General features: G+C 42.6%; 1 protein-coding gene across 1 annotated transcript; it reads right to left on the reverse strand.

Moving 5' to 3' along the window:
- Window positions 1-39,405: 39,405 nt before the first annotated feature.
- Window positions 39,406-106,968, reverse strand: LOC140191067 (C-type lectin domain family 17, member A-like). Its single transcript, XM_072248143.1, has 11 exons — window positions 106,863-106,968; window positions 105,645-105,764; window positions 83,565-83,636; window positions 80,361-80,459; window positions 67,207-67,278; window positions 64,389-64,395; window positions 56,436-56,460; window positions 48,873-48,969; window positions 47,497-47,642; window positions 45,372-45,481; window positions 39,406-39,577 (listed from the first exon to the last, which is right to left on the reverse strand). Exons 1-11 carry the CDS (start codon window positions 106,966-106,968, stop codon window positions 39,406-39,408), a joined length of 1,026 nt encoding a protein of 341 aa, XP_072104244.1.
- Between the last annotated feature and the right edge of the window lie 37,211 nt (window positions 106,969-144,179).

Raw genomic sequence — 144,179 nt, forward strand, 5'->3', positions numbered from 1 at the left:
CCCACTTTCAAATCTCTTACTATCTCTTCTTTCAGTTAGTCCCGACGAAGGATCTCGGCCGGAAACTTCGAATATACTTCTTCCTGTAGATACTACCTGGCCAGCTGCGTTCCACCAGCATTTTGTGTCTCTTGCTTGAATTTCCAGCACCTGCAGACTTCCTCGTGTTTGCGTTCTTTTCACAATGATCTCCTTTCCGGAAATGCAAGAGCTCTGGAATGCTGACAAACTTTTCTTCAACTGGTCTCCCATCAACAACGTTGGGAGCAAAAAGATAATCTAACTGAAAGATTTGAATTCCCATCTGTCGGGCCAACATCGGACCAAAAAAAAAAAGAAAGACCTGCAGAGCCGGGGTTTATCTCTCTCAGGCGGGAGCTGCCCAACTGCATGAGTAGAAAATGCGGATCAAGTATGGGTTAGACGGAACCACATCTGGGGAACTCCGCGCGACCCTCCCTCTGGCAAATCGGACATCAGAATATTGTGTTGGAAAGCTAAGTTAATCAGTCCATCCATATCCTGAACTGGTTCATGGGCCAGCAATTCGTCCCTGAGTGTTTCATTCGGATACCTGTAGAACATGGCGACGAGGGTTTCTCTGTTTTACCCACTCTCAAGTCCCTGTCACATACGGAGAAATCTGCCAGTCGGCTGATACTCACCGAGTGACTATAAGAAGACCCACCTCATAGCTTTCACACACATGCCAATGTTCGTATATTCTCTAGCATCTCTCTCCCGCAGCGCAGTAGGGAACACCAGAGCATTTCCCGACAGAAGGGCGATTATGTATGTCTCCTTATTCCGTTCAGTGGCCAACCTGACAGGCAGCAGCTGGAGGACCAGCGACCACTATGTTAGGCACACAGTGCAAGACCCAGGGTTCCCAACAAAGCGCTCGGGCGTAGGGAGATTCGGCAATCTTTCGACACCGCCTAGCCCAGTCGGGGATGTACCTGACTGCCTGGTTGCTTGGATATCTAGGAAGGTCTTGAAGGACGTAGCATCTGTTATCTTGCAGCATATGTTTGTGCCAATTACCTGCAGCACCTTGCTGTACCAAAGCTGACCAAATGTCGAATCCTGCTGGAGCAAGTAATGACTCGGAGATACTGTCACGCTGTATCTTCAGACTCAAGCGCAGGATTACACTGAGGCTCCGGAAGGGTTAATTAAAACTATGCATTTGATTCACAAAAGAGACAAAATAAATAAACAGACAGACAGATAGATAGATAGATTTAAAAAAAAATATAAAACGTACAATGCATTGGGTAACTAGCAGTGAGTAGGAATGTCTCGGCCAGAATTTCACGATGCAAGAAGTGGGATCATTGCAAAAACCGTGAGGGCTTGGTACTGCAACTTTAAATACACTTCAGGGCACGAAGGAATTCGTGCACAGCTGACGAATACCCGGGCTCTTAACCACTGTACAGGTAACCATTCTGATTAGAGTTATCCGTCCAAAGATACTTAATTCGACAGCTCCAAGGTTGCCAGTAGAATTAATTGGAAGTATCCATGGACAGTTGGAAATTAAACCAAAATTAGAAAAGACCTAACTACAACACATGAAGACACCTAAAGCGCTATCATGCATTATGATTATAATTAAATAAAACGTAAAGAATTCAAAAATCCGCAACAAAAATATCAGAAAACACTACCAAAGACCCAAACTTCAGACAGGATTATCCTTCAAGTTCAAGTTCAAGTTCAAGTTCTCAATTGTCAGTCAATCTTACACATGTATACACCTCAATGAAGCAGAGTTGCTCTGGGGACATTGCCCAAATTCCTCCGGTTTCTATGGAACTTCAAAATAATATATTTATTCTCCTCTCTCTTTCGCAGTTCTGATGAATAATCTTCCATATTTATTCTTCTATTTCGACGGAAATATTTAACACGTCACTATTTCTAATATTTCCATTTTCTTTTATTGTTTTCACTCAATTTTAATTCAAGTTCAGTGTCTCTGTGGAGTGATGTAAATTACCAGCTGTAAGTAGGATTATCTGCAGTAACTTTAGCAATCTACGTCACTCTGAACATCATCAATATTCTTTTCGTTTCAAGTTCAAAAATAGGACATGATATTTTATCTGATCACTATTAAACTTACTCTTATGCAGCTGCGAAATTTCGTCCTGAAGTTCAGTGATGGCGGTAAGGGTCTTCTCGTAGTTTCCTGCAACTAAATGAGGGTAACACATTAGAACATGCGGTTTTATTTCACAGCTAGCTCATCCTGCATTCAGTCTCGAAAGATTTGATGAATGACGATACTCTTCATCAATATGATTGAAAATAATGGTAAGTTGAAACGTGTGTTGGGCATATCTACATAAATCAGTCAGCATAAGAGGCCGTCAACACATTACCCTATTTCGATCAGAAATAAAGTAAGACTTTAGAAAATATTTGGCAAAATATGATTTTCCCTTATTACGCATTAAGAAGTTTGAAGGAATACCACTAGATTTCTTTCTGCAACAATGAAAGTAGGATTAAACTGACCGATTCAATATAAAATACATTCATATCACAGACCAGTCCAGCTGTCCTACAATGAAAAAGGACAGGACCTGTCACACTACATCTCCGAATTATGAACACACATGGGCTCCTTATTTTAGGAAGGATATGTTGACATAGGAGAGGGTTCAGAGAAGATTCACGAGAATGATTCCAGGAATGAAAGGCTTACTGTATGAGGAACGTCTGGCTTCTCTTGTGCTGTATTCCCTGAAGTTCAGGAAAATGAGTGGGGATCTTATAGAAACATTCAAGATGTTAAAATGCCTGAATAGATGAGTTATAGAAAAGTTATTCCCCATGGTAGGGGAATCTGCGACAAGAGGGCACAACTTCAGGATTGAAGGACAGAGATGCGGAGGTATTACTTTAGTCAGAAGGTGGTAAATGTGTGGAATTTCTTGCTACGTTGCCTGTGGAGGCCAAGACATTGGGTGCATTTACGGCCAAGATAGATAGTCTCTTGATTAGCCTGGGCATCAGAAGGTATGGGGAGAAGGCAGGGGAGTGGAACTGACTGGAAGCATTGGATCAGCCCACGACTGAACTGTGCAGCAGACTCACTGGGCCGAATGACCTACTTTTGCACCTATTTCTTATCGTCTAATATCCTTGGTTAACTCGCAAAAACTTGACCAGAATTTTACTAGACAAGAATCAGGGCCAATCTAAACGAAAACCGAGGGTTTAGCACTACCACTTGAAATACATCCACAACAAATAAATATCAGAAAACAATTCCAACGACCAAAGTTTGAGACGGGATTCATTTTTAAAGTTCAAGTTCTCAATCTGAAGTCAATCATACACATGTATACAGCTCCATGAAACAGAATTCCACTGGGGAAAAAGTGCAAATATATGACGCACTGTCTAGTCACACATTGCACATTTAGTAACGACACAATACAGTCACACAATAATAATCTAAGAATTCTAGAGTGGCACTGCCTGAAGATTAACAGGTTGCCATGCAGTGTCGAGATATGTGTTTATGTAAGACAGTATAATGCTACCGATATTATGATAATGAAAACAAGCTGTAGTAAAATATGTTAAACAACAGTAATAAAAAAATAAATGCGACGACTGTGATGAGAGTGTGCCTGTGAATCTGGAGGTGTGGCGTGAGGAGGGTCTGGGGTGTAATAAAAAAGCATTCAGACAGGATGTACGCGTGTGCTGGTGGTAGCAGGGTGCTAAGACTTCCAACAATCTGACAGTCACCGTTCTTATGCTATCGTATCTTCTGCCTGATGGCAGGAAGTCAAAAAGAATATGAGAAGGATGTAGGGGCCTTTGATAATGCTGGATACAATGTACATGCTGCGATTCTGATATATACCCTGAACAATGCGATGATGCTTTCGGCAGTCCTCACTATCTATTGCAAGATCTTGTGATCAGATGCATCAATTCCCATAGAGACCTTGCTACAGCTGATCAGCGCATGCTCGACGGCGCAACGATAAACGTGGTGAAAATGGGGCAAGGGGATGCTCGCATGTCACAGTGTCTTCAATAATTGGAGGCGGCAATATGATCTCTTGGCTAAAGAGGTAGTGTTGAGGGACTAGTTGAGATTGTCAGTAAAGTGTACGCCAAAAACTCGGTGTTCCTGTCTCTCTCCATGGCGAGTTGTCAACCAGGCCTTACGGAGGTCTACAATCATTTATGTAGATTTGGAGAGCGTGGTTTCTGTAAAAGGAAATCTTGCATGACAAATCAGTTCCAGTTCTTTGAGAAAATAACAAGGATGGTTGAAGTGGATAGACACTGAATGTAATTTACTTGGACTTTCAGCTGTTTGCTAAGGAGTCACATATGCTGTGGCTGAAAGATAAAATTCTTTGGAGTTACAGGAAAGATACTGGTATAAAGAGTGGAATGGCTGCCAGGCAGGAGGCAGCCAGTGAGAATAAAAGGGGCCTTTTCTGGTTCGCTGCTGGTGACTGGTATTGTGCTTCAGGGGTCAGTATTGTGACCTCTGCTTTTGTAGCTGTTTGTCATTGATTTAGATAGTGGAACTTATGGAATTATGGCATCTTTTGTGGATGATACGAAGATTGGTGAAGCAGTCGGTAGTGACGTGGAAACAATGCTACTGTAGCAGGTCTTAGACAAATTGGCAGAATTGGAAGGTTGCACGTAAGAGTATTGTCAACAATTTTGGGCCCCATATCGCTGAAAACATGTGTTATTCTTTGAGCGTGTCCAGAGGAGGTTCACGAGGATGATTCCGGGAATTAAGGGATTAACATGAGGAGCATTTGTCAGCTTTGGAACTGTACTCAATGTAATATAGAAGAATGCAGGGGGAGCTCATTGAAACCTACAAAATGTTGAAAGAACTAGATAGGGTGGATGTGGAGAGAGTGTTCCCTCTGGTGGTGGTACCTAGCGGTCAACTAGGCCTTACGGAGGTCTACGATCATTTATGTAGATTTGGAGAGCATGGATTCTGTAAAGGGAAATCTTGCATGACAAATCAGTTCCAGTTCTTCGAGAAAATATCAAGGTGGGTAGAAGTGGATAGACAGTGAATGTAATTTACTTAGAGTTTAGCAATGGCACTAAGGGTCTTCTCATAGTTTCCTGCAACTAAGTGAGGGTATCACATTAGATCGTGTGGTTTTATATCCCAGTTAACTCATCATGCCTTCTGTCTTGAATGATTTTGATGAATGATGATAATCTTCATCAATGTGATTGAAAGTAATGGTAAAGGTGAAATGTGTGTTGAGCACATCTACATAAGTCTGATATTGAATCAGTTAGTATGAGAGGCAGTCAGCGCATTACCCTGTTTCGTTTGGAATTAAAGTAAGACATTAGGAAATATTTGGCCAAATACGCTTCTCCCTTATCCGGCAACAATGTGTTTGAAGAAATCTCACGAGATTTATTTTCTCCACAATGAAAGTAGGATTAAACTGGCCAATTCAATGTCAAATACATTCATATCGCAGTCTAATTCAACTGTCCTACAATGCAAAAGGGCGTGAAGTGTCAAGCTACATCTCAGAACCAAATTGAAGGATCACAAAGAGAGACCGAGAGTTATAGAACATTAGGTATATAATTAACTAAAAGGCAAAACGAAACAGTGGGACTGACAAGGTAGATAAATCTCCTGGACCTGATGGAAAGCACCCTCGAGTTCTGAAGGAAGTAGCTGGAGATATTGTGGAGGCTTTAAAAATGGTCTTTGAAGAATCAATAGCTTCTGGAATTGTATAACCATACAATTCCAGAAGGATGGGGTGGATGGGGTGAGATCAGATGTGCGTGAAATGGGAGAGATGCGTTTGAGAGCAGAGTTGATGGTGGAGGAAGGGAATCCCCTTTCTTTAAAAAAGGAAGGCATCTCATTTGCCCTAAATTGAAAAGCCTCATCCTGAGAGCAGATGCGGCGGAGACGGAGGAATTGCGAGAAGATCCTGGAATTTTTGTAAGAGACAGGGTGGGATCTGTCCCTCTCAGAATAACACGTTGCCGGTTCTCTATCTTCCTCTGGTGCTCCCCTCCCTCTTTCTTTCTTCCTAGGCCTTCCGTCCCCTGATCCTCTCCCTTCTCCTGCCTTGTATCCTTTTGCCAATCAACTTTCCAGGTCTTAGCTTCATCCTTCCCCCTCCTGTCTTCTCCTACCTTTTCAGATCTCCTACTCCCCTCTCCCACTTTCAAATCTCTTACTATCTCTTCTTTCAGTTAGTCCCGACGAAGGGTCTCGGCCGAAACGTCGACTGTACTTCTTCCTGTAGATGCTGCCTGGCCTGCTGCGCTCCACCAGCATTTTGTGTCTCTTGCTTGAATTTCCAGCACCTGCAGACTTCCTCGTGTTTGCGTTCTTTTCACACTGATCTCCTTTCCGGAAATACAAGACGTCCGGAATTCTGACAGACCTTTCCTCAACTGGTCTCACATCCAGAAAGTTGGCAGCAAAAAAATAATCTAACTTAGAGATTTGGATTCCCTTCTTCGGGCCAAGATCAGATCAAAAAAAAAAAAAAGAAATACCTGCAGAGCCGGGGTTTATCTCTCTCAGGCGGGAGCTGCCCAACTGCATGAGTAGAAAATGCGGATCAAGTATGGGTTAGACGGAACCACATCTGGGGAACTCCGCGCGACGCTCCCTCTGGCAAATCGGACATCAGAATATTGTGTTGGAAAGCTAAGTCAATCAGTCCATCCATATCCTGAACTGGATCACGGGCCAGCAGTTCGTCCCTGAGTGTTTCATTCGGATATCTGTAGAACATGGCGGCGGGGCTTTCTCTGTTTCTCTGTTTTACCCACTCTCAAGTCCCTGTCACATACGGAGAAATCTGCCAGTTGGCTGATACCCACAGAGTGACTGTAAGAAGACCCACCTCATAGTTCTCATGAACATGCCAATGTTCGAATATTCTGAAGCATCACTCTCCCACAGCGCAGTAGGGAACACCAGAGCTTTAGCCGACAGAAGGGAGATTATGTATGCCCCTTTAGTCTGTTGAGTGGCCAATCTGTAAGGCAGCAGGTGGAGGACCGGCTACCACTATGTTAGGCACATAGGGCAAGACCCAGGGTTCCCAACAAAGCGCTCGTGCAAACGGAGATTCGGCGATCTTTGGACACCACCTAGCCCAGTCGGAGATGTACCTGACTGCCTGGTTCCTTGGATACCTGGAAAGGTCTTGAAGGACGTAGCATCTGTTATCTTGCAGCATATGTTTGTGCCAATTACCTGCAGCACCTTGCTGTACCAAAGCTGACCAAATGTCGATCCTGCTGGAGCAAGTAATGACTTGGAGATACTGTCACTCTGTATCTTCAGACTCAAGCGCAGGATTACACTGAGGCTCCGGAAGGGTTAATTAAAACTATGCATTTGATTCACAAGAGAGACAAAACAAAACAAAACAAAACAAATAAATAAATAAATAAAACGTACAATGCATTGGGTAACTAGCAGTGAGTAGGAATGTCTCTGCCAGAATTTCACGATGCAAGAAGCGCGGCCATTGCAAAAACCCTGAGGGCTTGGTACTGTACCTTTAAGTACACTTCAGGGCACGATGGAATTCGTGCACAGCTAACGAAAACCCGGTGTCTTAACCAGTTTACAGGTAACCATTCTGATTCAGATTATCCTTCAAATTCAATTTCAAGTACTTAATTGTCAGTGAAACATAGACATGTATACAGCTCAGTGAAGCATAATTGCTTTGGGGATGAGGTGCAAATTCCTTCGGTTTCTCTGGAACTTCGATATAATTTATTTATTCTCCTCTCTCTTTCGCAATTCTGATCAATAGTCTTCCACATTTATTCTTCTATTTCGACGGAAATATTTAACACATCACTATTCCTAATATTTCCGTTTTCATTTATTGTTTTTACACAATTTTAATTCACGTTCAGTGTCTCTGTGGAGTGATGTAAATTACCAACTGTTGGAGGCATAGAGTAAGAACATTTTCCGGGAGATATGCAAATAAGCGTGATTGGGTTTGACAGTTGAGTTTGGGCCCTATGTAAGATTATCTGCAGTAACTTTAGCAACCTACGTCACTCTGAACATCATCAACATTCATTTCGTTTCAAGTTCAAACATAGAACATGATATTTTATCTGATCACCATTAAACTTACTCTTATTGAGCTGCGAAATCTCACCCTGAAATTCAACGATGGCCCTTAGGGTCTTCTTGTAGTTTCCTGCAACTAAATGAGGGTAACGCATTAGATCGTGCAGTTTTATTTCCCAGCTAGCTCATCCTGCATTCAGTCTCGAATGATTTGATGAATGATGATATTCTTCATCAATGTGATTGAACATAATGGTAAAGGTGACACGTGTGTTGAGCATATCTACATAAATCAGTCAGCGTAAGAGGCATTCAAGACATTACCCTGTTTCGTTCAGAGTTAAAGTAAGACTTCAGAAGATATTTCCCAAAATATGATTTTCCCTTATTACGCATTAAAAAGTTTGAAGGAACACCACTAGGTTTCTTTTTACAACAATGAAGGTAGGATTAAACTGACCGATTCAGTGTAAGATGCATTCATATCACAGTCCCACTCAGCTGTCCTACAATGAAAAAGGAAAGGACACGTCACGCTACATCTCCAAATTGTGTGCAGACATGGGCTGCTTATTTTAGAAAGGATATATTGACATAAGAGAGGGTTTCGAGAAGATTCACTAGAATGATTCCAGGAATGAAAGGCTTACTGTATGAGGAACTTCTGGAAGCTCTTGTGCTGTATTCCCTGGAGTTCAGGAGAATGAGGGGGAATGTTATAGAAACATTCAGAATGTTAAAATTCCTGAATAGATTAGATATAGCAACATTATTCCCCATAGTAGGGGAATCTACAACAAGAGGGCACAACTTCAGGATTGAAGGACATCCAGTTAGAACAGAGATGCGGAGAAATTACTTTAGTCAGAAGGTGGTAAATGTGTGGAATTTCTTGCCACAAGTTACCTGTGGAGGCCAAGTCATTGGGTGCATTTAAGGCCGGGATAGATAGTCTCTTGATTAGCTTGGGCATCTAAAGGTATGGGGAGAAGGCAGGATAGTGGAGCTGACTGGAAGAATTGGATCAGTCAATGACTGAACTGCGGAGCAGACTCACTGGGCCGAATGACCTACTTCTGCACCTATATCTTATGGTCTTATGGCCTTGGTTAACTCGCAAAAACTTAACCAGAATTTTACTCGACAAGAATCAGGACCATTGTAAAAGAAAACCGGGGGATTAGCACTACCACTAGAATACACTCTGCAACAACGTAAATATCAGAAAACACTGCCAAGGACCCAAGTTTGAGACAGCATTCATCTTTCAAGTTCAATTTCTTAATTTGAATTCAATCATACACATGTATACAGCTGCATGAAACAGAATTCCACTGGGGACAAGGTGCAAGTATATGACGTACTGTATAGTCACACATTGCACATTTAGTAACGACACAACAATACAGTCACACAATAATATTCTAAGAATTCTAGAGTGGCACTGTCTGAAGATTAACAGGTTGCCATGCAGTGCGAGATATGTGTTTATGCAAGACAGTATAATGCTACTGCTATTATTATAATAAAATTAAGCAGTAGTAAAATATGTTAAACAACAGAAATAAAAAATAAATGCAACGAGTCTGATGAGAGTGTGTCTGTGATTCTGGAGGTGTGGCGTGAGGGGGGGGTCTGAGGTGTAATGATAAGGCATTCAGACAGGATGTACACGTGAGCTGGTGGTAGCAGGGTGCTACGACTTCCAACAATCTGACAGTTATCGTTCTTATGCTATCGTATCTTCTGCCTGATGGCGGAAAGTCAAAAAGAATATGAGAAGGATGTAAGGGACCTTTGATAATGCTGGATACAATGCACATTTTGCGGTTCTGATATATATCCTGAACAATGCGATGATGCTTTCAGCAGTCCTCACTATCCGTTGCAAGATCTTGTGATCAGATGCATCAATTCCCATAGAGGCCTTGCTAAAGCAGGTCAGCGCATACTCAACGGCGCAACGATAATTGTGGTGAAAATGTGGCAGGGGGATCCTCGCATGTCACAGTGTCTTCAAAAATTGGAGACACCACTGTGATCTCTAGGCTAAAGAGGTAGTGTTGAGGGACTCGGTGAGATTGTCAGTAAAGTGTACGCCAAGAAACTTTGTGTTCCTGTCTCTCTCCGTGGCGAGCGGTCCAGAAGGCCTTACGGAGGTCTACAATCATTTATGCAGACTTGGAGAGAATGGTTTCTATAAAGGGAAATCTTGCATGACAAATCAGTTCCAGTTCTTCGAGAAAATAACAAGGAGGGTAGAAGTGGGTAGACAGTGAATGTAATTTACTTGGAGTTTCACGTGTTTGATGAGGAGTCACAGATGCGGTGGCTTAAAGATAAAATCCTATGGCGTTACAGGAAAGATCCAGGTATAAATAGCGGAATGGCTGCCAGGCAGGAGGCAGCGAGGGAGAATAAAAGGGACATTTTCTGGTTTGCCGCTGGTGACTGATATTGTTCTTCAGCGGTCAGTATTGTAACTTCAGCTTTTATAATTGTTTGTCATTGATTTAGATAGTGGAATGTATGGAAATGTGGCTTCTTTTGTGGATGATACGAAGATTGGTGGAGGGGTAGGTAGTGATGTGCAAGCAATGCTACTTTATCAGGGCTTAGGCAAATTGGAAGAATTGGAATATCGCACGTAAGAGCATTGTCAACAATTTTGGGCCTCACATCGCTGAAAAGATGTGTTGTCATTGGAGAGAGTCCAAAGGAGATTCACGAGGATGATTCCAGGAATTAAGGGATTAACATGAGGAGCATTTTTCAGCTTTGGACCTGTACTCACTGTAATATAGAAGAATGCAGGGTATCTCATTGAAACCTACCAAATGTTGAAAGAACTAGATAGGGTGGATGTGGAATGGGGGGGGGCGTAAAATGGAAGATTTGGATAACATTGTGATGCTGAGGTTTGACTGGGAACTTGCCATCTGAAACTTTTGGAGTGGCAGGAGAATTGAATCCACTTGTCAAATACTCTGATACGTTTTTGCAAGTGGTACGGCGTGTATCTTGTAATTATGACACGATTGGTTGGTACATTTCCGGTGGCAGTCGCCCGGATTGGCCTACTGATCTCCTTCTGCATTATTCTCCTTTCTGAGACAAAAAGTTCATGCTGATTCACTTTTGTATTTGAAGTCTGTTAAAGCATTGAAACTGCAGAACACAAAATAATAAAAACAATTTCCTGCATTTCGAAGCCAATTAAACTGATTTGTTACTGCACTCCATACATCATGAGGGCATACTCAAAGTACTCACAGTACACAACATTTAATAGAGTGAGGGCTCAGCTGCTGCTAGAATATTTCACATCATTAGAAGGCAGTGTTTTCATAAAGAATTTTGGATGTTGGATCCATTCTGGGAAGGGAAATTATGTCATGCACAGCTCACAGCGTATTAACTTCGGTCAGCTCGTAGACACTTCTAAGATTATTCTGAGAAACCACAATTTAAGTATCCCTATTCTCTTTTCTCACAGTCTAAAGTTTAATTTTGCCCAAGTTAGAAGTGATAACAAGAAGTAGATTTTACTCAACTTATTCTGTTCTGCTTATTTGAAGACAAGAACAGTGTCAAGTTTATAACACTAAATTCAATAGCAGTGTCCACCAACTGAAAGTGGGCAGAAAGTCCGTAAAGATGTTTTCTACATTATGAACAAGAAGTCCTGTCCAATATAGGGTGATGGCTTCTAGGCACATTCTCGAAACGAAATTAATCACACCAAATTTTGTTGTACTATAAACATTATAGCTCCAACCACTCCGATCACATGAGTTATCTGAATTTGCAAAATTATTGACTGAGGAAAGTAAATTTAAATCACTAGACTCTAAACAGCACATCCACTTTTCTATTTCTTGGGATGTACAATATTGGATGTCAATCGAAAATTTGACGTCGAAGGTCTCGCGGGCGTTTTGACATTCCAGAGGCTCAATCTGAGGCAAGAGCAGGGCACCGCGAATTAATGTACAGAAGGGACAGGAGTTGGTAGTAGGCCAATGGGAAGAGTTGGACTGTCAGGGTTTGATTCAACAGGCTTCGAGGGGAAGAGGCTTTGGCCAAAGAAAAATGTTGGTGGTTGTGGGGGGGCAGGAGGTTTGGTCTTGGTTACCCATTGTACAGTGCAGGCAGAATGGCAGCTATGGCAGCAGAATACTCCACCTGTAGGATGTGGGAATTTATAGAGGTTTAATACTCTCTGAAGACCACACCTGCGGGTTATGCAGCCAAGTTCAGCTCATAAAGGGCTGCATTAAGGTGCTGCAACTGGAGATGTATAACATTGGATCATCTGGAAGACAGAGCAATTGATAGATACGCTTGATGAGCAGATGATTACACCCAAGTGCAGAAAACCGGGAGAGGTACAGGGAGAAAGAAGTCAGTGCAGGGTCCCCCTGTGGCCATTCCCATCAGCAAAATATTGTGCTGAGTCGGATGCCCTATCTGAGCAAGGCAGCTACAGCCAGACTAATAGCACTGTGGTCGGCTCTGAGCCTTAAAAGGGGAGGGTCAAGTAAGGCGGAGCAGTAGTCAAAGGGAACTCGATAGTTACAGAACAGATAGGATATTCTGCGTCCGCAAAGGTGACTCCAGGATAATGTGCTGCTTCCCGGGTGCTCGGCTCCAGGACGTCTGAGTGGTTGCAGAATATTATTGATGGGGAGATGAGGCGCCAGAGGTATTGGCACATGTAAATACCCGGGGAGGCAAAAGAGGTGAAGGAGGGGCATTGCTAATTATTAATAGCATCACAGCTGCAGTAAAGGAGGGTGTCATGGAGGGATGTTGACTGAGTCATTGTGGGCGGAAGATGGAAGTATAAAGCGGGAAATAACTCTGCTGGGTGTTTTTATAGACCCCAAAAGGTAACAGAGACATTCAGGAGCAGATAAGGGGCATATTCTGGAATGGGTAAAGTTTGAAATACTTATTTCTAATATTTTCCAAGACTCGGGCATGTCCAAAACATGTGAATGAGTGAAGCTTCTCCATTATTACATTTATCACAATACGGAGATACATCTAAATCAGAACGAGACAACTTATCCTTGGTCATATGGACCCTATTGAACTCTTCAAATTGTAGGAGAGAGTGGTGGGCACATAACGATGAAATGTTAACCAATTTAAAAATTTGATTCCAAGTTTCCTCACAAATTGAAGTCTATAAATCCTGCTCCCAAAGATCTTTAATTTTATCTGAAGGAACACTTCTCATTCCCAACAGCAGAGGATAAATATTAGATATAGATCCATTATAAAAAGGTTTCAAATTAAAAATTACATCCAGTAGATTCTTATCAGGACTTTTAGGAAATGCAATTATTTGACACCGTAAACATTCTCTTATTTGAATGTATAGAAAAAAAAGAGCTTTGGGTAAACTATGTTTATTTGACAGTTGTTAAAACGAAAATAAACATCCCTCTACAAACAAGTACTGAAAGCATTTAGTACCTAATCTATACCATTCTTTAAAAGCCACAACAATCATAGAGGGTTTAAGAAATAATTTGAAAAATTGGGACTCGAACGAGAAAATCTCAATAAGCCAAAGTATTTTCGGAATTGTATCCAGATTCTCATAGTGTGTTTAACTACCAGATTATCAGTTCACTTACTCAGAGACAAAGGAAGTGAAGATTCAGAAGAGATATAATAGAAAATTTATGAAGAGAGTTAACTTCTAAAGAAACACACATCAGATAATCCTCACTATTCTTATAATATAACCAAAATATAATATTTCTTATATTAACTGCCCAATCATAAAATCTAAAGTTTGGTAAGGCTGATCCTCCATTCTTTTTATATTTCTGAAGATGAATTTTATTTAATTTAGAACGCTTTAACTTCCATATATAAGAAGATATAACAGAATCAAAAAAGGATTTATGGATAAAAACAGGCAATGTCTGAAAAAGATATACAAATTTATGTAATATATTCTTTTTGATAGTTAATTCAGCCAATCAATGATAACGAAAGAGGTGCCCAATTTGATAGTATCCTTTTTACGTGATTCAATAGGATAAGAAAATTTTCTTTCAATAGGTGCTTATAGTTTTTAGTGATTGTTACACCTAAGCAGGTAAATTGGTTTCTTACATTTTTAACAGGAAGGTTCGAATTTGTTGGTATCAAATTATTCAAAGGGTGTACAGCGTTGAGTGTACAGCGATGGTTGTCATCACATTATTGGTCAGGATATGAAAGCAGACATCTGTGCCCCTCTTAGTATTTGTACATTGTATCGATAACAGAGTAGGGATGGGGGTGAGCGCGTCTTACCCGTGGGGTGTGTGTGTGTGTGTGTGTGTGTGTGTGTGTGTGTGTGTGTGTGTGTGTCTGTCTGTGTGTGTAGTAGACTTCAGAAGGTATCTAGTATCCTCCTACAACAGGTAAAACAACCCAGTGTGGAAGCGACAAATACATTAGGGACTTTTAAGAGACGTTTAGATAAGCCATGATGTAGGTAAGATGGAGGGATATTGTCTTGAGTAGGTAGGAGGGACTAGTGTCTGGTTGTTTTTGACATGCTCTTTAGCTCGCTGGGTGAAATGTTGTGGGCTGAACGGCCTGCTCCTGGGCTGTACTCCGCTATATTTTGTCTAGTTGTTAAATCTGAAGCAGTACAAGGCCTGTTCCTACCATACAAGGTCTTGGGAAATATTGCACCGACCGTGACACCCCAGTTCGTCTACGAATTAATGTTGTATCGAGGAAAAGCTGATTGGTCACTCTGCCGATGGCATCTACGGAAAATACATGAGATTCAGGATCCCTCCGTGGGGAGAGGAACTTAATGGTATACCGGATTAAGTGCTGAGTAGCGAATTGATTGCTCAGCATGGAACAGCTATAGATCTCTCGAATAACCCTAAGACTTGGGAAGCCTGGATTTACCACAGCCTTCACTTAGTTGAAACAGATCAGGCATGGGTTACTGACCGGATCAATGAACGTAAGAAAAAAAACATCATAGATACGTCTGAACAGGAGTACCGAATTGTGTCCTTCAGTCTGAACCATTATGGCTTCTTTGTTCAAAGGCTTGGCTCCTCTTCTATGATAGTTCACCATTGCATTGAATTTTCAGATCTATCCAGAAAAGTGTGCGTTTGATATCTTGTCTTGCAGAACTGACTGAGCTTCTGCTTTTGAAGAAGCAACAGGAAAGGGCGTTAGGGATCGCTGCTGCACTGTACAATCCTTGGAATATAATCATGACTTCCCTCTTGAAAAGACTCCAGTACATGTAATATAATTTCTACAGTAGGCAGATGTTCCTATGAAGAAACATTTACCACCCTTGGCGCTACTACTCCAGTTTTAAATAACTACCCGAGGTTTGTGTCCTATAAGTGTTACTTTTCAAAAATATTGCTGTTTCTAATCTGTCGGGAGATGGTTATTTCATCGTGCACACCACTCAGCTGAATCTTCCCTCCTTCGCGATGCTCCCTCTGGCAGAACATTTCGCTATTTGTCTGTGATGTCCTCTCAGCATCCGCATTCGCTATTCTACACAAAAAAAACCCTGATATACCTGATTTTGCTTTTCTTGATGGAACAGCTTCATAATTTTAGGTACTAACCTAATGTTTCTTTTCTGGCTGCGTTTGGTATTAATGTATATTTTCTTTAGCAAAGGAACCAAAAGGTGAAAGTGCACTAGACTGGTCTTACCGACACCTTATAAAATTAGAACAATCTTCCTCACTTCTAAGTGAGGTTTAGAAATAGTCAGATAGCGCAGATCAACCGTGACTGAACACATGGTGCAGGAGGGAGGGCTTCATATTTATGCATAATTGGGCCGATTTCCAGGGAAGGTTGGGCCTGTTATGGCGGGCAGTCTACATATGAACTAGAGAGGGACAAATATTCTTGCAGGTAGGTTTGCTAAAGAGGCTTCGGTATATTTAAACTAGATACAACGGAGGAGGGGAACGAAAGTGTAGGAACAGATGTAGGGAAGAAGGAAGAAAAAGAAAATAGTTAAGTTTTTTGCACCGTTAGTGATATACAGAGAGTAAGAGGTGGAAAATTTCTAAAATGCATTTATCTTAATGCTAGGGGCATTATAAGAAAGGTGGATGTGCTTAAAGCATGGATTGATACCTGGAAATATGATGTGGTAGCTATAAGTGAAACAGGGTTGGGGGAAGTTTGTGATTGGCAACTAAACATTCCTGGATTTAATTGCTTCAGGTGTGATGGAATTGGAGGGACGGGGGGGGGCGGGGTGGTGGTGTTATATTGTTTGTCAGAGAAAATATTACAGCTGTGCTCTGGCAAGATCGATTAGTCGACTCGTGCAGGGTGGCTATATGTGTGGAATTCAAGAATGGGAATGGGTAGTAATTCTTACGGGGGTGACGACCAAATGGGAAGCGAGAATTGAAGTAGCAAATTTTTAAGGAGATAGCAGATCTTTGTAGTAAGCACAAGGTTGTGATTGTGTGAGATTTTAATTTTCCACACATAGACTGGGAAGCCCATACTGTAAAAGGGCTGAATGGTTTGAGATTGTAAAATGTGTGCAGGATAGTTTTTTGCAGCAATACATAGAGGTACCAACGAGAGAAGGGGCAGTGTTGGATCTTCTGTTAGGGAATGAGATAGGTCAGGTGATGGAGGTTTGTGTTGGGGAGCACTTCGGGTACAGTGATCACAATGCCATTAGTTTCAATATAATTATGGAGAAGGATAGGTCTGGACCCATGTTTCAGATTTTTGAATCGAGAAAATCTAACTTTGAGGAGATGCGAAAGGATTTAGCAGGAGTAGAGTGGGAAAATTTGTTGTATGGGAAGGTAGTAATAGAGAAATGGAGGTCATTTAAAGGTGAAATTTTGAGAGTACAGAATCTTTATGTTCCTGTTAGGTTGAAAGGAAAGGTTACAAGTTTGAGAGAGCCATGGTTTTCAAGGGTTATTGGAAACTTGGTTCGGATAAAGAGAGATATCTCCAATAAATATAGGTAGCATGGAGTAAATTAGGTGCTCGAGGAATGTAAAGAATGTTAAAAGACTCATAAGAAAGAAATTAGAAAAGCTAAAAGAAGATACTATGTTGGATTGGCAAGTAAGGTGACAATATATCCCAAGGGTTTCTACCGTTATATTAATAGCAAAAGGATTGTGAGGGATAAAATTTGTCCCTTAGAGAATCAGAGTGGACAGCTACGTGTGGAGCCAAAAGCGATGGGGGAGATTCTGAACAAATTTATTTTCTTTGGTGTTAACTAAGGAGGACGGTATTGAATTGTGTCAGAAAAGGGAAAAAGGTAGGGAAGTTAGGGAAAATATGATGATTAAAGAAGAGAAAGTACTGGAGCTTTTAAGGAACATAAATGTGGATACGTCTCCGGGGCCTGACTGGACATTCCCTGGGAACTTGAGGGAAGTTAGTGTGCAAATAGCAGGGGCTCTGACAGAAATATTTCAAATGTAATTAGAAACGGGGATGGTGCCGGAGGTTTGGTGTATTGCTCATATTGTTCCATTATTTAAAAAAGGATTCTAAGAGTAAACCTAGCAATTACCGGCCTGTGAGTTTGACGTCAGTGGCGGGTAAACTGATGGAAAGTATTCTTAGAGATGGTATATATAATTATCTGGATAGACACGGTCTGATCAGGAACAGTCAACATGGATTTGTGCATGGAAGGTTATGTTTGACAAATCTTATTGAATATTTTGAAGGGGTTACTCGGAAGTTTGATGAGGGTAAAGCGGTGGATGTTGTCCATATGGACGTCAGTAAGGCCTTTGACAAGTTCCCACAAGGAAGATCGGTTAGGAAGGTTCAAACATTAGGTATTGATATTGAAGTAGTAAAATGGGTTGAGCAGTGGCTGGATGGGAGATGCCAGATAGTTGTGGTGGATAACTATTTGTCAGGTTGGAGGCCGGTGACTACTGGTGTGCCTCAGGGATCTGTACTAGGTCCAGTGTTATTTGTCATATAAATTAATGATCTGACCCATCGGGTGGTAAATGGGATGAGTAAGTATTCAGATGATACTAAGATAAGTGGAGTTGTGGATAATGAAGTAGGTTTTCAAAGCTTGCAGAGATTTAGGCCGGTTAGAAGGGTGGGCTGAAAGATGGCAGATGGGGTTCAATGCTGATAAATGTGAGGTGCTACATTTTGGTAGGACTAATCAAAATAGGACATACATGGTAAATGGAAGGGCATTGAAGAATGCAGTAGAACAGAGGGATCAAGGAATAATGGTGCATAGATCCCTGAAGGTGGAAAATCATGTGGATAGGGTGGTGAAGAATGCTTTTGGTATGCTGGCATTTTAAGTCTGCGCATTGAGATTAGGAGTTGGGATGTAATGTTGAAATTGTACAAGGCATTGGTAAAGCCAGATTTGGAGTATTGTGTGCAGTTTTAGTCAGCGAATTATAGGAAGGATATCAACAAAATAGAGAGAGTACAGAGAAGATTTAGTAGAATGTTACCTGGGTTTCATCACCTAAGTTACAGAGAAAGGTTGAACAAGTTGAGTCTTTATTTCTTGGAATGTAGAAGGTTGAGGGGGGACTTGATAGAGGTATTTGGTCCTCTATTTGAGGTCCAGGGTGTTCGGCGAGGAGAGGAGACTGAGATGGACTTGTGTGGAGAGTCTGGTGGACCACCATTCTTGGTCCCAGGCGGCAGTTCGAGGTGGTCTGAGGGGTCGCAGGGTGAGGAAGAAGGGTCCTGAGCTCCAACTGTTTGTGCACGAAGCGATTGAACTTTGATAAGTGTGGCGCCTTTTACTTTCCTTTTATATTTTATTCTCTATTAATTATATAGTTCCAGTAATATCTATAAACTGTAAATCATTTAACTGTATCTGGTGTATTGTCTGTTATTTGTGCTGGGTGTGGTACATTACACAGCATCCACACACACTAATTACCCAGTTTGGCGGGGCCGAGGGCTGTTTTCCTGGACTTCAGCGAGCCGAGAGATCCTGAGGCTGGCCAGGGTGGCTAGATAATGATCAAACTGGATTTATTAAGAATAGTTATTCACATTCTAATATTCGGAGATTATTGAACATCATTTACTCCTCTCCATGCAAAGAACCTGAATGTGTTGTTTCCCTTGACGCAGAGAAAGCCTTTGATAGGGTGGAGTTGTCTTATTTATTTGAGATCTTAAAAAGATTTAATTTTGTTCCCAGTTTCCTTTAATTAAATTGATCTATTAAGCTCCTATGGCTGAGGTTATAACTAATAATCAAAAATATCCTTATTTTAGACTGTACAGAGGTTCCCAGCAGGTTTGCTCTTTCAGTCCTCTGTTATTTAACTTGGCTTTAGAACCTCTTGCTATTGCTCTTCGAGATTCCAATAATGTTTATGGTCTTAAGAGAGGGGATAAAGTGCATTAGGTTTCATTGTATGCAGACGACTTGTTAGTCTAGATTTCAGATCCTAAGAAATCTATTCCTTCTAGGTTATCTATACTTTCTGAACTCATAAGTTTTACTGGATATAAATTAAATTTACACAGAAGTGAGTTATTTCCTATTAATAATCACTTGGATCAATACGATCAAATACATTTTAGTATTGCTAAAAATCCATTATCTTGGTATTAAAATTACTAAAAATGATAAGGACCTGTATAAAAAAAAATTCTCCCATTAATTGATTATACGCAACAAATACTTTCTAAACGGTCTCCTATGATGCTATCATTAATTGTCGAATTAATGCTATGAAAAATGACAGTTCTACCGAAGTTCTTATATACATTTCAAGCAGTCCCTTCCGTTGTACTTAACTGTTTTTGATAGAATAGACTCAAAAATCTCATCGTAAATTTGGAATAATAAAAATCTTATACTGACTAAACGTTTATTGCAGAAATTTTTTAAAAAAGGAAGGTGGTATGGTTTTTCCAAATCTTAGATTGTCGTCGTCGTCTGAACCATTAGTGCCTAGGTGGCACATAGGGCCTCCACAAGGGTCTTCCATTTCTGCCGGTCTTTCGCTCTGCTGCTCACCGTTATCCAGTTCATGCCTACTTCTTTCAGTTCTGCTTCCACAGATGTTCGCCACGTCATTTTGACCCTTACTTTGCTTTCCCTGTGGTTTCACCTTAGTGCTACTTTTGCTAGTTGATCATTAGGTATTTTCATTTCATGGCCCAACCATCTCCATTGTCTTCTTTTCACACAAACTGAGATTTATTCCATATTGCAAGATGCAAGCAAGTCTTGGTTTCTGATTTTTTTCAGGCCAGAACATCTTCTTGATATGTCACAGACATTTTGTCTGGAATGTGTCAAGTTTCTTGCCGATGTCTTTCGTCATCTTCCAATATTCACTTCCATAAAGTAGCACGCTTAGGAAATTGCTTTTAAAAATTCTGTTTTTGGTGTTAAGTTTGAGTGGTGTGGATTTTCAAACAGCATTGAGGCTGTCAAAACTTTGATTTGCTTTTATAGGCTTGTTCATGCGTCCTTTCTACTATCTCCAGCAGTGCTGACTTTACTCCCAAGGTACGTGAACTCATCTACCTCTTCCACTTGCAGACTGTTGATGATTTCTGGTTGGAGGTTGGAAGCGGTCATCTTCACGATCTTTGTTTTTCTATCGTGAATATTCATCTCAAGTTGATATAAGTCTGTCTGATTTCTTCTGAATGTCACAATGACGACTCGCTAGCCGACTGATATCGTCAGCAAAAACTAGGTCTTCAAGTATTGTGGTAAGTGTCCATTGACTACCCCATTTCGATTCTATGATTGCTTCCCTCATAAGCCAATCCATTGCTAAAATAAAGAGAACAGGTGATAGTATACATCCCTTTTTAACTCCTGTGCATACCCTGAAGCGTTCCATCAGTTGCTTTCAACAAATCACCTTGCACTGAAAGTCGCTATACATCAATTGTATTGTACTGCTGGGCAACTAATATTCAATATATCAGCTCTTGGATTCATTATTCAGACATACATGATTGTCCATTATGGGTGGATTTGGGGAAAAACTCGGTGAAGGGGTATTCTTTGGCCTCCTTACTGAGAGCTCCTCTTCGTTTTCTGCTCTCTAAGATTGATAGACAAGACCTCAATTCCATTATTAAACATACTTTGCGAATTATGTTTCAGTTCCGCAGATTTTTTTGATTTAAGTAATTTTGTTCTTTCTAGTAAAATCCATCTCATTTACTTTTTAAACCAACAATTTTGGATCAGACTTTTTTAAATTTGGGAAACCAAAGGTATAATAATTTAGTCAGATTTGTTTATAGGGGATCGTTTGCTGTTTTTCTCTCAGTTAGCGGATAAATATGATTTATATAATGCACACTTTTTTAGATATTTACAAATTAGGATTTTCTTTATGTATTTTGCTTCCAAATTACCCCTTTGCTTATCCACCTAATATGATAGATACCTTTTTTTCAGGGTAAACCACTTCAAAAAGGATTGATAGCTACAATTTATAAATGGTTACTGAATTTACGAATGATATCTGACGATAAAATTAAAGGTGCTTGGGAATTGGAATTTCAAGAGTTACTTTCAGATAATCAATGGAGTAAAATCGTTTATTTGGCGAATACTTCATCTATTTGTGTCCGTCATTCCCTGATACAGTTGAAGGTAGTGCATCGGGCACACATGTCAAAGGATAAATTAGCCCGTAGTTTTCCTAATATCAATCCTGTTTACGATAGATGTAAAATTGAGGTGGCCACTTTAACTCACATGTTTTGGTCTTGCATAAAAGTGGATAATTTTTGGCAAGATGTCTTTAAAACTTTATCAAAATTTTTGGATCTGGACTTACAACCAAATTTACTTACAGCAATTTTGTGGATTATTCCATCTGAAGCAGGATATATCCCTGTTTCCGCTCAGCAGATGATAGCCTTTTCAACTTTATTGGCTAGGAAAGCCATTTTACTTAAATGGAAGGAGCCTAATCCACCTAGTTTTTTTTTATTGGCTTTGCTCCATCATGTCCTGTTTTAGTTTCGAGAAAATAAGAAGTCAGGCATTTTGACACATCCTTTAAATTTGAAAAAAAATATGGCGACCTTTGCTCAATACTGCATTTTAATATGATTTGAATTATTGATTTTTGTACTGACTCTCTTCCAGTTATTTTTCCAAAGTATTGGATTTGAACAGAAATTGTTTCCTTTCTTGGTTTTACTCTCAGTATGGACTACCCATTCCATTTGTTTGTTTGTTTATTTGTTTGTTTGTATAGAAGAGTGTGCATTTTTCATATAAAAAATTCAAAACGTCTGTTTTCTCTTCCTGAATTGATAAGTGAATTAATTATCTTTTTACTTATTATACATTCTACATCAGATTAATACTATGCATGATTTTGATAATTTTAATTTCACCTACTTTATGTATTGTTATTGATATATATATATATATGAGATAATTTTCCTCTTGTTTGTATGCATGCTCTTTTTAAATCAATAAAAAGATTGGGAAAAAAACCACAGTCTGCAATTGAAACGGTGATTCAGCAACGCACAACAAATATCAGAAACAGGTGGCTGCAACTGAAGTCCCACAGACACTATTCAATAGCTCTCCACCACAGCAGTCCTAGTTCCAAGCACCAGCACCTTCTCCATTGTCAGCTATTGCTCTCTCACCAATCGCAACATATAATCCCCGATTCGTTTGGGTGCTTCTGGACCTGAAACATACGTTCTTCTGAGGGATAACTAGTGACCCAGACGACTGCAAAAATTTTATTGCTGAGTGTAAGATGACTTTCCAAGCTCAGTCAGGTCGGGTCAGTGATGATGCACGGACAATGCTGAAACTCTCACGCGGAACCCCCCTATCATCCTATTGAATGCACTACAGGAAAAAGGTCCCTCTGCACTGCAGTGATTCCAGCAATTTATCTTCGACTTACAAAGAATGTTTGAGCTCCTAGTACAGGATCAAATAGCTCGTCAACGACCGCTGCACCTGCGCAGAGGGAGATGGTCATCTTTCTTGTAAAGTTTTGCACACATGCTGTTGAAACTTGCTGAACGAGAGCTGTCTCACCACTGCTTTCAAGCGCATTCTAAGCACAGAAGTTCGGCACGAGAACGCTCTGGCTTTCCAAATTATTACTGGGCGTTATAACCCAAGCGCCCAGTAAAAGAGTGACCCGTCAATTAGAAGAGGAATTTTGACCGGTCAATCCTCCCTGCAGGCATCTTCCACAAATCACGGATTAGTAACATTTTTCCTGTAGTGGAGTTCTCAGACCCATCAGCGCTGGTTATCTATTGCCTCCGGGTCAACCAGGATTCTCGCAGACACCTCTAAGGCTGAGAGGTGAGGAGTTCCAATCATTAACTGAGAACGAATGGTGATATCAATGCTTTGGGTGTTCGGCCTCTGGGCACCAGCAAGATTTAGCTTTCCACAGTATCCATCCAGCCTGTCCTAGAGGGCCACCGTAGGGTACAGTTCTACTTAAATCTTGTTAATTCACCTGTATTGCCGCTGCTGCTTGGACTTCCTGGGTTCTTGGCACAACCCGCGGATCTATTTCTTCCTAAGGGCGCTGAAATTGGAGGCTGGCATGCCTGGATCCAGCTCAAGAGCTGTCAGTGTATCCTCTTCAGCTAAATATGATGAATGTCTTGAATTCTTCACTGAGGAGAAGGCCGCCGTCCTGTCTCCACACTGTTCACAAAACTTCACCATTGACTTCCTACCTTGGTCTAGTACTCCCAAGGGCTGACTCCTTTCCCCCTCTCGTTCCGAAATGGTGACCATGGAGGAGGCATCGGCCTTAAGTTGACTCATCCATCTACCTCACCAGCAAGGACGGGTTTCCTGTTTTGTGAGCAAGAAGGATGACATACTCCATCTTGTAGTGGTGATCGACCTCTCAATAACAACGTGAAGAAAAGAAGCCTTCCTCCACTGCTTGCATCTGCATTTGAACACTTCAAGCAGCAAGCTTACACGCTTAGTTATGTGTGCGCAATGCTTACAATGTGAATCGCATCCAAGAAGAAGAGGAGTGGAAGGCACTATATTATATTGACTAGACGCTCCTGGCTACGCCTATCTTTAACTGATCAAACTTCCTCTGCCATTTGTTAAACAATATTTACATTTACATATATGTTGCTTTGCATAAATCGGTGTATTTTACAGCTTAATTTTGTCCCAAATAAGAATTTCTACATTCCATCCAAACACCGAGACTAAACTGACTGGCCTGACGTTGTTGGTTTACCCTTACCTTGTTCTATTTGAACAAATTTTTAATGAAACCCCCGACCCCACAATTACTGTAGATTTTAGGTCTTCTGCTGCACTTTCAGTTTCTCGTTTTTTTTTCGAGTACTTGACCTGACATTTTTGAGCGATGGACGATCAGCTATTCGAAGCCTGAGAAGACCCAACTCCCTCAGATTTGCCGATTGAGTACAGAAGGCATGGATTCGCGGCAGCTGGTGTTTTCGAGCAGCGTCCAAGCAGTGATCATGATTCATTGTAAACAAAATAATAAAATAAGTCAGAGGCCATTATTACCGTGCCCATATTTTGAGGAAACAATGCTAGAGCGGATATTTTGAGGCTTGAACTTTTCGAAGCTTCAACGAGCAGAGGCATATATGAGAGGTCTCTGGTACTTAGTCTGGTTCTGTAACTGGGAAAGGAAGTGTGGGGTTTGATGATCGGAGATTCGTTAGTTATAGAAACACAAAGGAGTTTGTGTGAACGAAAACGAGATTCCAGAATGGTCTGTTGCCTCCGGGGTGCCAAAGCTCTGGGGAATCTTATTCTGAGCCTCAGTATTCCTGAGGGCCTGGGTAAGCACCAAGAAGTTGTGTCCATTTCATACCAATGACATAGGCAGGCAGAGTGGCGAGGCTCTGCAAAGTGAGTTCAGGGAGTTAGGTGCTAAGATGAAGAGCTAGATATCCGGGGCAGGGTGGTGATCTTAGGATTGCTACCCGTGCCTTGTGCTAGTGAGGCCAGAAAAAAGAAGATCATACAGTTCAACACATGGCTAAGGATTTGGTGTATGAGAAAAAGCGTCAGATACTTGGTCATTTGTCTCTTTTACAGGGAAGGTGGCATTTGTACAGAAGAGATGATCGAAGTGGATGACAAATGTTTGCTAGTTTTGCACAGGGTTGGGCATTAAACTAGATTTGTAGAGCGATGGGAACCAGCATGTCAGAGCAGATGCTGAAGGAGTTGCAGAGACAACAGTCGTTAATATTTCAAACGAAGTCCCAGGAATCAAAAGGTGGAACATAGTCCGACTAACGTCCTCAGCTGCGTATATTTCAATGCAGGAACGGCAGAAGGTCTCTCAGCATGGACCAATATATTGAATTAGAATAACTTAGCCAGTAGTAAGATGGCTGCAGGAGGAGCGGGACTGGCTGCCCAATATTCCATGGTTACGCACGGATGGAGAGGGGTGGTGTTACTGTTCAGGGTAAATGTCACGGCAGTGCGCAGACAGGACATAAGAAGAAATGCTCTAATTAGGCTTTATAGTTAGAACTAAGGAATATGAAAAAAGTATGGCCACGTAAATAGGGATATATTGTAGACCACCATCGAGGACGACCACAGACTTTTCCAAGGATTTGAAGGCTTGCTAGACTCAATGACGTGGTAAGCTATTTTGGCTGGAGTCAGGGCTTTATGTTTTGTCTTCTGGTAGGGTCACCATCCCAAAAAGGTTAAAGGATAGAGGTAGACTAATAGTGATACGCCGGTCCTCCAGGTTCAGGGGTTCATCCTGGGCTAACAACCCAGTCTGGTGAAACAAAATTGTTGTCGAAACAGAAATAAAGATTGCTTCTACATCTGATTGCAATGGCACTCCTGAATCTCCACCCGCGACTGCAGGACTGGCAAAAATGAAAACCAAAGGCAAGTTGCTGATTTGATAAAAGAAGCGATGAACATTACCAGAATGGTGTATTTTCATTTCGGCCCTAAACGCCAACCGCGGTAACGGCAGTAATTAAGTACATGTTGACCATCCAGCTGTCTGCGGAGTACAGAAGGAGAAGTTCGCACAGAGATTTCAAACTGTTGGAAAGTAGTTATAGTGGGTTATTTTAACCTTGCGCAGGTTGCCTCTGACTCCCATATTAGTAAAATTAATATATACGATAGAGATGTTCAAATGTGTTCAGGAAATATACACTACTCTGTACATACGAGAGAGTGTGCGATACTTGATGTCGTAGTGGACAGTTCACAAAAGTTTGAGTAGGGGAACACTTTGCATCGAATGATCATATTGACATTAGACGAAAGGTAAAAATGGAGGAAGATGGGTTTGTTCCGTTGGTTACGATTCTAAATTGGAGGAATGTCAATTCTGAACTGGATCAGGCTGTTTTTTTGTTTTTTTTACAAAGTCATACGTAGTAAGTAGAAGGCATTCAAAGTCAATTTAAGAGACCATTATGCCTTTATGTGCCTATGACAACAAAAGGTTAAGGTGAGAGGTTTTGATGGTATCAGAAATGGTCCGGCTGATCTGGATTAGGAGGTACTACTTTCTGATGAAGGTGTACTTATTAAGTGAGAGGCCTTTTACAGTGTAATTTGGAAAGCCCAAAGCTTGTAGTTGCCTAACAGAATAAAAAGAAAAGTTAACAAGTTTATGAACTTTGGTTTACAAGAGATATTGAGGCCCTGGTTATGAAAAAGCAGGTTGCCCTAACAGACAATATATAGGAGAAACCTAAACGACTATAGGCAGATGCTAACAGCAAAAGGAATGCCAGCGACAGAATTGGTCCTCTGGAAGATCAGGATGGTAATCTATGCGTGGATCTAAAGCAAATGCTCTATAGAACTCTATAGAAGTAAGGCAAAGAAGCGAGGAGGTTATGTGCACTATGCAGATTACTAACTGTTTCTGTCTTGCGGCAAATTAGGCTGGATAAATCTCCAGGGACTGTCAAGTTGTTCCCCCGGAAACTGTGAGGGGCAATTTCAGAGTTTACAGGAGCCCGAGCAGAGATATTTAAATAATCTTTCCTGATTGGTGAGGCACTGGTAGATTTGAGGAGAGGCAATGTTCTTCCGCTGTTCAAGGAAGTAAAAGGAAACCAAGGATTTGTAGGCCGCTAAGCCTGACATCACGAGTGGAGAAGTTTTTGGAAGTTTTTAAAAGGGACCGGTTAGAGCAGTATTTGATTAGACATTGACTTCGTGGTAAGCGAGAGAGTGGCAGTAGAAGGTTGCCTCCGATAGGAGGCTTGTGACTAGTGATGTACTTCATAGATCGGCGCTGGATCCATTGTTGTTTATGATGTATATTCGTGATTGGATGATAACGTGGTTAACCGTATCAACAAATCTGCGCACGGAACCACCAGACGGGGTGTAACGGAGAGGAAGGAAGACTGTTAAATTATGAGCGGTATGCAAAATATGTGGGGTATAGATAGGGTTAATGCAGAAGAATGTTTTTCCACTGATGTCAGGTGGGACTACAACTTGAGGTCATGGATTAAAGGTAAAAGGTGAGAAGTTCGACGGAAACATGAGGGCAACACGAGGGAAACTATGGTGTCTTCCCCCTGCTAATCGTTTATTTGTCCACTGTTATTTGTTTCCAGATATGGGTACTGCTGAGATTTGCTGTTTCTCTCCGTTTTATGGTACTTTACCTTCACATATTTCATTGTCCCCACCCATTCCCCATCCTCACCTAAACTATTTTCGCTGTGTTGGCAGCACAGTAAAGACAACGAGGGAAACATCTGCGCTGTTTATTGATCTTAACTCTTCCGTACAGCGGACTATCAAAAGCCAGGTGAGCAATAAGGATTGAAGTTGTTTTAATTTGGAAAAAAAACACAATACTCTTTTCTGAAGCCAGACCATAGTATGTTAAGAAGGAACATTTTAACAGAGTGGTCGTTACCCGGAAGGCTATATACGAGAAGCTAGTGAAAACTAACATGATAGTGAAGTCGATAAGCACATGGAGAAGCAGGTAATATTCAGTACAAAGACTGCTTGCAGACAGATTTGCAATTGAAATTAGTATAGTGGTCGGCACAGATACAGTTGGCTGAATGTCTAATACGTGCACGATACCATTCAATGTTCTATGTTGACTGACCTCTGTTCATTTGGGTTGATTGTAACAATGGAGTGAGAAATACAGTATGTCGGTGCATGAAATATTGTGCCTGCTTCTATTTCTGTTGCTTCTGGTTGTCCACCGTACCCGTCGAACATTTAACTGTTATTTCGACAACATTCCCGCACAGACATTTGGAGGCGGTTTACATTACGAAATTTTCTAATCATTTCCCGAAGAAAGCTGAATGTGCATAAACATGAGGGATTCTGCAGATGCTGGAAATGCTGGGTGTGTGTTGTTTAATATCAAGGTACAGCTAGAAATATAGATTTCACCCTCCCCTCACGCAACATCTTTATTTTATATTAAATTCACGGCGTTCACAATCGGACAAGAATACTTCTGGCCTTATTACTTTGTTCCACAGTGACTTAGTATCAATAATTAAAGTTGTGGACATGTGGCAGCTCTTACCGTCAGATCCCTTCCAACCGATAGAACAGCATTTCCCGGTAATGCATTCTCTTGGGTGTTGTTCATCGATCTGGAGGTTTTAATGAAACTCAGACAGGTAACTGAAACACAGCAACCTGAACAAAAGTAATTACATTTCAGAAATTTGCTTTGTTTCAGCTACTGTTCCTTTTTACGCTGTCCTCTTCTTTGGCCAGATCAAAATTTCCGTCTATATGCTGCCAGATTAAACGCTTATGCGTTTAAATACCGCTAGAGAGGCAAAACTGTTCGGTATTACTTTTACACTTATAGAACCACTGGGCTTTTTGAAAAACAAACACACAAGCAAACTGTTGATACTCTCCAACGAAGACCGGAGTATTTTGAGCATTCTTCTCCCGGTGTTGAGTCCGAGCATTTCAACATTAGCAGAGCATTTTTTTTTGTCTTCACAATAGATAGATTCCCTCCCCTCAAGCTTATATCCTTTGCTTAACGAACTCAAGTGTTGAACAGAAGCTAACCTTATACAATGTTCAACACATTTATTGTGACTGCTTGACAAATATTGTCGCACATATCCCAAAATACCGTCCCATTTCAAAGAAAAATATTTAGTTTGCTAATTTTACATATCGAAATAGTCGTCCTGACTATCGGTGTTATCGAACAGATTTCCATCTTGATCCATTGAAGAATTTGTCGGTGTATGTCAATGTTTCATAAATAAGAGATAGAAGTTTACGATAAGTGGAGGGAAATCCACAATCAGTCGCTAAATCTGAGCGCACATCTGGCAATCGAGAGATTCAGGCCGAAATAGCGAGAGCATAATATTACCCAGAGAACTCTACGGCTGGACTAGATTCCTCAGGTAGAGTGATTTTCGGCGATGGAAACAGCATCACAGCAGTTTCCACTCAAATCCCAACCACATTCATTTGTTGCAGAGTTTTCACATCTTGTTTTTCCCATCCCCAGCCATAATAGTGTAGTCTTACTTCACCTCCACACGTTATCTGTTCAGAGTCAAAATTAATGCTATGAATAGTATCTGCACTAGTCTCAAGTCAGTTTATTTATCTGTAGGATTGGAGTTCAAATCATACACCTGGTTCTCCATGCTTGGTCCCACTGAGGACCCAAATGGAAACTTCTCAAATAAAGGAGAAGAGAATGGTCAGAAGAGGAGAATGCCATCATCCTCCTCCTTCCACCGCCCAGCCACAACGCCTTTGACGGCAAGCACAGACGGACACCCTATGGGAAAATATTGAAGTTGAAGTTTGTTCATGCGGTTTTGGGCGATGAATTATAACATACGTCCATCTAAGGTGAACGAAACGCACAAAATGCTTCAACAACTTAACAGAATAGGCAGTATTTATTGAGAGGAAGTTTCCGACTTCATCAGAAATGAAAAGGAAGGCACGTTTGCTGCATTCGCACACAGCAGGGTTTCCCTATGTTCAGCCATTTTATACAACTGCATATTCCCATTATTACATGTATGTCGATGGCTTCTTCTACTGGCACGATGAGGCCACTCTCACAATGGAGAAGCACCACCTCATATTCCGTCTTAGTAGCCTCCAACCTGACTGCAAGAACACTGATGTCTCTAAATTCTGGTAAATTTTATCCCCTCCGGTCCTTTCGTTGAATATTCCCCATTCTGGCACCTCTTTTACCCATTATCTTCTTCTCCATTGCATATCACATCCCTCTAATGTCCCTCCTTTTTTTTCTTTTTTTTCCTGGTGAACAACTCTCCTTAACTATCGGATTCCTTCGTAAGCCCTCTTATATGTTCCATCTATCCCAGCTTCTGAATCGCTGCCAACGCTCCCCAAACCAATTATCCCCTCTCACCTGGTTTCACCTATCATCTGCCTGGGTTATACACTTTTCCCATCGCCTACCATCTTATTCCGGGTTCTTCTCCTTTTATATCCAGTGCCGATATAAGATCTCAACGTAAAACATCGGACATCTATTCATTTTTATAGACGCTTCCTTACTGCTGAATACGTTTTGTGTGATTTATTCTGAATTTGCAGTATCTCTAGAATATATTGTGCTTGTAACAAAGGGCGAAGACTTTGCAATCCCCTTGGACTTTTCTGCCATTAAGTTATCATTTTAATAACGAAAAACACTATTTACATTCATTTGTACAATTGTTCTGTGAGAGCGTTATTCTGCAGGTGCATGAAGCTGCTTGTTAAACATAGCTGTGTGTTCAAACTGAATACCGGCTATAGAAATGAGCAGCTGTCTGTAGCACGAATTAATGCAGGGTGGCTGGATTCAGCATAAGCGGATATCAGAAGTACTCTGCAAACAGTCAATAGATACAGCAGGACTTCCGGGGTCGAGTATGCAGTGAGTCGGTGCGTATGAGTGTGGCTCCCGATTTTTATTGAAAATCTACCTGTTTATCTTTGCCGTATGCTCGAGATAACTGAATATTTACCATTGTGAACAACGTGGGACATAGCTGGACATTGAAATGGCAAGTAGAATGTACCTTCGAAGTAAAACTGGGGAAAAAGATAACGAAGCCTCGAGCAAGCAGACTGATGCTACAGTAATGGCGCCGTTGCACGCTGCTGGAGCTGGACCCGGACCTGCGCTACCCGATGACTTGGAGAGTTTTCGTTTAGTACTTATTTCTTACATGACGCAAGCAGTGCATTCTGCCTTAAAAAGAGAACTTGAAGATGCTTTATCACCAGTGACTGCGACCATGGAACAAATTATGTCTGCTTACGAGTCACACGACGAACGCATTCGTGGGGTTGAAGACGGCCTGAATGATTACAGTGACCGACTGGTGAGCGCCGAAGCCGCCATTGCAGCGTTGCAGAACGAAAACGCATTTCTGAAGGGAAAGCTAGATGACCTCGAAAATCGGTCGCGGAGATCCAATTTGAGAGTGGTCGGCATTCCTGAAAATTTGGAAGGTTTGGACCCTGTTAAATTTATGACCCAGTTTTTTGACGAAGGGCTGGGGACAAATTTTTTCCCAAGTCCTCTCGTGCTTTCGCGTGCTCACCGAGTCGGACGTAAACCATCCGGTGTCTCTGGAGTCAAGTAAACGAGGCCAAGAACGTTCCTGGTTTGCTTTCACTCCTTTCAAGATAAGGAACGCATCATCAATAGACGGAAGCAGGAGCTGTATTTCCGAGGACACCGCGTGTTTTTTTAATGATGATTTTAGTGCGGAGCTGGGTAAAAAACGAGCAGCTTTCAAGGAGGTGAAATCCCTGCTTTACGGGAAAGGGGTCAGGTTTGGCCTCTTGTATCCTGCCCGGCTCCGGGTCATGCATGAAGGTAAAAAGCATTATTTTGATACACCAGAGGCGGCCAAAGAGTTTTACCATTCACGCTGGGGAGAAGAAGAACGAGAAGAGCATTGACTTTTTTTCAGGTTATTCAGCAGCATGGAAGGGGCCTCATGACGAGGCAAACTGTTAATTTTCACAATCCACTTCTTTGTTCATTTTTTCCAGTTTAATTTGTGGAACGCGATCGGGTCGAACTGCTATGCTGCCGAAACTGATTAATAAAAACTTTCAACCAGCAAAATGTAAATATTTGGGATTTATATCTCGGGTGTTTAAGTTGCCCTGTGTTTTTTTGTTTGTTTGTTTTTAATGCTTAGCTTGACCTGTGTCATCTTTAGCCTATATGTTATATTAAAGGTAATATAAGTGATAGGATAAATGTTAAGGAGGGGAAGCCACCCTAGATTAGATTGAAAATTGGGTTCTATGGGGAAAGGCTTGGAAGTTTTTTGTTGGGTACTGCCTGCGACCATCCTCAATTGGGGAGGTAGATCTAGGTTTCGGGGGTTAATTGGGTTTTTTGTTGTTTCTGTAAAAGGGTAGGGGGAGTGTTTTGGGGGATTACCATGGCAGTTTATTCTTTTGTGTGTTACGGATTGATCAGGCTTTCTTTTCATTGTGCGTTATTGTGTGCAATTTATGCCCTTGCACTGTTTTGGATTGTAAGCCCTGTGTGCCTTTTGATATGGTTAACGTGAGTGTTGCTGATGGAGGCCACCCTGTGAGGTTTACTTCTTGGAATGTAAAGGGGCTCAATGGTCCGGTTAAAAGAGCTAAAGTTTTCTCTCATCTGAAACAATTAAAAGCAGATATACTATTTCTACAAGAGACACATTTAAGAGTGGAGGACCATAACAGACTTCGTAAAGCATGGATTAGTTAGGTTTTTCATTCCAGATTTAATAGTAGGTCCAGGAGGGCGGCAATATTAATCACCAAAAGAATGCAGTTCACACCATCTGATGTAATCATGACCCTAATGGTCTCTGGCTCTCTCTTTCAAATACCTGTTATTTTGGTAAATGTTTATGCTCCTAATTGGGACGATGTCCAATTTGCAAATAAGGTTTTGTCATTAATACCTAACCTGAATACACATAAGCTAATCTTTTTCGGAGATTTGAACTGTGCTATTGACCCATTGCTTGATAGGTCTTGCCCTACGGGAACATTTTCTGGTATGGCAAAGGCCTTCTCGATGTTTATGCAACAAAATGGTTATATGGACCTTGGAGATTTTTGAATCCATCAGTTAGGCAATTCTCTTTCTTCTCTCATGTTCACCACTCCTATTCCAGGCTAGACTATTTCTTTATAGATAATTACCTATGATTAGACAAATTGAATACACTGCTATAGTTATATCTGATCACTCGTCCGTGAAACTGGAGCTATGTTTTCCTTTAAACGTTAGAGAACGGCCTCTGTAGAGACTTAACCCCCTTTTGCTTTGCAATGAGAAATTTTGTAGTTATATATTGGCTAACATTGACACATTCTTCGAGACTAACAAAATTGAGTCGGTATCGTACTCTTTACTTTGGGAAACTTTAAAAGCTTACTTGACAAATGATATCTTATACTTCACATTCCAATAAAGAGCGTAGGAAGGAAATGCAAGTGTTATTGCAATCTATTTGGGACCTGGATAGAAAATACTCTGAGGCACCCATTTCTGAATTATATAAAAACCGGGTTGATTTGCAAGCCAAGTTTAATCTTCTATCTACAAACCTATCAGAACAATTAATTCTTAAGACACGTGGCCTCTATTATGAATATGGTGACAAGGCGAGCCGGCTTATGGCTCATCAGTTGAAACGTCAAGTTGCATCACAACTTATTCCTCAGGTAAGAGACATGCACCAGAACTTGACAAGCAATCCAAAAGAGATTAATAGCATCTTTGCAACTTTTTATTCCTCTCTGTATGCCTCAGAGTTCCCTTCAGATAAAACAAAAATGGAACGTTTTTTAGATAATTTGGAAATACCAACTCTTGAACCAGAGGAGGTGGAGAACCTAGATCGGGATCTTGGGCAGGAAGAGATTAATAATGCCATTATGGCTATGCAGAGTGGTAAGCCCCAGGTCCTGATGGTTATCCAATAGAATTTTATAAGAAATTTAAGGATAAGCTCATACCGGTCCTTCTAGAAGTGTTTCACGAATCTTTGGAGAGCGGCTCCTTACCCCCTTCTCTTTCACAGGCAGCTATTTCCCTACTTCGTAAAAAGGACAAGGACCCGACTCAATGTGGATCATATCGCCCCATCTCACTTTTGAATGTAGATGTGAAAATTTTGGCTAAAGTGCTTGCATGCCGTTTAGAACGTCCCCTTCCCAAGATAATTCCAGATGATCAAACGGGTTTTATTAAAAATCGCTATTCTTTTTTTAATATCCGTCGACTGGCTGATGTGGTTTATTCACCCAGTGATTCTCCACGTCCAGAGGTTGTTATCTCCTTGGACGAGGAGAAGCCGTTTGATAGAGTGGAGTGGGTATACTTGTTTAGTGTTTTGGAGAAATTTGGATTTGGCAGAATACTTATAGCTTGGGTTAAGCTATTATGCCACTTGCCTTTAGCATGTATACAGGCAAATTATTTTCGATCTATTTCCCATTAACACATGGCACTCGCCAAGGCTGCCCATTGTCCCTTCTTCTTTTTGCAATTGCAATTGAGCCTCTTCTATTGCACTTAAGTCAACTACATTATTTCAAGGTATTAGAAGAGGGGACATGGAACACCATGTTTCCCTATATGCTGATGACCTCTTACTTTATGTTAGCGACCCTGTAGGTAGTAGTCCTGCTATTGTGTCATTATTAGGTGAATTTGGAGCCTTCTCTGGCTATAAACTGAACTTTCAAAAAAGCAAATGCTTTCCCATTAATAACTTGGCCCTACAGATCCGACAAGAATCCTTGCCCTTTCGTTTATCTCAGGATGGTTTTGTATACCTAGGAATACATATTACTCGCTCTTTTACATCTTTGTTTGAAGCTAACTACAGGCCTCAGGTTAGCCAAATGAAGGCTGGTTTCCAGAGATGGCGCAGTTTACCCCTTACCATAGCTGGGAGAATTCAGTCAGTGAAAATGACTATACTTCCTAGATTTCTCTATTTGTTTCAGTGTTTTCCAGTTTTCTTATCTAAGTTATTTTCTTAAATCAGTCGATCAAGCTATGACCTCCTTTATTTGAGAAAATAAGGTCCCAAGGGTTAATAAGCGCACTCTTCAAAGAGGTTGTGACGTAGGTGGAATGGGTCATCCCAGCTTTATTCATTATTACTGGGCATCGAACATGCAAAAAGTATTATTTTGGCTTCACCGGACAGATGTAATCTGGTGCCTGCTTGAGTCACGGTCTTGCCACTCCTCGTCTCTCCCAGCTTTGGTGCATTCTTCCTTAACATTGAAATCCTCTCAATTCACATCTAACACGGTCGTTCTGTCCGCCCTCAAAATGTTTAATCAATTTCACTGCCACTATAAGTTCATATCAGCTTCAGTTTTGAGCCCCATTCATAAAAAAAAAACATTTATTTCCTCCCTCCACATTCGATGCAGCTTTCAGACAATGGGGTTTGAATGGTCTTATGCGCATTAAGGATTTGTATACTGATAGCATATTTGATAGTTTTGATAACCTACGTGGTAAGTATGGCCTTCTGCATAATCATTTTGTTAAGTATCTGCTGATTCGCCACTTTGTCAAGGAAAAATTTTCCTCTTTTCCTGTTCTACCACCTGCTATGTTATGGGAAAAATGCACTCTTAGCTTTATCAATAAGGGGCTGATCTCTGAACTATACTCTCAGCTGATGCCTTTGGGAGTTCAAGATCTAAACAAAACTAAGAGTAGGTGGGAGGATGATCTCGGTATGGATCTTGTGGAGGAATATTGGGCAAAAGTATTGAATAGGGTTCATTTCTCATCATCATATGCTAGACTGGGGCTCATACAATTTAAAGTTTTACACAGGGTACATTTAAGTAAAGCCAGACTTTCAGACATATACCCTGGGACAGAAGCTGGCTGTGACAGTTGTTCCTTCACTCCGGCTGGTTTAGTGCGTGCATTTTGGTCATGCACTCGGCTTGATGACTATTGGGCATTGGTTTTTAAAATTATCAGTGAGGTTTTGGGGGTGACACTGAGACTTTGCCCGCTTATAGCTGTATTTGGTGTGGCAGATGATGATTTGGGTTTAAATGCAAGCCAGGCGGGCTATTGGCCCGTAGGAGAATTTTGCTGGTTTGGAAATCTGCCACTCCCCCAATTGCTGCTGCTTGGTTAGAAGGTGTAATTTTTTTTCTGAAATTAGAAAAGATTAAATTCACTTGGAGGGGGTCTGTGAAACAGTTCTATTCGAAATGGGGACCTTTCTTAACATATTTTGGGAGTCTTAAGGAATTACCTACTAGTTGAGGGCATTTGATTATAGTTGGGAAGTTGCCTTCCATTTAGCAAGCTTATAATTTACCTCACAGGGTGGTTGATGAATTGTAAATATGAGTGTATTTTGGATCATCTGACATGCGGCAGATGTGGGTGAGCCGTCATATTGAAGTAGTGTGGGGGTATGGTTGTGAAATGTCCGTACTTGTATTTGTGAATTGTTGTGTTGTAAATATATTAGCTGCTATGATATGTTCGGAGAGGGCGAGTTGGGGGAGGTTTGTTTTGGGGGTACGATACTAAAGAAAAATGGAGGAAAATATAATCCATTATATATTCTTATTGTGTCATTCCTTCAATAAAAATAAATTTAAAAAAATAGATACAGCAAACGTTTTACTGTATTCTCTTGACGTCAATGAATGGATTAAAGGAACACATCGAGACCCGAGATTCTGAAACAGGAAATATAATTTATCTTTTATTAACAGTCCGGTCAGCAATAAAAAAGGAACATAAAGTTTCTGTTGATTTGAAATGGTCGCACAAAAGTGGGAGAACGTGGGAGGAAAGAAGGGGGTTATGGTGGAAAGAATACATTGGGGATATCATTAATTTTTAGTGGAATATTATCTATTTTAGAGATTTTATATGCGCCTAATTATCAACGTATTCCAGTGTTGGGCAACAACATTATACAACAAAACACACACAGAAGTTCATTAAAGCTGAGGATCTACACGATATGCTTTATTTGAAGTTTTCATGGACAGACTTTTGTCATTATTTGCCAGCAGAAAAAAAAACAGCGAATGGCGGATGGACAAGTGGCTCGAAGGAAGCTGGACTCTCCGGCATTCGGAGTCGCACACCCCAATTTCAGTCTTCTTTCTACCAATGGTCTACGGGATTAAAAAGTGTTTAAGAACTATCCCATTCCTTCAAGAAAGTAGAAGTGGTTTCCAATTAGCTCCGGAGGTTTGTTATTCTCAATGCATCGGATATCAAAAGGACAGGGTCTACAGAAATATCCTGGAACCGGAAGGATCAGTGAAGATGCATTGGTCTGGCATCCAGCCCAAGTTGTTACTGTTAGTTGAAATAAAATATAGCCCAATTTAATGCAACGTGTTAACACTAGATATCTATTCTTAAATGCCAAGGTTCCTTATACACGCCTTCTGTTTGTTCAAATGCTGTAAAGTTTTCCAAATCGTGTACCCTTTCAAATAACGAATTCCACAGCGCAATTAGTTGAAAAAGAAGTGTTTCCTATTTTATGCCTGTGATCGGAATTGCAAGCAATGCACAAACGGAGAGGGAAGTACATATTGCTATTTCCAGTACACCTTGCATTGCTTATTATTCTTGGATAATAGCTAAACTCAACGAATCCGATTACTTTAACCACTGTTTAACCTGATTGACTGTGGTTGGAGATATATGAATGTATCCTTCCTCCAAAACACGAAACGTTTGAGCAGTTTTGATTTATGGCCGAAGTGTTGCAAATTCGTCTAGATGTAAGGCAGAGAGTATTCTGAATGGTATGGAGCCTGCCATAAACGGGATCGCAAGAAGATGAGGAGGAATACAAACTTAGCCTGCTGTATCAGTGTACAGCCATTTCCACTACTGAGGACATCTTCAAGAGGCTGTGGCTCAAGAAGGTCACATTCATCATTAAGGGCCTTCACAGCCAGGACATGTCATGTTCTCCTTAGTATCATCAAGAGGCTTACACGAAGCTGAAGACCTATACCTAACGATGCAGTAACTGGTTCTTACTCTCTAACATCGGATATTTGAACGGTTATGAAAACCTGACAAATTTCAGAGTTGTATATATTTACATGCTTGGATAATAAATGGACCTTTGAACATCTGAAACGTTGAACCTGAACATTTCATCGTTAATCTTTTATTGCAGAATTTACTTGCGTAACTTAGGCTTCTTCTGTCTTGTACTGACCTCCAGTGGTGCCGTGCTAGCCAGAGTGCACCGCAGCGCGTCCGGCACATCTTTAGGGGAAAAAGCCAAAATAAACAAGCTAATTAATTTGGTGCCGGCCAGGGTGATTTGTGTATCTCAGAAACTGCTGATCTCCTGGGATTTATAGCACAACAGACTTTGCAGTTTACAAAGAATGGAGCCAAAAAAAAAAATAAAATAATTCAGCAAATGGCTGTTCTGTTAGCGAAAACATCTTGTTAAATCCACTCGCTGTTTTTTTTTTTTTGTTTGACTTTGGCACCAGAGTCTGTTATGCGTAAAAATCCCAGAAGATCAGCGGTCTCTGAGATACTCAAATCATCCTGGGCGGTACCTAATTAAATAGCTTGTTTAGTTTGGCGTTTTTCTTAAAGATGTGCCGGACACGCTCCAGTGCACTCTGGCTAGCACTTCTGGTTCAGCACTGACTTCTGGCTCAAAAAAAAAAAAAAAATCACGTCGTAGGTCACTGATAATAAAAAAAAACAATGTTTCTATTTAAGTGCAAATTTATCTGCCTTGTCCCTTGTCCCAAATGCATTCTGTCAGTCTTCTTTCATTACGCATGTTTGCCATTTTCCCACTCAATTAATCAGGGATGCATATCTCCTTCCAGTGTAAAAGTACCCACTTTTGTGTAAAGCGCAGTTTCAAGCTCAAAGGGTTCACTGAGGAAGCTGGAGCAGCTCCAGTTACGAGATAATTTAAAGCCTGGAGAGAGTTTCCAAGTGGTGGAGTTTACAAACGACGGAGAATACTTTTTTTACTTTGATTGTAGTCATGATCTAAATTCATTACAGCTGGAGTGGAAAAAGCGACACGTGGGATTTCGAAAATATGTCTCAACAGAAAAGGACAAGAATGAGTGACTGTAATATTTTTTTAAAAACATCAGCACTCTTTTGATAGTCAGAAATCTGTGCTTATACGACATCACATCTGTATATCATATTCAATATTGACAAATTAAGTCATTGCTCTGTTGGTACCAATTGCTGTATTGAAGAGGGAATCACCGCAGGTCTCTCACAGATCCAATACCTTCTTTCATCACATGGCAAATCATTCCATTTTCCAGTGACAAGCATCTCCACACAGTCCTCGGCGTTTTTATCATTATTGGGTTCCCCTCTGCTCCAGTTTCTAAATAAACAAACAAGGAAAGCAGTATTATTCATAGGACTCGAATTCAATCTCGGCTTTAGTTCCATATTCATGTTCCAGGCTATGGTGCAGCTAGAAGACCAGCATATGCTGCCTACCTGTCACCCAGCTTCTGAATTTGGAGATGGAAATACTCTCAATACGACAATTTTACGCTGAAGTGCTACCATAAACTAGTTTGGTTTGGAGTTTAGGACTTTATTTCAGCAGAAGGAAATTAGCTACATTGAATATCCAGACTAGATGGCTATTACAGCAGCAATATGGGGCAAGTGTTACTTGCTACATTACTTTATACCTGAGTGTAATGCAGTTCTTCCTCCTGCAGGCAGACTTTGTTTTTTTTCACAGGAGCTGTAAATGGCACTGGGCATATTGTCAGTAGAGGCCACTGAATGGTGAAATGGTATGAGAAATTTATACCCATGTAATGCTAGGTCTATAGATCTTTTTATCATCACTACAACAGCAACATTCACTCGGTCTCATAGACTTTCCTTTGCTTCTCTCTTCCGTGATCTGATGCGTTTGTTACTTTCACAGAGAAAGGCTTCACCTGGCATCTGGCATTATTCCCTTCCAGGTGAAAATGGCGACAACTGTTCTAATCATGACTTTGGCACACAGCTCTTTCTTGGTAATTGCACAGAATACGTTTACTAAATACATTAGTAATCAGTAATATAAATGGTTGTGTTGCGGCTGTATAATATTAATATAATGCATTTGTTTTAGAGCTATTTCTCTCTGTCTTTACATGCAACCACCAGTTTTCATCGAGATCTTTAATCCTTCTAAATTCTGAGGATGATCTTCGCAGTTGCCTGTTTCAGCAAACCTGCTACTCTGCACCAGTTGTTTTGGACTTTCATTGTCTCATTCAGTGGGAAGTATATTCATTTATTTAATAGAACAAAACTGTTCACAATACTCCAGCTAATGTAAAGAACTACTTACTGCTGAATTCAAATACCATCAGAATAAAAACAAGCATAACTTTTTCTTTCTTAATAACTTGGTGGACACGCATTTGACTTTCAATGACCTGTGCATAAATTCACATCAGTTTATTCGAACATCATCGTTTTTCAATTTACATTTCAGTGAATATCCGAACATCAAACCCCTCCAAACCATTGCATCCGTCTTCAGGACTGACTCTCCGCCTGTATCAAAGAGGCATATGCCTTCACTAAGTGACTTGATGATTGAATTATCAACCTCCACTTTTGACTGCATATTACCACTGGCCGCTATTCCGCCAGCGATCTTCATTTTTTTTTGCCGAAGACTGGATCGGACAACCGATATCCGGCTAAGAAACCAGCACACCTGTAATAGAATTATAGAGCACAGCACAGAAACAGGCTCTTCGCCGGTCCAGTCCGTGTAGAAACATCCAACTGTACCGTCACTATAGACCTGTATACCCCTATCATGCAGGTACCTATTCAAACTTCCCTTAAACGTTTAAGCCGAGTTCGCATGCACCACCTGCGCTGGCAGCACATCCCAGATGCTCACGATGCTCTGAGTGAAGAAATTTCCTCATTTTTCGCCCAGCAGTTTACCTTTCACTCTTAACCAATGACCACGAGTTGTAGTCCCACCCAACCTGATTGGAAAACCCCTGCTTGTATATTCCTTATCTATACCTCTCATAGTTTAGTGCATCTCTATGAAATCTCCTCTCAGTCTTTTATCTTCCATGGAATAAAGTCCTAACCTATTCAACTGTCCTCTAACTCAGGTGCTTCAGTCCTGGCAACATCCTTGTAATTTTTCTCTGTACTCGTTCAACCTTAGCTACATCTTTCCTGTAGGTAGGTAACCAAGACTGCACTCAATACTCCAAATTAGACGTCACCAACGTCTTATATAACTTCAACATAACATTCCATCTGCTGTATTCAATATTTTGATTTCTGAAGACAAATGTGACAAAAGTTTTCTTTCCGACACTCTCTGTCTGTAATGCCAGTTTCAATAGCTTATGATCCTGTACTCCGGATCTTTTTGTTCTACAACACACCACAGTGCGCAAGCATTCATTGTGGTGGCCCTACCCTGGCATTTCCTAACGAAGTACAGCACTTCGCAATTTTCTGCAATAAATTCGATGTGACATTTTTCAGCCCCGTTTTCAGCAGGTTCAGATCCCGCTGCAAGCTCTGATAGTTTTCCTCGTTGTACACGAAACGCGTCATCTTGTTGTCATCCGCAAATGTACTGACCCATTTAACTTTATCATCCAGAGCGTTAAAGTAGATGACAAGATTCCACGGACCCAGCATAGATCGCTGTGGCACTCTACGCGTCACAAGCATCCAGTCAAGGAAGTAACCATCTGCTACCATTGCCTTGCTTCTCCCACAAAGCCAATATCTAATCCTTGATTAAAGTTTAAAAATGGCAGCCTTCGCGGCAGTTACGGAGTAGAACTGCGTCCAATCGCTAAAGAGGATTCGTTAAAAAAAAAGAATAAGGATAAGGCAGGAGCAGGCGGAGCAGGAATTGTGTGAGTGCGCCAGTGTTAGAGTGACTTCAGTTCATCAGGTTTGAGTGAAGTAAGTATGTGATAAGCGTCTTCTTTATTTCTGATTCTTCGTCTACTATGCCACAGTCAGTGCAAAGAGGATAGTTACAGGAACTATATTTTCTTGTCATTGAGATGCAGAAATTTTTGGAGATATCCAAACTCCCAGGTAACCACACCTACACCAGGTACCCCGAGCTAGAACTTCCCACAGAACGTTAAGGTAATGCAACTGAAGCTCGATGATGTTCTGCTCATACTGGTGAATGAGTAAGTTATAGATATGAGCTATAGGGCTGTTATCACCCCTACGTTTCAGGAGCAGGTAACTGGGTGAATGCCAGAAGACGAAAAGGAATTGGATAGCAAGTGTATCGTTCACCTGTGGCCACTCCCCTCAAATAACAATGTACCATTTTGGATATTCTTGAGGTGGACCACCTATCAGAAGATGCCATGGCGGCCAGATCTATGGTGCTTCATCTGGCACTGTGGATCCGAAGAGAAGGAAGGTGAAAAACACTGCAGTAGTGATAGGAGATTCCATTATTAGAAGAATAAATGTAAGGTTCTGTGGACACGATAGAACCACTGAGATAATATATTGCTTGCAGGTGCTCGGATCATTGTTATCTCAGATAGGGATATGGCATTCCAAAGAACTGTCAGGGGGTCCTGCACTGTAGCTAAGCACCTAACATACTGCATTCACTTTGCATAACCTCTTCACTCTTCCTAACTATGCCATTGGTACCTAACTGGATTACCAATTCTGGATGCTCACCTCTTGAGCTGCTGAGGACTACATTCGAGATATCCGGGACGCTGGCACTAGAGGGATAACATGCCATCCGGAATCTCGTTCTCGTAAACAGCACCTTTTTGTTCCCGTAACTAACGAATCCCTTATCACCAGCAGGTCGCCGCATCTCCCTCCCCTTTGCTTTCAGTTCCAGACACCTGACCACTGTGACTTTCCTCTACTCGGCCATCCCCCTCAACACGCTCCAACATGTTATTTGGGAAATGGCCCCAGGTGTACTCTGCACTGGCTATTTAAACCTTTGTTCCTTCCTGCCTGTTACCTAGTTTCACCTGCCCATCACCTTGGTGGGAAGTACCACTCTATATGCCCTAACTAACACCCCTCAGCATTCCAAATGATCCAGACTTCTCCACAGCCAGCTTCATATCCTTAACAAGGAGTGATAGAAGCTGTAGCCGGGTGCACTTCTCGCTGCGTAGTCAGCAGGGAGCCTGGAGGTCTCCCTGTTTTCCCATATCCTGCACAGGAGCATTCAACTACCGTTCCTGCTATCCCTACTGTTCTTACTGAGCAAATACAAAGAAAGAAAAACAATAAACAGACATGTGGAAAATTCTACAAACATATATTCGCATTTTCTAAATGAGGCTTCTCCTCGTTGAAGTCTCGAAGAGCTAAAGTCTTAAAATCCCCACTCTAACACTGGCCGCCATAACAATGGTCGGTCCGCTTTCCCCGCCGAATTTTCCTGATCCTGATTGGCCGCTGCTGAAAAACAGCAAACTGTCGTGAGTCGATGCATTATGTGCTCAACCAGCGAAGCTGAGTGAGCCAAGTCTTCTCATATTTCCGATCTCGGAATTGCCGCTGCTACAGAATGAGCCCCAGTCTGGGGTAACAGAATCCTCAGTTATATTTAATGTTTTTTGTGATTGAGTTGGCTTCCATGATTCTCATCTCAGGACTTAATCTTGTTCTACCCACGTGACTCTTTCCTACCTTTTGTATTCAAGGTTGGCCTGTTACAGCGGTACGCGACAGCAACAATGGTCGATGGTGCAGATTATTCCCTCTACAGCAACGCCCACTGCCTGCTCCTTAGGCTCGTTATCTGTGCGAAACTGTTTCATATTCGCCAATGCCGTTTCTAACTGCTTGTTTTTTGCTTAATACCCTCAGCATCAGTAGGTCTGTAGTCTTTGTGTTCACTGACCTACTGATTCCGCGACACCAGACCCTCAGCTTTTTACAAATTTAAATTTTTTTGTCCAGGGATTAAATCCTTATACATACTGTAGAGCCCCCGTTCATTCTTCTGGCCCCTGCACACGGCCGAAGTCCAATGCAAGTCAACGCTCTCTGGATTACACCAGTTAATGCAATCTTTTTCAATATTCTCAGGGACCACAGTTCCACGCTTCACTCTGGGTAGCTCCAAGTCTTTTGTCTAGCCTTAAGTCTTTGTTTTAACTACCGATCGGATAAGCTATCTGCGGATCCATTTTTGGATCTGTTTTAACGCGAGTCTTTTTGTCGGTAAAGAAGGCCTTGATTCACCAGTCACACCACAGTAAGGCGACGTAATCTTAAAGCAGAGAAAATCAGAAATAGAACGGGAGTCTGTATAAATAGTCGAGTATCTGAGCTGTGAGTAGATGATGTTTGCTTTAAATAGCAACGGTGAGGACATTGCCGTCGAATTTTTGTTTATATGTATGAACTCGAGGGAGGCCAAAAGCTTCAAATTAAGACTTCAAAGCAATTCTGTGAGCCACGTCTGAAGTTTAAACTCAAAATCCAACCTGGTGCTGCAGAGCGCTGGAGAAAAAAATGAATTACCGATGTGGGAATTCGATGGAAAATCAAAATGCTGCAAAATTCAGGATTTCAGGATGCATCAACAGAGCAAAAGGAATAGTCGACAATTAGGGTCCAGACCCCGTATCTGGAATAGGAGTAGAGGGAGGAGCTAAACCGTATAAAGAGGAGGGGACGTGAGGTGATACAGGTAGACGTTGTGGGATAATGGGCAGAAGGAACCAGGTGAGTGAAGGAGAGCTGTAGACGTAGGCGGAGAGGTTGGATAGTGACAGGCCAGGACACACGGACTATAAGTGCGCGAATGCGATACGTAAGAATGACGTGAAAGCGGCCCATTAAGATAGATAAGTGGAGGGCAGCTGGAGGAAGGAATCTAGTGAACTATGTGGGTTGTAAATAGGAAGGCGGGTGATGTAAAGGAAGGAAGAGGGGCTAGAGAGGGTATGGGAAATAGAAAAATATGAGAGAACAACTGGTGAATCACAAGCCGCGTAAAACATTTGTACAGGAGATAAGGGCGAACTGAAATTAGAAAACCTAGTTATATCGTTATGTTGTAAATAACTCCCTGAACAAGAAGTGCTGAGGTATTTTGTTTCCCGTTTCACATTCAACGCCACAGAGGTGGGACAAACTTGAAAGAAACTCACGTTGAAGAGGAAGAATAATCAGTTCCGTCCACCCAGCGCCAATCACCTTCAGACGCAGCATCACTGAGGCCAATCCAATGTTGATTCATAAGGGTCCTTCTCAAAAAGTCCTGTCATGGAAACGGAAATACCTCATTGTATATAGCATCAATGACTAATTTAATAGTATTGACCAACTCCGTAGTTGAATACCAATAAACAAAGCCCACTTATTCATTTCAAAGAAGATAGATGGCCGAATGAAAGTGGGTGAGAATGACACTAGATTGTCCTTTATACGTATTTTCTCCGTGGGTGCGCATTTGGCAGCTTCAACAGCTCAAAATTTCAGCGGCAATCACATGAGTAGAAGGCATAATTTAGCTAGCCTTTCGTAGCTTTCTGAGACACCGAATATCCTTAAATGGGCTCCAGGCCGTCACTTGTCTTACAGCTCCAACCCTTCCACTAGTTTTGATTTTACAACTAGGAAACTACTTTTTCTGACTTCTGTGGAAGAATTCCGGTGCTGAAACTTTACTGATTTACTTTTTCACACATGCTATTGGCTGTGAGCGCCTCTATGTAGAAAAAATCAGGTACCTGTACTAAGAAGTTACATTTGAAGTCATTGCTTTGAGAAATCAGGGGAGGTTTTGAAGTCCCTCGTGTCCCCTACATCTGCTAGCTTTCTGCCTACCGTTTTATCAGGAACATACAAATTAGAAATGTTCCTTTGAAGCCGCTTGACCGAATGAATGTATCAGAGCGACTGATAAACAGTTGATTAAAGAATCTGCTTTATACACTAGTGCTGAATTTCTTGTGCAGTTTTGGAGCTGCAAAATATGAGGGGATTATTCTATCACAAACCTACTTTGTGCCTTTGTATGATGGCTTAGAAGAGCAAGAATAGAATACAAAAACTCAGAGAGACACTTTACATCTATGATATAAATATGGCTTGTGTACGATTTTCTAGTCGAAGATGACTCCCGGTATGTTGATTGCTGTGGGATTATTCATTTATGGCAAGGTCATTTCCTTTCAAAAGTTGGCCACTTATCAGCACATGCAGAATTGTTGCTGCATCCAGATCCGAATTGAATTAATTGCCGAGGACTTGAAAAAGCTTTTAATTTCTACGAAATCAACGGTAAATATTCTCACTCCTGATCTCACCTTGGCAGAAGGTTAATGAGAAAATACCTGAAGGTGTTGCCGTGCTAGTCTCTGCATTACGGGATTCTGCCAGAATGATATGATGCTCAGATGACTGACTGCAAGCAAATTCAAACTTCGCCGTATTGATCGGTGCATGCAGAGACTTTGTCGAACAGACTGGGGAAGTGGCGAATCTGCCAAATATGGTCTCATACGAAAAGTCTCTTTCACATCAAATGCAGAAAACTTAGGGTTTGATTAGCCAAGGCTGCAATGTACTGTGTTCCTGGTGAAACCCAAAATAACTAACAGCGAACACAGTATTGATGAGTAACCATTGATTATAAAGTTTGCATTCGACTTTTCGCGTATTTAACGACTACAAGTAAATCAGTTACGTAGGAGTTCAGGACAACATTTTCTAAATTATTGTGCATAGTTTAGATAGGGCAGTTTCCAAGTTTGTACAGTATGTGACATTGCTGCACATTTTTTGGAACAACTTGGGCTCGGGCACAAACCAGGTCACGAGCTCAAACGTTTGGCACAGTGGGCGACTTGATAGCAGTGCACATCTCCCAGCATTTCTTGCAATGCAAGGACTAGCGAAGTTCAGAATTGAAAGAGTATTCCCGGGGAACTACAAAAAATAGTCTGTGTCTGCCCCCAGCTATATTTCAGTCGGTGAATACTGGTGTAGCACACCGTTTAATGTCAAAGAAAACTGAGGGAGGAACTTTGTCTGCAATACCAGTGAACTCGATTTTCAGAGGTTATAACATAAATACGAATAGCAACATGTTTAAATAAAAATGTATAAATAAATAGAAAAAGAGCTGTCATTGATCTGTTGCAAAGATTTATCCAGACAGTAACGAGCAACATCCCAGCACTTATTTATTTATGGCTTCTCTCTGCTTTTGGGACTCAACAGCATCACGAATCAAGGAGCAATCTGAAGATGCTTGTCAGCTTGACCTACCTGTTCATTGGCATTGTTAATGACGACAAGTTTGGCATCTACTGATACACACTGTCTCTGGGCCTCTTCCCAGGTTTCTGTACTTGACGAAAAATGATAACAGCTTTCCCTGAACCGTCTCCATCCTGGGGGACATCGGAGCAGATCTGTGAAGAAATTGAAGTACTGTTAATGTCTGAGGCAGTGTCCTGCTTTAAATGGACATATTTCAGGGGTACTTGAATGTGGAGTTTAAGGGGGAAATCACTGAATGGATGATGTCTCAAAACGGAGGCATCCATCATTAAGGACTCTCATCACATAAAACATGGCCACTTCTCATTGTTACCATCAAGGAGGAGGAATAGTCACCTGATGACACACACTCAACGTTTTAGGAACAGCTTCTTCACCTCCGCCATTACAGTTCTGAATAGACAATGAACCTACGAATATTCCTCAGCAAATCTCCCCTGATTTTTACAATACTTATTTAATTTATTATTATATATACATCTTGTTATAATTTATCGTTTTATTACTGTATGTTGCAATGTACCGTTACCTTAAAAAAAAACAAATTTCATCACATGTGGCATTAGCATAAAACTAGATTCTGATTCTGAGTCTGATACATGGGTGGGCATATTTCATGGATACTTGGTTGCGGAGTGTAAGGGGGACAGCCTTGAATGGATGATGCCTCAAAAAGGCGGTATCCATCATTAAGGACCGAAATCACCCACAACATGTCCCCTACTCTTGCTACCATCATCAAGGAACAGGACCAAACGCCTGACAACACACACTCAATGTTTCAGGAACAGTTTTATGCCCTCGGCCATCATATTTCTGAACAGACAATGAACGTACGAACACTTCAACAGCAACCACCCCCGACCGATAATTTCATTTATTGTGTGTATGTGTTTATATATATATATATAACTGTTACTAATAATTTTATTACCATGCATTGCAAAAGAAAAATACAAATGTCATTACATGTGCCAGTTCTGTATATCAGCTGTTATTGGACTAGGGTGGTGTCGTGTACTGGTGTCCCAGTACAGTTGCCTTGGGGATTGTTCCAGCTGAATTGTTTCGGTAAGGGAGTTTGAAGCCTATGTGTTTTTTTTTTGAAATGGACATTCAGGCTGGTGGTTATAGGAATGTGTCGGAACAGGATGATGGAGAATGGGCGTCGGAAGGGAAGAGAAATACAGAAGAACAGGAGACTTTGGTGCAGAAGAGGGTTAGAGTATGGTGCTTGTGGTATAGGAATGGGTATCTGAAGCAATTTTAGCAAACAACGCCGCTCTGCACTGGATCAAAATTCATGCAGTTTCATGCTTAAAAATTGGACGTATATTTCTAGCTGATAATTATTAACTTACTGCTACTGCACTGCAAAATATGGTCCAGAAGTTTGGTGATGGAGCTGTCGGTCTCCGTGAAGTTCACTGCAAATAAATGAGGACAACTCATTAGATTCTAATGTTTTCGTTCCCTTCCAGCCCGAGTTTGTGTCTGAAATAACGATGACAATCGTCACCAACGTCATTGATAATAAAATAAAAGGTAAAACTATGTTGCGCGCAGCAATGCCCAGTATTGAATCAGTCAGCGAGAAAGACAATCAGGCGCATTACACCCTTTCTTTTTCAATGAAAGTGGAGACATAAACTAATATTGCGCCAGATACGTGTTTCCCTGGCAACACACACAACATGCTGGAGGAACAGGGCTGGCCAGGCAGTATCTGTGTAAAGGAATAAACAGTGGACGTTTCGGACTGAGACCCTTTGTCAAGACTGAAATAATAGCCGTGAATTCACATAGGAAGGTGCAGAGAGGGAAGAAAGATGTACAAAATGGCAGGTGATAGGTGAAGCCAGGCTATTGGGAGGGGTGAGTAAAACACTGGTAAGCTGATTGGTAAAAGAGATAAAGGGCAAGAGGAGGGGTAATCTGATTAGAGAGGGGCATAGAAGAAACAGTCCATAAAAGTAACAGAAGAACGAGGGGCACCAGAAGGGGGTGATGTAGAGGTAAGAAAAAAGTGAAGAGAGTGAAAGAAGAATAGGAAATGATGAAGAGCGTGCAATTGCCCAATGTTCGAGAAATTGATGTTCATGCCATCAGGTTGGAGGCCATCCAGAAGGAATATACGATGTTGTTCCTACAACCTGTGTGTGGCCGCATCGTGGAAATAGAGGAGGCCGTGGACTGACATGTCTGAGTGGGAATTGGAAGGAGATTTATAATGCTACAGGGTGGACTGAGCGACTGAGCGAAGGTGCTTGGCTAAACGGTCTCCCAAACTATGTCGGGGGATACCAATGTACAGGAGTCTGCAGCCGGAGCACCTGATCGAGTAGATGACCGCAACAGATTCACAGCTGAAGTGTCACACCACCTGGAACAGCTGCTTGGAGCCCGGAATGGTAGTGTGGAAAAAGGCGTAGAGGCACGTGTGGCACTTGTTCTGCTTGGAAAGATAAGTACCAGGAAGGGGGATAAGTGGAGAGAAACGTGTGAACAAGGGAGCCGCGTAGAATGGACAGTAGGCTGGGGAGTGTCAGGGAAGGTGGGGCTTGGTGGTGGGATCCTGCAGGAGATTTGGTGGTGGGATCCTGCAGGAGATTCGGTAGTTACAGAGAATTATGTGCTGGACACGGAGACTAATGGGTGTTAGTTGACTCTGCTAGGAACCCTCTCTCTGGTGGGTTGACGGGACGATGAGTGAGACAGATGTGTGCGAAATAGAAGAAATACGGGTGAGGGCAGGGTTAATGGTGGATGAAGGAATGCCTGATTATACGCGGCACAACTTCACAACGTTGGTGACCAGCAGCAGGTTCACATGTGGGATATGATTGATAGCCAATTGCGAGCAACATTGTCATACAAAGAATTATATTTTCACAGGGAGCATAAAAACTGTGACGGGCACTCGAGAAAAAAATATTAAACGTCTGCCACACCAGGTGGAGTGCAATAGGGCGTAAAACGGTTAAGAGGAATATATTGCAAGCAATTTAGGGGAATTGAGGAGGCAGGCTTCTTGTGCATACTATAGTACGGTGCTGAATCTACAATCAAAACTTATGAAAAGGCCATAAATGTTCAACCTATTATTACAGCCCTCTGGCACGTGTTTCAGGTGAAATGGCGTTACCTTGAAAATTTAGGTTTGGCATGTTGAAAGTTTTTCGATCGTCATTGATAGGATGGGCCCGTGCCTCTTTTTGTATAGGTATATTCGATGGTTGTGCGACTTAATGTCGCTGGGATAAGTTAAATTATCCCTCCCTATACCACCAATAAGATTTCTGTAGCTCTTTCTTAAGGCACTAATTATCCGTCAAGATTGATTCAAGAAACGCTCTTTCGGAGACTTCCAGTAAGAAGGCGAGAGTTTAATCGCTTAAAACTGTCGCTCCATTTCATTTCTTACTTCCGCACTTCTTTTTTTTACCCCAGACTGCTTTTTTTTTTGTTTTCCTACCTGCCTGCGAATACACCTGTCCTACGATGGCTTTAAAGGACTCTAACCTGGGAAAAAAAGAAGTCGCTGCGACTGCGACTGTCTCCAGCTCCTCTGCCGGGGACTATCCCCATTTTGGACAGCACCGTCAAGAGATTATATCTGAATTTACTTCCGAATATAACTCTTCTTTCAGTTCGTTGTAGTCAAAATTAGATCAAGTTAATTCCAAAGTGGATGATGATACCATACATTTCTCTCATCTTGACTCAGAGACCGAAGATTTAAAATGTCATGTTCAGCAGCTAGAAGCCGTTGTTCTAATTTAAGTGAGTATAACACCAAATTAACATCCAAAATAACTGAAGATTATTCTCCTCAAGTTCTGAGGCTGCGCGTCGAGTACAAATTCGTTATGAAAACCATGAATTCAGGCTCTCGGCGTTATCCTGCCCATCGCCGAATAACACTCAGTACTGGGGTCAAAAAATGGTTTAATCTGTGACAAAAGCTGAGAAATTTATTGAAAGTCTCCCTGCCATTGCGACTCATTATTTAAAATGGCCGATTAGTACCATTTTTCACTTTGTTTTTTTCCCGTTTTCTTTTTAAATTAAATTTTAAATTACTGAATTCTTTTTCATAGCTTTTCGCGGGTATGGTACTCTGGATTATTACTTTGTGTTAAGTCTAATACTGTCTCATGGAACTGTTTTTATTTTTATGTATGTAAAATGTTAATTCGTAGTGTATAAGCTCCGTTTTTTTTTTGAACTGTTAATTAAACAGAGCTTATGACGATACTCAGAAACTGGAAGTTGGTTTTTGGGGTAGTGTTTTATCTGAAGAACTTGCTGCTGTTCTTTGGAAACTTTCTTGTTTTGGGATGGTGGGGGGGGGGGGGGTGGTTGTGAGGAGCGTTCCCTGGTGCGAATACCGTTTATACCATTTTTACAACCTTTAGTTATTCTTTGTTACTCATGACTTTTTTTTTGTCCTCGCCCTCTTGTCTTATGCCTTTGTCCCAAAGCTGATGCATTTAAGAACTATTATTCTCAAACTTATACCTCTGAATCTTTAAATGAGAGTATCTCTGTTGAGCATTTTTAAACAGTTTAAATATTTCTTCACTCTCTTTCGACTTTAAGGCAAAACTCAGTGAGCCATTTATCAGTAGAGGAAATATCCTTTGCCATCTCTGCATTGCAGTCGGGTAAATCTCCTGGACCTGATGGGTTTTCTGTAGAATTTTATAAATCATTTTCTTTATTGCTTTCATCGCAATTATTTTTCGTTCTATCTGAATCGTTTAAACATAATAATTACCAGCATCAATTAACGAGGCATGTATCAATGTTTTAGCCAAAAAAAAAGGTAAAGAATCAACACAGTGTTCTTCGTGAAGACCGATTTCTTTGTTAAATGTCGACGTTAAAATTTTGGCTTAAGTTTTGGCAGGTAGATTACAGAACATTGTACCTTCTATTATTTGTGAAGATCAATCTGGCTTTATTAATAATCGCCTTCCTTTCTTAATATTTGGCGCTTATATAATATCCTATATTCACGCTCAGTTGGGACTCCTGAATGTGTTATTTCTCTTGCTACGGAGAAAATCTTCGATCGTGTGGAATGGAATTACGTTTTTGAGGTTTTGGAAAACGTTTGATTTTGGACAAAGGTTTATTATATGGAATAAATTGTTATATTTATTTCCCACCGCTTCTGTTTTCACCAACTCTCAACAATCCCAGTCTTTGAGCCTTAAACGTGGCACCCGTCAAGGATGCTCCCTGTCCCTTACTTTTTGATTGGCTATTGTGCCACCGGCGATTGCGTTTCGTAGCTGTGCTGTATTGTTGGGGATTTAGAGGGGAGATGTTGAGCATAAAGTTTCCCTTTATGCCGACAATCTTTTACTCTTTATATCAAACCCGACTACCTCCTTACCACCAAAGTTTTCACTTCTTAATAAATTCAGTCGGCCTTCCGGTTATAAACTTAACTTACATAAGTACGAACACTTTCCAATCAATAGCGAAGCACAAACATTAGTATTTCATGACCTCCCTTTTAAAGTAGTTAATAACCAATTCACTTACCTTGGGATTACAGTAACAAGGACCTTTAATAATCTTTTTCGAGAAAATTTTGCCAATTTTCAAAACTCGACAAAATAGAATCTGACACAATGGTCACCCTTGTCCATATCTCTGGTAGGTCGAATTAATGTTATTAAAATATATGTCCTTCCTAAATTTTTGTACTTATTTCAATCTGTACCAATTTTTATTTCTAAAGCTTTTTTTTGATGTATTGTATTCCATTATTTCGTCCTATCTATTGAAGGGCAAACGGCGAGACTTAATAAAGCTCAACTTCAAAAATCTGAAAAGGAAGGTGGTATGGCCCTGACTAATTTTCGTTTATATTATTGGGCAGCCAATATTCGTTGTGTTATTTTTGGTCCTTCTTCCATAATCAGTTTAACTGCCCAAAATGGGTGGCAATGTAGTTGAATTCCAGTAAGGATCTTTTCATTTCAGCAATTGTTGGATCCGCACTTCCTTGTCATTTGCCCAGACAAATTGTTAATCCTCTTATTAGACATACTGTGAGAATATGTGCTCAGTTTAGAAAAACATAATGACCTTCATCGTTTCTCTCTCTCTTATCCCTATTTTACACAATCATCTTTTCCCACCTTCTGTGTGGTATTCAATATTTCATGATTGCTACAGAAAGGGTATTAGGTGCTTTGAAGATCTTGTCATAGTTAGTCAATTTGCAATTTTTCAACAATTGTCTGTAAAGTTTAACCTACCTAATACTCATTTTTTTTAGGTATCTTCAAACTAGACATTTCATTAACCCTTTAATATCATACTTTCCTGAGATGCCTGACAGAAACATTGTGGACCTGTTTCTTCGCACTAATCCATTGGGTAAATGTTTCATATCTGTTTTTCGGGATAAGTTAGTGATCTTGAGGCATGCCCGCTTTGATAAAATTTTAAGTGCCTCGGAGCATGATTTAAGTATTTCCTTATCTGATGCGGTTTGGGATTGAACTCTTAAGTCAGTTAACTCGACCTCTTTATATGCTCACAACTGCCTTTTGCAGTTTAAGGTTGTACACAGGGCTCATATGTCTAAAACTAAATTATTGTGGTTTTACCCTGATATTAGTCCCGATTGTGAGAGGTGTAAAGGGGGCGAAGCTTCTCTTATCCATATGTACTGGGCCTGTCCATGTCTGGTGAAATTCTGGAGAGAAGGTTTTTCAACTCTATCCCATATTCTTAAATGCCAATTAGAACCTAACCCACTGATTGCTCTTTTTGGCCCCTTGGGTGAAGTAGACATGCACTTGAGCCCGACTAAACGTCAAACAGTATCTTTTGCCTCTCTCTTGGCTAGACGGTTAGTTCTTCTTAGTTGGAGAGATACTGCCCCACCCACTCATGTTCAATGGCTTACTGATATTATGTCCTGTTTAGATCTTGAAAAGATGCGTTATTCACTTCTTAATTCAGACATAAAGTTTAATAAGGCGTGGGGACCTTCTCCTAAATACTTTCATAACTCCTCTTCAGATTAATATAAACATATAAAAATTACAGCATCTCGGCCCTTCTAGTCTGTGCCGAACCCTTACTCTCACATAATCCTACCGACCTGGACTCAGCCCATAGCCCTCCATTCCTTTCCTGTCCAGATAACTATCCAATTTAACTTTAAATGACAACATCGAACCTGCCTCAACCACTTCTGCATGAAACTTGTTCCACACAGCTTCCACTCTTTGAGTAAAGAAATTCCACCTCATGTTACCCCTAAACTTTTGCCCTTTAAGTCTCAACTCATGTCCTCTTGTTTGAATCTCCCCCACTCTCAATGGAAAATGCCGATCCATGTCAACTCTATCTATCCCCCTCTCAATTTTAATTACCTCTATCAAGTCCCCCCTCAGCCTTCTATGCTCCAAAGAATAAACACCCAACTTGTTCAACCTTTCTCTGTAAGTTAGGAGATGAAACCACGTAAGATTCTAGTAAACCTTCGCTGTACTCTCTTAATTTTGTTGACATATTTCCAATAAATTGGTGACCAGAACCTTTCTAACTCCCCTTCCGTGTGGAACCTTTTCAAAGGCTTTACTGAAGTCCATATAGACAACATCCACCGCTTTACCCTCGTCAACTTTTCTAGTAACGTCTTCAAAAAAATTCAACAGCATTTGTCAATCACGACTTCCCACGCACAAAACCATGTTGACTCATGTTGACTTATCCTAATCGGACCCTGTCTACCCAGATAATTATATATACCATCTCTCAGAATACTTTCCATCAACTTACCCACCACTGACGTCAAAATCACAGCCCAATAATTGCTAGGTTTGCTCTTAGAACCCTTTTTAAACAATGGAACAACATGAGAAATACGACAAACCTCCGGCACCATCCCCGTTTCTAATGACATTTGACATCTTTCTGTCAGAACCCCTGATATTTCCACACTAACTTCCCTCAAGGTCCTAGGGAATAACCTGTCAGGACCCAGAGACTTAACCACTGTAATATTCCTTAAAAGTGCCAGTACTTGCGCTTCTTTAATCATCAGAGTTTCCGTATCTACCCTACTTGTTTTCGTTACCTTACACAATTCTCCTTAGTGAATACAGAAGAGAAGAAATTGTTCAAAATCTCCCCCATCTCTTTTGGCTCCGCACCTAGCCATCCACGCTGATTCTCTAAGGGACCAATTTCATCCCTCACTATCCTTTTGCTATTAATATAACTGTAGAAACCCTATGGATTTATTTTCACCTTACTTGCCAAAGTAATGTCATATCCTTTTTTTAGCTTTTCGAATGTCTTTCTTAAGATTCTTTTTACATTCTTTTTATTCCTCGAGCACCTCATTTACTTCAAGCTGCCTGCATTTATTGTAGATCTCTCTTTTTTTCCGAACCAAGTTTCCAATATCTCTTGAAAACCACGGCTCTCGCGAACTTTTAATCTTTCCTTTTGACCTAGCAAAAACATAAATATATTCTGTATGCTCAAAATTTCACCTTTAAATGACCTCCATTTCTCTATTAAATCCTTCCCATAAAACAAATTGTCCCAGTTAAGTCCTTCTAAATCCTTTCGCATCTCCTCAAAGTTAGCCTTTCTCCAATCAACAACCTCAACCCTGGGTGCAGTCCTATCCTTCTCCATAATTATATTGAAACTAATGGCATTGTTATCAGTAGACCCGAAGTGCTCCCCAACACATATCTCTGTCACCTGAGCTATCTCATTCCTGAACAGGAGATCCAACACTGTCCCTTCTCTACTTGGTACCCATATGTATTACTGCATAAAAAGAAAAAAACAAAAAAACTATCTCTCACACATTTTCCAAACTCCAAACCATCCAGCCCTTCTACAGGATGGGTTTCCCAGTCTACGTGTGGAACATTAAAAACTCCCACAATCAGAATCCTGTGCTTCCTACAAATATCTGCTATCTCCTTACAAATTTGCTTCTCAAATTCTCGCTCCCCATTAGGTGGTCTATAATGCACCCCTATAAGCGTTAATACACCCTTCCCATTCCTCAATTCCACCCAAATAGCCTCCCTAGACGAAACCTGTAATCTATCCTGCCAAAGCACCGCTGTAATATTTTCTCTGACAAGCAATGCAACATCTCCCCCTCTTGCCACTCCGATTTTAGCACACCTGAAGCAACGAAATCTAGGAACATTTATTTGTCAATCCACCCTTCCTGCAACCATGTTTCACTGATAACTACAACATCATATTTCCAGGTGTCAATCCATTCTGTAAGCTCATCCATCTTTCTTACAATGCTCCTAGCATTTAAATAGAAGCATTTTAAAAACTCTCTACCTCTTACTCTCTGATATCCCTAATGTTGCAAACAACTTTGTTATATTTTTCTTCCTTCTCCCCTATATCTTTGGCCTGAGTGCTCCCGTTCTATATCCCCTGCCTATCCTTTCTCACACACTGTTTACAAGTGTTCTCTGTTTGTGAACTAACCTGCTCTCTCTTAGTCTCTTCAATCTGATTCCCACCGCCCAACCATTCTAGTTTAAAGCCTCTACAGTAGCATTCGCAAATCTCCCCGCCAGGATATTGTTCCCCCTATGATTCAAGTGCATCACGTCCTTTCTGTACAGGTCACACCTGCGCCAAAAGAGGTCCTAATGATCCAGAAACTTGAATCCCTGCCCCCTGCTCTAATTCCTCAGCCACGCATTTGTCCTCCACCTCATTCCATTCCTACTCTCACTGTCGCGTGGCACAGGTAGTAATGTCGAGATTACTGCCTTTGCAGTCCTTCTTCAGAACTCCCTTCCTAACTCCCTATATTCTCCTTTCAGGACCTCTTCCCTTTTCGTACCTACGTCATTGGTACCTATATGTACCACGACCTCTGGCTCCTCACCCTCCCACTTCAGGATATCTTAAACGGGATCAGAAACATCCTGGACCCTGGCACTAGGGAGGTAACTGTCCTCTGTTATTCAAATAACAAGCCATGGGTAACAAAACATTAAGGACATCCTGAACGTTAAAAAGAGGGCGTTTTGAGATGGAAATAGGGAGGAGCTGAGGGCAATACAGAGGGACCTGAAAGCCAGGATCAGGGAGGCTAAAGACAGGTACAGGAGGAAGCTTGAGTGGAAACTCCAGCAGAACAACATGAAAGAGGTCTGGAGGGGGATGAGGACCATCACTGGGTTCCGGCAAACTAGCAACAGAGTAGTTGAGGGCAGTGTGGACAGGGCCAACGAACTTAACCTGCTCTTTAACAGATTTGACATTGTGACCCCTGCCCATCCCCCACATGAGCCATCTGTTGTCGGCCCTCAATCAACACATGTTCCACTCTCCCCTCCTACCCCACTTCACAGTCCCGCACCCTGCTCTTATGACTGTACCCCTCCCCCACACAAAACCACCACGGTGAGTTTCACGGTTGAACAGGTGAGAAGACAGCTGAAACGTCTCAACCCAAGCAAGTCTGCAGGACCGGATGGTGTCAGCATCATGGTGCTCAAAGCCTGTGCCCCTCAGCTATGTGGAATACTTCGCCATGTATTCAACCTGAGCCTGAGGCTCCGGAGGTTTCCTGTACTGTGGAAAACGTCTTGCCTCGTCCCTGTGCCAAAGACGCCGTGCCCCAGCAGCCTCAATGACTACAGAGCCGTAGCGTTGACCTCCCACATCATGAAGACCCTGGAGAGACTTGCACTGGAGCCGCTCCGGCCGATGGTCGGGCCACACTTAGATCCCCTCTAGTTCGCCTACCAGCCCCGACTAGGAGTTGAGGATGCCATCATCTACCTGCTGAACCGTGTCTACGCCCACCTGGACAAGCCAGCGAGCACTGTGAGGGTATGTTTTTTGACCTCTCCAGTGCGTTCAACACCATCTGCCCTGCTCTGCTGAGGAAGAAGCTGACAGCGATACAGGTGGATGCTCCCCTGGTGTCATGGATTCTTGATTACCTGACTGGCAGACCACAGTACGACAGTGTTGTGCTTACAACACTGTGTGTCCGACAGAGTGATCAGCAGCACTGGGGCTCCACAGGGGACTGTCTTGTCTCCCTTTCTCTTCACCATTTGCACCTCGGACTTCAACTACTGCACAGAGTCTTGTCATCTTCAGAAGTTTTCTGATGACTCTGCCATAGTTGGATGCATCAGCAAGGGGGATGAGGTTGAGTACAGGGCTACGGTAGGAAACTTTGTCACATGGTGTGAGCAGAATTATCTGCAGCTTAATGTGAAAAAGTCTAAGGAGCTGGTGGTAGACCTGAGGAGAACTAACGTACCCGGTGACCCCTGTTTCCATCCGGGGGGGGGGGGTCAGAGTGGACATGGCGGAGGAGTACATATAACTGGGGATACAAATTGTCAATAAACTGGACTGGTCAAAGAACACTGAGGCTGTCTGCAAGAAGGGTCAGAGCCGTCTCTATTTCCTGAGGGGACTGATGTCCTTTCACATCTGCCGGACGATGCTGAGGATGTTCTACGAGTCTGTGGTGGCCAGTGCGATCATGTTTGCTGTTGTGTGCTGGGGCAATAGGTTGAGGGATGCAGACACCAACAGAATCAACAAACTTATTCGTAAGGCCAGTGATGTTGTGGGGATGGAACTGGACTCTCTCACGGTGGTGTCTAAAAAGAGGATGCTGTCTAAGTTGCATGTTGCATGCCATCTTGGTCAATGTCTCCCATCCACTACATAATGTACTGGGTGGGCACAGGAGTACATTCAGCCAGAGACTCATTCCTCCAAGATGCAGCACAGAGCGTCATAGAAATCATTCCTGCCTGTGGCCATCAAACTTTACAACTCCTCCCTTGGAGTGTCAGACACCCTGTGCCGATAGGCTGGTCCTGGACTTATTTCATAATTTGCTGGCATAATTTACATATTACTGTTTGACTATTTACGGTTCTATTACTGTTTATTATTTATGATGCAACAGTAACGAAAACCAATTTTCCCCTGGGATCAATAAAGTATGACTATGTCTATGACTAAACTACCATCCGGGTCTCCTGACTGCGTCGACAGAATCGCCTACTACTGCCCTCCTCTTCCTTTCCCTACCTTTCTGAGCTACAGGGCCGCATTATGTGCCGGAGGCACGGACACCGTTAATTTTTTTTTTTTTTTTGTACTACAATCCCTCATTTTCACCTTTTTTTCCTGTAAGTTTTGCGGTTTTTTTGTTGTGAATTACATTACAGTTTTGGTAGTCGGCGTTATATTTTCTCTTTTATATATTGCTCTGTGCGGTTGAATGCTCCGATTATTTTTTTTTTCTTTTATACATAGAAGTGGTTGGCCTGGTGTATATGGTGGGAGGGTGGGGCGGACACTAAATTTATACGATTTTATTTTGGGTGCTTTTTTCTTATTGTTATGAATTATATATTGGACACATTTGTTTTGCACTGTATAAATCTCCATTTTGGTGATGGGATGTTTTTGTTGCTGTTTTGTAGAAATGCATTAAAAATTAATAAAAAATAAAAAAAAAAGAAACGCTCTTTCCAGAAGGTTAATCTGGTTTTTCTCCAATTCGAAAACATCCTTGGCTCTAACCCTATAGCTCAGCATGCGCGGTGTCCATTTATACAGAATCAGTGAATGATCGTTTCTGCCGTTTGAGAATAAAGGCGTAGAATCTCTGCCGATGCAGAGAAAATGTTGAGCCAATGTAAACAACTAAAAGGAGAAATAGAAGTCTGAGATGCAGTCATTGAAAACTGTTTATGAGTCTAGAAGATTTATCCTGCTAGAGAAATCGGATGCGCTTCCCATTGTTTCCATTCCTAACTATCTTCCCGCCTTACACATCATGCCAATCATATTTTTTAATTATTTTCCAAAACTACCCATTACAGCAGCAGTATGTGCAACTATTTTAACAGTGAACACAGCCCAGTTATCCCTGACACGATGAACTGAATGCTCTCTTCCTGTACTATAACTACCGTTTAGAGACGCAACTGGGCAATTCTGCAAGCTCTCATTCTCTGCACGCTGCTCTTCCGCCAGTGACACTAAAATTGAAAGAAGGACGTGCCTCAAAAAGGCGGTATCAAATGGTTTGCCTCTGCCATTCCATAAATATTCTAGAACGTTATCAGCTTGGTAAAGTATGTGGAAGGTGGAGATTCTGCTAAAATTGAATAGGACTCCAGTTAAAACATTGCTTAGGCTTGGTATCTACTTCTGCTCACGACGTTTCCGATATAGTCTGTCGAGCAATAATGTCTGCAGCAGAGATTCACAAACGTTTGCAAGGACAGGGAAATTGTAATTCTAGGGATCGGATAAGCTGAAGAAATTTAGAAGCAATTATGAGATGTATGACATTACCAGGCGGCTTAAGAGATTCGGTGTGCTCCACCCAATCTGACTCACCTGTTTCGCACCTCCTGAAAGATCAGAATTTTTTTTTTAATGATTACAATATAACAGGACCGTACGCTGTATGGGAAAATATAAACTTTCAGATTCAATTGCATGTTTTACAATGGCTGGCAGCAAACGTGTTTTCTATTTATCTTAATTATCAGCACATCCTCCATCTGTGAATTTACCTCAGTCTTGCTGTCTCCGGTTTACAGGCTGGCTAACTGGTCTTCCAGTTTAGATGGAGCTGATGAAGCACAGGGATAACATGTTGGCAGCAAACCAAACTACTCAGTAAGTTATGAATCACACAATCCAAAACAATCACTGCAATTAATAGCCTGTAACTTCCCTTTACTATTTGAGCTTTTGAACGATCGGTACGATCTGGTATTTTTGCAGTTGGATTGAAGAACGTGGTGTACACGGGCCGAAACAAAGGCGGCAGAGCACAGACACGTGAGTGGGCAACGAACCTATGTATGGCCATTGCTAGAGCGGACATGGAGGCGATACGAAGCGATAGGACCTGAGAGCGAGAAATCAGCCGATGTTTGACCAATTTAAGCGTCGGGCCAGTTAGAAGAGACAGGTACAGGCCTAGTCGAGATGAAAGGTCCTGGGCTCGAAATCCTACTGAAGCGTCAAATAACGGATCTGAGACCGAGGGATCGAGGAAAGCAACGTTGTTTGGCTGTTATGAGCACCTGGACAGCTTGAAAAGTTTGGTGTGCCTGTTGGTGTCGGGGCAGGAGGAGAGGGAACGGCCGGGGTGCGTTTCGCTGCTCTGCAGAGTGACTCGTTTCTATGCTGAACTGAGGCTATGGCATGGAAGAAACACGTTCTTGGATCGTCTGCAATGATGGCTGACTTCAGGCTGTGCACTCACTTTCGTGCACATCAATTATAGAACACAGAACATAGAGTACTACTGCACAGTACAGGCCCTTCGGCCCACAATGTTGTGCCAACCCTTAAAACCTGCCTGCCATATAACCCCCCCAACTTAAATTCCTCCACATACCTGTCTAGTAGTTTCTTTAATTTCACTAGTGTATCTGCCTGCACCACTGACTCAGGCAGTGCATTCCCCGCACCAACCACTGTCTGAGTGAAAAACCTCCCTCTAATATCCCCCTTGAACTTTCCACCCCATACCTTAAAGCCATGTCCTCTTGTATTGAGCAGTGGTGCCCTGGGAAAGAGGCGCTGGCTGTCCACTATCTATTCCTCTTCATATCTTGTATATATCTGTCATGTCTCCTCTCATCCTCCTTCTCTCCAAAGAGTAAAGTCCTAGCACCCTTAATCTCTGATCATAATGCATACTCTAAACCAGGGAGCATCTTGGTAATTGTCCGTTGTGCCCTTTCCAATGCTTCACCATCCTTCCTATAGTGAGGCGACCAGAACTGGACACAGTACTCCAAGTGTGGCCTAACCAGAGTTTTATAGAGCTGCATCATTACCTCGCGACTCTTAAACTCCGTTCCTCGACTTATGAAAGCTGACAACCCATACGCTTTCTTAACTACCTTATCTACCTGTGAGGCAACTTTCAGGGATCTGTGGACATGTACCCCCAGATGCCTCTGCTCCTGCACCCTACCAGGTATCCTGCCAATTATTTTGCTCTCTGCCTTGGAGTTTGTCCTTCCAAAGTGTACCACCTCACACTTCTCTGGGTTGAACTCCATCTACCACTTCTCAGCCCACTTCTGCATCCTATCAATGTCTCTCTGCAATCTTTGACAATCCTCTACACTATCCACAACACCACCAACCTTTGTGTCATTTGCAAACTTGCCAGCCCACCCATCTACCCCCACATCCAGTTCGCTAATAAAAATCACGAAGAGTAGAGGTCCCAGAACCGATCCTTGTGGGACACCACTAGTCACAACCCTCCAGTCCGAATGTACTCCTTCTACCACCCTTTGCTTTCTGCAGGCAAGCCAATTCTGAATCCACCTGGCCAAACTTCCCTGGATCATATGCCTTCTGACTTTCTGAATAAGCCTACCGTGTGGAACCTTATCAAATGCCTTACCAAAATCTCTGTAGATCACATCCATTGCACTACCCTCACCTATATGCCTGGCCATCTCCTCAAAGAACTCTATCAGGCTTGTTAGACAAGATCTGTCCTTCAATAAGTCATGCTGACTGTCCCTGAACAGACCATGATTCTCTAAATGCCCATGGATCTTATCTCTTAAGAATTTTTTTTCCCCCCCAACAGCTTTCCCACCACAGAGTAAGGCTTACTGGTCTATAATTACCCAGACTATCCCTACTACCTTTTTTGAACAAAGGGACAACATTCACCTCCCCCCAATCCTTCAGTACCATTGCCGTGGACAACGAGGACATAAAGTTCCTAGCTACAGGCTTAGCAATCTCTTCCCTCGTCTCGTGGAGCAGCCTGGGGAATATTCCGTCAGGCCCAGGGGACTTATCCATCCTAATGTATCTTAACAACTCCAGCACCTCCTCTCCCTTAATATCAACATGCTCCAGAACATCAACCTCACTCATATTGTCCTCACGGTCATCAACTTCCACCTCATTTGTGAATACCCAAGAGAAGTATTCATTGAGGTCCTCGCTCATTTCCACAACATCCAGGCACTTCTTCCCAACTTTATTTCAATTCGGTCCAACCTTCACTTTTATGAAGGTTACTTGCTTTGTTTTATTACTTGCACAATTATTTTCTGCACGTACCATAATGAATGTATTTAGGACTTTTCGATCTTTGGAAATATCCACCAGCTCTACATTTCACGGCATTTCATATTTTATGCCCACATTATGATGACCCGTTTACTGGAATTAATAGATAGATTAGCATACGGGCAAATGAATTAAAGACATCTTCCTGTAGCCCTAGCCATGGCAGAATTCAATCCATTGCAGAAGATATTTGAACCTTAACATCACTCCTCCTGTTTCTCTGCAACCTGGAATGAATTTATGTGTGCCCCTCTCTATTTCGCAGTACTGATGACTGGGCTTCATCAACAATTTTTCTAGTTCCGAGAAATAATTGACATCTCTCTATTTCAATGTCTAACAATTTCTGCTTTCATTTATGATCCTCGGCACTCTCACTCTTCAGCTTGAACCCAATGCATTTGCGAAGTGATGTGATGATATAAGAATGAGATAAGTATCTGGAACATAAGCAAATGAGCAGGATTGGTTTGCACACTGCAGTTGGGATATACGTAGGAGTAAGCGAAACAACTTCAGATATCCACGTGCCTCTGCACCAGATCAATAGATATATAGTTTCATGTATTAAAATACGACATATTACCAATTATAATTATTCAACTTACTCCTAATCAGCTGCGAAATCTCATCCAGAATATTGGCGATGGAGCTCAGGGCCTGCTCGGAGTTTGTTATAGCTGAAAGGGAAACACATCAGATCATGACGTTTTAGTTCACACGTAGAATCTTCTTTCTTCAGTCTACAATGACTTAACAAACTATGATAATCTTCGTCAGTGTAACTGAAAATAGTATAAAAGTTGAACCATGTGTTGAGCACATCTCAGTTAGATATTGAATCCGTCAGCTAGTGAGAAGACGGTCAGGCCCATTAACCATTAGGATGTTATATTCTGAATTGAAACATTTTAAGAAAAAGGTCAGGCGGAGGCATTCTTCAAATTCAAGTTCAAATTTATTGCCTTTCAGCCAAGCAGATGTATACAGCTGTATGCAACTTCATTCCCTAATGGCAGGGAGAAAAAAAAAACTTTGCAGAATGTTTGCAAGATGTGCTTATTTTCCCTCTGTACATTGGTTATTCTATATATGGCAAGTCATTCAATCCTGACTTATTTTCGTCAGCGTCCTTTGAACCCTCTCCAGTTTCAGCATATCATTTTGAAGATAAGGGACCTACAGCTAAGCACAATGCTCCAATTCAGGTCCTAGCAGAGTTTTATGAAATCTCACTATTACATCCTTGCTTTTAATTCCTAGTCCTCTCAAAATGGTTACAAACATTGCATTGGTCTTCCACATCACAGACTTAAACTGCAGATCGGCCCCAACTTTGTGGAACACCACTATTTACCAGTAGCTGACCAAAAAAGGTCCGAGTTATTCCTTCTCTTTGCCTCCTTAATAATCAGCCACTGCCGAAACCGTGCTAGAATCTTTCCTGATATAGCATGTCAAAGGCCTTCTGAGAATCATGTACACAACATCAACCAATTCTCCCTTGTTTATCCTGCTCTTTAGTTCAAACAATTCCAACAGGTTTCTCAGACAAAATATTCCCTTGAGGAAGCCATGCTAACTGCAGCCTACTGCATGACGCGCCTTCAAGTACCACGAGATCTCATTGTTAATAATTGAGTCCAGCATCTCCCCAAACACTAAGTTCAGACTAACTTGCCTATAGTGTCCTATCTTCTACCTCTCTCCTTTGTTGAAGACTGGAGTGACATTTACAATCATCCTTTCTTCCAGAAACATTCCAGAATTTTGTAATTTTTGAAAGATCAGTACTAATGCCTCCTAAGCCATCTCATTCAGCACCAGGTGGCTTATCTACCTTCAGGCCTTTCAGGTACTAAAGAACCTTCTATGTATGAATGATAACTTTTCACACTTCTTGACTCCTAACACCTGAAGGATCCTCCATGCTGCTAGTGTTTTGCGCAGTGAAAACTGATGCAAAGAACTTTCAGTTCTTCCGTCATTTCCTTGTCCCCGAGTACAACCTCCAGTATCATTTACCAGTGATCAGATCTCCACGCTCGCTTTCCATTTACACTTTATGTATCTGAAGAAATTTTTGCACCCTCTTTAATATTACTGGCTAGCCTATTTTTGTGTTCCGTCTTTAATTTCTCTCTTAATTATTTCTGTTACCTTTTGATGTTTTTAAAAGCTTCCTAATCTTCCCACTAATTTTCGTTCTATTTTGTGCCCACTCGTTAGCTTTTATATCGGTTTGACTTCTCTTTTAGCCTCGGTTGTGTCATTTTGCCTTTGGAATTCTTCTTCCTCTTTGCAAATATATATGTCATGTGTTTTCCGGTTTGCTGCTAGAAATTCCAACCTTTGCCGCTCCACCGTCATCCCACCATTGTTGCTTTCCAAGCAATTCTGAGCATCTCAGTTCCCAGTCCTCTGTAATTCCCTTCCCTCACTGATACACCCGACTTTAGATTCTCCTTCTCAAATTCAAGTGTGAATTCGATTGTATCATGATTACTTTCCCCGAGTTCTTTCAAGTTACCCTCACTAATCAGTTCAGGTCTTTTCATTACACTCAATCGAGCATAACTGATTCCCCGGTGGTGTTAACCACGGGCCACTTTAAAACCTCCTGCAATCAAGTACGAACCTGATTTTCCCAACTTACCTGCATTTTGAAAGCCCATAGACTTTTGTAACATTGCTCTTTTGGTAAGCATTGTCTATTTCCTGGAGTAATTTGTAGACGACATCTTTACTACTCTTTTGGCGTCTGTATACATTTCCCATCAGGGTCTTTTTACCCGTGCAGTTACTTAGCTCTGCCCACTGTGATTCAACACCGCCCAACCATATATCGCGTCTTTGTAAAATGATTTCATTTTTTTTTAAACCACCAGACCCACGCCTTTCTGCCTGTCCTTGGGATACAATGTGTATCCTCGGATATTAAGCTCTCAGCTATAATCTCCTTTCACCCATGATTCAGTGATACCTAGAACATCATACCTACCAATGTCTAACTGTGTTGCAAGTTCAATTACCTCACTCTATATACCATGCACATTGAAACATAACATTTTCTGTCCTGTATTCACCCTTTTCGATCTTGTCCGCATATAACATTGCAGCTCACCCTGTTTAACGAAATTTCCTGTCTCTGCAACCTAGAATGAAGATGTGTGTGTCCCCCTCTATTTCGCAGTTCTGATAAATGGACTTCATCAACCTTTTTTTCTAGTTCCACCAAAAATCATTGACATGTCTCTATTTCATTTTCTAACAATTTCTGCTTTCATTTATAATTTTCAACTCCATCTCTCTTCAGCTTGAACCCAGTGCATTTGTGGAGTGATGTGATGAAATAACAATGAGATAAGTATCTGGAACATAAGCAAATGAGCAGGGATTGGTTTTCACACTGCAGTTGGGATATACGTAGGAGTAGGCGAAGCAACTTCAGCAATCCACGCCGCTCTGCACCAAATCAACACATATATACTTTCATGTATTAAAATAGGACGTAATGACAATGATAATTATTAAACTTACTGGTACTCAGCTGCGAAATTTCGTCCTGAAGTTTGGCGATGGAGCTCATGGTCTGCTTGGAGTATTTTATAGCTGAAAGGGCAACACATCAGGTCATAGCATTCTGGTTCACAAGTAGATCATCCTTTCTTCAGTCTACAATAACTTAAGAACTATGATAATCTTCGTCAGTGTAATTTAAAATAATATAAAAGATGAACCATGTGTTGAGCACATCTCAGCTAGATATTGAATCCATCAGCGAGTGAGACAGCCGGGCTCATTACCCATTAGGATGTTATGTTCTGTATTGAAAAATTGGAAAATGGTCAGGTGGAGGCATTCTACAAAATCAAGTTCAAATTTATTGCCTTTCAGCCAAGCAGATGTATACAGCTATATGCAACTTCATTCCCCTAACGGCAGGGAGCGAAACCTTTGCAGAGTGCTTGCAAGATTTGCTTAATTTCCCCTCTGTACATTGGGTGTTCTACATATGACAAGTCATTCAATTCTGACTTATTTTCATCAGCGTCCTTTGAACCCTGTCCAATTTCAGTACATCCTTTCGAAGATGAGGGACATACAATTGCGCAGAAAACTCCAATTCAGGTCCTAGCAGAGTTTTATGAAATCTCAACATTATATCCTTGCTTTCATATTCTAGTCATCTTAAAATGAATGTAAATATTGCATTTATTTTCCACATCACAGACTTAAACTGCAAATCGGTCCCAATTCTTTGGAACACCACTAGTCACCGGTAGCTGATCAAAAAAGGTTGGATTTATTTCCTCTCTTTGCCTCCGTAACAATCAGTCACTGCATTAACCGTGCTAGAATCTGTCCTGATATACCATGTCAAAGTCAGGTTCATCCTTCAGAGAATCATGTACACATCAACAAATTTTCCTTTGTTTATCCTGCTCATTATTTCTTCAAACAATTCCAACAGATTTCTCAGACAAATTATTCCCTTGAGGAAGCCATGCTAACTATAGCGTATTGCATGATATGTCTTCGAGTACCACGGAACCCATTGTTAATAATCCACTCCAACATCTTCCCAAATACTAAGTTCAGACTAACTTGCCTATAGTTTCCCGTATTCTGCCTTTCTCCTTTCTTGAAGACTGGAGTGACATTTGCAATTATGCTTTCTTCCAGAAACATTCCAGAATTTCGTAATTTTCGAAAGATCAGAACTAATGCCCTGTTAACCATCTCATTCAGCACCTGGACCAGGTGACTTATCTACCTTCAGGCCTTTCAGGTACCAAAGAAACTTCTCTCTAGCAATGATAACTTTTCACACTTCATGACTCTTAACACCTGAAGCATCCACCATGCTGCTAGTGTCTTCAGCAGAGAAAACTGATGCAAAGGACTTTCAGTTCTTCTGTCATTTCCTTCTCCCCGAGTACAACCTCCGGTATCATTTAGTGGTAATCAGATCTCCACGCTCGCTTCCCAGTTACACTTTATATATCTGAAGAAAATTTTGCACCCTCTTTAAAACCCATCACGAAGCTCGCAAGAAACCTCCCCACCTCCTGCCCCGCAATCAAGCATGAACCTGACTTTCCCAATTTACCATCATCTTCAAATCCCCTAGGCCTTTGTAACATTGTTCTTTTGGCGTGCATCATCAATTTCCCGGAGTAATTTGTAGATAACATCTTTACTTCTGTTTGGGCGTCTGTACACATTTCCCATCAGGGTCTTTTTACCCGTGCAGTTACTTAGCTCTGCCCGCTGTGATTCAACACCGCCCAACCAGATGTCACGTCTTTGCAATAATTTGATTTCATTCTTTTTAACCAGCAGACCCATGCCTTTCTGCCTGTCCTTGGGATACAATGTGTATCCTCGGACATTAAGCTCTCAGCTATAATCTCCTTTCACCCATGATTCATGAATGCCTAGGACATCATACCTGCCAATGTCTAAACGTGCTGCAAGTTCAATTACCTCACTCTATATACTGTGCACAATTAAATATAGCAACTTCTGTCCTGTATTCATCCTTTTCGATCTTGTCCGCCTTTAACATTGCAGCTCATCCTGTTTACTGGAATTTCCTGTTTCTCTGCAACCTAGAATGAATTTGTGTGTGCCCCTCTCTATTTCGCAGTACTGATAAATGGACTTCAACATTTTTTCTGGTTCCACCAAAAATGCTTGACATGTCTCTATTTCAATTTCTAACACTTTCTACTTTCATTTATGATTTTCAGCTCTATCTCTCTTCAGCATGAACCCAGTGCATTGGTGGAGTGACGTGATGAGATAAGAATGAGATAAGTATCTGCAACATAAGCAAATGAGCAGGGATTGGTTTTCACACTGTAGTTGATATATATGTAGGAGTAGGCGAAGCAACTTCAGCAATCCACGCCGATCTGCACCAAATCAAAACATATAGTTTCATGTATTAAAATACGACATAATAACAATGATAATTATTAAACTTTCTCTTACTCAGCTGCGAAATTTCGTCCTGAATTTTGGCGATGGAGCTCAGGGTCTGCTCGGAGCTATAATTTATAGCTGAAAGGGAAACACATCAGATCATGGCGTTTTAGTTCACACGTAGATCATCCTGTCTTCAGTCTACAATGACTTAAAGAACTATGATCATCTTTGTCAGTGTAATTTAAAATAATATTAAAGTTGTACATGTGCTGAGCACATTTGAGTCAGATATTGAAAAGTCAGCGAGTGAGACAGTCAGGTCCATTACGATATTATATTCTGAATTGAAAAATTGAGAAATGCCAGGCGGAGGCATTCTTCCAGTTCAAGTCAAATTTATTGCCTTTTAGCCAAGCAGATGTATACAACTATATGACACTTCGTTCCGTTAGCGCCAGGGGGAAAATATTTGCAGAATGTTTGCAAGATTTACTTATTTTCCCGTTGTACATTGGGTGTTCTACATATAACAAATCATTCAAACCTGACATATTTTCGTCAACGTTCTTTGAACCGTCTCCAATTTCAGCACATCCATTCGAAGATAAAGGACCTACAAATGCTTACAAACTGGACTTCAGGTCCCAGCGGTGTTTTATAAAATCTCAACACTACATCTATGTTTTATATTGTAATCCTCTTGAAATGAATGCTAACATTGCATTTGCCTTCCTAACCACAGACTTAAACTGCAAATTAACTTTCAGGGAGCCCTGTACAACCGACTGTCAAGTCCCGTAACCCCTCCATTTTTTTTTGCATATTCTTTCCATTTAGAAAACAGTCAAAACGTTAATTTCTTCGACTAAAGAGCATGACTATAATGTTCTCGGGACTGTATTCCATCTGCATTTCATTGTCCATTCTCCTAATCTGTTTATCTCCTTTTGTAGCCTTTCAACTTCCTCAAAACTAACCGCCCCTCCACTTCTATTAATTTCATATAACCATATAAACATAACAATTACAACAAGGAAACAGGACATCTCGGCAGTTCTAGTCCGTGCCGTACGCTTACGCTCACCTAGTCCCATCGACTTGGATTCAGTCCATTACCCTCCATTCCTTTCCTGTCCATATATCTATCCAATTTTTTAAATGACAAAACCAAACCTGCTTCTACCACTTCTACTGGAAGCTCGTTCCACAATGCTACCGCTCTGAGTAAAGAAGTTCCCTCGTGTTACCCTAAACGTTTGCCCATTAACTCTCAACTCATGACCTCTTGTTTGAATCTACCCTACTCGCAATGGAAAAAGCCTATACACGTCACCTCTATCTATCCCCCTCTTAATTTTAAATACCTCTATCGAGTCCTCCCTCAGCCTTCTACGCTCCCAAGAATAAAGACACAACTTGTTCAACCTTTCTCTGTAATTTAGGAGATGAAACCCAGGTAAGATTCCAGTAAAACTTCCCTGTACTCTCTCAATTTTGTTGATATATTTCCTATAATTCAGTGAACAAAACTGTACACCATACTACAAATTTGGTCTCACTAATGCCTTGTACAATTTCAGCATTACATCCCAACTCCTATACTCAATGCTCTGATTTATAAAGGCAAGGATACCAAAAGCTTTCTTCACCACCCTATCCACATGAGATTCCACCTTCAGGGAACTATGCACCATTATTCATAGATCCCTCTGTTCCACCGCATTCTTCAATGCCTTACCATTTACCTTGTGTGTCATATTTTGATTAGTCCTACCAAAATGTAGCACCTCACACTTATCAGCATTAAATTCCATCTTATCTCTTTCAGCCCACTTTTCTAACTGGCCTAAATCTCTCTGCAAGCTTTGAAAACCTACTTCATTCTCAGAACTCCACCTATCTTAGTATCATATGCATACTTAGTCATCAACTTTACCACCCCTTCATCCAGATCATTAACGTATATGACAAATAACATTGGACCCAGTGCAGATAGCTGAGGCACACCACTAGTCACCAGCCTCCAATCTGACAAACAGTTATCCACCACTACTCTCTGGCATCTCCCATCCAGCCACTGCTGAATCAATTTTACTACTTCAATATTAACACCTAACGACTGAACCTTCCTAACCAACCTTCCGTGTGGGACCTTGTCAGTGGCCTTACTGAAGTCCATATAGACAACATCCACTGCTTTACCCTCGTCAATTATCCCATTAACGTCTTCCAAAAATTTAAATAAGATTTCTCAAACATGACATTCGAAGTGCAAATCCATGTTGACTGTTCCTAATAAACCCTATCTATCCAGATAATTATATATACCATCTCTAAGAATACTTTCCATTAATTTAGCCAACACTAACGTCAAACTTACAGGCCGGTAATTGCTAGGTTTACTCTTGGAACCCTAGCAGAGTACTGACATGGATTGAAAATTGGCTTGCTGACAGGAAACAAAGAGTGTCGATTAATGGGTCCCTTTTGGAATGGCAGGCGGTAACCAGTGGGGTGCTACAGTGTTTAGTGCTGGGACCGCAGCTGTTTACAATATACATTAATGATTTAGATGAAGGGATTAAAAGTAACATTAGCAAATTTGCAGATTACACAAAGCTGGGTGGCAGTGTGAAATGTGAGGCTGATGTTATGAGAATGCAGGGGACTTGGACAGGTTGGGTGAGTGGCAGATGCATGGCAGATTCAGTTTAATGTGGATAAATGTGAGGGTATCCACTTTGGTGGTAAGAACAGGAACACAGATGATTATCTAAATGGAGTCAAGTTAGGAAAAGGGGAAAGACAACGAGATCCAGGTGATCTTGTATATCAGTCACTGAAAGCAAGCACGCAGGTAGAGCAGGCAGTGCAGAAAGCTAATGATGAAAGCTTCATAACAAGAGGAATTGAGTATAGGAGCAAAGATGTCCTTTGCAGCTGTACAGGGCCATGGTGAGACCATACCTGGAGTATTTTGTGCAGATTTGTTCTGCAAATTTGAGGAAAGACATTCTTGCCATTGAGGGAGTGCAGCGTAGGTTCACAAGGTTAATTCCCGGGATGGCGGGACTATCATATGTTGAACGATTGGAGCGACTGGGATTTAATACACTGGAATTTAGGAGGATGCGAGTGGATCTGATTGAAACATAAGATTATTAAGGGACTGGACAGGCTGGAGGCAGGACGCATGTTCCCGCTGATGGGTGAATCCAGAACCAGGGGCCACAGTTTAAGTTTTAGGGGTAGGCCATTTAGAACGGAGTTGATGAAACACTTTTTCACCCAGACAGTGGTGGATATGTGGAATGCTCTGCCCCAGAAGGCAGTGGAGGCCAAGTCTCCGGATGCTTTCAAAAAAACAGCTGGATAGAGTTCTTAAAGATACCGGAATCAAAGTTTATGGGGATCAGGCAGGAACTGGATACTGATTGTGGATGATCAGCCATGATCACAGTGAATGGCGGTGCTGGATCGAAGGTCCGAATAGCCTAGTCCTGCACCTGTTATCTATTGAATATTGCCTATTGTCTATTAATCCTTTTTAAACAATGGAACCACATGAACAATACGCCAATCCGCTGGCATCAATTCCGTTTCTAATGACATTTGAAATATTTCCGTCAGAGCCCCTGCTATTTCTACACTAACTTCCCTCAAGGTCCAGGGAATATTCTGTCAGGACCCGGAGACTTATTCACTTTTATATTCCTTACAAGCGCCAATACTTCTTTAATCATCATAATTTCCATAACTAACTTACTTGTTTCTCTTACCTTACACAAGTCGAAATCCTTCTCCTTACTGAATACCGAAGAAAAGGAATTGTTCAAAATCTCCCCCATCTCTTTTGGCTCCGCATATAGCTGTCCACTCTGATTCTCTGAGGGATGAATTTTATCCCTCACTGTCCTTTTTCTATTAATATAACTGTTGCAAGGACGTGGCGGTGATACAAACCCATGTGCTGAACATATGCGCGGAGGCCGAGTCGGGAGGCGTTATGGTCGTACCGAGCGTGGAATTGGTGTCCAGTGAGTTTTTAGCCAAAGACTTGGTTTTAGTAGAGAACTCAGGAACGATGCTAAACTTAGAACTGATAGTCCTAAGAACCATATAACGAGACTACTCATACTAGAGTCGACCAACGAACTGGCAACTCCTTGTTGTGGTCACAGAGTGTTTATCCTGCAGTTTCTGATGGGAAGCAGGTGTGTGCAGTTAGTGGAAACTGGGAATGATTGGAATTTAAATGAGGTGATTGGGGCCCAATTCCTGAGGTAAGTGGCATGGTGAGGGATTGCCAGAAGGGTCTATGACAGTACACCCCCTGAAGGGGAGCCTCCAGGCGATCCTCCAGGCCTGTCTGGATGGTCCCGATGAAAGTCCTGGATGAGGGAAGGGTCTAGGATGAAGGAGCGGGGGACCCAGAAACGCCCTTTTGGAGCATACTCTTCCGAGTCCACCAGGTATTGGAGACCCCTGCCTCGACGGCGCACATCTAGTAGTCATCGAATGGTGTATGCTGGATGGTTTTCGATGATACGGGAAGGTGGGAGAGTCTCATCTGGGGGACACAAGGGGCTGACAGAAACTGGCTTTAACTTGAGACACATGAAAAGTTGGGTGGATGCGCGTGGATCTTGGCAGCTTTAGGCGTCCGCTGTGGGATTGATAACCCTTTCAATCTTGAATCGTGCCAGGAAGCGAGGGGCGAGTTTCCTATGTTCGTTCTTGAGCCGGATGTCCTTGGAGACAAGTCACACCATCTGCCCAGGTTGGTACTCCGGCGCCGGAGTGCGGTGTCGATCAGCTGTCTTCTTATTTCGATTTATTGATCTGAGTAGGGCCGTGCGTGTCTGCTCCCAAATCTTACGGCACCAATCAATATGGTTCTGAACCGACGCTACCGCAATCTCCTCCTCTTGCGCGGAGAACAGCGGGGCTTGATACCCAAGGCAGCACTCGAACGGAGACCGTCCAATGGTAGAGCTCACCAGAGAGTTGTGGGCGTACTCAACCGTCGGAAGGTGGTCGCTCCAGGTCGACGGGTCGTTTGCCGTTACACAAGGTACCGTCACCTCCAGGTCTTGCTTGACCCGTTCCGTTGCCCGTTCGTCTGGGGATGGAAGCCGGATGACAAGCTGACCGATGCGCCCAAGGCTTGACAGAAGGCCTTCCTACCTGCGATACGTACAGGGGACCTCGATCGGAGACAATGTCCGCGGAGATTCCGTGGAGGCGGAAGACGTGGTGGACGAGAAGATCTGCAGTTTCTTGAGAGGAACAGAGTTTGAGGAGGGCCACAAACTGCACCGCGATGGGAGAATCGGTCTACCACGGTGAGGACAGTGGTGTTTCCACGGGAAGTGGGTAGACCGGTGACGAAATCTAAGGAGATGTGTGAGCAGGGGAGACCGGGGATAGGTAGAGGACGAAGTAGTCCCGCAGGTGGTCTATGAGACACCTTTCCCCGGGTGCAGATGGAACAAGCTGAGACATAAGAACGAGTGTCCCCCTCCATGGACGGCTAAGGTTCGGTCACTCCCAGGGTGGCAGGCGAACCGGGATGTCTGCCCCCATTGGAGAACCAGGGACCTGACGGAGACGGGCACGTACAGGCGATCGCTGGGTCCATTGCCAGGGTCGGGGTCGTCCCGCTGGGCTTCCTTTACTTCGGCCACGATCTCCCAAGTGAGGGTGACAACCACGCAGACTGGTGGGAGGATAGTCTAGTGAACGGAGGTGTCATCCTTGGAATCATGCTTGCCGGATAGCGCGATCGGCTACCCGTTCTTGGATCCTGGACGGTACGTGAGAGTGAATTGAACCGTCCAAAAAAAAAAAAAAAAAAAAAAAAAAAAAAAAGTGCCTAACGGGCCTCGCGGGAGTTCAATCGCTTGGCGGTCTGAACATACCCCAGGTTCTTATGATCAGTCCATGCCACAAACGGGTGTTTTGTCCCCTCCAACCAGTGACTCCATTCTTCCAGCGCTAGTTTGACCGCCAGTAGTTCCCGATTCCCCACGTCGTATTTGCGCTCGGCGGGGAACAGTCGGCGAGAGAAGAAGGCGCAGGGGTGAAGTTTTTCATCCGAGCTTGATCGTTGGAACAGTACTGCTCCTATCCCTGCGTCAGAGGTGTCCACCTCAACGATGAATTGACGTGGTGGGTTCGGATGGACCAGAATGGGAGCGGTGGTGAAACGCCTCTTCGGGTCGGTGAACAACGAATCCGCTTCGGAGTCCCAGCAAAACGGTGTGGTAGGCGAGGTAAGCTGGGTAAGGGGGGGCCACCACTTGACTGTAGTCTCTGATGAATCTACCATAGAAGTTAGCAAACTCCAGGAATCGTTGAAGTTGTTTGCCTGTCGTGGGTCTATGCCATTCCTCCACTGCCCGGATCTTCTCTGGGTCTGCTTTTACCTGCCCGCTTTCAATGATATAGTCAAGGAAGCTGACCAGAGGAATGTGGAACTCGCATTTCTCCGCCTTTGCAAATAACTGGTTTTCCCATTGTCGCTGGAGGACTTGACGGACATCGTGTACGTGTTCTTGGGGTCTGCTAGAAAATTATCAGGATATAGGCAAGGTAAACAAATACGAACCGATTGATGAAGTCCCTCAGTATGTCATTGACCAGGGTTTGGAAAACAGCGGGAGCATTGCTGAGGCCAAATGGCATGACCAAATATTCAAAGTGGCCCAGAGATGTATTGAAGTCCGTCTTCCATTCGTCCCCATCCCTCATCCTGACTAAATGGAGGCGTTGCGAAGGTCCTGCTTTGAGAAGATGGTGGCTCCATGCAGTGGTTCAAATTCCGAACTAATGAGGGGTAGAGGGTACTTGTTCCTAACTGTTATATTACTTAAGCTTCGGTAGTCGATACAAGGGCGACGCGACCCGTCCTTCCTTTCTACAAAGAAGAAACCGGCGCCTACCGGGGAGGATGAAGGCCTGATAATGCCCGCCGCGAGGGACTCGCTAATGTATTTTTGCATTTCCTCTCTCTCCGGTCGGGATAGGTTAAAAAGACGACTGGTGGGTAGCGGGGCCCCGGAGAGAAGATCGATGGCACAGTCATATGGGCGGTGCGGAAGCAGGGACAGGGCCTGAACACCTGTCCCAAGTCATGCTACGCTGTGGAGACGCGGGACAAGTCGAGGGGTTCCAAAACAGGCGGGGTCGCGGTAGTTTCTCTGGGAGATGGTGCTCACCGCAGACAGTTGGCATTGCAAGACGGGCTCCATTAGGCTATCCTCCCGGTAGACCAATCTATATGGGGATTGTGTTGGGTCAGCCATGGATACCCTAGAACTACCGGGGCTTGAGGTGAATGGATGAGACTGAATCTTACCTCCTCCCGATGGTTGCCTGACAGGAGAAAGGTCTGGCGCAGCATACAGTGGCTCGAGAGGTTTTCCGGCCTGGGTGTCTATCTTTTCGTCCAGCAGATTGCCCTTAGCACCGGAATCCACCAAAGCGGATAGGGACAGGGACTGTTGTTAGCAATTGCTGGGATCTGCAACCGAGTCAGGGGTGCTGAAGGGAGTATCATTCGGCTCACTCGAACGCCCTTTCTCACTGGCGAGGCCTTCCTTTTGGGTCGCTGAGGGCAGATATCCCGGAAATGGCCTGGCTGGCCACGATAGTAGCAATCCTCAGCTCTCCACCTCCGAATTCGTTCGGCCGGGGCAGAAGCCACACTGTGAGCGACTGGGGTGGAGGGAGGGGGCAAGCTGGCGGAGACTGTAAGGTGGACTGTGAGCTTTCCCTAGGAGCGGGGCGACTGGTTCTCTTTCTATCTGAGGCTCCTGAAGTCGATAACCTAATTGAATGGCCAGCAATATCAACGTGTCCAGACCGTCTGTGTCGTCCCTCGCGGCCAACCCATCCTTTATCTTGTCGGAGAGGCCCTGTCGAAACCCCTCCCGTAGGGCCTCGTCATTCCACCCGCAGTCTGCGGCTAAGGTCCAGACCTCAAAGGAATACTTGGCCACACTTAGCGAAGCTTGACGAAGAGTAAACAACCGTTTCGCGGCGTCCTTACCGCGACTGGATTGTTCGAATACCTTCCTCATTTCAGCGCCAAAACGCCGAGTAGGAGAAACAAATCACTGGTTGGTTATCCCATACGGCGCTTGCCCAAGCCAAGGCATCCTCTCGTAGCAGCCCCATGATGTATGCAATCCTTGATTCATCGGAAGTGTAGGTACGTGGCTGCAGCTCAGAGACTAGGGAGCATTGTAACAGAAAGGCCCGGCACCTACCTACGTCCCCGGCCTATGGTTCAGGCTTGGGTACATACGGCTCTCGAGGGGCTGGTGTTGCTGATTCCAGGGGCGAAGCCATCCCGGGCGGTGCGGTTTGGGTAGTCGGTGTTCTTGAAGAGGACGGAGGAACAGAAGCGGAGAATCGGTCCGCTTGTTCACTGACCATCTGCACATTCGTGGATAGCATCCAAAGTTTTTCCGTGATCTCCCGACGTAGTTGGTCGTGAACGCCCAATAGATAGCCCTGGCTGGCCAGGGCTTGTTGTACGGGATCCCTGTCCGATGGGTTCATCGTGGTCAGTTCATTCTGTTGCAAGGACGTGGTGGTGGTGGTACGAACCCAAGTGCTGAACAGAAGCGCGGAGGCCGAGTCGGGAGGCGCTGTGGTGATAGCAAGCGTGGAATTGCTGTCCAGAGGGAGTCTTTAGCCAAAGTCATGTTTTTTTGTAGAGAATTCAGGAACGATGCTAAACTTAGAACTAATAGTCTAAGAAACATGGAACGAGGCTACTTATGCAAGAGTCGACCAACGAACTGGCAACTCATTGTTGAGGTCACAGGGTGTTTATCCCGCAGTTTCTGATGGGAAGCAGTTGTGTGCAGTTAGTGGAACCTGGGAATGATTGGAATTTAAATGAGGTGATTGAGGCCCAATTCCTGAGGTAAATGGCATAGTGGGGGATTGCCAGAAGGGACCATGACAATGACTGTAGAAACGCTTTGGATTTATTTTCACCTTACTTGCCAAAGCAACCTCATATCGTCTTTTTGCTTTTCGAATCTCTTTCTTAAGATTCATTTTACATTCTTTATATTCCTCGAGCACCTCATTTAATGCATGCTCCCTATATTTATTGTAGATCTCTCTCTTTTTTTTCGAACCAAGTTTCCAATATGCCTAGAAAACTATGGTTCTCTCAAACTTTTAAAATATCCTTTCAATCTAACAGGAACATAAAGATTCTGTACCCTCAAAATTTCACCTTTAAATAACCTCTATTTCTCTATTACATCCTTCCCATAAAACAAATTGTCACAATTAACTCCTTCTAAATCCTTTCGTATCTCCTGAAAGTTAGCCTTTCTCCAATCAAAAATCTCAAACCTAGGTGCAGTCCTATCCTTCTTCATAATTATATTGAAACTAATGGCATTGCGATCACTGGACCCGAAGTGTTCCCCAACACATACCTCCATCTTTACTCCATTGATACATCCGACTTTAGCTTCTTCTCAAATTCAAGTGTAAATTCGATCGTATCATGATTGCTTTCCTCTAAGGGTTCTTTCAAGTTAACCTCTCTAATCATTTCCTGGTTTTGCATAACACCCAATCGAGTATAACTGATTCCCTAGTGGTGTTAACCATGAGCCACTTTAAAACTCATCTCGGAAGCTCACAAGAAATCCCTCTCCTGGAATCAAGCACGAAACTGATTTTCCCAATTTACCTGCATTTTGAAAACCCCTAGACTTTTGCAACATTGCTCTTTTGGCGTGCATTGTCTATTTCTTGGTGTAATTTGTAGACGACATTTTTGCTACTGTTGTGACGTCTGAATGCATTTCCCATAAGGGTGTTTTTACCCGTACAGTTCCTTAGCTCTGCCCACAGTGATTCAACACCGCCCAGCCACGTGTCACGTCTTTGTAATGTTTTGATTTCATTTATTAACCAACAGAGCACGCCTTCCTGCCTGTCCTTGGGATACAATTTGTATCCGTGGACATGAAGCTCTCAGCTATAATCTCATTACACCCATGATTCAGTCATGCCTAGAACACCATACCTGCCAATCTCTAACTGTGCTGCGGGTTCATCAACCTCACTCTGTATACTGTGCACATTCAAATACAACAGCTTCTGTCCCATTTTCACACTTTTTAATCTTGTCCGCCTTTATCATTTCAGCTCATCCTGTTTACTGGAATTTTACCCTATCAACAGCCTCCCCTCACTACACATAGCCTCCGTTTGTAAACAAGCGACCTCATCTTCGGACTATCATCTGTCCTTCCTGTGGTACTTCTTGCAATGAGATAATGTGCATCTCAGATCACTCATTGCACCATGTCCAACATTTTGTTTGCTAACTTTGTTTGAGATCTTACCAACATTTGCTTACATTTCCTCTCCACAAACTGTTCTGGCACTCTGGTTCACATGCCCCTGCATCTCTGGTTTAATCCTATCATGCAGCATTAACAAAGTTTCCCGCTAAGATATTAGTTCCACTGCAGTTCAAGTGCAAACTGTCCTGTCTGTAAAGGTCCCGCGTACCCTGGAGGAGAGCACAATGATCTAAAACTCTTACACCGTCCCTCCTACACCAACCCCTCAGTCACATATTAAACTGTATAATCTTCCTACTTCCTACTACGAGGCACGAACAGCAATCCAGAGGTGTCAGCCCCCTGAAGGTCCTATCCTTTAATTTAGCACCTAATTGCGTAAAAACCGAGTAGAGTCGTTACTCGTTTTACCCATGGCATTTGTGTCAACACGGACCACGATTTCTGGCTGTTCATCTTTCCACTTAAGAATCCTGAGGACTCGATGGGAGATAGCCTGGACATTTTCACCTGTAGACAAAATACCATCAGCGAATACTCACAATCCCCCACCCTGCTCTCATGACTATACCCTTTCCCCATACGAAACCACCACGGTGGGCATCCCAGCTGAACAGGTGAGAAGACAGCTGAAACGTCTCAACCCAAGCAAGGCTGCAGGACCGGATGGTGTCAGTACCAGGGTGCTCAAAGCCTGTGGAACTCAGCTATGTGGAGTACTTCGCCATGTATTCAACCTGAGTCTGAGGCTCTGGAAGGTTCCTATGCTGTGGAAGACGTTCTGCTTCGTACCTGTGCCGAAGACGCCGCGCTGCAGCGTCCTCAATGACTACAGACCGGTGGCATTGACCTCCCACATCATGGAGACCCTGGCGGGACTTGTTCTGGAGTTGCTCTGGCCTATGGTCAGGCCACACTTAAATCCCCTCCAGTTCGCCTACCAGCCCCGACTAGGAGTTGAGGATGCCATCGTCTACCTGCTGAACCGTGTCTATGACCACCTGGACAAGCCAGCGAGCACTGTGAGGGTCATGTTTTTTGACTTCTCCAGTGCGTTCAACACCATCCGCCCTGCCCTGCTGGGAGAGAAGCTGACAGCGATGCAGGTGGATGCTTTCCTGGTGTCATGGATTCTTGATTACCTGACTGGCAGACCACAGTACGTGTGCTTGCAACACGGTGTGTCCGACAGAGTGATCAGCAGCACTGGGGCTCCACAGGGGACTGTCTTGTCTCTCTTTCTCTTCACCATTTACACATCGGACTTGGACTACTGTACAGAGTGTTGTCATCTTCAGAAGTTTTCTGAAGACTCTGCCAAAGTTGGATACATCAGCAAGAGAGATGAGGCTGGGTAGAGGGCTACGGTAGGAAACTTTGTCACACGGTGTGAGCAGAATTATCTGCAGCTTAATGTGAAAAAGACAAGGAGCTGGTGGTAGACCTGTGGAGAGCTAAGGCACCGGTGACCCCTGTTTCCATCCAGGGGGTCAGTGTGGTCATGATGGAGGATTACAAATACCTGGGGATACGAATTTGCAATAAACTGGACTGGTCAAAAAACACTGAGGTTGTCTACAAGAAGGGTCAGAGCCGTCTCTATTTCCTAAGGAGACTGAGGTCCTTTTACATCTGTCGGACAATGCTGAAGATGTTCTACGAGTCTGTGGTGGCCAGTGTGATCATGTTTCCTGTTGTGTGCTGGGGCAGCAGGCTGAGTGTAGCAGACATCAACAGAATCAACAAACTCATTCGTAAGGCCAGTGATGTTGTGGGGATGGAACTGGACTTCCTGACGGTGGTGTCTGAAAAGAGGATGCTGTCCAAGTTGCATGCCATCTTGGACAATGTCTTCCATCCACTACATAAAGCATTGGTTGGGCACAGGAGTACATTCAGCCAGAGACTCATTCCACCGAGATGCAACACAGAGCTTCATAGGAAGTCATTCCTGCCTGTGGCCATCAAACTTTACGACTCCTCCCTTGAAGAGTCAGACACCCTGAGCCAATAGGCTGGTCCTGGTCTTATTTCCTGGCATAATTTACATATTATTATATAATTATTTATGGTTTTATTACTATTTAATTATTTGTTGTGGAACTGTAACGAAAATCAATTTCCCCCGGGATCAATAAAGTATGACTATCACTATGACCTTGAATCTCGCTCACACCCACAGAACCTCATGACTGTTTCCCGAACTAACAAATCACCTATCAGCATAACATCTATCACCTGCCTATTCTCTGCCCTTCAATGCTGACTCACAGAGCCAGACTTGGTCCCAGATACCCGACCACTGTGACGTTCGTCTGTTAGGTCAACCTCCCATTCCCGACAGTATCAAAACTGATATATGTTGTTGACGGAGATGACCACAGGGGTACTCTGCATTGGATCCTTAAACCCTTTCCCCTTCGTCACGGTCACACAAATTCCTCTGCTCTGCACCTAGCGCCACTCTGCATGCTCTATCTTTTATCTCTTCAGTCTCCCGAATGATCCGGAGTTCAATCCAATTACTTAACGCGGATTGTTAGAAGCTGCAGTTGGATGCTGTTCACACAGATGTGATCTGAAAGGATTTTGGAGGTCTCTCTGCCTCCCTACACCGCACAAGAGGAGCATTCCACTGTCCTGTCTGGCATCTCTACTATACTAGCTAAGCGCATATAAAGAAGCAAAGGAAATGAAACTTAATCTTGAGTTCCTGTTACATTGCTTTCTCTGACTCAGACTTGTTTTCGCCTGGAAGAGCTAAAGCTGCAATAAAACCATTCTGACTCTATCCACCCAGATCACGGCTGGTACGACAATGCGCTTGCCCCTGCTTTCCTTAAATTTCGTCTTGATAATCAATCCTAACCGCCGATTATTCGCTAGTCAAAGCTCTTTTTCGCTTTGGCAACCCTCTGTTGGCATTTATGTTCAGTCAGTGGATCTGAGTGAAATTCCCTCCTTTCAAAACTTTCGATGTCCGTATTAGTCGCTGCTCAAAGCTTCGTTTCGCTGCACAGACTCACTGCTGACTTTACTACTAGGATAGTAGACCTGAGTGAAATTCCCTTCTCTCAATACTTCCGATGTCCGGATTGGTCGCTGGTCAAATCTCTTTTGCGAGATTAAGATATTGACAAACATATTAATGGCACAACTTACCGATCTCCTGGGTATGGGGGCAATACTTTCGGCCTCAAGATCGCACTGCCTGTTTCTCTGGAACTTCGAAAAAATCTGTTTATTCTCCCCTCTCTTTCACATTTCTGATTAACGGTCTTACCCATTTACTCTGCTATTTCGACCGGACATGTTTAACACGTCACAATGTCTAATATTTCTGTTTTCATTTATTGTTTTCACACGATTTTAATTCAAAGTCAGTGTCTTTCTGGCGTGATGTGAATTACCAACTGCTGGAGGCATAGAGTAAGAATTTTTTCCAGGAGATAAGCAAATGAGCAGGATTGGGTTTGACTTTGGAGTTTGGGACATAAATAGGGTTAGCTGAAGCAATTTTAGCAATCTACGCCACTCTGCACCTTATCAACATTCATATCGGTTCCAAGTTAAAAAAGAGAACATGATATTTTGTCTGATAATTATTAAACTTACTCTTATTCAGCTGCAAAATCTCGTCCTGAAGTTTAGCGAAGGCGCCAAGGGTGTTCTGGTGGTTACCTGCAACTAAATGTGGATATCACGTTAGATCGAATGGTTTTGTCAGCTAGCTCATCGTGTCTTCAGTCTCGAATGACTTGACGAATAATGATAATCGTCATCAATGTGATTGAAAATAACGGTAAACGTGACACGTGCATAGAGCACACCTACATATGTCAGATATTGAGCCAGTCAGCGTGAGAGGCCCTCAACACATTAGCTTGTTCCGTTCCGAATTAAGGTGAGACATAAGGAATACTATCTATACCCATCATAATTTTATATACTTCTATCAAATCTCTCGCATTCTTCTACGCTCCAGGGAATAAAGTCCTAACCTATTCAACCTTTCTCTGTAACTCAGTTTCTCAAGTCGCGGAAACATCCTTGTAAACCTTCTCTGCACTCTTTCAACCTTATTAATATCCTTCCTGTAATTTGGTGACCAAAACTGCACACAATACTCCAAATTCGGACTCACCAATGCCTTATGCAACCTCACCATAACATTCCCTCTCTTATACTCAATACTTTGATTTATAAAGGCCAACGTACCAAAACATGTCTTTCCGATACTATCTAACGGTAACGCCACTTTTACGGAATTTTATATCTGTTTTCCCAGATCCATCTGTTCTACTGCACTCCTCAGTGCCCTACTAGTTACCTTGTATGTTCTACCTTGGTTTGTCCTTCCAAAGTGCAATATCTCACACTTGTGTGTATTAAACTCCATCTGCCATTTTCAGCCCATTTTTCCAGCTGGTCCAAGTCCCTCTGCAAGCTTTCAAGACCTTCCTCACTGTCCACTATACCTCCAATCTTTGTATCATCAGCAAATTTGCTGATCCAATTTACCACATTATCATCCAGATCATTGATATAGATGACAAATAACAATGGACCCAGCACTGATCACTGTGGCACACCACTAATCACAGGCGTCCACTCAGAGAAGCAATCCTTCACTACCACTCTCTGGCTTCTTCCATTGAGCCAATGTCTATTCCAATTTACAACCTGTCCATGTATACCAACCACTGAATCTTCCTGACTAACCTTCCATGCTGGACCTTATCAAAGGCCATGCTGAAGTCCATGTAGACTACATCCACTGCCTTCCCTTGATCCACTTTCCTGCTAACCTCCTCAAAAAACTCTAATAGATTAGTTAAACATGACTTACCACGCACAAAGCCATGTTCACTCTCCCTAATAAGTCCCTGTCTATCCAAATTCTGTAGATCCTATCTCTTAGTACTCCTTCCAATAATTTACCTGCTACTGACGTCAAATTTACGGGCCTATAATTTCCCGGATTACTTTCAGAGCATTTTTTAAAGAACGGAACAACATGAGCTATCCTCCAATCCTCCAGCACCTCACTGGTAGATACCAACATTACATTTTAAATATATCTGCCAGGGTCCCTGCAGTTTCAACACTAGTCTCCTTGAAGATCCGAGGGAATACCGTGTCAGTCTCTGGAGATTTATCTACCTTGATTTGCCACAAGATAGCAAGCTCCTCTTCAATTTGTATAGGTTCTATGACCACACTACGTGTTTGCCTTATTTCCATAGACCCTATGCGTGTATCCATAGTAAATACAGACGCAAAAAAAACATTTAAGGTCTTCCCCATTCATTTTCGTTCCATACATAGCAGACGACTCCGATCTTCAAGAGGACCAGCTTTATCCCTTACTATTCTTTTGATCTTAATATACCCGCAGAAGCTCTGTGGATTAACCTTCACCTTGACTGCCAAAGCAACCTCATGTCTTCTTTTAGCCCTCCAGATTTCTTTCTTAAGTATTTTTTGCACGTTTTATAATCTTCAAACACCCTTTTTGTTCCCTTGTTTCCTATACATGTCATATATCTCTCTCTTTTCTTCTTTATCAGTGTTCCAATATCCCTTTAGAACCAAGGTTCCTTGTTCTTATTCATTTTGCCTTTAATCCTGACAGGAAAAAACAAGCTCTGCACTCTCAAAATTTCTGCTTTGAAGGCCTCTCACTTACCAATCACACCCTTGCCAGAGTACAACGGGTCCCAATCCACGCTTTTGAGATCCTTTATCAGTTCTTCAAATTTGGTCTTTTTCCAGTTTAGAACCTCAACCCGAGGACCAGATCTATCCTTATCCATGATCAAGTTGATACTAATGGTGTTATGATCACTGGAACCAAAGTGTTCCCCTACACATACTTCCGTCACCTGTCCTAATTCGTTTCCCAATAGGAGATCAAATATTGCATGCACTCCAGTTGATACCTCTAAATATTGATTTAGAAAACTTTCCTGAGCACATTTACAAACTCTAACCCGTCTAGACCTTTAGCAGTATGGGAATCCCAATAAATATGTGGAAAAGTAAAATCCCCTACTATCACAACTTTATGTTTCCTGCTGTTGTCTGCTATCTCTCTGCAGATTTGCTCCTCCAATTCTAGCTGACTATTGGGTGGTCTATAATACAACCCCATTAATGTGGTCATACCTTTCCTGTTTCTCAGCTCCACCCATACGTCCTCGGTAAGTTCAAGTTCATAATTGTCAGTCAATCATATACATGTATACAGCTCTATGAAACATCATTTCTCTGGGACCAAGCTGCAAACATATTACGTACTAAATAGTCACAAATATCACATTTTGTAACGAGAGGCAATACAGTTACAAAATAATACTATGAGAACTGTAGACGGGCATAGCCTGAAGATTAATAGGTTGTTATGCAGTACAAGGTACATGTTTATGTAAGACACTATAATGTCACCAATATTATTAGCGTAAAACAAACAATAGTAAATAATATATGTGAAAGAACAGATTTGAAAAATAAATCTGACCAGTGTGTGATCACAGTGTTTCTGAAAGTCTGCATTTGTGGCGAGAGGCGGTTGGGGGTGTGATGGTAAGCCATTCAGACAGGATATGTACGTGTGCTGCGTGGCAGTAGGGTGATAAGACTTCTAACAACCTGTCAGTTGTCGTTCTTATGCTATTTTATGTTCTGCTTGATGGCGGGAAGTCAAACAGAATGTGGGAAGGATATAAGGGGCCTGTGACAATGTTGGATATAATGCACATGCTGCGGTTCTGATGTATTCCACGAACAACTTGATGTATTTTCAGCAGTCCTCACTATTCGTTGCAAGATCTTGCGATGAGATGCATGCAATTCCGATAGCGACCATGCTGCAGCTGGTCAGCACACTGTTGACGGCGCAATGTAAATGTGGTGATAATGGGGCAGTGGGATCCTCGCTTGTCATAGTGTCTTCAACATGTGGAGGCGCCAATGTGTTCTCTTGGCTAAAGAGGTAGTGTTGAAGGACTAGGTGAGATTGTCAGTGAAGTGTACGGCATGAAAATTGATTTTGCTGGCTCTCTCCTGAGTGGGCAGTTAATATATAGTCGGGAGTGGTTAAGGAGACGTTACTGAGGTATACGATCATTTATGTAGACTTGGAGATAATGGTACGCCCTAGTTTCCAATAGCCAATTTTCTTCCAGATGCATCTGTAAAAATATGGAGGGTCTGCCGACAACCTGTGTTCCACTAGTAACATGATACTGACTGCTTGACTGGGATGGAGCAGCTCAACAATGGGGTGGAAACAGTAATCCTAGAAAACCTATGAGTACCGTCTCTGCTGATTCCCTGAGCTGACAGGAAATTATCTGAAGCCATTATCAGTGAGGAGAGAGCATTAATGGTGAGATTCAGTGTGATAGATGGCGCTGCTTGGAGTAATTCAGAGACACAAAGGCCTTGTGTCACCAGGACCGACTGGTGTACAAGTCAAGCGGTTCAACGAGTAGGTGACAGAAGTTATGACAATAAAAGCCTTACAACATAAGGATGTAGAAACAAGAGAGTATGCTTAATCGCTTAAATTTTCACCGTCATTCAACAAAGCAGAGCTGCCCTGAACCAGGCCTCAAATCCACTTTCGCCATTTCTCATAGCCAGGTTCTCCTTATCTTGAAATAATTTATGGCATTAAAATGATTTGATGGTTCTTGTACTTCACTCTGAAGTAGAGAATTCCGAAGATTCAACACCATGTTTGAGAATTATGTACATACTGCAGCTTTAAATCGCAAGTAAATCAGTGTCATAGCAAAGTACAGCGCCGAAAATGACACTTCAGACCACCTAGCCCGTGCCGAATCACCTAATCTGCCTATTCCCATCAATCTGCATTTGGACTATATCCTTCCGTACCCCACCCATCTACGTACCAATGCAAACGTCTTTTAAACTTTGAAATCGAGCTCCCATGCACTACTTCCCCTGATAGCTCGTTCTACACTCTGACGACCGTCTGAGTGAAGAAGTTTCCCCTCATTCTCCCTTTAAACTTTTCACCTTTCACCTTTAACCCATGGAAGAAGATTTTACTTCTCCCATTCTGTTTCGTACAGTTTAAATACAGGAATAATTTCTAGTTTATAACATTGTATACAATAGCAGTGCCTACCAAATGAAACGCGGGTGCACAGTGCATATAGTTATTTTCTGCATTATGAACAAGAAGTACCGTCCAATATAGGGGGATGGCTTCTGCATCATTCTCGGAACGAAATCAATCATCCGCAGTTAATGGCAAGAAACTCTGTTATACCATGATTTATCATATCTCTGACCACCCCAATCACAAGACTGAACGTAATCTGCGAAATTGTAGATTGCAGGAAATAAAATTCAAATCGGTAGCCTCTGAACAGCACATCCACGTTGCTATTCCCTGGGAACTGCAACATTTGATGTCAATAGAAAGCGTATTCCTGAAGGATTCATATCACAACAGAATAAGAGTGCAAGATGTGTGGGGATTATGAGTAACATCAGGAGACAGACACTTCACAACTTTGATGTGTGGTAGCAAGGTCACACGGTAGGCAGAAATGGACAATTTGGTAACGATGTTCTAAAGTAAAGTAAAAGTGACATCACAGTGCTGACCGCTGCGTGGTGTCAGATTTGTGATGTACTGATTAAATAACACACCGGAAAGGTTTCATCAGAAGATAGGAATTTTTTTTTTCAAAGCGGAGGAACGGGACGTCGTGACGAATGGAAGGGGTATCAAGTGGTAAAAAGTGGAGGTCGTGCTGTGCAGCAATGGAGAGAAGTAATGTGGACTCATCAGCGTTGACCCCGCGTGCTACTTTCACTGTTGAAGATGGATGATGTTATACACAGTAACAAGGAGACCACATGCCGTGGATTAAAGAGGTTAGAATTATGTCATAGATTCATAGAAAAATACAGCACCAAAAATATCCTTCAATCCATACAGAGCGTGCAGAGACACGTAATCTGCCTACACACATCGACCTGCATCGGGACCATTGCCCTCCTACTCCATCCACGTACCGATGCAAACTTCTCTTAAACGTTGAAATTAAGCTCGCATGTATTACTTGCGCTTGCAGCTCGTTCTACACTTCAACTACCCAATTAGGGGAATTAGGCATTGATCGGAATGACGTTGTGGCATCACTGCGTCGTGACTGAAAGAAGTCCATAGCTGGGTGCTCAAAATTAAAGAACATACTTTGTATCGCAGGGCCAGGAAAGAAGGCAAGACGGCGGTGAGATGGAATTACATCTTTAAATAATGGTGACAGAGAATGTTGAATCTTTGTGGGTGGATTTAAAAGAAATTACTAGGGTAAAAAACATATGGAACTCATATAAAGGCCCCTGAATAGTAGCCACGATGTGGGGTGGAGATTCCAAAGGGAGCTGGAAAAGTCATGTAATAATGGTAATGACACAATTTAAATAGGGGTCCTCCATATGCAAGGGAATTGGGAAATTCAGTTTGATGTCGGATCGCAAGTGTGGGCATTTGTTGAATGCTTAGGAGATGGTCTTGTAGAGCAGCTTGTACCTGAGCCTACTCGTTGAAAAGCTATTTTAGATTGGGTGTTGTATAGTAACCCAGAACTTATTAGCAAACCTAACTTAAAGGAGCAACTACTGGTCATAATAAGATTGAATTCATACTGTAATTTGAGAGGGGGGGTGTATCTACATCACATGCATCTGCAATGGAATGAAGGGAATTACAGAGGCATGAGAGAGGAGGTGCCTGGGTGGATTAGAGGAGTATCCTGCGAGGATGACGGCAGAGTGTAGATGGCTGAAATTTCTTCCAATAATTCACAAGGTGAAGGATAGATATGTACCACAGAAGAATAAGTTCGCAAATGACGTGGGTAAGCAGATATATTTGAGAAAGGAAGGGGAGGACTGCATAAAAGCTAAGGAAAGGGCTTATATGATAGCAACCGTGAGTGGGAAGTTAGCTGATTTGGGAAGCTCTTAAAAGCCAATAAAAGGCAACTAAAAAGCTATAACAAGACAAAAGATGAAAAATGAGGGCAGACTGCCCAATAATTTATAGCAGCATACGAAACTTTTTTTTCAGACATATAAAGAGGAAAGGGGTGTGAGAGTTGATACTGGACTACTGGAAAATTATGTTGGTGAAGTAGTATTGGGGGACAAAGAAATGGCAAATGAACTCAATGAGTACTTAGCATCCTTCGTCACCATGGAATACACTAGCCGTGTGCCAGAGATCCTTGAGTGTCAGGGAGCAGGAGTGAGTGCTATTACTATTACAAAGGAAAAGGTGATAGGTAAACTCAAAGGTCTTGAGGTGAGTAAGTCACCTGGACCTTGTGGACTGCATCCCAGAGTCCTGAGAGATGTTGCTGAAGAGATATTTGGTGCATTCTTCATGAAGTCTTAAGAATCACTTAATTCTGGTTTGGTTCCGGAGGACTGGGAAATTGCAAATGTCACCCCACACTTGAAGAGGGAGGAAGGCAAAAGAAAGGAAATTATAGCCAGTTAACCTAACGTCAGTGGTTGAGAAAGTGTTGGAGTCTATTAGTAAAATGAGGTTTCGAGTTTCTTTGAAACTTATTGAAAAACAGGTTAAAGTCAGCATGGTTTCTGTAACGGAAATTCTTGCCTGACAAATCTGTTAGAGTTCTTCGAGGAAGTAACAACCTGAGTAGACAAAGGCAAGAAAATGAACGTCACTGATCTGCATTTTCAGGTGTTTGTCAAGGTGCCACACATGACGCTGCTAAACAAGAGAAAATCCGATGGTGCTACTGGAGGGATACTAGCATCAATAGCAGAATGACTGACAGGCAGGAGACAGAGAGTGGGAATATAATGGACCTGTTCTGGTTGGCTGCCGTTGACTAGTGGTGTTCCTCAGGAGTCAGTATTGAGACCGTTGTTTATCACACTGTTCGTCACTGATTTAGATAATGGAATTTATGGGTTTGCGGCAACGGTTGCGGATGATACGAAAATAAGGGGAGGGGTAAGTAGTGATGTCGAAGCAATGCTATTGCAGCAGGACTCAGACAGGTTGGAAGAATGAGCAAGAAATGGCAGGGAATACAGTGTTGGGAAACGTATGATAATGCGTTTTGGTAAGAGCGGCAGTAGTGTGGACTACTGTCTAAATGTACAAACATTCAAACATCAGAGGTGCAGACGGCATTAGTAGTCCTGGTGCAAGACTCCAGAAGGTCCATTTGCAGGTTAACTCTGTGAAGAAGAAGGCAAGTCCAACGTTTGCATTTACTTCAAGGGGAATACGACCTATAAACAAGGAGATAATGGTGAACCTTCATAAGACACAGGTTAGTTCGCATGTAAGAGTGTTGTCAACAGTTTTGGGCCCCATATCTCCTAAACGATGTGTGGTCATTTGCGACAGTTCAGAGGAGGTTCACGAGGATGATTCCGGGAATGAAAGGATTCAAATATGAAGAACATTTGGCAGCTTTGGGCCTGTATTCACCGGAATTTAGAATATAGTCGGGGGATCTCATTGAAGCCTACCAAGTGTTGAAAAGACTAGCTAGGGTGGATGTGGAGAGTGTGTTTCCCGTGATGGTGGTATCTAGAACTAGTGCCCAGCCTCAAAATTGAGGAACGACCCTTTATTACAAAGGTAGGGACGGATTCTTTCAGAGAGATATTAGAAAACCAGTAAAATACTCTGTCACAGGCTGCAGTGAAGACCTAGTCTGTCTGCATATCTAAGGCAGAATTTGCTCATTTCCAGATCGGTCAGGACATCAGAGGATATGGCAAGAAGACAGGTTTCTGGGAGTAAGTGCGATCCAGGATCAGCCACGATGGGATGGCGGAGCAGGCTCGATGGACTGAATGGCCTACTTCCGCTCATATGTCTTACGGTCTTATGACGCTCTGTGTGAAGGAGTTTCCCCTCCTACTCCCTTTAAATTTTTCATCTTTCATGCTTAACCCATTAGAACTAGTTGTACTCCCACCCAACCACAGTGGAGAAAATCTGATTGTATTTATCATATGTGTACTTCTCATGATTTTGTGTACTTTTTACAAATCTCTCCTCAATCTTCTAAGTTACAAGAACTAAGGTTCCTAACCTGATCATTTTTTCCCCATACAACTCGAGTCCTGCAGAAACAGGAAATTCTTTGTTAATTTTCTCTTCCTTCTTTCAATTGTATTTATATTTTTTTTACTATCCGTAAGTGACCCTAACTGCACACAATACTCAAATGTAAACCTCAGCCATGTCTTATACAAGTTCAAAGTAACATCCAATTTGGTTTACTCATACTCTCATTTAAGAAGCCAAATCTGCCAAAACCAGACATAATGGGTCTGCATTGCAAACACTGTCTGATGATTTAAAATTATATTGTTAGAAGAAAAATCACATCGTCATTCAGAAACTCTTACATAGCTTGTTGGGGTTGCTGAAGCCCCGCATATCCATCATTTGAATATAAATTTGGATACTGAATATCTTCCAGAAGAACATAACGGTCGACCAGTTTCTTTATTGTGCATCACAGACTATTCAAGCACAAGAGTTTTGTTCCACAAATTAGTACCATAAGCACTTCTTGAAGACAATGGAAATATCTACAAATGTGAACGCCATTTCTCTTGATCACGCCCAAACCTTTTGGCCTTTTTAGATGGGTAAAGGATATAAGAGTTTGAACGTTGTCCTAGATTGGAGCATTAGGGTGTATTGCTTTGGATTAGCGTGTATCTCAGGTCGCTAATTTAGCATGCAACATATGTAGAAATTAAAATATTTTACAGAGGGTTCACTTGACTATTACACGCCCAAAAAATGATTTCTCTGAGGATTAGAGATGCTTTGGTGTGGAGTTGAAGAAAGACAGAGAGGGAAGTTGCCCGAGTGCAAAAAAAATCATCAGGAGTCTCAGAAGAACAAATCGGACCTATTTTAATAAACCGAGTGTAGTGAGTTTAGTGCAGATTGTTCAGGTAAAATGGGAGATTAGGATAACATTGTGAAGCTGAGGCATGACCTGGAACTCACAATCTGGAACTTTTGGAGTGGGAGGGGTATTGAATCCACTTTTCCAATACTCAGATATGTTTTCCAAGTGGTACAGCGTATATCTTGTAATTAGATTTCGATTTGCTGGTGCTTTTCCGATGGGAGTTGCGCAGATTGCAACGCTGACGTCCAGTATTATCCTTCTTTCTCAGACATACAATAAATCAACATGGTCATGCTGATTTACAAGGGGTGATTGATAAGTTCATGGCCTACAGTAGAAGAAGTCCACTTTAGAAAACCTAGCACATCTATTTTTCAACATAGTCCCCTCCTACATGTACACACTTAGTCCAGCGGTCGTGGAGCATACGGATATCTACTTTGTAGAAGTGGTTCAAAGCAGGGCTGATTGATAATTTCGTGGACTAAGGTAGACGGAGATGTGTTATTAACTTCAAACTTTCCACATTTTCACTCAAAGAGTTGAACTACACATGTATGTAACAAGAGCGTCTTCGTCCACCAGGTGGTCGACAGCAAGGGTAATTGATATGTTCGTGGCCTATGGTAGAAGCCGATAGTTATACAGCTGTCGTTACCTGCACGTGCAGATTAACTGTTTGAGTTAAAATGCAGAAAGTTTGAAGTTCATAACTTAACTCCTTCTACATTAGGCCACTAATCTATCAATCACCCCTGTTGTGGACCACCTCTGGAGGTCCGAGGCGCCGACGTCTACAAAGAAAGGATCCATATGCTCCACGACCACTAGACTAAGTGTGTAAATGTAAGAAGAATAAATATGCTAGGTTTTCTAAATTTGATACATTCTACGTCAGGCCACGAAATTATTAATCGCCCCATGTACTTTTATATTTGAATTCTGTCAAAACTTTGAAGCTGCAGGGCACAAAATAATAAAAAAAAACAACAATTTACTGCATTTAGAAGCAAATTATATTGATTATTTTTACTGAACTCTATACAGCATGGGGGCAGACAGAATGTACTTACCGTACACAGCAGTAAACAGAATGAGAGCTCAGCTGCTGTCGGAATATTTCACATCTTTAGAAAGCAGTGTTTTCATAAAGAATGGTGGATTTTGGATCCATTCTAAGAAGGGAAGTTATGTCATGCAGAGTGGATAACAAATAAACTTTGGTCAGCTCGTAAACATTTCCAACATTGTTCCGAGAAACTAAAACTTAAAATATCTCTGGGCTCTATTTCCATGGTCTAAAGTTCATTTTCTTTCACAGTAGGATGTGAATAAGAGAAAATAGATTATACTTCTCTCATTCTGTTTCGCTCGGTTTAAAGACAGGAATTAATTGAAATTTATAACACTGAATACAATTGCAGTGCCCACCAACTGAAAGTGGGCACACAATCTCTGAAGAGGTTTTCTGCATTGCTAAAGGAAGACAATGGATTCTGCTCCCATTCTCGAAATGAAATTAATCATACCAAATTATTTTTTATCATAGCTCCGATCTCACCAATCACCTGAGTTACCTCAATTTGCAAAACTGTTGACGGCAGGAAAGAAAATTAAGATCGCTAGGCTGTAAACAGCACACTCAATTTGATATCCCCTGGAATTTGCAATATTGGATATCAATCGGACATTTGATGTCGAAGGCTTCACGGGCGTTCCGACTTTCCAGAGGCCCAATCAGCGGCGGGTGCACAGTACCGCGAATTCAATAAAAATACAGAACGGACAAGCGGGGCGGCCATTCTTCGTAGTAGGTCAACGCTGAGAGTAGGAGCGTCAGTCTTTGAGTCAAGAGGCTTAGGGAATGAAGCAGGTTAGAAAACTTAGTTTTTGTTACCTATTGTACAGTGCGGGCAGGATAGCAGATATGGCAGCAGAATGTTCCACCTGTAGGATGTGGGAATTCATAGAACCTGATAGTCTCCCGGATGACTACACCTGCGGGATGTTCAGTCAAGACCAGCTTACGAAGGGCCGCATTAAGGTGCTGGAGCTGCAGGTGGATGAACTTAGGATCATCCAGAAGGCGGAACAATTCATAAATACAATTGTTGAGCAGGTGGTTACACACGGAGTGAAGAATTCAGAATCAGAATCAAAATCAGATTTATCATCACCGGCATGTGACGTGAAATTTGTTAACTGGGCAGCAGCCGTTCAAAGCAATACAAAAAAACTGGCAGAGAGAATATAATAATAATAAAATAAAACATAATCATAACTAAACAAGAAAACCAATTACGTATAGAGAATAGATTTTTTAAAATGTACAAAAACAGAATTACTGTATACTAAATAAGTGAGGTAGTGTCCGAAGCTTCAATGTACATTTTGGAATCGGATGGCAGAGGGAAAGAAACTGTTCCTGAATCACTGCGTGTGTGCCTTCAGGCTTCTCTATCTCCTATCTGATGACAACATGGAGAAAAGGGCATGCCCTGGGTGCTGGAGGTCTTTAATAACGGACGCTGCCTTTCTGAGGCACCGCTCCGTAAAGATGTCCAGGGTACTTTGTAGGCTAGTGCCCAAGATGGAGCTGACTAGCTTTACAATCTTCTGCAGTTTCTTTCGATCCTGTGCAGTAGCCCCTTCATACCAGACGGTGATGCACCCTGTCAGAAAGCTGTCCACGGTACAAATATATTAGTTTTTGAGTATACTTGTTGAGATGACAAATCCCTTCAAACTTCTAATAAAGCATAGCCGCTGTCTTGCCTTCTTTATGATTACATCCATATGTTGAGACCAGGTTAGATCCTCAGACGCCTTGATACCTAGCAACTTGAAGATCACTCTCTCCACTTCTGACCCGCCTGAAGGATTGGTATGCGTTCCTTCGTCTTACCCTTCCCGAAGCTCACAATCAGATCTTTCGTATCACTGATGTTGAGTGCCAGGTTGTTGCTGCGGCATCATTCCACTCGCTCGCATATCTCACTCCTGTACGCACTCTCGTGCCTACCTGAGATTCTACCAACAATGGAATAGATGAGTAAACACCGAGAGAGGTACAGGGAGAATGAAGTCAGTGCCGGGTTGCGTTGTGGCTATTCCCATCAGCAAGGTATACCCCTCTGGATACTGCTGAGTGAGATGCCCTATCTGGGCAAGGCATACTAATAGCCCTGTGGTCAGCTTTGAGCGTCAGAAAGGGAGAGTGAAGTCAGATGGAGCATTAGTCATTGGGAAATCAACAGTTACGTGGACAGTTTGGAGATTCTATGGCCGCAAAAGAGAAACCAGAGTAGTCTCCCGGGTGCTAGGCTCCAGGATGTCTCTAAGCGGTTGCAGACTATTCTTGTAGGGGTGGTAAGCAGCCAGAGGTCAACACCCGGGATGCAAAAGGGAGGCATTACTAATCAGGTATAGCATCACGGCTGCCGTAAAGGAGAGTGCCATGGAGTGATTGCCTATTGAGTCATTGTGGGTGGAACCCAGAAACAGTAAGGGGGCAAATACACTATCCGGCGTTTTTATAGCCTCCCAAGAGTAACAGAAACATCAAGGAACAAATAGGAGGCAGATTCCGGAAAGGTGCAATAATAAATTTACTGGAATGTTACCTGGGTTTCATCTCCTAAGTTGCAGAGAACGGTTGAACAAGTTGGGTCTATATTCTTTGGAGCGTAGAACTTTGAGGGGGTACTTGATAGAGGTATGTAAAATTATGAGGGGGATAAATAGAGTTGACGTGGATAGGCTTTTTTACCATTGAGAGTGGGGGAGATTCAAACAAGAGGACATGAGTTGAGAGTGAAAGGGCAAAAGTTTAGGGGTAACATGAGGGTAAACTTCTCTACTCAGAGAGTGGTAGATGTGTGGAACGAGTTTCATGCAGAAGTGGCTGAGCAGGTTCGATGTTGTCATTTACAGTTAAATTGGATAGCTATATAGACAAGAAATGATTGGAGGGTTATGGGCTGAGTGCAGGTCGGTAGGACTAGGTGAGATTAAGAGTTCGGCACGCACTAGAAACGCCGAGATGGCCTGTTTGCGTGCTGTAATTTTTATATGGTTATATGGTTATAACAGTGTTGTTGTGCTGGAAAATTTTAACTTTCCTAATATTGACTGGCTTCGCCTCAGAACAATGAATTTAGCTGAGATGGAGTTTGTTAGATATGTTCAGAAATGTTTCCTGACCGAATAGATGAGATGGTGTACTTGATCTGATCATGGGAAATGAACCTGGTCAGGTGTCATTTCTCTGGGTGGGAGAGCATTTTTGACGTAGTGATCACAATTCCATTTCCTTTACCGTGGCGCTGGAGAGTGATAGGAGCAGATAAAATGGAAAAGTATTGTTTTGGGATATGGGCAGGAACTTGGGAACTGGCCAAAGTTGACTGGAAAGGGACACTGGCGGGAGAGACAGCAGAGCAGCAGTGGCTGGAGTTTATGCGAGAAATGAAGAAGGTGCAAGACAGGTATATTCCAAAGAAGAAGCAATTGTCGAGTGGAAAAAGGATGCAACCGTGGTTGACAAGAGAAGTCAAAGCCAAAGTTAAAGCAAAGGAGAGGGCATACAAAGAAGCAAAAATTAGTGGGAAGACAGAGGATTGGGAAGTTCTTAAAACCTTACAAAAGGAAACCAAGAAGGTCATTAAGAGGGAAAAGATTAACTATGAAAGGAAGCTAGCAAATAATATCAAAGAGGATACTAAAAGCTTTTTCATGTATATAAAGAGTAAAAGACAGGTGAGAGTAGATATAGGACTGATAGAAAATGATGCTGGAGAAATTGCAATGGAAGATAAGGAGATGGAAGAGGAACTGAACGAGTATTTTGCATCAGTCTTCACTCAGGAAGACATCAGCAATATACAGGACGCTCAAGGGTGGCAGGGAAGAGAAGTGTGCGCAGTCACAATTACGACAGAGAAAGTACTCAGGAAGCTGAATAGTCTAAAGTTAGATAAATCTCCTGGACTAGATGGAATGCACCCGCGTGTTCTGAAGGAAGTAGCTGTGGAGATTGCAGAGGCATTAGCGATGATCTTTCAAAAGTCGAAAGATTCTGGCATGGTTTCGGAGGACTGGAAGATTGCAAATGTCACTCCGCTATTTAAGAAGGGGGCAAGGAAGAAAAAAGGGAATTATGGACCTGTTAGCTTGAAATCGGTGGTTGGGAAGTTGTTGGAGTCGATTGTCAAGGACGAGGTTACAGAGTACCTGGAGGCATATGACAAGATGGGCAGAACTCAGCATGGATTCCTTAAACGAAAATTCTGCCTGACAAACCTATCAAATTTTTTTGAGGAAATTACCAGTAGGCTAGACAAGGGAGATGCAGTGGATGTTGTATATTTGCATTTTCAGAAGGCATTTGAGAAGGTGCCACACAGGAGGCTACTTAACAAGATAAGAGCCCATGGAATTACGGGAAAGTTACATACGTGAATAGAGCGTTGGCTGATTGGCAGGAAACCAAGAGTGGGAATAAAGGGATCCGATTCTGGTTGGCTGCTAGTTACCAGTAGTATTCCACAGGGGTCCGTGTTGGGGCCGCTTCTTTTTACATTGTACATCAACGATTTGGATTATGGAATTGATGGCTTTGTGGCTAAGTTTGCTGACGATACGAAGGCAGGTGGAGGGGCCGGTAGTGCTGAGGAAAAGGAGAGTCTGCAGACAGAATTGGATAGATTGGAAGAATGGGCAGAGAGGTGGCAAATGAAGTATAATGTTGGAAAGTGTATGGTTATGCACTTTGGTAGAAAAAATAAACGGGCAGACTATTATTTAAATGGGGAAAGAATCCAAAGTTCGGAGATGCAACGGGACTTGGGAGTCCTCGTACAGGATACACTTAAAGTTAACCTCCAGGTAGAGTCAGTAGTTAAGAAGGCGAATGCAATGTTGGCGTTCATTTCTAGAGGAATAGCGTATAGGAGCAGGGACGTGATGTTGAGGCTCTATAAGTCGCTGGTGAGACCTCACTTGGAGTACTGTGGGCAGTTTTGGTCTCCTTATTTAGGAAAGGATGTACTGACGTTGGAGAGGGTACAGAAAAGATTCACTAGAATGTTTCCAGGAACGAGAGGGTTAACATATGAGGAACGTTAGTCCGCTCTTGGACTGTATTCCTTGGAGTTTAGAAGAATTTGGGGAGACCTCACAGAAACACTTCGAATGTTGAAAAGCGTGGACAGAGTGGATGTGGCAAAGTTGTTTCCCATGATGGGGGAGTCTAGTACGAGAGGGCATGACTTAAGGATTGAAGGGCGCCCATTCAGAACAGAAATGTGAAGAAATGTTTTTAGTCAGAGGGTGGTGAATCTATGGGATTTGTTCCCACGGGCAGCAGTGTAGGCCAAGTAATTGGGTGTATTTAAGGCAGAGATTGATAGGTATCTAAGTAGCCAGGGCATCAAAGGTTATGGTGAGAAGGCGGGGGAGTGGGACTAAATGGGAGAATGGATCAGCTCATGATAAAATGGCGGCGCAGACTCGATGAGCCGAATGGCCGACTTCCGCTCCTTTGTCTTGTCTTATAAACTGGGAGCAGATGTTCTCAGGGAAATGCACGGAAGAAATATGGCAAATGTTCCATTGAAGCAGGGTCGGATAAAAGAACCATTGCGTACAAATGGAGTACAAAATCTAGTTAAGAAGAAAAGAAAAGCTGACAAAAAAGGTTCAAAAAAATTAGGTTTTGTTATGAATTCCAGAAAATCTCCATGTTGCCAGTAAGGAGCTCAGGAATGGAATTAGGAGAGCCTGAAGCAGCCAACACAAGGCCTTGGCAAGTACGATTACGGAGAACTGCAGGACATTATACAAGTATGTGAAGAGCAAAAGGGTGAGCAGTGTAAGAATAGGACTAAAATGGAGTAAATGTGTGGAAACCTGTACGTGGAGGCAGAAGACATAGCAGAGGTACATAATTAATATTTTGCTTCAGTATTGACCAGTGAAAAGGACTTTCGCAGTTGCGTGGATGGCTTACAGCGGACTGAACCTCTTGAGTGCATAGACATTAAGAAAGTGGATGTGCTGGAGCTTCTGAAAGCTATTAATTTGGATAAATTCCGAGGACCGGACGAATTATGCACCAGGCTGCTGTGCGACCGCCAGAGGAGATTACTGAGCCTCTGCCAATTATGTTTACATTATCAGTAGGGATAGGAGAATTACCAGAGGACTAGAACGTTGCAAATGTTCCCTTGATCAAGAAACGGTGTAGAGATAACTCAGGAACTTATAGACCAGTGAGTCTTACTTCAGTGGTGTGCATGTTCTTGGAGAAGATCCCGAGAAGCAGGAATAATGAGCATTTATAGGGATTCAATCTGATTAGGCATAGTTAGCATGGTTTCGTCAAGTGAAAGTCATGACTTTCCAAACTGATTAAATTCTTTGAAGATGTAACAAAACACATTGATAATGGTAGAGCAATAGGTGTGGTATGTACGGATTTCAGTAAGACATATGTTAAAGTTTCCCATGCAGGGTCATTCAAAAAATAATGAGGCAAGTGACCTTGCTTTCTGAATCCAGAATTTCCTGTCCCACAGATGGCAAAGGATGGTTGTAGATGGTTCGTATTTTGTACGGGTGATGGTGATGTCATAGTGTGGGGCGTTGGGAACGGACCCAAATGCAAGTCACAGACACTGGCGTACTACGAACTGGACTAGGAGAGTCAAGAAGGCAACGGAACTCGGCAGGAAACGGAATCTGGACATGGCACAGGCCCTGGACGAGACAAGCATACTGGGCTTGGGCCAGGACCTGACTAGGATAGCAGAACCAGGACATGGAACTTGGAGCTAGGAGCCTGGGCTTGGACTCCGGGCCAGAGACAGGACAAGGACCCGAAAGCTGGGTCTTGACTCGGGCTCGGACCTCGGATCCAGGCGAAGACATGGCGAGGTTTGGGTTCTTCCAGGTTCGGGTACTTCAAGGCTTGAGTATGGACTCCGAGCCAGAGACTGGGCAAGGACCCAGAACCTGGGACTTGACTCGGGCTCGGACTCCAGAACTAGCTGAGGACAAGACGTGGCTACAGGACGAGGAGAGGCAACAGGACTGGACATGAGACTCCAGGACAGGATAAGGGAACCCCAGAACAGGACAAGGGAACCCCAGCACCGGGCTGTGCAAAGCACTCCAGGGCTGGGCGAGAGACATGGATAAGACAAAAACACAAAGCCACGGCTTGGACAGGACAAGGTTTTGGATCGTGGCTACGATTGAACGAGACCCCTAAGCATCGACTTTGTCGATGGAGAGACAAGAACGCAGAGTCTTGGTCAAGGGAGAGACAGGAACATGGAACACGGAGCCAGGACCCCTCCTTGGAAACAGGACGTAGGGCCTGGACTCATACACAGAATTTAGAATACGAGGAGACGTTTTCAACACTAGGTAGCAGCAAACGGCCGGGCCTGCCTAGCGAAGGCGTGAATACAGATGGTTCCCAACACTAGGTAGCTGGAACCGGCTGGACCTACTTAGCGAAGGTGTAGATAGAGAGACAGATCAAAACAACGACAGAAAGCTCCTTATCTTGCTTCGGCGATGGAACTTGACGGCATTGCGGGCGAGGGTTACAGGCGAGGCAAGGCTTCAGGCAAAGCGAGGCTTGAGGCAAGGCAAGGCTTCCCGGAGGAAGGTGAAGGGAAGGGATACAGACAGGGATCTGGACAGCAACAATACAGAAGTCAGAGGCTGAAATTGAAGCTATTTATGATGCCAGCCCAATCGGGAATTAGCTGCCTCAACAGAATCTGAGGAAAACCGGAAAACCTGTGATAAGGAACATAGACCGGACCATGAACCGGAATGCCGATTCCACGGACCGAACCATGACAATGTCCCGCTCTATGGGAGCCTCCTGGCGACCCAAAAGGCTGGCCTAGACGATGGACGACAGGGGCTGGTCGGGAGGGGGTGCGGGGGCGGGGGGCTGGGTTCAACAGAAGATAACCCAGAATAGCAAGATTTAAACGACAGTGCCCGGGTCCAAGTCCGGCTGGGCTGTTCTGTCACAGTGGGGACGTTGGAAACGGACCCAAATGCAAGGCACAGACACTGACGTGCTAGGAACTGCACTAGGAGAGTCAATAGGCAAGAGAAGTCGGCAGGAAATGGACGCTGGAAATGACACAGGCCTTGGACGAGACAAGGATACAGGGCCTGGGCTAGGACTTGACTACGATAGCAGAACCAGGACATGGAACTTGGAAATAGGAACCTGGGCTTGGACTCCGAGCCGGAAACTGCATAAGGACCCAAAACCTGGGTCTTGAATCGGGTTCGGAACCCGGATCTAGGCGAAGACGTGACGAGGCTTGGGTTCTTCGAGGCTCTGGTACTTCTAGGCTTGGGTATGGACTCCGTGCCAGAGACTGGGCAAGGACCCAGAATCTGGGACCTGACTCAGACGCGGATTCCAGAACTAGGCGAAGACAAGACATGGCTACCGGACGAGGAGAGGCAATAGGACTGGGCATGGGACTCCTAGACAGGACGAGGGAGCCCCGGCACCGGGCTGGGCAAGGCTTCAGGCGAGGCAAATCGATGCACGGCTTGAGGCGAGGCAAGGCGAAGCTTGAGGCGAGGGAAGGCTTCAGGCGAGGTAGGGAAAGGCTTCAGGCCAGGCGAGGCTTCCAGGAGGAATGTGAAGGAAAGGGATACAGACAGGGTGTCTGAACAGCAACAATCAAGCAGGCAGAAGCTAAGTTTGAAGCTATCTATGAGGCCAGCACAAACGAGAATCAGCTGCCTCAACAGAAACTGGGGAATACCGGACAACCTGGAATAAGGAACATGGATCAGACCGTGAACTGGAATGCGGATTTCACGGACCGGACAATGACAGGTGGCAAATCTAGTTCACATTCATAGATCCTCCTTTCTGTTCACCTAATTAACGAATCCGATATCACTACAGCTTGTCTCTTCCCGCCACTTCCCTTCTCATTCACAGAGCCAGACTCAATGTGAGAGACAGGACGCTGTGATTTTCCACTGCAAGGTCAACATCCCTCCCCCCCCCCCCCCCGAACGGTATCCAATATGTTATGCCTGTAGCTGCGGGGCATGGCCACAGGGAACTCTGCACTGCCTTTGTAACCCCTTTCCCTTCTTGAATGTTACCCACTTTCCTGTGTCCTGCACTCTACATATTCTGTCTATCAGAATGTCTTATATGTCACTATATAGTCCTATATGTTAATGTAGCAAGGTAGGAAAGTTAAAAGGCATGGCTCTCCGGCTACTGAAACAGAGTTCCAAAGATTTAAAAACGTAAACACGAGGAATTCTGCAGATGCTGGAAATTAAAGCAACACACATCAAAGTTGCTGGTGAACGCAGCAGGCCAGGCAGCATCTCTAGGAAGAGGTACAGTCGACGTTTCAGGACCTGACGAAGGGTCTCGGCCCGAAACGTCGACTGCACCTCTTCCTACAGATGCTGCCTGACCTGCTGCGTTCACCAGCAACTTTGATGTGTGTTGCTCCAAAGATTTATTCTGGCTTCATTCTACCATTGTGATAGACAACTTGAACATATTTCATTTATTTCCACAACTATCCTTTAATATCGTTGTCTCTTGCGAGAGTAGTTCTTCCAGCGCCAGAGCTTCTACTTTTAACAGAACAGTCATCGCAATATGTGCCACTTTGAACAAGATTCCCCAGTCACATGTTCTTCCCTGGTTGCCTTTCGGTATTTTGATGTGAGCGTTATTTTTTTGTTGCCTGCCTAGACACTCGTATTACTCCATTAATCACTCCCTCTTTTCTAGCGCCATTTAAAAAAATATAACCACAGAATATACAGTGTATGCGCTCTTACCTATTCCTTTCTCACAATTCAGCAATCCAGGCAGTCCTACCACGATCATCACTGCTTCAGTCGGACGTCTTCCAACATAGCCTACTGCATTTTGAGTTCACACAGTGGTCTCCCTTCTGCAGGGAAACTATCTGTTAAATGTCTGCTTTGCCTAGCAGAGACATTCTTTGCGCATAAACAACCAGGGTTTCTTACTATCACTGCGTGCACTGCTATAATTTCTATTCTCACTTATCTGCCGCTGGCCTACATTACTGTCCTCACAATGCCTCAAACAAACAAGAGGAACAGAACGTCCTATTCCTCGTCTACTAGCAGCTATAGCCTTTCAGATTCAATGTCGAATTCAGCAATGTCTGAGAACTCACTTTCTCTGCCTTTATGTAATTGCGTATAACTCATTCATTTGTGATTTCGAGCCAATCTTCTGTCCATCGGTATAGGATACATCAGCTAGTTCTGACGTTCACGGGATTTTATGTCTTTTAGGTCTATTAGTAGTATCCACTGAAAGTCATTGACATAACGAGATAATATTCATTCCTCCGCAGCAAGCGTGTTTAATCCAGCACTCATGCTGGTGAACATATCTGTCGCTTTACAAATTTGCTGTCTATGGCTTTGCTGGTCCCGATCATTGTCTGTCTCTTTGTGTTTCTTCAGCAGAAATTGGACAGCACATCTTGAAATTCTCTCTGCCGCGAAGTTTACGCTTCGAAGAAAACTTGTTGATGCAGGATGACCACCTTTTTGTCTTGCCGCAATGGTGTAAGAATTGATTATCTGAAGGGTAAACTTTCACTTCTGCCACACCGTTTTGCTTTTCGTTTGGTTGTACTATTTTTTTGATTCCTTCTACACCAGTTTCTGTTTCGGTTAATGAGTTTACTTCATGCAACGCATCATGTTAGCACATGATTGTTATCCTTCTTCAAACGTGTACTGTGCTAGATACCGACAAATCTGGAGCCTTAAGCATTATGTTACTTACTTTAAGGAAATACAAAAAAAAAGTCTCTGTAGATTTCAATTGTTTTTGGAAAACGGATGTCTGAAAATCTAAAATCTATCCTTTTCTATTGATACTACAGAGCAGAATAAAAAAAACCTAAAACAAAATTTATATTAAATGTCACGAGAGCCTAGAGTTTGCGCAGTAACGCATATAGATAGATAGACAGACAGGCAGACATTTAGAGAGAGGGAGAGATGCAGGATGTGGGGGCTATGTATCAGCACTCACATATCGTGAGGTCACGATGTTTTTGAACTTTCCCTACGTTGCCTGTGTGGGGCCTCCAGCTCTGCAACTTCGGGGAATTTGTCAGACCACTTCCCTGTTTTCAGGTGATGTTTCCTCTTCTATTTCTCGGGATTTGTTCACCACATTAGGCTTTAGACATACTCTAACTGCACACTACGAAAACAGCATGGGGGAAGAGTAGGGGCCGTGGGGGTGATCTTGCAAGTCATGAATTCTCTCACGATTTTCGGCTTCAACAAACGCAGCTCTTCCATATTATTTCGATCGATTGAGCCTATAACTACTGGAATGGCAATGACATTATATCAGTCGTCTTCTGCTGAAAGAAAAACCGCAAATAAAAGTGTAAAAAGATGCGCAAATAAATGATCGTTGAAAAAAAAAAAGTTACTGATTGTTGTGTGGAACTTAATCCAAAGTCTCCCTTTACACATCAACCTCGGCTTATAACAACGTCGCTGCGTCTTACTAACTCCTGTAGTAATAGAAACCACTTTGTTCATATCTCCTGGATATTACGTGCATTTATATAGTTTTGATAATTCGCATTGTGGAATTAATGTAATAATTTTACTGCATCGTTGCGCAACTTACTCAGCATAACTGTGGTGACGATAGCCACAACGGACAGCAAGATGCAGGCACCCAGGAGGGTATAGATCACCATGAGAGAGAGATTTCTTCGGGCAGGCTGCACTGGCCGGACACTGCTCTCTGCAAAATTTAAGTGAAAATCATCACTGAGAGAAAGATGTGGAATTCAAATCTTTCCTGATTTGCATACGGGAAGAGCAGAAATCTGACCAAGCAACAACTAACTTCACACTATAAAATTCGTTTTCCTTTGTATGTTAGACATAAAATTCCACATGGAACAGAAGGGGGTGCACGTTCTGCATTTTTCTAGAGAAGTATGTTTTCAATTGTGGGAGAGTATAAACCCACGGGACGCAACCTTAAAATCTAAGGATTGCTTCAGAACAGAGAGGAGGAAAAATATCTTTACCTAGAGATGGTCCACCTGTGGAAGTACTTGTAACAGACAGCTGTGGAAGGCAATCCTTAGGTTTATTTAAATCGGGGTTTGATGAGCACTTGAACAGTTATGGCATCTGAGGTAACAAGAGGATGACATTGTGAGGGAAACTAAACTAACCATGATCGGATGGTGAAGCATATTCGATGGACCGATTGGCCTAATACCTCTTAAGTTCTGTTCCTGAAACATCTCAAAGTTCCTATAATCTTTCTACGAATAAAGCTTTCAGCCGGTAATCCTTGGGTTCACTGTTTCACCTTCACCGTATTTTATTAGGAGTAAAATTTTCAACTCTTCAATTTATCTTCTTATTCAGAATGTTGCAGAAGATGATAATGCTCCCCGGGCAGGGAATACATATACTGGAACCTTTGGGTAGTAACTGCATTCTCCTAGACTAACCTTATACAAAAATAAATGGCATTCTGCCCTCTCATATCATTCGCACTTCAGTGTGTCACTTCACTCAATTTCGCATTCAGCAGTCTTACCTCAATCTCTCCACATATCCTTGGTCATAAGAGAAGAACGCTTGACTTCTGGAGGATATCCATCCCCATTTCAGGTTATGTAAGTATCTACTGCCTCTGAAGCAAAATCATGTTTAATTTCTCTTCTACCATTTAAATCAGCTCAGCCTTTTTGACGGGTTCTGCTGACAACATATAATTTCGAATGCCCATTTTACTACCTTTATTTGATCTGAAAAAGTGGCTAAATTGTTGCTGAGTGACTTAGAAGTAACACGTGAAATAGGCGACATTAGCATTTACCTGGCTGTAAAGATTCTCCTTTGCCACCCACTCCTCCACTTTGGCATTCAGCAAGTTCTTTGGCACTCTGATAAGAATGTTCAAGCTCCATGACTTCAGCTGCCATGGTTTCTTGTCTTTGAGCAACTTGTGAGAAAAAAAAGGAAGAAAAATTCTTTACCACACTTCCTCTTACTGAGCGGCCAACACTGAATTTTGAAGACGGAACTCTAGCGTATGCAAACGGAATGGAGATAGCTGCACTTTAAGCATTGGCATTCGAAGCGTTAGTACCGATGTAAATCTGCTTTGCCTTTCATATAAAATCAATTGTTTATGTAAATAATGAACAACAGAGGTTTCAACATAGACTATTAGGGATCCCGACATGCCAGAGGCTTCCGGTAAGGGAATCGATTATCAGCCATCACTATCTGCTTCCCAACACTGTGGCAATTGTTAGCTACACCTCGCTAGCTGCACCTGAATTCCATACAACTCGTTTACGAAGGGGCGTTAAACACGGTGTGTTCTGCAGAGTGACACGGCCAACTGATGTTTCATGTCGCATTGATTTGAGAAACGACTCCAACCTTCCGACCAGAAAGTCAATTCGACTGAATGTCAAATTGCACGAATTACTGAAATTAGTTTCTATTTCGATCAAAAGGGCAATTCCCACCATTTCTCACAAATGCGCGATGCTGTCTTGATGATTTTCCTTCTCCCTCAACGTAAACTGCACAATATCGCCCGATTATAGCTGTTATCATTCTCCAAATGACCTCTAGGGCTAATCAGCATAACAACTGTGGCCTCACTCTTCCACAGAAATTTAAATTTCCAGTTCTCCCTTCTCCCTACCACCTGCAATTTCTAGCTTTTATCCAGGTCATGGAAATGTCATGCATGGTATCTCTAAACTCTTTCGGTTCCCTGCTCACATTTGCACATCACTCCCGCAGAAACCTCAGCTATACCGGAGACTTGTTAAGGCTATTCAGCCAGGCTCTATATAGCTGAATCGTCGTTTCTTTTTCAGCAGCCATAATATGTTGTTCAGCAGTAATATCTTGTTCTCTATCTTACCATCCACTGACAAAGAAAGTTGCCTGACCGAAATTCCTTTATTGAGGAGAGGTGATAGATCTGAAGAGTTAATTTTGTTTTTGTCTCCGCAGATGCTGATTGATCTGTTTCAGGAATTCCACCAAATTAAATATCTAACAGGGCCTATGACATTATGGCTTTCCTTCCAATATTCACCGTTCTCGATTTTATTGTTCATTCTATTTCTATTTCTAATTGCAACACATGCTTTAAGACAAGGCAGTAAAAACTGTGACCAGATGATAACCAAGAGACTGGTTGTGGTGCAGTTCATCATCACAGGATCTGCCAAAAGAACCTCCCAAACTTCTTGAACTGTAAGCATTGAAGAAATGTAGATAATCAAACAACGACTTTGCAGCAAGTACCAACAAACGCTGAAGTGATAATGAACACATTATCTGTGTTATTGATGTTGAAATAAATGATGATAACAATGTCAGCATATATTCTCAGCATTTGTAAGAGTTCTGATGGCCCATTTGTTCAATAAGGAGGATGTGCAGACCCTCAGGATGTTTTTTTCACTACTGGTTGGACCTGTCTTGCTTCTCCATATAGCAAGCCCAGGAATTTTCTCATCTCTGTTCTAACACCCTGAATCAGTCCAGAAACTGCAGCAGAAACATAGGATCAAAGAAACATAGAAAATAGGTGTAGGAGTAGGCCATTCGGCCCTTCTAGCCTGCAGCGCCATTCAGTATAATCGTGGCTGATCATCCAACTCAGAACCCGTACCTGTCTTCTCTCCATACCGCCTGATCCCTTTAGCCACAAGGGCCATATCTAACACACTCTTAAAAATAGCCAATGAGCTGGCCTCAACTGTTTGCTGTGGCAGAGAATTCCGCAGATTCACCACTCTCGTTGTAAAGAAGATTATCCTCACCTCGGTCCTAAAAGGCTTCCCCTTTGTCCTCAAACTGTGACCCCTCGTTCTGGACCTCTCCAACATCGGGAAAAATCTTCAAACATCTAGCCTGTCCAATCCCTTTAGAATTTTATATGTTTCAATAAGATACCCCCTCAATCTTCTAAATTTCAGAGAGTATAAGCCTAGTCCATCCAATCTTTTATCATATGAAAGTCCTATCATCCCAGGAGACAATCTGGTGAACCACCTTTGTACTCTCTCCATGGCAAGAATGTCTTTCCTCAGAGTAGGGGACCAAAACTGCACGCAATATCCAGGTGTGGTCTCACCAAGGCCTGTACAACTGCAGTAGTACCTTCCTGCTCCTGTACTCGAATCCTCCTGCTATGAATGCCAGCATACCATTCGCCTTTTCACCGCCTGCTGTACCTGCATGCCCACTTTTAATGACTGGTGTATAATGACACCCGGGTTTGGTTGCTCCTCCCCTTTTCCTAATCGGCCACTATTCAGATAATAATCTGTTTTCCTGTTCTTGCCACCAAGATGGATAACCTCACATTTATCCACATGAATTTGGCCACTCACCTAACCTATCCAAGTCATCCTGCATCGTCTTAGCATCCTTCTGACAGCTAACACTGCCTCCCAGCTTCATGTCATCCGCAAACTTGGAGATGCTGCATTTAATTCCCCCGTTTAAGTCCTTAATATATACTGTAAACAACTGGGGTCCCAGAACTGAGCCTTGCGGTACCCCACTAGTCACTGCCTGCCATTCTGAAAAGGTCCCGTTTATTCCCACTCTTTGCTTCCTGTCTGCCAACCAATTCTCTGTCCGCATCAATACCATACCCCCAATACCGTGTGTTTTAAGTTTGCACACTAATCTCCTGTGTGGGACCTTGTGAAAAGCCTTTTGGAAATCCAAATATACCACACCCACTGGTTCTCCTCTATCCACTCTACTAGTTACATCCTCAAAAAGTTCTGTGGGATTCGTCAGACATGATTTTCCTTCCTTAAATCCATGCTGACTTTGTACGATGATTTCACCGCTTTCCAAATGTGCTGTTATCACATATCTGATAACTGACTCTAGCATTTTCCCCACAACCGATGTCAGGCTAACCCGGCTATAATTCCCCGGTTTCTCTCTCCCTCCTTTTTAAAAAAGTGGGGTTACATTAGCCATCCTCCAATCCTCAGGAACTAATCCAGAATCTAAAGAGTTTTGAAAAATGATCACTAATGCACCGACTATTTATTGGGCTACTTCCATAAGCACTGTGGAATGCAGACCATCTGGCTTGGGAATTTATCTACCTTTAATCCCTTCAATTTACCTAACACCACTTCCCTTCTGAAATGTATTTCCCTCAGTTCTTCCATCTCACTGGACCCTCGATCCCCTACTGTTTTTGGAAGATTATTTATGTCCTCCTTAGTGAAGAAAGAACCAAAGTAGTTATTCACCTGGTCTGCCATGTCATTGTTCCCCATGATCAATTCACCTGTTTCTGACTGTAAGGGACCTACAGTTGTGTTAACCGATCTTTTTTTTTCTTTTCACATATCCATAAAAGCTTACCATCGAATCCCCTATCACTATAGCTCTCCAACTCCTTTTCCTTTCCTCCTGTGCCGCAGAGCCACCCATAGTGCCATGAACTCGGCTGCTGCTGCCTTCCCCTGATGAGACATCTCCCCCAAAGGTACCCAAAACAGTATATCTGTGTAGGAGGGAGATGACCTCAGGAGACTCCTGCACTACCTGCCTACTGCTACGCTGTTTAGTGGCCACCCATTCCCTTTCTGCCTGCGTAGCCTTGACCTGCTGTGTGGCCAACTCACTGAACGTGCTATCTACGACTTTCTCAGCATCACGGATGCTCCTGTATGAATCCAATCGCAGCTCCAGCTGCTCAATGAGGTCTGCCAGAAGCTGCAGCTGGACACATTTCCTGCACACATAGTCGTCAGGGACACTGGAAGTATCCCTGATTTCCCACATGCTGCAGGATGAACAAACCACGGGGCCGATTTCAGTTGTCATGACCTACCCAGTACGCTACAGCCTCGCCGCTTTCCTTGCTTCAAATAAAATACCGCTGCAGACCGTTCTCCTTTTAAACGAACTTACCCGGCCTTACCTCACTTGGAGTGAAGCTCGTCCTCAGCCTCTGCTCTCCGAAGCTTCTCGAGACAAAGCGTTCCTACTCTTGTCTCCCACTACACTGTCGCCCGCTACAACTTCGCCAATTGTTCTCTTTTATATACTGCCGCTGCCTCACGGACCAACTTACACGCGCTTGCGCAGTCCTGTCCCGATCAACCGCAAAGAAACATCTTGAATAGTGTATTTCCTACATTATACTGCGGACTACACTTCAAAGAGTACGTTATTTTCTATAGAAAGCACCCAGGGACCACTGGACCTCTGTACAGAAATACAAGCTCATTCTTTCCAGTGTATAACTTTTCAGATCAAGAATAAATATCACCTGGGGGCACATGATGCTCCAGAGAAACAGATTTATTGAAAATGTTAAACCACTGCAATTTTTTTTGGTATTCAGAAATATTAATTTTATATGATATTCTTTTCAATTTGGCTGCACAGTTCACAAAGTTTCAGTGTGGTTAAACCAACAGCACATACTGTGAAGACTTTTGAAACAATTTCATACTAAACTTTGAAACTCACTGACATCCAAATTTTCAACTCTTTAAATTTTAGAAATAAGCCCAGAGTTACTCATTTACGGATCAAGTCACGAGACCAGCAGAATGCATGAGGGTTTGGTTCCGTCGATGTGCAGCACATGCAGTGAGTGATCCGCTAAGCAGCCTGTTCACCAAATGCAGCAAAGTGGCTACTGTCTGATCAATTCTAATTAGTCAGAAATTACAGAGATTCTGAGATTGTGCAGTGAAATGAGGAAGTTTATAACAAAGAATTTTAGATTTCAAATGCTTGCCAGTATATGGTTGACATTTGAGGAAGCACAAAGCCTGACTGCATCAACTATTAGCATTTCTCCTGCCTTCTCTTTGAAACTCAATTCTGCAAGGATTCAGTATTTATTTCTCAGCCTTAAAACTACATTTTACTTCTTTGGCAAAACATGTTACAACTGCAGATATCACACTGCTGAAGTTTGAGCACCTTATTTCAGTGTATCAAGAGCAGAAGGATGAAAATTTAAAATATATCGTGTCAGAGGCTTCAGTTATGGTAAGTGAAGGTAGGATTACTTTGCAGAGACAGATATTCAAACATGTGATGAGGATCTTCAAAATTCTGATGGATTTTGATGAAGAAAACAAGAATAAATATCCTTGTTATCAATGAGCAAACAATGGCAGAAGGCATACAGATCATTACAAAAACTACAAGTGAAATTAGAACAATAAAACTGGGTAATTACAATGCGGAGCTTTCTACAAAAGCAAGGACGAATTTTGTATCTTTCAAAGTGTTTGATGATGAAAACGGTAAATATATTTAAAAGAAATATTTGAAATATATTACAATTAATATATTGGGGACGAAGCGCTCTGCAGAGATGGTGCTTGGTGCTCGGTGTTGGAGGGCTGGTCTGAGGCTTGAAGTTTTCGGACGGACTGAAAGTTGGACTGTGGTGAGGTACTTCCAGGATGCTGCAACGGCAAGAATGCGGCGCTGGAAGCACATGGCAGGGAAAGTGTTCTTCCTTCTACCGTCTGCGTGAGATGTTGGAACTTTCGAGAGACATTGAGACTTTTTTTTACCGTGCCCATTGTCTGTTCTTCTATCAAATTACTGTATTGCTTGCAGTGTTGTAGCTATATGTTATAATTATGTGGTTTTTTGTCAGTTTTTCAGTCTTGTTCTGTCTTGTGTTTCTGTTATATCACACTGGAGGAACATTTTATCATTTCTGAATGCATGCATTAGTAAATGACAATAAAAGAGGACTGCGTGTCCTTATAATCTCATCTAATCTAATATAAATCAGCTGCACAGTTTAATGTGCCTGCTCTGCCAGTGAGGTGTTGTTGGTCCTATCTTTGACCTTCATCTGTCTATTTCATGCCTATAAATTTCAACTGCATTTTGGACCAGAAATCTTGACATTGGGTATAACCAATTACTTTGTATCCACAGTTTGGGGCTTGAGAGTATAGCATCTACTGTATCAAATGACCTAAGTTCTTATATATTTCAATCATAAATTATCTCTCATTCTTCCAAAATCCACAGAATCACACTTTGCTTAATCTTTCAATTGATGGTAACCCCTGTGAAATTACTGGTGGGTTAATTCATCAGTTCTAGCCTGCTCATTACACTGACACTAACATCCATACAGTTAAATAGCTCTGTAAAGGAATTTCTGACAGAAGTCTTCCCTTCTATTATCTAAGATATGTTGTATGTCGTTTCGGTTTTTTGCTTTATTAATCATTCTGTCAGCTTCTGGCTGACCAAGTTTACTTTCGGTACCTCTATCTTTTCACAAAGAGATTTGCTTTACATAAACTTTTTCAATGTCCACTAGTGAATGCTACAAAAGCCTAAATCATTAAGCGTCATGCAACTGAGGCTAAACGGGTTAAATGTCATGGGACACGGCATTCAGCAGAAACGTCAAGTATCACATACACACATTTAGAAAGTCAAGTATTAGGCAGCACATATATGCATGCATCACCAATTCAACTGGCTCTGATGGTAATTGGCAATCTTGGTTATGAGATAAATAACCACAAGACGAGTACAGACACATTACAAGGACTGTAACAGCATTGTGAATACATCAATATGACTACCTTTAGTACAGTGTTAATGTACATTAAAACAAATCAGTTGAATGAACCAATAAAGTGCTTAAGTTGGAAACTGCAAAAAGCCTGGAAAATTATGTACAGTAATTTTAAGTACAATTTTAAACTAATTGCTTGATTTTTGTACTATTCCTAATACTTACATTGAATTTAGCCAGAGAAGGCCAGTATTATGGGTATAATAACTCTCTGCCTGCAACACTGCCAGTACCAACTTGTTTCACTGATTATAATGGGGAAAAAATAACAAGCATTTATTTTCACAGACATTCTTTAAATAGCAAATGATTGACCAGATGATGTGAGCTTATTGGTTCATTGCTTTGTTGGGTTAAAATAAAATAAATCTCACTGATCCAATGCTGAGGTTGAACTTTATAGCAATTAACTGAAATATGGACATATATTGTTATATCAATCTCTACATGATTTCAGAAAATGGATCTGCAGAGCTTTAAGAGTTAAATAACTCTGATACTATACAGAATTGAAATATTTATTAAATGCTAGACAGGAGGTAGGTGGAAGTTTGGAACAGATTGTGGATTGTCCATCTTAATACTACTGGCATTTAGTTTACAACCAACTCTTTATATCAGCAGTGAATGACATGATCGAAAACCTATATTATCCTCAGATGCACAGAATGCAATTATACCAGAAAACAAGAGGTAACAACTGGGACAAAATAGGCAGAATAGATTGATGCAAGTTCACAAAGACTAACCAAGATGGGGCAACACTGATGATCGATACCAAGGGGTGTTTCAGCATGTCTTTTGCCAAATGCATGCTGGTGACAGTGACCACAAGATGACAAGTAACAGGTTGCAGTTGAGACAGAACAACAATGTTCACAACACACAAATGCAATCAATTGTACCTGGACTTCCTGTTCAGCATTTCTCTTGCGGAGTTCAGAAATGACTGAAATGTTTTCTGCTTCCTGAAACCGTATGGCCATAATCTCCTCCTTGTTCCAATGTGGGAAGTGAGATACCACAGATTTTTCCAGTGGCAAAGACAGCAGGTAGTGCCAGTGTTGAATTACAAACCATTTAAAGTACAGAGGAGACAGTGAAGACCTTTGCTTTAAACAAGGAGTTCCATTCTTCATTGCACTAACTCTTTTTTTAAAAGGAACATGGCAAAATTGGTAGAAAATAGAGAATGAAAGCAATTGTTGCTTCGTACAGCAACTCATTCCTCCCAATAATACATAAAAAAACTGAAAATTTTCTCTTCATTTGAGATTATTACACACAGTAGCTGACAGAACTTATAAGTAAGTTCTGATATTCCAATAAATCTCTTTTCTCCTACATGAACCATGCCCTGTGATTTTTTTTTCATTTGAAATCAAGAGCAGATAACTTTCTAAGCAGTGTTCAGTCATAGACACCAAAATACCACATTACTTTCCCTACTGAACACCCTGCCTCAAAATATATATCCAGAAAATAAGACTCAGAATAAGACTAGGGTATTTAAGTCAGTGACAGACAAATATAGGAGTGATAGTGGGATACATTTGTCCAAACAAAGGACAATACACTGACTGTTTTAAAGTGTGGAAATGCACGTTCACATTTTTTTAGTTTTAAGAACTAATTATATGTAGTGATGAGAAACATCTTTCTGAATTCACTAACTCAGAAAAGGCAATGGCCGAATTAGCCGACTAGATTTAGCATTACATCAATGATTACTTCCTCTATTTGTTCTTATTGGCACATGTGTCAATGCCTGATCTATGAATATAAGATTCCAAACAACGTACTTGAGCAATCTTTGCTTTCAACAGAAAAGCTAAAGCAATGTCAAAAAACTGTACAGAATCTAATCAATGACCATCATAAAATATGGTTTCTATAAAAAATGTTTGAATCATACACGCGGATTGCAAAGATTATAATTAAGATTTCTCTTGGTGGAGATGTCACAAGGGGCCCTGGTTACGGACCCAAATGCAAGAGACAGAAACTGAAGTACAAGGAACAGGACTTGACTAGAGTAGGGACGTGACAGGATTCAGACCAGGAGCAGGGCAAGAACGCAGACTTGGGCTAGGGAAAACGGGATCAGGACTAGAAACCATGTACTAGGAGACAAGGCTTCGACTCCGAGCCGGAGACTGGACAAGGACCCAGAACCTGGGTCTTGCCTCGGGCTCCGACCCCAGAACCATGCAAGAACAGGACATGGCTTCAGGACAGGACCTGGCTGGGGTATAGAGGCCTGAGCCTGCGGCAGCTGGGGTCTTTGCTCTTGAGGTTTGAGGTGGGATCTTGGGTCTCGAGCTTGGCTGCAGGCTGGGGCCTTGGGTCTTAAGCTTGGCAGCAGGCTGGGTCCTTAGGTCTTGAGCTTGGTGGCTGGGGACTTCAGGCTTGTGTTCTTGGAGCATGGCTTGGGATCCTCGAGGTTTGGGTTCTTGGCGTTTGGCTGCGGGATTTCGAGGCTTGGGTTATTGGAGCTTGGCTGCAGGATCTTCGGCTTGAAATGCGGAGGCTGATAACTGGGAGGCTGGAGCTGAGAGACCGACTGGAAACTGAACATCAACATAGAGCTGGGACATGTCCTTTGAAAAGCCGGGACTCATCGTTATCACGACACCAACATGAGACAGGACAGTACATAGACATGGAGCCGGGACTTATACTTAGATACGGCGGGACTCAAACTCTCCACACCAAGGTGGGAAAGGTCCGCCTGTTGGGTAACGGCAGAACGGCGGGACTTACCCAACAGAGGCAAAGACAAGACAAGGCATGTCCCCCCGCAGGGCAACGCAAAACGGCCTGACTTACCCACGGAGGCGAGGACAAGACAAGACAGGACATGACCCCCCGCCCCCCCCCGCAAGGCAACGGCAGAACGGCCTGCCTTACTCCACGGAGGCGAGGACAAGAAGAGACAAACACCAAAGAACGACAGACAGTTCCATCTGTGCTTCAGGGTTGCTCCGAGTCGCAGTTACAGCCAGCAACTTTCGCTGGCTACGGGAACAGCCGGATCCCTACCTAGCTCGGAGTGGCTGACAGCCACTCAGCAGGAAACAGCTGAATCCATACCGCAAAGACTACTCTAACAAGTGGCAACAGGGTCTATGAAGCACCGGTCCTCCAACCAGCCCTAGAGATCACAAATTGTTTCACTAGCCTTCCATCAGCAGGTTGCTCCAAGGGGGACAGACAAGACAAACCCGCAACCCACACTCAACCCCAAAGCTACCAATATTCCAAGCCTAAATATGGGAATTAGGTGCCTATGATTATCTCAACCGAAAGACGGATAGCTGGAAGAACCGGAGTCCTGAGTCCACAGGACCCGGAATGCGGACTTCACGGACCGGACCATGACAGGAGTGGCCTTTGAAAGTATGAGATGTGATTAATATTCAGGATATCACAGTCTGTAAATTAAGTGTTTTGTAAATTTGTGATGCTGTTTCGACATTTTACCATTATTCATACATTTTTTTTTTATCTGGTGAAGCATGTGGTATGTGCTTCCATTTTCTGACCCAGTTGCCAGCACGAATCAGTTTGATAGGATCCTTGAAGCCAAAAGCTGTAATATTTCAAACTGCCTGAGCATTCAAGCACATCAAAGGATTGTCAGGCAGCAAAGCAGAGTCAGCACGATTTCCAGCTGATGTTTTAAACATTTTGTTAAATGTTTAATAAAAATTCTATCTCAAGCACATGATTAACTGAAAAATAGAAATCACAACTTTTTTTTCTTTACATCATTTTAATGTTTTAACGGACAAAACTTATGCACCCTTTTTTTGGAAGAATGGAATGAGTTCTGCTTTCATTTATCCAGGATTATGCTTTATAAGAAATGTATTTTAATCTCATGCAGCTGTACATAACATTACTTGTCATGATTTACAGCCAGACTATCTCAAATTCCCACATTTCCAGTCTGACCACTTTCTTTCAGCTGTTAAGAAGGCTACAAAGCTATACTGCCTGTAGGAGGTGTACTCAATAGCTACTACTAAGATTTATGTGATAATCTATGCAAGTGCAAAGTCTCATGTTGCTGTCAGTTGAATGTTACGATAAAGACGGTTGCAGATAATTATGTTGCCATCAAAAATGCATAATCTAATCCAACATGCATCAGAATGTCAGAAAAATAGTTGAAGATAATGCAAGAGGAATAAAACCAGTGGAATTAGTGGGAATATAGAGAAGAATTACGAGAAAGAAAACAAGTAAACATTTGTATCCATGGTGCGACAAACTGATGCAAAATTTGTTTGGTGTCTCCAGTATTCTGAAGAGTAGGAGCATAAACTTATGCAGATTCACCCACAGCCTCTCATCTCCATGCGAGTGAGGTGTATGAAAACTCTCTCAGACTCTGTATCATACCGCTATGGCCTGTTTTCATAGGGCAACTCAAATCCCAAAGTTCAACGTGAAATTATTATTAAAATACATACATGTCACCATATATAAAACTGAGATTTCTTTTCTTTTGGCATTCACAGTAGACACATAGCACCACAATGAAAGGCCTCACACAAAAAGACGGAAGACAACAAACTATGCAAATTCAAAAGAAACAAAAATAAGCAATAAATAGAGAACATGAGATGAAACTTCTTTGAAAGCAAACCTAAAGGTTGCGGGGATAGCTCAGTGTTGGGATCAGTGAAGCTATCCCATCTAGTTGAAGAGCCTGGCAGCTTCGGGGTAAGTAATAACTGTTCCTGACCTAGTGGTGTGGCACCAGAGGCCCATGCACCTCCTTTCTGAATAGCAGCAGTGAGAAGAGAGAATGATCTGGGTGGCGGAGATCCTAGATGATGGATGCTGCTTTCCTGCAACAGTACTCCGCACAGATGAGCTCAATAGTGGGGAGGTATTTACCTGTGATACACTGGCTGTAACAATTAGTTTTTGTAGTTGTTCCCCATTCAAGTGCATTGCAACCAGTCAATATAATCTCTACCACATCTCTATGGAATTTTCTCAAAGTTTCAGATAACATGCTGTGTCTTCTTAAACTGCTGAGAAAGTAGAGGCACTGTTTTTTGGTGTTTTTTTTGAATGGCACTTAACGTTCTGAACCTTGGACATCCTCTGAAATGCTAACACTGAGGTATTTAAAGTTCCTAACCCTTCCATCACTGATTGGCCAATGTGAACTGACTCTTGGATTGCCAATTTCTTCCTCCTGAGGACAACTATCAGCTCCTTGTTCTCGCTGATATTTAGTGAGAGGTTGTTCTTGTGGCACCGCTCAGTCAGAGTTTGAATCTTGCTCCTATATGCTGATTCATCACCAACTTTGATTCGTAAAAAAAGGGTGTCATTAGGAGTCTTAAGTAGGCCATTGGAACTATGCTTAGCCTCATAGTCACAGGAAAAACGTATGTAAAGCAGAGGGGTAAGCACACAGCCTTATGGTGCACCTGTGCTGATGGAGATTGGGAGGGATATGTTGTTGCCAATCCAAACTGTTTGGGGTTCTGCAAGGAGTATGAAGCATAGGTCTGAGGTGCCTTGTACATCGTAGAAAGTTCTTGGCATGGTAGGTCACGGAGGAGGAGAAGATGGCGACGCGACGCAGCGCGCAGCGGCCACTCCGGTGATGAATATCTGTTATCTGTCAAGTAGAGTGCCGTGCACAATCCTGATTTGATGGAGACAGACATGAGAGCGCGGAGGAACATCTGGTGAAATTCTGAAACGCCTGTTTCGTTGCCGCTGCCACTGTGTGATCCAGGATCTCCGGAGGGGAAGGCCCCGAGTCCTCGGCTTTGCTTGTCGCTCGGCGGCCACTGCGTAGTCGAAGCGCTCGGCAGCCGCAGTGGGATAGAAGCGCTCGGCAGAGCTGGTGCTCGGTGATCGGTGACGGAGGGCTGGTCGGAGGCTCGAAGTTTTCGGACGGACTCAGAGTTGGCTGTGGTCGGGTGCTTCCAGGATGCTGCATCGGCAAGTTTGCTGCGCTGCAGGTTCATGGCGGGCAGCGTTTCTCCCTTCTACCGTCTGCGTGAGATGATGGGACTATAGGGACTTGGAGAATTTTTTTCCGTGTCCATGGTCTGCTCTTTATCAAATTACGATATTGCTTTGCAAAGTTGCAATGATGTGTTATAATTACGTGGTTATTGGCAGTTTTAGTCTTGGTCTGTCCTGTGTTTTTGTGATATCATGCTGGAGGAACGTTGTATTATTTCTTAATGCATGCAATTCTAAATGACAATAATCGAGGACTTAGTATCCTCATAATCTAAACTAATCACTACTCTAATCTACTCACTTGGTGGAGGATACCTGACATGTGAACAGTTTTTGATGCCATGATCCAGTTGAATTTCTGCTCACTGGTGATCTAATGTTGCTGAAAGTTAGTGTAACCTTCTCACTGGGCTCGTATGCAAATTTGGCTTGATAACCAAATCTGCTAACAGCCATGTGACTCAGTATTGAGAAGGCAACCTCTATAACAATATACATCTAGCGTCAGTATGATCTGGGGTTCAATCAAACAGGAAAGTTGGGATTTTCAGATCGACAAAAACTTGATTTGAGAAAATACTGTGTAAATACTGTCCATGCAGAATTACTGGTTGCTGAAAAATGACCAATCATACGCCAGCATAAGAATATAAACAAAGTGCATTTGTTAGTTTCAGTTTTATCGAACAACTATTAGGAGAAAAAAATAGAAAAAAAAAGTCGCCCTTTACAGTTTGACCAGTCCAAAGGTGCACATGACCATTAGAGCTCTTCTCTTGCAAAAGCTGGGAATAATGTTACTCAAAGCATTGAATTCTCATCAGCAATCACAAGCAGAACTTTCGATTTTCGACGCCTTAATCTTGCAAAGCACTTTTTGCAATAGCGCCTTCTCATCAGATTGAATCGGTTCTTCCCAAACTTCTCTTCTCTAAATCTCCTGCCAAAATAGCACAAGCCCCACCACCATCTGTCACAAATCTCTCTCTACCTGGCTATATCTCGAACCTTCTACCAGACCCACTATCCTGATTAGCTAACACAATATTCCGAAGGTGAACGACATGGCTCCATATCTTGATCCGAAACCAAAACGTTCTACCAGCAGAACACGCTGCTTTTACAGAGAACTAATAAACTGAAATACCTTAACAGCATATAAATCTTAACCAAATCAGCACACTATTTTCCTTTGTTGCAGATGGTCTTTGTTTGGCACAGGTAAGAGGCAAAGATGGTGCCACCTCAGCACATCTCCGATTGATCAGGTCGTTCTATTAATCCACCTTCAATTGACCCATCAATGACTTTCCTTCCATAATAAAGTCAAAATTTAATAAATGACTTAACGTGCAATTTTCGGTTAATAAGTACAGCCAGGGGGAACAGAAAGAAGCCCCTTGACCTAGTTGGTCCATGTCAACAAAGCTTCTCATCTAAACTTATGCACAATACATTCTGCAGATGCTGGAAATCCACAGAAATACACACAAAATGCTGGAGGAAACACAACAAGTCAGGCAGCGTCTACAGAGGGGAATAAACCTTTGACATTTCAAGCTGACACCATTCATCAGGACTGGTATGGAAGGGAGAAGAAGCTGAAATTAGATGGTGTGGGATGGAGGTAGTTGGGAAAGGAAGGATGAAAGTAGAAGCTGGGCGGTGACAGTTGGAAATGAAAAAAGGACTGAAGAAGAAGGAATTTGGTTGGACAGAGGATCATGGGAGAAAGGGAATTAACAGAGGCATGAGAGGGAGGTGATAGGCAAGTGATGAAAAGAGAAGGGCTGGATGGGAATCCAGAACAGCGTATAAAGAAAGGAGATAGGGAAGATAAAGAAATTGATGCTCATGCTATCAAGATGGAGTCTACTCAGACAAAATATGAAGTGTTGCTCCTTCAGTGTGAGTGAGGGCTCATCACGGCGGTGAAGGAGGCCATGGAACAAAATGTTAGAATGTGAAGTAGAACTAAAATGAGTGACCACTAGGAAATCCTACCTGTTGCGGATGGAGTGAAAGCACTCAACAAAGTGGTCCCCAATTCATTTTGGGTCTCACTGACGTAGAGCAAGTCACACAGAAAGGTCCAGACACAGTAGACAACCCCTGCAGGTGAAATAATGCTCTCCTGGATTGACTGTATGCTGCCCTGAATGGTCATAAGGGAGGAGGTGAATGGGCAGCTGTAGCATTTGTACTGCCTACAGGCATAAGTTCCAGGAGGGATATCACTGGGAAGGGATGAAGGATATGAACGAACAACAGAGAGTATGATCCCTGTAGAAACTGGAGAGTGATGGGGTAGGAAAAGATATGTTTAGTGGTAGCCCTGTCAAAATAGTGAAGATTACAAAAAATGAAATGCAGAATGTGGAAGCTTATGGGGTGGTAGCACACGGAGAAATCTATCCCTGTTGTTGTAGTTTTGGCGTACTTGATAAAATAGGCCGCAGTCAGCATGGCTTCGTTAAGGGAAATTGTTGCCTGACAAATCTGTTGAAATTCCTTAAAGAAGTAAGAAGCAGGATAAACAAAAGAGAAACGTTAGATGTGTACTTAGATTTTCAGAAGGCCTTTGTCATGAGGTTGCTTAACAAGTTAAGAGGCCATGGTTTTACAGGAAAAAACGGAGGCAGGAATAAAGTAGTGGCTGACTGGCAGGAGGCAAAGTGTGGGAATAAGGGAGCCTTTTATGTTTGGCTGCAGGTGACTCGTGGTGTTCCACAGCAGTCTGTGCTGGGATTGCTTCTTTCTACATCATAAGTCAATGCCTTGAACGATGAAATTGATGGTGGCTTAGTAGAAAAGTGTGAGGATGATAGGAAGACAGGTGGAGGGGCAAGTACTTTTAGGAAGGAGAGAGGCTACAGAATGACTTAGACAAATTAGAATGGACAAATAGGTGGCAGATGGAATACAGTGTTGGGAATGGTACAATCATGCATTTTGATAGAAGAAATGAAAGCGTTAACAATTTTCTAGATTGAGAGAAAATACAAAGATCTGACGTGCAATTGGATACAGGAGTACTTGTGTAGGATTCTCTAAAAGTTAATGTGCAGGTTGAGTAGGTGGTGAAGAAGGCAAATGCAGTGATAGCATTCCTTTCAAGAGGACCAGAATATAAAAGCAAGTATGTAACATTGAGGCTTTATAAAGCACTGGTGAATCCTCATGTGGATTTTTGTGAGCAGTTTTGGGACCCTATCTAAGAAAGTATGAGCAGACAATAGAGAGGGTTCCAAGCAGGTTCACAAAAATGATTCTGCAATTGAGAAGTTGAGCATATGAAGAACATATAATTTCAGTGAGGTAGAGATGTTAATTACAATCTACACAGTTTGCGGTCTTCTAGTTAGGAAGTCAAGTATCCACTTGCAGTGGGATGTATAGAGGCCCAGGGTTTGGAGCTTTCCATCAGAACTGAAGGAATAATTGTGTTAAACGCTGAGCTGTAGTCAATAACCAGCATCGTGAGATGGGTATTTACACTGTTCACGTGATCCAAGGCCACGTAAAAAGCCCATGAGATCACATCTGCTGTAGACATATGGTGGACATAGGGAAATTGCAGTGAGTCCAAGTCCTTGCTGGGACAGGTGAAAAATCCAGCCATAATGAGTTGCTCAAACACTTCATTACAAAAAGGTGAGTGCTACTGGACGATAGTCATTAAGGCAGCTAACGCTGTTCTTCTTAACACTGGTTTAATTTTTGCCCTTTTGAAGTACGAGAGCATTTTTTCCTGTGGGAATGAGAGATTGAATGTCTTTGAACACCGGTGGCAGTTGGTTGGAACATGTTTTCAGACCACACCAGGTACTCCATCAGGGCCTTTTGCCTTGCGAGCATTCACCCTCATGAAAGACAGTCTGACGTTAGCCTCTAAGACAGAGATCACAGTGTCACCAAGTGCTACAGGGATCCTCAGATTTGTAGTTTCATTCTCCTGTTCAAGGCGAGCATGGAAGATGTTGAGATCATCTAGGAGTGAAACATCACTGTTATTCAAGAAACATAGAAAATCAACAGCACAATACAGGCCATTCGGCCCACAAAACTGTGCTAAACATGTTTCTACCTGAGAAATTACCTGTGGTTACCCATAGCCCTCCATTATTCTGAGCTCTATGTACCTGTCCAGGAGTCTCTTAAAAGACCCTATCATATCCGCCTCCACCAGCGTCGCCGGCAGCCCACTCCACGCACTCAGCGCTCTCGGCGTAAAAAAATCACTTCTGATACGTCCTTTATACCTACTTCCAAAATTCGAACACTGTGCCTTCTTCTGCTAGCCATTTCAGCTCTGGGAAAAAGCCTCTGACTATCCACATGATCAATGCCTTCCTTCAACCTATACACCTCTATAAGGACTCTTCCCCTTTTCTCATGAACATTCTGGCCCTTATACTATTCTTCCCATATTTAGCTATACCTTGAGCTGCTTCTGCAAGATCAGCTAGTTCCTTATTTCAACCTTTGCCTATACCTAGAGAACAATGGCTACTACTTCACCTGTTGTTGGGTAAGGCTTGTTTTTTTACAGTCAAAAAACTGCAAGGTTAAGGCTCACCCAAGGTGAATGACCATGCTCTTTGTCTATACCCCTATTTACCGACCCCCTTCACCCTATCGTTCCCCACTTTCATCATATCATGATGACCAATCAAATAGGGGTCTTGCAGAGCGCCATTAGTCTTTCCGTGAAAAGTCAGCAACCAGCATTTAGACAGTTATTATCACACAGCAAGCAATATTGATACCAATGAGTATAATCGGCCCATGCAGTAAATAAGACCCCCATGATCCTCCTTGCAACCACCCTAGCCAGCAATCCCCCTTCCCCGAACCTTGCCTGAAATCATCCAATTGTTTCTTGATAGACTGAATGGCATGGGTCACGTTGTCTGATTCGTCAGTAACATGGTGACACATTTGTCTTTGGCTATGGCGCATATCCCTCCATGTTGGGCCAACTGTTAAACCGCAGCATACCTGGTCTGCTGTGCGTCGAGTCGCGACTCCGCAAATTATCTGTCAACAGCCTCCAGAACTTCCATCGTACTGTTTGCCAATGCCGCCAACGTAGAAATGAGCTAGTTGCGGTTCTTCGCAGCAATTGTTCCTGCCGAACCCCCTCAGGAGAATGTGCTCAGAAACCATTAGCCCAGCGAAGAGCCCAGGGTAACAAGATTCATCAGCACAGAATTGCTTCCTCACGGCTCGGGCCGTTAGTCACCGTCAAGTGGTCCAATCGTTCCTACAGTAAGGAGGTTAGGCAGAGTGATGGCAGTTTTAGTATAGGTACTGTTGAACAATAACACATATTCATTCTTGGCCCGGCAGCAAGTATTGTTGGAACTCACTATTTAATCATACCACAATTGTTCCTGTGGATACAGGGAGGAGTATTCAAATGTCCTGAGAACGGCCGAAACACGAGACCCATTGCAATATCCACATACATACTGAATTCCATTGAATAGGGGCACGCATTGTTCGTGGATACATTGGCAGGAGAATATTCCCTGGTTTATTCTACATCTGCAGTCCGGACAATGTTTCCTCAGGCAAGGTATCTCCCTGGAAAACCTGGCAACGACGCATCCCTCTCCTTCCCTTTGAAAACAGAAGGGATAATACCCAATGTCCTCGCCTGTAGTCTCTCCCCCACTCTCTTAAGACACTCTCTCCTGAAGGTTCGACTCCTGGCCAGCTCCCCAAATTGTACTGTATCGACCGATGCAAAAGCAAAAGTACCACAAATGCACTAACACATGTAATTCTTTTTTAAACCTTTATTCTTTACGCTTAGCATGCTATGGGGGAAGTTACAGACTAATTTCCCAAAACAGCTAGTCCAGACACTGCATCCGAATTGCACAGTTCAGCACAATTTAGAACATAGATCAGGTAGCAGGAAATATTACAATTACAAGTTTATATAATATTAGAATCATTGTAATTACATGGTACGATACAATTAGATGTAAAATAATCATTATTCAGTTATAATTATTTTAAACCAAAGCTAGTCCATCCATTCTTCGTTCGGACACTGCTCCTTTTCTCAAGAACATTCTGGCCCTTACAATATTCTTCCACTATTTAGCTATACCTTGAGCTGCTTCTGCAAGATAAGCTAGTTCCTTATTTGAACCTTTGCCTATCCCTGGAGAATAATGGCTACTACGTCACCTGTTGCTGCATAAAACTTCTTTTTTACAGTCAAAAAACAGCAAGCTTAAGGCGCACCCAAGGTGAATGACCATGCTCTTAGTCTACACCCCTATTTTCCGACCCCCTTCACTCTATCGTTCCCCACTTTCATCATACCATGATGACCAATCAAATGGGGGTCGTGCAGAGCGCCACCGGTCTTTCCGCGAAAAGTCGGCAACCAGCATGTAGGCAGCTCATTATCACACAGCAAGCAATAACGATAATAATGAGGATAATCAGCTTATGCAGTAAATTAGAGCCCCATGATACTCCTTGGAACCATCCTAGCCAGCGATCGCCCTTCCCTGAACCTTGCCTGAAGTCATCCAATTGTTTCTTAATAGACTGAATGGCATGGATCGAGCTGTATGGTTCGTCAGTAACATGGTGATACATTTGTCTCTGACTATGACGCATACCTCTCCCTGTTGGGCTAACTGATAATCGAGAGCATACCTGGTCAGAGAGCATTCTCTGTCAACAGCCTCCGGATCTTCCATCATACTGTTTGCCAATGCCGTCAACATACAACTGAGCTAGTTGCGGTTCTTCGCAGCAATGATTCCTGTCGAGCCCCCTGGAGAGGGAGTGCTCAGAAACCCATACCCCAGCGAAGAGCTTAGGGTAACAGGATTCCTCCAGTCAGAGCAGAATTCCTTGCTCACGGCTCGAGCCGTTAGTCGCCGTCGAACGTGGGCAACCTGAGAGCAGGGAAGAGAAAGTGGTCCAATCGTTCCTGCAGCAAGGAGGTTAGGCGGAGGGGTGGTATCTGTAGTATAGGTACCGTTGAACAATAACACATGTCCAGTCTTGGCCCGGTAGCAGGTATTGTTGTAACTCGCTATTTCATAATACCACAACTGTTCCTGTGGATACAGGGAGGAGTATGCAAAAGTCCCTGGACCTGCCAGAACATTAGTCCCATTGCAATATCCACGTACATACTGATTTCTCTCAAAGAGGGGCACGATTTGTTCGTGGATACATTTGCAGGAGAATATTTCCTGGTTTATCCTACATCTGCGGTCCGGTCAATGTTGCGTCAGGCAATGTGTCTCTCTGGGAATCCTGGCAAAGACGCATCCCTCTCCTTCCCCTTCAAAACAGTAGGGATATCCTCCAATGCTCTCGCAAGCATTCTCACCACCCACTCTCTTAGAACACTTTCCCCGGAAGGTTCGACTCCTGGCTGGCTCCCCAAATTGCACTGGACCGACCGATGCAAAGGCAAAAATACCACAAATACACTAACACACGTATTTCTTTTTCAAACCCTTACTCTGTACGCATAGCATTCTATGGGAGAAGTTACAGACTGATCTACCAAAACAGCCAGTCAAGATACTGCCCCCGAATTACACATATCAGCACAATTTATAACATAGATCATGTAGCAGGAAATCTTATGATTACTTTTTTAGATAATATTAGAATCATTTTAATCACATGGTAAGATAAATTCGATGTAAAATAATGATTGATATGTTAGTTATAATTGTTTTAAGCCAAAGCTACACCCTCCGTTTCCCATTCGGATCCTTCCCCTTTTCTCAAGAACACTCTAGCCCTTACACTATTCTTCCCATAATTAGCTATAGCTTGAGTTGGTTCTGCAAGATAAGCTAGTTCCTTATTTGAACCTTTGCCTATCCCTAGAGAACAATGGCTGGTACGTCACCAGTTACTGGGTAAAGCTTTTATTTTTACTCTCAGAAAACTGTAAGCTTAAGTCACACCAAAGGTAAATGACCATTGTTCTTCGGCTATACCCATACTTACCGACCCCTTCACCCTATTATTCTCCCGGTTCATCATACCATGATGACGAATCAAATGTTGGTCGTGCAGAGCGCCATCCGTCTTTCCCTGTAAAGTCAGCACCCAGCATTTTGGCAGCTCATTATCACACAGCAAGCAATAATGGTAACAATGATAATCAGCCCATGGAGTAAATAAAACTCCCACGATCCTCCTTTCAACCATCCTAGCCAGCCATCCCCTATTCCCGAACGTTGCCTGAAATCATCCAATTGCTTCTTAAAAGGCTGAATGGCATGGGTCACCTTGTATGATTCGTCAGTAACATGTGTGATACATTTGTCTCTGACTATGGCGAATACCTCTCCCTGTGAAGCCAATAGCCCGGCGAAGAGCCCAGGGTAACAGGATCCCTCAAGTCAACGCAGAATTCCTTACTAACAGCTTGAGCCGTCAGTCGACGTCGAACATGGGCAACCTCAGGGCAGGGAACAGAAAGTGGTCAAATCGTTCCTGCGGTAAGTAGGTTACGCAGAGTAGTCGCAGCTGTAGTATAGGTACAGTTCAACAATAACAAATATCCAGTCCTGGCCCGGCAGCAGGTATTTTTGTAACCCTCTATTTTATCATACTACAATTGTTCCTGTGGGTACAGGCAGGAGTTTTCAAATGTCCCTAGAACTGCCGAAGCATGTGACCCATTGCAATATCCACATACATACTGAATTCCTTAAAAAGGGGCATGCGTGGTTCGTGGATACATTGGCAGGAGAATATTCCACGGTTGATCCTACATCTGCGGTCTGGACAATGTTTCCTCACGGAAGGTATCTCCCTGGGAAACCTGACAAAGACGCAGAACTCTCATTCCCCTTCAAAACTGAAGGGATAATCCACAATGCCTTCGCCTGTAGTCTCAACACCCACTCTCATAAGACACTTTCCCCTGAAGGTTCGACTCCTGGCTGGCTCCCCAATTTGTACTGGACCGACCGATGCAAAGGCCAAAGTACCACAACTACGCTAACACACGTAATTATTTTTCAAACCTTTCTTCTTTATCTTAGCATGCTATGGCGGAAGTTACAGACTCATTTCCCAGAAGAGCCAGTCCAGGTACTGCCCCCCGAATTGCACAGATCTGCACAATTTATAGCATAGATCAGGTAGCAGGAAATCTTACGATTACAAGTTTAAATAATATTAGAATCATTGTAATCACATGGTACGATACAATTAGATGTAAAATAACCATTGATCAGTTAGTTATAATTATTTTAAGCCAAAGCTAGCCCGTCTGTTTCTCATTCGGACCCTGCTCCTTTTCACAAGAACATTCTGACCCTTACACTATTCTTCCCATATTTATCTATAACTGGAACTGCTTCTGCAAAATCAGCTAGCTCCTTATTTTGACTTTGCCTATCCCTAGAGAACAATGGCTAGTACGTCACTTGTTGATGAGTAATGCTTCTTTTTACAGTAAGAAAATTGCAAGCTTAAGGCCCACCCAAAGTGAATGACAATTGTTCTTAGTCTATGCCCCTATTTAACGACCCCTTCACCCTATCATTCCTCCTTTCATCATACCATGATGAGCATTCAACTGGGCGTCGTGCAGAGCGCCATCAGCCTTTCCGTGAATAGTCGCAACCAGTATTTAGGCAACTCATAATCACACAGCAAGCAATAATGATACCAATGAGAATAATCAGTCCATGCCGTAAATAAGACCCCAAGGATCCTCCTTGCAACCATCCTAGCCAGACATCCCGCTTCCCCGAACCTTGCCTGAAATCATCCGACTGTTTCTTAAAAGGCTGAATGGCATTGGTCACGTTGAATGATTAATCAGTAGCATGGGCGATACATTTGACTCCGACTATGGCGCTTACCCCTCCCTGCTGGGCCAACTGATAATCCACAGCAAACCTGGTCTGCTGTGCATAGAGTCGCAACTCCACCAATTCTCTGTCAACAGCCTCCAGTACTTCCATCGTACTGTTTCCCAATATCACCAGTCCACAAGTGAGGTAGTTGCTGTTCTTCGCAGCAAGGATTCCTGCCGAAACCCGAGGAGGATGTGCTCAGAAACCATTAGCCCAGCGAAGAGTCCAGGGTAACAGGATTCCACCAGTCAACGCAGAATTCCTTACTCACGGCTCGAGCCGTCAGTCGCCGTCGAACTTAGGCAACCTGAGAGCAGGGAACACAAAGTGGTCCAATCGTTCCTGCAGTAAGGAGGTTAGGTGGAGTGGTGGTATCTGTAGTATAGGTACCGTTGAACAATAACGCATGTCCAGTCTTGGCCCGGTAGCAGGTATTGTTGTAACTCACTAATTTATAATAGCACAATAGTTCCTGTGAATACAGGGAGGGGTATTCAAAAGTCTCTGGACCTGCCGAAACATGAGACTCACTGCAATATCCACGTACATACTGTTTTCTCTCAAAGAGGGGCACGCATTGCTCGTGGATACATTTGCAGTAGAATATTTCCCGGTTTATCCTACATCTGCGGTCCGGTCAATGCTGCTTCAGGCAACGTATCTCCCTGGGATATCTGGAAAAGACGCATCCCTCTCCTTCCCCTTCAAAACAGGAGGGATATCCCCGAATGCTCTCGCAGGTAGTCTCACCACCCACTCTCTTAAGACACTTTCCCCGGAAGGTTCGCGTCCTGGCTGGCTCCCCAAATTGTACTGGACCGACCGATGCAAAGGTAAAAATAACACAAATACACTAACACACGTCATTCTTTTTCAAACCCTTAATCTGTATTCATAGCATTCTATGGGGAAAGTTACAGACTGATCTACAAAAACAGCCAGTCCATACACTGCCCCCTAATTACACAGTTCAGCACAATTAATAACGTAGATCGGGTAGCAGGAAATCTTATGATTACTTGTTTAGATAATATTAGAATCATTTTAATCACATGCTAAGATACAATTAGATGTAAAATAATCATTGAAATGTTAGTTATAATTGTTTTAAACGAAAGCTAGCCCATCTGTTTCTCATTCGGACCCTTCCCCTTTTCTCAAGAACACTCTAGCCCTTACACTATTCTTCCCCTATTTAGCTATACCTTGAGCTGCTTCTGCAAGATAAGATAGTTCCTTATTTGAACCTTTGCCTATCCCTAGAGAATAAAGGCTGGTACGTCACCAGTTACTGGGTAAAGCTTTTATTTTTACTGTCAGAAAACAGTAAGCTTAAGTCACACCAAAGGTGAATGGCCAGTGTTCTTAGTCTATACCCCTCGTTACCGACCCCTTCACCCTATTGTTCCCCCCTCCCTTCATCAGACCATGATGATCAATCAAATGTGGGTCGTGCAGAGCGCCATCAGTCTTTTCCTGTAAAGTCAGCAACCAGCATTTTGGCAGCTCATTATTGTACAGCAAACTATACAGATAACAATGAGGATAATCAGCCCATGGAGTAAATAAGACCCCCATAATCCTCCTTGCAACCATACTAGCCAATCATCCCGTATTTCAGAACCTTGCCTGAAATCATCCAATTGTTTCTTAAAAGGCTGAATGGCATGAGTCACATTGTATGATTCGTCAGTAACATGTGTGATACATTTGTCTCTGACTATGGCGAACACCTCTCCATGTGCTCAGAAACCAATAGCCCAGCGAAGAGCCCAGGGTGACAGTATTCCTCAGGTCAGCGCAGAATTCCTTACTAACCGCTTGAGCCGTCGGTCGACGTCGAACATGGGTAACCTGAGGATAGGGAACGTCAAATCGTTCCTACAGTAAGTAGGTTACGCAGAGTGGTTGCAGCTGTAGTATAGTTACAGTTCAACAATAACACATATCCAGTCTTGGCCCGGCAGCAGGTATTGTGGTAACTCACTATTTTAACATACCACAATTATTCCTGTGGGTACAGGCAGGTGTTTTCAACTGTCCCTCAAACTGCCGAAACATGTGACCCATTGCAATATCCACATACATACTGAATCCCTTAAAGAGGGGCACGCGTTGTTCGTGGATACATTGGCAGGAGAATATTCCATTGTTTATCCTACATCTGCGTCCGGACATGTTTCCTCACGGAAGGTATCTCCCTGGGATACCTGGCAAAGACGTAGAACACTCCATCCGCTTCAAAACTGAAGGGATAATCCCCAATGCCTTCGCCTGTAGTCTCATCATCCAGTCTCTTAAAACACTTTCCCCTGAAGGTTCGATTCATGGCTGTCTCCCCAATTTGTACTGGACCGACTGATGCAAAGGCAAAAGTACCACAAATACGCTAACACACGCAATTCTTTTTCAAACCTTTATTCTTTACTCTTAGCATACTATGGGGGAAGTTACAGACTGATCTCCCAAAAGAACTAGTCCAGGTACTGCCCCTCGAATTGCACAGATCTGCACAATTTATAACATAGATCAGGTAGCAGGAAATCTTACGATTACAAGTTTAGATAATATTAGAATCGTTGTAATCACATGGTACGATACAATTAGATGTAAAATAATCATTGATCAGTTAGTTATAATTATTTTAAGCCAAAGCTAGCCCGTCCATTCCTCCTTCGGACCCTGCTCCTTTTCTCAAGAATATTCTGGCCCTTACACTATTCTTCCCATATTTATCTATAACTAGTGCTGCTTCTGCAAAATCAGCTAGTTCCTTATTTTGACTTTGCTATCCCTAGAGAACAATGCCTAGTACGTCACCTGTTTCTGTGCAAAGCTTTTGAAAACAGCAAGCTTAAAGCCCACCCAAGGTGAATGACAATTGTTCTTAGTCTATACCCCCATTTACCGACCCCTTCACTCTTTCATTCCCCCTTTCATCATACTATGATGACCAATCAAATGGGGTCATGCAGAGCGCCATCAGTCTTTCCGTGAATATTCAGCAAACAGTATTTAGGCAGCAAGCAATAATGATACCAATGAGGATAATCAGTCTATGCGTTAAATAAGACCCCAAAGATCCTCTTTGCAACCATCCTAGCTAGCCATCCCGCTTCACCGAACCTTGCCTGAAATCATCCAATTGCTGATCAATAGACTGAATGGCGAGGGTCACGCTGTATGATTCGTCACTAAAATGGTGATACATTTGTCTCCGACTATGCGCATATCCCTCCCTGTTGAGCCAGCTGATAATGCACAGCTTACCTCCTCTGCTCTGCGTAGGGTCGCAAATGCACCAATTCTCTGTTAACAGCCTCCGGACCTTCCATCGTATTGTTTCCCAATGCCGCCAACATACAAGTGAGGATGTTGCGGTTCTTCGCAGCAAAGTTTCCTGTCGCACCCCCTGGAGAGGGAGTGCTCAGAAACCCATAGCCTAGCGAAGAGCCCAGGCTAACAGGATTCCTCCAGTCAGAGCAGAATTCCTGACTCACTGCTCGAGCCGTTATTCGCCGTCGAACGTGGGCAACCTGAGGGCAGGGAACACAAAGTGGTCCAATCGTTCCTGCAGCAAGGAGGTTAGGCGGAGTGGTGGTAGCTGTAGTAGAGGTACCGGTGAACAATAACACATATCCAGTCTTGGCCCGGTAGCAGGTATTCTTGTAACTCACTATTTTTATAATACCACAATTGTTCCTGTGGATACGGGGAGGAGTATTCAAAAGTCCCTGGACCTGCAGAAACATGAGACCCACTGCAATATCCACAAACATACTGAATTCCATTAAAGAGTGTTACGCATTGTTCGTGGATACATTGGTAGGAGAATATTCCATGGTTTATCCTACATCTGCGGTCCGGACAATGTTGCTTCAGGCAAGGTATCTCCTTGGGAAACCTGGCAAAGACGCATCCCTCTCCTTCCCCTTGAAAACTGAAGGGATAATCCCCAATGCTCTTGCCAGGAGTCTCACCACCCGCTGTATGAAGACACTTTCCCCTGAAGGTTCGACTCCTGGCTGTCTCGCCAAATCGTCGTACTGGACCGACCGATGCAAAGGCAAAAGTACCACCAATACTTACTAACACATGTAATTCTTTTTTCAAACCCTTGCTCTGTACTCTTAGGATGCTATGGGGGAAGTTACAGACTGATATCCCAAAACAGCCAGTCCACACACTGCCCCCGAATTACACTGTTCTGCACAATTTAGATCATAGATCAGGTAGCAGGAAATCTTACAATTACAAGTTTAGATAACATTAGAATCATTTTAATCGCATGATAAGATACAATTAGATGTAAAATAATCATTGATCGGTTAGTTATAACTATTTTAATCCAAATCTAGCCCATCCGTTTCTCATTCCTCTTTTTCCAAGAACACTCTGGCCATTACATTATTGTCTCTATACTTAGATATACCTTCAGCTGCTTCGGCAAGATCAGCTAGTTCCTTATTAGAACCTTTGCCTATCGCTAGAGAACAATGGCTAGTACGTCACCTGTTGCTCTGTAAAGCTTCTTTTTCACAGTAAGAAAACAGTAAGCTTAAGATCCACCCAAGATGAATGACCATTGCTCTTAGTCTATCCCCCTATTTACCGACCATTTCACCCTATCATTCCCCCTTCCATCATACCTTGATGACCAATTAAATGGGGGTCGTGTCGAGGGCCATTAGTCTTTCCGTGAAAAGTTGGCAATCAGCATTTAGGCAGCTCATTATCACACAGCAAGCAATAATGATAACGATCAGGATAATCAGACTATGCAGTAAATAAGACCCCCATGATCCTCCTTGGAGATATACTAGCCAGTCATCCCCCTTCCCCGAACCTTGCCTGAAATCACCCAATTGTTTCTTAATAGACTGAATGGCATGGGTCACGTTGTATGATTCATCAGTAACATGGTGACACATTTGTCTCCGACTATGGCGCATATCCTTCCCTATCGGGCCAAATATTAATCCAAAGCATACCTGGTCTGCGGTGCGTAGAGTCGCAACTGCCAAAAGTCTCTGTTAACAGCCTCCAGACCTTCCATCGTACTGTTTCCCAATGCCGCCAACACACAAGTGAGGTTGTGTAGATGTTTGCAGCAATGGTTCCTGTGGAACCCCCTGGAGAGAGAGTGCTGAGAAACCCATAGCCCATAGAATAGCCCAGGGTAACAGGATTCCCCCCGTCTTCGCTGAATTCCTTACTTACGGCTGGTGCCATCAGTCGCCGTCGAACGTGGACAACCTGAGGGCTGGGAACAGAAAGCGGTCCAATCGTTCCTACAGTAAGGAGGTTAGGCGGAGTGGTGGTAGCTGCAGTATAGGTACCGTTGAACAATAACACATATCCAGTCTTGGCCCAGTAACAGGTATTGTTGTAACTCACTATTTTATCATACCACAATTGTGTCTGTGGATACAGGGAGGAGTATTCAAATGTCCCTGGACCTGCCGAAACATGAGACCCATTGCAATATCCACATACTTCCTGAATTCCCTTAAAGAGGGGCACGCATTGTTCGTGGATACATTGGCAGGAGATATATTCCCTGGTTTATCCTACATCTGCTGTCCGGACAATTTTCCTTCAGGCAAGCGATCTCCCTGGGAACCCTGGCAAGGACGCAGCCCACTCCTCGCCCTTCAGAAAGAAGGGAATATCCCCAATGCCCTCGCCAGTAGTCTCACCACCCACTTTCCCCTAAAGATTGGTCCCTGGTTGGCTCGCCAAATTGTCGTACTAGACCGACCGATACAAAGGCAAAAGTACCACAAATACACTAATATACGTAAATCTTTTTTTAAACCTTTATTCTTTACTCATAGCATGCTATGGGGGAATTTGCAGACTAATCTCCCAAAAGAGCCAGTCCAGGCACTGCACCCGAATTACACAGTTCTGCACAATATATAACAGTGGTCACCAACCACCGGGCCGCGGACCAGTACCAGGCCGCAAAGCATGCGCTACCGGGCTGCGAGGAAACGATATAATTTGATGATGTGAGTCAGCTGCACCTTTCCTCATTCCCTGTCACGGCCACTGTTGAGCTTGAACGCACGCAATGTCAATATCCCCGCGTCATCCATGTCAGCGCGGGAAGAAGATCAACTCCTTCAGCTTGCAAATGACGGCGGGCTGAAAAGATTGTTTGACATAATATCTCTGCCGGCATTCCGGATCAAAGTCAAGGCTAAATATCCTGACATATACACGAAAGCACTGAAAACGTTGCTTCTATTTCCAACATATCTCTGCAATGAATGCAACGAAAGCGAAATTGCGGAATAGAATGGACATAAGGAGCCCCCTTCGAGTATCGCTGTCTCCTATCACCCCTCAATAGGATCGTGCTGCTGCAGGGAAACAAGCCCAGGGCCCCCCTGATTCAGCGATATTGGTGTGTTGCAATGATTTTATATGTTCATATGGGGAAGATATGTGGTGTGTGTTTAATATCCAAACGTTCCTTAAAATCTTATGATGCTATTGACTTATAAGTGACCTATATAACCATATAACAATTACAGCACGGAAATAGTCCACTTCGGCCCTTTTAGTCTGTGGCGAACGCTATTCTGACCTAGTCCACCGACCTGCACTCAGTCAAAAACCCGCTATTCCTTTCCTGTCCATATACCTATCCAACTTTTCTTTAAATGATTATATCGAACTTGCCTCTACCACTTCTACTGGAAGTTCGTTCAAGACTTACTTCAAGCTCCCCTGTCCTCCCCTGATATTTGACTTATCACTATATTCATGCGACGAAAGTATGCGCTGTGTGTTTAATATTAAATTCGTTAGATAAACCCTTTTAGAAACAAAATTGTGTGTATTAGTCACTTATCAACTATATTCCGGTCGTGATGAACAACACCGCCCGAACAGAATCGCCAAAAACGATTTGTAGGAAAGAAAAGTCGGCATATACACGCATGCGCACACTGGTACCCGCGCAAGGCTTCATGAGCATTGTAGTCTTGTGCGAGTAAACCCAACGCATTTCACTGCTACTCTTGTCCGTTGGCAACCCTACCGCCCCGCCCCCGCCCCCCGGTCGGCCGGTCCGCAAGATTATTGTCAATATTAAACTGGTCCGCAGTGCAAAACAGGTTGGGGACCCCTGGTAAAGAAGAAGGGCTGAGGACACGAGCTGAATGTCAAGACACTGAGATCAGGGAGAAGAGAGTATCAAAATGAACAAGGTGAATTCAATGAAAAACAAGGGCTGAAGGGGCAGAGTGTTAATAGATTAATATAGGCAGAATTATGGTTTGGGCGTGTTTTTGGCGTAGTGAAGAAGGGAGAAGGTTGGCTAGCAACCGTGACGGAGGGGCAGAGAGATAATTGAATTAGGATGTTGAAGGGCAGTCACAGAAAGGAGGAAGAAAGGGGATACAGTGAGGCCAGGTTTCCCAAGCGACATTGCAAGAAGGGCAGGAGAATTGAGAATGTGCGGGCCCAGGGGAGGGAAGAGTTTGTGGGGATTGTGTGTGTATTGGACAAGTGGCTCCGGAGAGAGAGCAGACACAGGGAGATAGAGAATAGATTGCTGACAAAGGATTTGGTGTCCTGGACGATGTAAAGGGGAAATAAACCAGTAGAATGCAATGGACAAGGTGTCAGAAAGCTTAGAGTTGGGAAAGCGCGGAAGGTGAGATGTCGGCAAAAGTGATGAGGGGTTTCGAGGGAATAATGGGGGGAAAGAAGAGACGGAAATACATTTGGCCGGTGAGAGTAGGTTTCGATAATGCAAGACGATGATGGGCAGTGAACAAAGGTTATGTGAGCGAAGGAGATGGAGTGTCGAGGAATGATCCTGAGAGGAAGCTGAGGCGGTAGGGTCGGAAGAAAGCAGAGAGACGGATAAACCGAAACTGAGAAGCGAACGACATTAGACGAGGAAAGTAGACGCAAGAACCAAGGTCAGGAGAGTGAGAGGATGCCCTACATAGAATTGAGAAAAACAGAGAAGCAAAGAGAGCGGTAGGGGTTAGAGAGAGAGACCGGATGGAAGAAGGTCTATGAAGGCGAGAGAGGAGAAGGACGGCCCATAGAGGAAGGGTAAGGGGCCGGAGACAGGTGAAGGCGCAGAGAAGGTGGGTACTGGCAGAGAGAAGAGATGAAAGCAGAGGACGAAAGGAAGAGGAGTACAATGGGGAGTGTGTACGACAGAGATGAAAAGGGAAGTGTTAGATTTGCAATCGATCCCACCTCCACCATACCTGTGTGATAAATCGTTTGGTTTGTAGAATGAAGAATTATAAATGAGAAATGCTTATGTGAACTATTGAGCTTATTTTCCTTCAGCGGTGAAATTTCAGCTTGATGTGCGGTGACTGATTTGCGGTTCTTTTCAAATTTTTCACCATTCTTCGATTAATTAATTCCTGCACTCACTCCAATTTACGTTGCGTGTACAGCGATGGTTGCCATTACATTATTGGTCAGGATATGAAAGCAGAAATCTGTTCCCACTTTGGTATTTGTACTTTGTTTTGGTAACATAGATGGGATGGGGGTGGGCGCGTCTTACCTGTGTGGTGTGGTGTGTGTGTGTGTGTGTGTGTGTGTGTGTGTGTGTGTGTGTGTGTGTGTACGTGTGTGTGTGTGTACGTGTGTGTGTGTGTGTGTGTGGGCAGTAGTAGTAGTAGTAGACTTCAGAAGTTATCTAGTATCCACCCACAACACGTAAAACAACCCAGTGTGGAAGACATATACTAGTAAACTAATAAAACACTGCTACTGAACTGCTCCTCCAAATACCCAGACAGCGTGAAATGTCTAATACCGGACGCATGCATTGAAAGTCAGAATAAGTAGTTTCAAAGGGGGTTTGAGGATTAAGCTTTTACTCAGTGAGTGGTGGATATCTGGAATGCGCAGCCTGTTATGGTGGTAGCGACAAATACATTGGAGACTTTTAAGTGACGTTCAGATAAGCACATGATGCAGGTAAGATGGAGGGATATTGTCTTGAGCAGGTAGGAGGGATTAGTGTCTGGTTGTTTTTGACATGCTCTTTACCTCGCTCGGCAAAATGTTGTGCGCTGAATGGCCTGCTCTTGGCTGTACTCCGCTATATTCGTTTAGTTGTTAAATCGGCCGTGGGTTGCAGCTGAAGTTGTACAGGGCCTGTTGATACCATACAAGGTCTCGGGAAATATTGCACCGACCGTAACGCCCCAGTTCATCTACGAATTAAGGTAGTAGTCGAGGAAAAGTTGATTGATCACTCTGCCGATGGCATCTACGGAAAATACATGAGATTCAGGATCCCTCCATGGGGAGAGGAACTTAATGGTATACCGAGTTAATTGCTGAGCAGCGAATTGATTGCTCAGCATGGAACAGCTATAGATCTCTCGAATAACACTGAGACTTCGGAAGCCTGGATTTACCACAGCCTTCACTTAGCTGAAACAGATCTGGCATGGGTTACTGACCGGATCGGTGAACGTAAGAAAAAAAAAACACATCATACATACGTCGGAACAGGAGTACCGAATTGTGTCCTTCAGCCTGAACCATTATGGCTTCTTTGTTCAAAGGCTTGGCTCCTCTTCTATGATAGTTCACCATTGCATTGAATTTTCAGATCTATCCAGAAAAGTGTGCGTTTGATATCTCGTCTTACGGAACTGACTGAGCTTCTGCTTTTGAAGAAGCGACAGGAAAGGGCGTTAGGGATCGTTGCTGCGCTGTACAATCCTTGGAATATAATCACGACTTCCCTCTCGCAAAAACTCCAATACATGTAATATAATGTCTGCAGTAGGCGGATACCCCTATGAAGAAAGATTTACCACCCTTGTCGCTACTACTCCAGTTTTAAATAACTACCCGAGGTTTGTGTCCTATAAGTGTTAATTTTCAAAAATATTGCTGTTTCTAATCTGTCGGGAGATGGTTATTTCATCGTGCACACCACTCAGCTGAATCTACCCTCTTTCGCGATGCTCCCACTGGCGGAACATTTCGCTATTTGTCTGTGATGTCCTCTCAGCATCTGCATTCGCTATCCTACACAAAAAAAAACCTCTTATATACCTGATTTTGCTTTTCTTGATGGAACAGCTTCATAATTTTAGGTACTAACCTAATGTTTCTTTTCTGGCTGCGTTTGGTATTAATGTATATTTTCTTTAGCAAAGGAACCAAAAGGTGAAAGTGCACTAGACCGGTCTTACCGACACCTTATAAAATTAGAACAATTTTCCTCACTTCTAAGTGAGGTTTACAAATAGTCAGATAGCGCAGATCAACCGTGACTGAACACATGGTGCAGGAGGGAGGGCTTCATATTTATACATAATTGGGCCGATTTCCAGGGAAGGTGGACCTGTTATGGCGGGCAGTCTACATATGAACTAGAGGGGGACAAATATTCTTGCAGGTAGGTTTACTAGAGAGGCTTCGGTATATTTAAACTAGATACAAGGGAGGAGGGCAACGAAAGTGTAGGAACAGATGTAGGGAAGAAGGAAGAAAAAGAAAAGTTAAGTTTTTTGCACCGTTAGTGATATACAGAGAGTAAGAGGTGGAAAATTTCTAAAATACATTTATCTTAATGCTAGGGGCATTATAAGAAAGGTGGATGTGCTTAAAGCATGGATTGATACCTGGAAATATGATGTGGTAGCTATAAGTGAAACACGGTTGGGGGAAGTTTGTGATTGGCAACTAAACATTCCTGGATTTAATTGCTTCAGGTGTGATGGAATCGGAGGGACGGGGAGGGGGGGTTATATTGCTTGTCAGAGAAAATATTACAGCTGTGCTCTAGCAAGATCGATTAGTTGACTCGTGCAGGGTGGCTATACGTGTGGAATTCAAGAATGGGAATGGGTAGTAATTCTTACGGGGGTGACGACCAAATGGGAAGCGAGAATTGAAGTAGCAATTTTTTAAGGAGATAGCAGATCTTTGTAGTAAGCACAAGGTTGTGATTGTGTGAGATTTTAATTTTCCACACATAAACTGGGAAGCCCATACTGTAAAAGGGCTGAATGGTTTGAGATTGCAAAGTGTGTGCAGGATAGTTTTTTGCAGCAATGCATAGAGGTACCAACGAGAGAAGGGGCAGTGTTGGATCTTCTGTTAGGGAATGAAATAGGTCAGGTGACGTAGGTTCGTGTTGGGGAGCACTTCGTGTACAGTGATCAAAATGCCATTAGTTTCAATATAATTATGGAGAAGGATAGGTCTGGCCCAAGTTTCAGATTTTTGATTCGAGAAAGGCTAACTTTGAGGAGGTGCGAAAGGATTTAGAAGGAGTAGATTGGGAAAATTTGTTGTATGGGAAGGTTGTAATAGAGAAATGGATGTCATTTAAAGGTGAAATTTTGAGAGTACAGAATCTTTATGTTCCTGTTAGGTTGAAAGGAAAGGTTACAAGTTTGAGAGAGCCATGGTTTTCAAGGGATATTGGAAACTTGGTTTGGATAAAGAGAGCTATCTCCAATAAATATAGGTAGCATGGAGTAAATTAGGTGTTCGAGAAATGTAAAGAATGTTAAAAGAGTCATAAGAAAGAAATTAGAAAAGCTAAAAGAAGATACTATGTTGGATTGGCAAGCAAGATGAAAATATATCTCAAGGGTTTCTACCATTATATTAATAGCAAAAGGATTGTAAGGGATAAAATTGGTTCCTTAGAGAATCAGAGTGGACAGCTGTCTGTGGAGTCAAAAGCGATGGGGGAGATTCTGAACAAATTTATTTTCTTCGGTGTTAACTAAGGAGGACGGTATTGAATTGTGTCAGAAAAGGGAAAAAGGTAGGGGAGTTAGGGAAAATATGATGATTAAAGAAGAGAAAGTACTGGAGCTTTTAAGGAACATAAAAGTGGATAAGTCTCCGTGTCCTGACAGGATATTCCCTAGAAACTTGAGGGAAGTTAGTGTTCAAATAGCAGGGGCTCTGACAGAAATATTTCAAATGTCATTAGAAACGTGGATGGTGCTGGGGGTTTGGCGTATTGCTCATTTTGTTCCATTGTTTAAAAAATGATTCTAAGAATAAACCTAGCAATTACCAGCCTGTGAGTTTGACGTCAGTGGCGGGTAAACTGATGGAAAGTATTCTTAGAGATGGTATATATAATTATCTGGATAGACACGGTCTGATTAGGAACAGTCAACATAGATTTGTGCGTGGAAGGTTATGTTTGACAAATCTTATTGAATATTTTGAAGAGGTTACTGGGAAGTTTGACAAGGGTAAAGCGGCAGATGTTGTCCATATGGACTTCAGTAAGGCCTTTGACAAGTTCCCACAAGGAAGATTGGTTAGGAAGGTTCAAACGTCAGGTATTCATATTGAAGTAGTAAAATGGGTTGAGCAGTGGCTGGATGGGAGACGCCAGAGCGTGGTGGTGGATAACTGTTTGTCAGGTTGGAGTCCGGTGGCTACTAGTGTGCCTCAGGGATCTGTACTGGGTCCAATGTTATTTGTCATATAAATTAATGATGGGATGAGTAAGTATGAAGATGATACTAATATAAGTTCAGTTGTGGATAATGAAGTAGGTTTTCAAAGCTTGCAGAGATTCAGGCCGGTTAGAAGAGTGGGCTGAAAGATGGCAGATGGAGTTCAATGCTAATAAATGTGAGGTGTTATATTTTGGTAGGACTAATCAAAATAGGACATACATGGTAAATGGAAGGGCATTGAAGAATGCAGTAGAACAGAGGATTCAAGGAATAATGGTGCATAGATCCCTGAAGGTGGAAAATCATGTGGATAGGGTGGTGAAGAATGCTTTTGGTATGCTGGCCTTTTAAAATCTGAGCATTGAGCTTAGGAGTTGGGATGTAATGTTAAAATTGTATAAGGCATTGGTGAAGCCAGATTTGGAGTATTGTGTACAGTTTTGGTCACCGAATTGTAGGAAAGATGTCAACAAAATTGAGAGAGTACAGAGAAGATTTACAAGAATGTTACCTGGGTTTCATCACCTAAGTTACAGAGAAAGGTTGAACAAGGTGGGCATTTATTCTTTGGAACGTAGAAGGTTGAGGGGGGACTTGATAGAGGTATTTGAAATTATGAGGGTGATAGATAGAGTTGACTTGGATAGGCTTTTTCTATTGAGAGCGGGGGAGATTCAATCAAGAGGACATTAGTTGAGAGTTAAAGGGCAAAACTTTAGGGGTAACATGAGGAGGAAGCTCTTTACTCAGAGAGTGGTAGTTGTGTGGAATGAACTTCCAGCAGAAGTGGTTCAGGAAGGTTCGATGTTGTTGGTTAAAGTTAAATTGTACAGCTATATGGACAGGAAAGGAATGGAGGGTTATGGGCTGAGTGCACGTCGGTGGGACTAGGTGAGAGTAAGAGTTCGGAACGGACTAGAAGTGCCGAGATGTCCTGTTTCCGTGCTGTAATTGTTATATGGTTATATGTTATACAGAAATTAAAACTCCACTTTAAAATGAAACTGCGTCGAATATGAGACGAATACGCAGCAAAACTGAAGAATTAACTGACAAACCGGTAGGGAACATATCATCACGTGACCTCACACTTGTGGGAAAATTACATAACCCCACCATCACAAGACCATTACATCATGCTCACAGCATATCCAATTACATCATGGTCATAAGACAGTCAGAAGATACTCAGGAGGTATGTAACAAAATAATACCAAAATATTTGACATTGTTTATTTCTTCATGTATTTTTTGTTTTGTCTTTTGTCAGTGGTGTTAACGTATAGCTTTGTAAGAAGAGTCTGCCAATCATAGGCAGTGGATAAGTGATAGTATTGTAGCATGCTCGACGGTTTTCGGGTCTTGGGGGGAGGGGTGGGGCTATTAAATTCGGCGAGGTTTTCTTTTCAATCATATTACATTATTTTTTTCTGCAATCGGGTCCATGCTTTACTCTCCCCTATCGGTTTGCGCAATAACTTACTTTACAAAATCTTAAATTAAAGTTCAAGTATGGATGTTAATAAAATTAATATAATATCTTGGAATCTGAACGGCATAATCCAACCTATCAAGCGGAGAAATATCTTTAAGAAATTAAAAACACTTCAAGCTGATACTATTTTTTGCGCAGGAGACTCATATCCGTAGGGAGGATGAAAATGGAGGGGTTCTCAATTTTACTCTTCATCAGTAACTAGAATTAGAGGGGTATCTATTTTTATTAATTCTAAATCTCTTTCGTACATTTTAATATTGTTACTGATTCAAATGGAAGATATTTAATTGTTACTGGTTTGTTATGTGGTCATATGGTGGTTCTGGTATATGTTTATGCACCTCTATAAAGAGCCCTAAAGTTTTTAAGAAGTTATTTTCTGCGCTACAGAATTTAAATGAATGTAAGTTGATTATGGGCGGTGACTTTAACCGCTGTTTTAATTCTTCGATTGATAGGTCATCAAGTAATCCGTTGCTTCCTAATAAGGCTGCGGCATGTATTAATTCTTTTTTTATTAAAATACGGTTTAAGGAATATCTGGAGATTTACGCATCCTAAAGATAGAGATGTAGGGAAGTTGTTTTTTTTCACATGTATATCATAAGTACTTAAGACTTCCGATAGGCGATTAGTGCCTATTTTTGCCGACTGTGCGTATGACGTAATCGCGTTGTCGGATCATGCGCCCATGAAGCTAACATTGAATTTCCCTGACAAT

This window comes from Mobula birostris, chromosome 32 (genome assembly GCF_030028105.1).
Source record: "Mobula birostris isolate sMobBir1 chromosome 32, sMobBir1.hap1, whole genome shotgun sequence".
Lineage (NCBI taxonomy): Eukaryota > Metazoa > Chordata > Chondrichthyes > Myliobatiformes > Myliobatidae > Mobula > Mobula birostris.

Coding starts and splice junctions, on each gene's coding strand:
- LOC140191067 (XM_072248143.1), bottom strand. CDS start 106,968: ATGGCAGCTGAAGTCATGGAGCTTGAACATTCTTATCAGAGTGCCAAA. Junction 105,765..106,862: donor AGGAGAATCTTTACAGCCAG/GTAAATGCTAAT, acceptor TAAATTTTGCAG/AGAGCAGTGTCCGGCCAGTG. Junction 67,279..80,360: donor TGTTGACACAAATGCCATGG/GTAAAACGAGTA, acceptor TTGCCCTTTCAG/CTATAAAATACTCCAAGCAG.